The sequence below is a fragment of the Mobula birostris genome, chromosome 7, assembly GCF_030028105.1.
Source record: "Mobula birostris isolate sMobBir1 chromosome 7, sMobBir1.hap1, whole genome shotgun sequence".
In the NCBI taxonomy this organism is placed as follows: domain Eukaryota; kingdom Metazoa; phylum Chordata; class Chondrichthyes; order Myliobatiformes; family Myliobatidae; genus Mobula; species Mobula birostris.
Window position 1 is genome coordinate 148235050 of NC_092376.1, and position 144179 is coordinate 148379228.

Below are 144179 nucleotides of genomic sequence, written 5' to 3' on the forward strand. Positions count from 1 at the left end.
TGTTTGAGCATGTAGACACTAAAAAAGAGGATGTGCTGGAGTTTTGGAAAGCATTAAGTTAGATAAGTTGCCAGGTCCAGATGAGACATACCTCAGTCTACCATAGGAAGCGAGGGAGGAGATTGTTGAGCCTCTTGCAATGATCTTTGCATCATCAATAGGGACAGGAGAAGTACCGGAGGATTGGAGGGTTGCAAATATTGTTCCCTTGTTCAAGAAAGAGAGTAGAGATAGTCCAGGAAATTATAGACCAGTGAATCTGACTTCAGTGGTGGGCAAGTTGTTGGAGCAGATCCTGAGAGGCAGGATTTATCAGCATTTGGAGAGACATAATCTGATTAGGGATAGTCAGCATGGCTTTGTCAAGGGCAGGTCATGCCTTACGAAACTGATTGAATGTTTTGAGGAAGTAACAAAATTCATTGATGAAGCTAGAGCAGTGGATGTAGTGTATGTGGATTTCAGTAAGGCATTTGGTAAGGTTCCCCAGGCAAGGCTCCTTCAGAAAGTAAGGAGGCATGGGATCCAAGGAGACCTTGCTTTGTGGATCCAAAAATGGCTTGCCCACAGAAGGCAAAGTGTTGTAGATGGTTCGTATTCTGCATGGAGGTCGATGCCAATGATGTTCTGAAGGTATCTGTCCTCTTTGTGATTTTTATAAATGACTTTGATGAAGAAGTAGAAGGGTGGGCTAGTAAGTTTGCTGATGATATAAAGGTTGGGGGTGTTGTGGATAGTCTGGAGGGTTGTCAGAGGTTACAGCAGGACATCGATAGGATGCAGAACCGGGCTGAGAAGTGGCAGATGGACCAACCTAGCTAAGCGTGAAGTGGTTCATTTCAATGGTCCAATTCGAAAACAGAATATAATATAATATAACTCTTGCCAATGTGGAAAATGTGGGAGATGTTATAGCTATATAAGTCCTTGGTCAGACCTCACTTGGTGTACTGTGTTCAGTTCTGGTCACCTCACTGCAGGAAAGATGTGGATACTATATACAGAGTGTAGAGGAGATCTACAAGGATGTTGCCTGGATTGGAGGGCGTATCTTATGAGAATAGATTGAGTGTACTTGACCTTTTCTCCTTGGAGCGACAGAGGATGAGAGGTGACCTGACAGAGGTACATAAGGTGATGAGAGACATTGATCGTGTGGATAGCCAGAGACTTTTATCCCAGGGCTGAAATGGCTAACATGAGGGGGCATAGTTGTAAGGCGCTTGGAAATAGGTACTAAGGGGATGTCAGGGGTGAGTTTTTCACACAGGGAGTGGTGGGTGCGTGGAATGCACTGCTGGTGGCGGCAGTGGAAGCGGCTACAATAGGGTCTTTTAAGAGCCTCTTAGATAGGTATACAAAGCTTAGAAAAATAGAGTGCTATGTACAAGGGAAATTCTAGGCAGTCTCTAGAGTAGGTTACATGGTTGCCACAACATGGTGGGCTGAAGGGTCTGTAATGTGCTGTAAATTTCTATGTTCTATGTTCAGCCTCTCATGATCACAGACCCTCTACTTTCTGAGGAGATTGAAGGGGGATGGCCTATGTACATCTCTACTCAGGTCAATCTACAGTAGAGAGCATCCTAACAAGCTGCATAATTGCATGGTACAGAAAATGCACTAATGTGGATGGGAAGGGTCTGCCACAGGTAGTCACAGGTAGCCTGGCACTGCATTTTGCATAAAAAATCATTCTTTGTATAGAAGTTTTATTATTTATTGTGTTTTTGTTATTAATATGTTCTTTATCTTATTGCGTTTTTTTGTGCTGCATTGAATCTGTAGTAACAATTATTTCATTCTCCTTTACCCTTGAGTACAGGAAATGACATTAAATGATTCTGTATCTTGTATTCAATGTACAGTTGAAAATTAGGAAATAATTCAATCCAGGCTATTGGATGGTAATGGAATTGATATATAAAGTTTTCATTTCTTGTTGATTTTCCGATACTGGGCACATACAGTACATATATTAGATTGTGCTAAAGTAAAATCTAAATACTATGGAAACTGGAAATCTGAAATCAAAGCTAAAAAATTAGATATGTGTAACAGTTTGGGCTAAGGCTGAGTATTTCTAGTCACTTTTTTAATTCTTTTAAGTTAGATTTCTCATTCAGCATTGACAAGACAACAATGCAAATATATGAAAAGACTATGATTTCATCGAAATCAGAAGATTGTTTTTGCAAAGAGACGCATTAGAAATCTTTTAATAACACTAACAAGATTTGACAGCTTTTTCCAAAGCTGAATGATAGTCATGGTGAAAGGCACTGTGTTTGCTTTTATCCAATAACAAGAGCATTGCAGATTGGAGCTGTATACACCATAAAGGCAGGACATTTGTCACTTCTAACTTGAGTAGAACAGCCAGAAGATGGATTAATGTTTTCAGAGGTTTCCATGAGACCAAAAGACATAAGCTATAGGAGCAGAATTAGGCCATTTGGCCCATCAAGTCTGCACAGCCATTTCATCATGGCTGATGCATTTCCTTCCCAGCCCCAATTTCCTGCCTTCTCCCCATAACCCTTCAGGCCCTGATTAGTCGAGAATCTATCAACCTCTGCCTTAAATATACCCAATGATCTGGCCTCTACAGACACCTGTGGCAATAAATTCCACAGATTCACCACTCTCTGGTTAAAGAAATTCCTCCTCATCTCTGTTCTAAATGAACATCCCTCTATTCAGAGACTGTGCCCCCTGGTCTTAGACTCCACCACAATAGGAAACATCCTCTTCACTTCCACCCTGCTGAAGCTTTTCAACATTAATTAAGTTTCAATGAGATGCTTTGTTGCTTCAACAAAGAATTACAACAGATTTGTAAGGAAAGATTTTCCCTTAAGGAAACCAAGCTGACATCGGCCTATTTTATCATGTGCCTCCAAGTACTCCCTGAAACCACATCTTTAAAAATCGAATCCAATATCTTTCCAACCACTGAGGTCAGACTAACTGGCCTATAATTTCCTTTCTTCTGCCTGTCACTCTTCTTGAAGAATGCAGTGACATTTGCAATTTTCTAGTCTTCCAGAACCATTACAGAAACTCATGGTTCTTGAAAGATCATTACTAATGCTTCCACAATCTCTTCAGTCACCTCCTTCAGGGTTCTTTCAGAACTCTGGGGTGTAGACTATCTGGTCCAGGTGACTTATCTACCTTCAGACCTTTCAGTTTCCCAAGCACCTTCTCCCTAGAAATGGCAAATTCATTCACTTCTGACCCCTGACACTTACGAACTTCTGGCATATTGCTAGTGTCTTTCAAAGTGAAGAGTGATGCAAAAACTTATTTAGTTTGTCTGCCATTTTCTTGTCTCACATTACTACCTCTCCAGCATCATTTTCCAGCTGTTGATATCTACTCTCACCACTCTTTTACATTATATATCTGAAGAAACTTTTGGCATCGTCTTTAATATCATTGGCTAGCTTACTTTCATATTCAGACCGGCTGGTGGTGCAGTGACATCAGCGCCAGACTCCGGAGCAAAGGTTCCTGAGTTTGAATCCAGTCAGACTGCTCCCGGGCACGCTTTCCATCCGTGCCGGGTTGAGTGTCGAGCTCACAACTCGGCCTCGTAAAAAAAACTGCGCTGTGAGAAGGACGTGGGGGGACCACTCACAGAATCCTTCCTCCAAGACAACCACTTGAAAAAAAAAAGGGGTCGCCGAGGCTCTGGCAGAGTATGGCACACAAAAAAACCCTTCGTATTCAAACTTTTCCTTCCTTATGACTTTTGTAATTGCCTTCCGTTGGTTTTTAAAAGCTTCTCAATCCTCTGACTTCCCACTAAGTTTTGCTCTATGATATGCCCTCTTTTTGGCTTTTATGTTGGTTTTCTCTTCTCTTGACAGCCATGATTGCATCATCCTGCCATTAGAATACTTCTTCCTCTATGGGATGTATCTATCCTGGGTCTTCCAAATTGCTCCCAGCCATCGCTGCTTTGCCATCACCCTTCCTAGAGTTCCCTTCCAGTCAATTTTGGTTATCTCCTCTCTCATGCCTTTCTAATTCCTTTTACTTCACTGTAATACTGATACATCTGACTTTTAGAGTCTCCTTCTCAAATTACAAAGTGAGTTCTATCATATTGTGATCACTGGCCTCTACTTTAAGTTCTCTAATCAATTCCGGTTCATTGCACAACACCCAATCCAGAATAGCTGATAACTTTAGAGGGCTCAACCACGAGCTGCTCTAAAAAGCCATCTCGTAGGCATTCTACAAATTATCCCTCTTGGGAACCAGCACCAACCTGATTTTCCCAATCTAGCTGCATATTGAAATCCCCCATGACTATTGGAACATTGACTTTTTGGCATGTATTTTCTAACTCAATTGTAATTCATAGACCGCATCTTTGCTACTGTTTGGAGGTCTGTATATAATTCCCATCAGGGTATCTTTACCCTTGTAGTTTTGTAGCTCTACCCACAACAGTTCTGCTCCTTCCACACCTATGCGTCTTCTTTCTATTTCAATTCTTTTACCAACAGAGACACTCCACCCCCTCCACTAGTTTCCAAGTGAAGAGATTTTTAAAAAAGATCAAATGATACTGAGCCAGAAGTTATGATGAGGTCAGACTGCAGAACTGGAAATTTTTTACCAGAAGCGAAGTTGCAGTACTTATTAATATTAATGAAATACCCCTCAGGTTTAAAAAGATACCTGAGCACTTCATGAAAGTCATGGATTTGCAGATGAGTGCTTTCCAGTAGGATCTGTGCACATGTTTACTTCACAGCTTAGTACCAAGTAAAGCAGACAATGAATTGCAATAGCAGAACCCTCCTTGGGCAGACTGTGTCCATCATGAAGCATCTGTGGAGATCAGCAAGAACAAATCTATGGAGCAATGTATTGAACGAGTCCAACAAGCAAGCCAGGGTAAGATGTTGCAGGAAAAAAATTGTTTCTGCTTTCTCTCTGTAGTCTTTAGACAAGAAGATATAGGAAGCACATCTAAGATTTATGAAGCTGAAGTCAGAGAGAACATAAATGGGGAAATAAGAGTGGTAAAAAGGGCCATGAAATATCTTTGGCTAGTAGGATTAAAGAGAATCCCAGAGCAGTTTATAAAGACTTTAAAAAACAGAGGGTAAGACAACTCTAGGACAGATCAAAGTGCCAAAGGAACCTGAAGCCAAAGAAAATGAATAATGTACAAAAAAAGAGGACTGCATATTGGTATTCACCACAGAGAAGGACATGAAAGACAGTGAGAACAGAAAAAAAAATGCTCATATTTTGTCATAGAAGACATAGCATAGTGCTGGAGAGGCAGTATTTTGACTGGAGGTCTGTGATTAGTGGTGTTCTGCAAGGATCAATACTGGAGCATCTGATATTTGTAATATATATATACAATCTGGACAACAATGTTGATGGTCTGATTTGGAAGTTGCAGATGACATAAAAACTGATGGAGCTGTGATTAACGAGGAAAATTGTCAAAGAATACAGCAAGGTATAGATCAATTATAGATATAGGAGGAGAAATGGCAAATGGAGTTTCATCTAGACAAGTGTGAGATGTTGCACTTTAGGAGGTCAAATCTAGAAAATAAAGTATTCAATAAACAGCGGGACTCTTAGAAGCATTGATGTATAGAGGGGTCTTGGAGTGCAAGTCTATAACTCCCTAAGAGTGGTGATACAAATAGTGGTAAGGAAGTTATATTATATACTTGCCTTCGTTAGTTAGGGTGCTAAGTATAAATGTTGGGAGATCATGTTGCAGGCATATTAAATGTTGATTAAGTCACATGTGGAGCATTGTGTGCAGTCCTCTTCGTCACATTACAGGAAGTATATGGAGGATTTGGGAAGAATGCAGATGAGGTTCACCGGGATGTTGCCTGGATTAGAGAGTATTAATTATAAGGAGGGGCTGAACAAAATCATGTTGTTTTCTCCGAAGCTGAGGAGGAAAGTCCAAAGAAGGGCCTCTTTTAAAGCAGGAGGGGGAAATGTTTAAAGGAGATTTATGAGGCAGGATTCTTCTCCCCCACAGAAAATGGCAGGTGTGTGGAACACAATGCCTGAGAATGTAGTGCATGCAGTTACATTAGTAGCATTGCACTGCTCCAAAGAGCAGTATATGAGGTCAATCTTACCCTCAGCCATTAGGCTCTATAATGAGTCAACATATAGCCGGGGGAGTGATGACCCCTCCTGTTATTCTTTCTACTTCTGTTCTAATATTTATATCTATGCACTTGTAATGCTACTGCGAACCTGTAATTTCCTTTGGGATCGATAAAGTATATATTGATCTATCGATTTATCTACTTAAGAGGAATTCAGGCAGGCACATGTACAGGCAGGGAATGTAGAATATATAGGCCATGTACAGGCAAATTATATGAGTTACAATTGTCATGGTCAGCACAGACATGGTGAGGTGAATGGACTGGTCCTGTGCGATACTGTTTTATGTTTTCAATAAGCATCCCAATAAAATCAGAAAATCAGGAGACAAAATGGAGTGAGGATCTTAAAACAATCACTAATGCTCAAGCAAAAGTACTGGAACAAAAGGCTAATTGATTCCATGGGCCTGATGGCCTACACCCAGAGTCTTAAAAGAAAGGGAAGCAGAGATAGTGGATGCACTGATTATAAACCGATAACCGACATTTCCTAAATTCCAAAAAGCCCTCAGTGAACCGGAAAATTGTAAAATCAACGGCCTTATTTATCCAAGGAGGAGTTGCAGTGTAAAGGTCAGAAGTCCAAAACTGCAGGAGGTAGTAGTCTGAAATGAAACAGAAAATGCTCAAAACACTCAGTGAATCAAATGATATCTCTGGAGAAAAAGAAACAGACTTAATGCTGAAGTCAAGGTTGTTCTATATGTATTCTTGGCCAACTACCCTGACAACTATTTTTGCTAAAATAGTGGAACCCATTACTAAGGAGGCAACAGGAGCTCATGTGGAAAATCATTACAACATCAACCAGAGTCAATATTGTTCAATGAGAGGTAAATAATAAAATGACAAATTTTCTTAGATACTTTAAAAGAATGTTAAGTTCTTTTACCAGCTGTGGTGGGGGGCGGGGTGGTTAAAGGAAACCAATAGATGAAGTGTACTTGGATTTTGATAAGATTCCACACAAAAGATTACTGCCACAGCACTGTCGCAGCGCAATGTGTGGTAAAGTGCCTTGCTCAAAGATACACACGCTACCTCAGCCAAGGCTCGAACTAGCGACCTTTGAATCACTAGATGAACGCCTTAACCACTTGGCCATGCGCCAACATGTGGGGATAATATAATTGCAAAGGTAATTACCAACCAACAGAGAAGAGGCAGTTTGGCATGCTTTAATTAATGGGGCATGGATTCACCCAACTCCCACCCACATTCTTGTAGACTGCCCCAGATTCTATCATAAACATAAACAGTAAGGATAATTTACAGTGGCCTATTAACAACCAACCTTTGGGCTGTGGTTGGTAACCAGAACACTCAGAGCAAACCCACATAATCCCAGAAAGAACATGCAGCTCCACCAGATCATTTGCAGTTATTATGTTGTTGTGGTGAATGGGACTGCAAGAGTCTTTGGGAAATTTTGCTATTGACAGGGCTTCTGCTGTAATGTTACATTACACCAGAACTTGCTCATGTTAGTTCAATACAGTGCAGTCAAGATGTGTGAAGAGAGCTGTAATCAGTTATGGATGAATGCAATCGTCAGCAGCACTGAGGCTACATCCACACTACGCTGGATAATTTTGAAAACGAAGCTTTTTCTCTTTTTCTTTCTCTTTTTCTCTTCATTTTGACCCTCTGTCCCCTCGTTCATCCCCCGAAAACGGAGATTTTCAGAAATGGTCTCCAGAGTGAATAAATCTGAAAACGCCTAATATCCGTTGCAGTGTGTACGGGGTAACCGGAGCTTTTTAAAACTGCTGTCATGACGTGCCGGAACAGATGGCAGCAGCGCAGCATTTCATTGTTTTCTTCTTCTTCTTCTTCTTATTATTATTATTACTACTTCATTGTCACCAAACAATTGATACTAGAGTGTACAATCATCACAGCGATATTTGATTCTGCGCTTCGCAGAACCTAACAATTTCAGAACAGACGGCAACAAGGCTGAAGCCAGAAGAGTTAGAAATGTACTCACCAAATAGTTTGACCCATAGCTTACTAAATAAATAAGTATACTCACTTTGCCCTGTTTTCTGTCCTTGCTTGTATGAAGGTGGTTTACCTATTTATGCAAGTACTTCTCTGATGATAGATGTGTAACAGCCTAATGTAACATTGTATGGAAATACAAGATAACACTGATGCAGACATGTTTTATACATTTAACAAGGTGCTTTATTAATGCAACAGAGTTAGTCAGTTTTTCAATGTTTGTCGTCAGCCAGGTCATACTGTCCGTGAACTCCCTGTCGGTTGCCTCCATATGCTCCAGTATCTGTTTTTTTTTTAGTTTTAAGTCCTCCTGCGCGAGAGCCAAGAGCAATTCCTTATAAGTTTTTCTACTCCATAACTAAACGTGCACTAAGTATACCGTTTCCTCTTCGCTTGTTTTCTGTGTGTCCTGCACATGCCCAGTAGAGGAGATTCACCCAGATATCCGTGTTAGTGTGGACAGAGATATTTTGAAAAACGCTTAGTGTGTACGCCTGTCGTTTTCACTCGTTTTAATATAATCGATAAACAATGATGGACCCAGCACTGATTCATGTGGCACACCACTATTCACAGAGGGACAACCATCTTCTCCCACTTTCTGGCATCTCCTGCTAGGTCAACACTGAATCCAATTTACTCCTTCATTCTGTAGTCTTGGGAAAAGATGCTATGCACCATATTCTGCCATTGAACTGGCATCTGAAGCTAAGCATATATCAAGTATGCTAGTGTCAGTCTTCCCCAATCTCATTTCAGGATGGTCATTAATGAACTAGGAACTGGAGAAAGAAACAAATTTCATGACATATGTGAATGATATAGGCATAGACATATATATTTATAGAGACACGTTAGCAAAGAAAAATGTCTTAAAACAGGACCTATACGTGCCCGAGACTTTTGCACAGTACTGTGTTTATACAGAATGTTACAGAAAATTATTCCTCATGTCTGGGTGCAATAATTAGTCACAAAATAACTGATTACATTGGCTGTATAATGTACTTAAAGGTCACCTGAAATATATCCACTATCCCTGCTAAGCAGGAATTCTTTTCAGGCATCCCACAGAAAAGGTAAATGATATCTCAGTTTATTTCTCTCCACAAATGCTGTCTGAGTGGTTCTAGCACATCTTGTTTTATTTTTGATTTCCAGGATCAGTAATACTTAAAAAGGTATTAAGCTAGCTGTATATGCTAATGAGGATCGCAACTCCCATTTAAAAGTCTCTTAACCAAATCTGACTACCCTGAGCACCACGTAAGTCTCAATGGGACTAATGCAGAGTCTAATTAGTGCTCATCGGTTAGACTCAGGGTTTCATTTCAGAGTCAGAATCAGAATTAGGTTTGTTATTACCGAACTATGGCATGAACTTTGTTTTTTATGACAGCAGTACATAAAATATTACAGTAAGATACAATAAAAAGGGAAATAGAGGAATAGCAAGGTAGTTTTCTTGGGCCATTTGGAAATCTGATGGTGGAAGGGAAAAGCTGTTATGAAAATGTTGAATGTGTGTCTGCAAACTCCTGTACCTTGATAGAGGCAGGTACCAGATGGTGAGAGTTGTTAATAATGGATGTGGCACCACGATTTGATGATATCCTTGGTGATGGGGAGATATGTGCCCATGATGGAGCTGGCTGAGTTTACAACTCACTGTACCTCCTTTCAGCTTGGATAAGCAAAGACTAAAATCAGATTCTTTTCTTTAAGAACATGTTAGTAAAGTCTCACTACTGTGAGCACTTTGCAGTTCAGTAACAGTGTCCAGGTGTGGTGGAATACTGTATTAACTTATTGCATTTACCTGTGCATAGTTTGACTAATATGATCTTTGTGGTTATTCATCAAGAGTCTTAAGCCTCGTACTATTTAAAATTGCCAAAAAGAAACCCCAAGAAAAGTCCAAGTGACACAGTCCCCTGCTGGTGTTGATCCAGGCTCGGTCCTGACCTTGTGTTCTGTCTGTGCAGAGTTTAGACGTTTTCTCCATGACCATGTAAGTTTCCTGCTTACTCCCACATCCCAAAGATGTGTGGACTGGTGGGTTAAATGGCCACTATAAACCACATATCGAATGTGTAAGCGAGCGTATGCATTGAGGAGAGCTGATGAGAATGTGGGGAGAATTAAACATGGCATTAATGTAGGACCTGTGTAAATGTGTGACTGATGATCAGTATAGCCTTGAGGGGCCAAAGGACCTGTTTCTTGCATGTTTCTAACACTCTAAGTTCAAGTCTCATGTCCACTGTAGTAGTGTTGTTTCATTTAGTCTAATGTGTACATAATTTAGATTAAATAACAATTGCAGAAATTAATGTATTCAATAAATTCCTTTTTACTACAGCCTTCAGCCGTGCCAGGTTTGACTTTTCCACCAAAAGATCAAGAGTTCTCTTTCAACATTTTTCATTAATTTCAAGAAATGACTATGCAAACAAGGGAGGGTTGTAAGCTGTGACCTTACTCTTATTCATGGATCTAAGCATGAATGCATTACAATAGTAATTCTTTATGCAGGAAGACGGAGGCTCTTTGCTATTTATTGTTTGGTGCATGCAGAACATTTTGATGCCTGCAATGAATAAAATCAACATTTTGTATGTATAGAAATGTAAAAGGAATTTCTTTATGTAAAAAATATACACAGCAGTTCAGATGTTGTGCACAGTGAATGAATGTGCCAACAATGAGAAGAGTGCCACTAACAAAGGTCCAGTTCTTTCTGTGGCGATGATTTGCATGTCCTAACGTCAGTTGCTATCAGCTGCTCAATTTTAGCAGACTTCCAGCGATCAGTAACATTTAAGCAATGAGTTGATGTCCAATCAGAATGCAGAATTCTTACTACTGTACCAGCAAATCAGGTTCTGATTTTCAATTAGCTTTTAAAGTTTTCAAGAACAAAATGTGAGCATAAAAATGCCATTAAGATACGAGCTTACATATCTTAAAATGCTGAGAAATAAAATTAGAATTATTTTGTATAATTTTAAAAGATGAAGTATTCAATTATATGAAAGACAATTCATGCATACAATTTCTTTCAGGGCCAGAGTGATTGTTAAGCAGCAATTATGCCTTAATGCATGATTAAAACTTGGTTATAGCTCTTTCAACAGAGTGTAACATTTTATAGTGAGTTTTGTTTCTGAGCAATTGAAGTACATGTCTATTTATTGATTTCAGCTGATGGAGGGTAAACCTGCAATGGCTTAGCATAAGAGGGATCATGTTGATGTCACATTTTCTCCTTCACAATAACCAGTGGTGACAGCCTCACCATTAATCTAATTGAAAATTCTGGGCCTGTGTATGAAACTTTTAAACCATTTCAATTTTGGGTAGGTTCTATAAGGCAGCAAATTAATTTATGATGTTATAAACCATGTTGGTTTGTTTTGAACAGAGGATGTCAGGGATGCCAACTATATTTTGAAGCCTTAACAACTTCTCCAACAGGGTTCCCTGTTGATAATATCCATGATGTTGTGGTTTAGTGCAGATGATTGACATTACTGATGCAAGATTGGTGCTTATTCTTTTATTCGGGCAATTCTCACAATCATCATAAGGCAGGTCAAAGTGCACAACCAAATATCATTCACAATCCATCTACTGGTAGCTAATTGTGTTGAGCTAATTAATTCTGCCTTGATAAATCTGTTGCACCTTAGCTTGTGACAGTGCACGAAGATATAATTACAACTTAAGAACGTCTCTGACCCTGAACAATTTTATGTATCATTGCTCAGTTAGACAGCATAAAGATGCAAGGATTAGCTGTACAATCTTGCAAACCATTCCAGCAAGGTTGATGAGGGAGCACTGTTTGCCTGAAAATCTTTCTGCAGTTGAATAGCCTCCAGAACATTAGACATGCTACGTATAGAAAATAAGACCAAGTGGGAATTTAGACTGCAACCCCACACAGATCAATACACTTGAACTACACCGTGGCAGTTGGAAAATTTAAGTTCAAGTAATTAATAAATCTGGATTTAAAACCTAGTTTTATTAATGGTATTCACAAGGTTATATTGGATTACTTTGGACTTAGTTATGGAGAATGATTGGATATGCTATGCTTGGCTTTCCTGGAGTGAAGAAGGCTATGGAGTGACCTGGTTCAAGATTCAAGATTCAGAATTGTTTAATGTCATTTCCAGTACACAAGTGTAAAGGAGAACCAAATAATTGTTACTCCAGATCTGATGCAGCACAAAAAACACAATAAGAAAAAGATCACCATAATAATAAAACAAACACACTAAATATAAATACATAGGATAACTTATATACATACTGTAGATTAATTGTATGTCCATAAAGTGACACTAGGCACAGGAGTATCTGTACATAAGGTGACTGACCGGCAGTGGAAGTGTGGTGGGGTGGGTTACTGGGTGGAAGTGTTGATCAGCCTTACTGCTTTGGGAAAATAACTGTTGTTGAGTCTGATGGTCCTGGTAAACATATTATCAAATAGTCCAAGATCAGGGTGGGTGAGATCCTTCGTGATGTTACTAGTCTTTTTCCAGCACCCTTCTGTATATATGTCTTTGATGGCTGTTAATCTGGTATCAATAATGCACTGGGTACTTTGCCTACCCATTATAGAGCCTTGCTGTTTGCCACAACACAGTTTCCATACCATGTAGCGATGCATCTTCTTAGGATGCTTTCTACTGCGCATCTGTAGAATGACAGGGATAGAGACACACGTGGTCCAGTTCTCTTCAGCCTTCTTGGCAGGATGAGGCATTGGTAAGCTTTCCTGATTGTGAAGTGCTCTGGGACCATGAGAGTTTGTGCGAGATGTGCACTCCCAGGAGTTTGAAGCTGCTCACAATTTGCACTGCTGTGCCGCCAATGTAAAGAGGGGTGTGAGTGGTGCAGGTTCCGCAGAAGTCGATAACCATCTCCTCTGTCTTGCTGACATTGAGGAAGAGGTTATTTGCCTGCATCAGGCCTCAATTTGTTCCACCTCTTCTCTGTATGCTATCTCATCATTACCAGTGCAGCGCCTCACCATTATTGTGTTTATGGTGAACTTAACGATATGATTACTTGGGTGTTTGGTTGTGCAGTTCTGTGTGAGCAAAGTGTACAGTAAAAGGCTCAGCGCACAGCCCTGGGGGGGGAGGGCGCCTGTTTTGAGGATGAAGGGGAGGGAGGAGTGGTTTTGCATCCTGACTCTCTGAGGTCTGTTGGTTAGGATGCTAAACACCCAATTGCACAGAGGTGTATTTAGACCAAGGAGTAGGAGTTTCTTCACCAAGGTCTGTTTTACAACGGTGTTGAATGACGAACTGAAATCTAGAAACAGCACTCTGACATAAATGTCCTTGTTTTCTTTGTGTGTCAGGACCAGGTGCGTGACAGGTTCTACGGTATCTGTCGGAGAGTGGTTCGTGGTTCTGTCGGTAAGCATATTGGTGAGTATCCAATGTGACAGGAATGGGGGTTTTGATGTATGCCATTACCAGCTGTTCAAAGCACTTCATGATGACCGGCATCAGTGCCACCAGGCAGTAGGTAGTCACTTAGAGTTCTTTGGTACAGGGATGATGGTGGCTGATTTGAAGCATGAGGGGACAACAGCCTGGATGAGCCATATGCTGAAGATGTCTGTGAAGATGTCAGTGAGCTGGTGTGCACACTCCCTGAGTACTCAGCCCGGGATGGAAGAAGATGATCAAAGACATAGATAGGGTAGATAGTTTTATAGTACTGTAGAGGTATTGGTAGTGCTTTAATCTGTTCTTTATTTAATTTAAACACCTAAATTGTTACTCAGTTAAATGGTAGTTTCACTTTTTATACCTTTTAATTATTTCCATGAAAATTTAGCTAACGGGGCAGCCAATTAATTGGGACAAAATGTACTGGTCCCAATGTGTTCAAGTAAACTGGAATCCACGGAATTTAAAATTATTGGAGACATAGTTAGGGTATGGTGAAGATCTTTTTTTTCTCATGGCAAGGGAAAGATAAGAAGGCATCAGTTGAAGATTAGGGTAAGGAATTTCAAATGGCATTTTAGGGAATGGAATTTCAAATGGTTTTTGTTGCACAGAGAGCATTTGATATCTGGATTATGCTGCTAGAGAAGGTGGTGGAATCAGATACATTTACTACGCGTAAGAGGCATTTAGAGGGACACTTTAATAACAAGGTTTAGAAGGATAAATCTAGCATAGTGGATTAGCGTAAATGGGCAAAAGGGTTGGCATGGATGCGGAGGGTCAAAGGGTATCTTTCTGCACATTATGCCTCTATGACTCAAGTTATTTCATAGCTCACTACATTGCACCTCACATAGCTACCTCGGGAAGCGTCACAGGAACGAGAATACCAATGCGATCATCTCTAAAAGAGTCACTGTAATATGAGAGATAGTTCACTGAAGGAATCTGACACAAACCCCTGCAATCCCCACTGCCGCACCGCTGTGCCAGGAACTTGAGTGCTGGGAACTTGCCGCAAACCCCTCCCCTCCATTGCCACTCTTGCTGTGACAAATCACTCACGAGCTGGTGTGGAGGAATGGTGACGGTGAGTGCAGATGAGCGGTGCAGCGCTGGGATATGAGCACGGCATGGTGAATGCAGACCATTGGTGGTGACTGACGCCCGTTCACCCCTTCCTCTTCTCTCTCTCTCTCTCTCTCATCACCACCTGTTCAATCTGTTGTTTGTTGCTGACTCCTTTTTACTTTGTATTCGGATTAAAATTCTCCACACACAGGAAATTCTTCTCTGGTTAACAAGTGCAACCAAGAAGGGGAGCTCGCAGCCCTGGGCCACATATCACAGCACTGGACAGCTGCACCCTTCACTCAAATCCACCTCGCTGGCGGCCCCTCTACACTGACCACCATGGGCGAACTATTAATGGGAGAGCATGGATTCAGACCAGGTTCCCATCACAGCATTGAACAGCACACATTCTGAGCAGGTGCTTTATACTCCTCTAAAATACTACAAAGTATCTATCAGTAAGTATCCACACTCCAAACTGAGACTTCTATTACAGGTCAGCACTCTGCAGCGTGGTGCCAAGCAGGGTACTTGGTCTGAATAAAGCTTTGACTTGGCATGGTGTTTTCTCCATCAATTTTGCCCTGTATTGTTTTACAATATTACAATTAACCTGTCTTTCCAAAGCATAACGGTACAGCATATAAAATGAAGTCATTCTCTGCGGCCTTTTCTGCCACCCACTGAGACCATAGCAGTTCTTTTACCTGAGCAACACACATCAAAGTTGCTGAGCATTGTTTTCCTGTGTGAATCCCCTATCCCTTGATTTCCCCTCTGATTCGGAAGCTTATTAGTCTCTTTCTCAGTAGTATCCTTCTCAGAACTTTTTGGTGCTGACATAGCGTGCACACAACATGTTAACCTGAACACAACCATCCTTTGGGATGTGGAAGGACACTGGAGCACCCAAGGAAAGCCCACGTGATCACAGGGAGAACACGCAATCTCCTTGCACACAGTGAATGGAATGAATCCCAGTCTTCTGCTAGGGAGAACTCCGGAGTTATGTGAACATAGCAGACATTAATTCAAGCAAGAACCAGTCTTCAGTTCTTATTGTAAATTGCAAGCAGTAAATTGAAGTTCAAAGCACAGACTGTCCCACAGACTGAGACTGCATATGTATCAGTCAAGCATTAAAACAATGGGGTTTGTGTAAATTACTCTGCATCAACTATGGGTTTAAAGAATCATTTCCGTTTCATAGGGATTTTCCTTTAATCTGAGGCTGTGCTCTCAGATCCTAGACTCTCCTACTAATGGATCCATCGTCTCTATGTCCATTCTATCCAAGTCTTTCATTAAATTCCCCTCATCCTTTATGATCGCAAGACCCTGCTGGACATTAAGAAGTTATAGTTTGCAGGTTTACCCCATCAGTGGTTTGTTGGTGGAGGAATTGAAGGAGCTGGACTTGGTGAGGATCACACTGCTGCATCAGAGATGCACGGAGTGAGTGTGCAAGGCAGTTGTGCAGGCTAACAGCAAGTAATTATCTTAGTTGCTCTTATTAGTGATGACAAGAACCTAGTGGACATTGTTGATATGGAATGCTGCAAGTCCGATTAACTGGTTCATTGACAATCGGCAGGGGAGGATGCTGGGGTATGTGCATGGCCTCAGTCGTAGCGAGGATTAGGCCTCAAGCCACAGTGTCGCCTGTTTGCAGCCACCTAGGAGAGAGGTATTGGAGTCAGTGCGCTCCACTGGAGGCAATGTGGTGCGGCGTTGAGGCTGGAGCCAGTGCTGCCCTCCAGTGTTCGCACAGCAGAAGACAGGATGTATTGTGTTCGATTGCTGACTGCCGTAACATTCATAGACTCAGGAACTTGGACTATATTTTTGTGTATGACTGTATTTTACTGCTTTCTTATATGTGGTATGTCTGCCTTGTGCTGTCTATGACTGTTGATACTGTGTTTTGCACTTTGACCCCAGAGTAACGCTGTTTCACTTGGCTGTAAAATGGGTGTTCATGTGTGGTTGAATGACAATTAAACTTGAACTCGAACATGAACTGAGTACAGGCCCACGGCTATCAAACAATCCTCATGCATTAATACTTCAATTCCTGGAATTATTCTTGTAAACATCAAGTACTATTGTGACCCAAACATTATAATCAAGCACAAATCAGACAAGAACTTGATGGCAGGAATTCCAAAGACCCAACACTAATGTCTTCCTGATATTTACCATGCTTTTCCTGTCACTTTAGCATGGAATTATTTTTTTTTTAGGTTGTCTTAATCCCTCCAGTGACTCCCCCACGAGGAAGTCTATCTACCACAGACTTGCCTATTCATTTAAACTATCTGTCATCAGCTCCAAACATCGTGAGAGTATTGGGGCAATCCAACATGACCATCCTTTGACTTAATTTGTGTCTTAAGTAGGAAATTATTCCATTTGGCTCCTAGTATTTTCACAAAAATTTAACACAAGGGTCCTTTTTTCGTTCTTTCTTTTTCAATCTTTTTATTAGTATCGTAATGATAAAGATTAACATAACATAGAAATCATACAAAGTTATTGGGATTACATTGTTGTAATTGTCATATATAAATATAGACATAGAAACATAGAAAATAGGTGCAGGAGTAGGGCATTCAGCCCTTCGAGCCTGCACTGCCATTCAGTATGATCATGGCTGATCATCCAACTCAGAACCCTGCACCAGCCTTCCCTCCATACCCCCCGATCCCCGTAGCCACAAGGGCCAAATCTAACTCCCTCTTAAATATAGCCAATGAACTAGCCTCAACTATTTCCTGTGGCAGAGAATTCCACAGATTCACCACTCTCTGTGTGAAGAAGTTTTTCCTAATCTCGGTCCTAAAAGGCTTCCCCTTTATCCTCAAACTGTGACCCCTCGTTCTGGACTTCCCCAGCATCGGGAACAATCTTCCTGCATCTAGCCTGTCCAATCCCTTTAGGATTTTATACGTTTCAATCAGATCCCCCCTCAATCTTCTAAATTTCAATGAGTACAAGCCCAGTTCATCCAGTCTTTCTTCATATTGAAGTCCTGCCATCCCACGAATCAATCTGGTGAATCTTCTTTGTATTCCCTCCATGGCAAGGATGTCTTTCCTCAGATTAGGGGACCAAAACTGCACACAATACTCCAGGTGTGGTCTCACCAAGGCCTTGTACAACTGCAGTAGTACCTCCCTGCTCCTGTACTCAAATCCTCTCGCTATAAATGCCAGCATACCATTCGCCTTTTTCACCGCCTGCTGTACCTGCATGCCCACTTTCAATGACTGGTGTATAATGACACCCAGGTCTCGTTGCACCTCCCCTTTTCCTAATCGGCCACCATTCAGATAATAATCTGTTTTCCTATTTTTGCCACCAAAGTGGATAACTTCACATTTATCCACATTAAATTGCATCTGCCATGAATTTGCCCACTCACCCAACCTATCCAAGTCACCCTGCATCCTCTTAGCATCCTCCTCACAGCTAACACTGCCGCCCAGCTTCGTGTCATCCGCAAACTTGGAGATGCTGCATTTAATTCCGTCATCCAAGTCATTAATATATATTGTAAACAACTGGGGTCCCAGCACTGAGCCTTGCGGTACCCCACTAGTCACTGCCTGCCATTCTGAAAAGGTCCCGTTTATTCCCACTCTTTGCTTCCTGTCTGCTAACCAATTCTCTATCCACATCAATACCTTACCCCCAATACCGTGTGCTTTAAGTTTGCACACTAATCTCCTGTGTGGGACCTCGTCAAAAGCCAATATAAACCCAATTAGTACATGGATATTAAACCTCCCAATCTTACAGGATACAAATATTATATATAGACAAATAAACATGAAAAAAGAAAAAGAAAAGTATATATACCCCCCCAAAAAAACTGATCTAACAAGATAGACCAACTAAACTACAGAAAAAAAGAATATGGGTCCTAAAGTAAGATTTGCATAGTTCTGCTAACTTCACATCATGTATAAACGTGGATGTGCGACTTTCTATTCTTTTATCCCACCACATCTATATAATGGAAAGTGAGATTTTCAGCTTAGATCTGGACAGATTCCTAAAAATAAGGCATGTTAATTTTGTCTAATTCAAAATAATTCTTTCAACCTGACCTTCTGCCTTCAACTTCCCAATGCATACCACAAGGTTACTTCCAATTCACTAAGATTTCATTTTTGCTAAAGGAATGAAGCTTAACAAGTGACTTCAGAATGTTGTTATGAACTCTACATCTAACAAACCAGTAGAGCCTACAGGAGATTCAGATGGATTAGCCAAGCATGATTTACTCTTCACAGATTTGCGGTGACTCATTTTGACTAGTTTAAACTTGTAGAAGCATCCAGTCACTCTGTCATTGTAATGTTTTCCAGCAGCCCTACCACAAATGATTTTAAATTGACAGGTCTGTAATTACCAAGAATTTACCCTCAATTGCCTGTGCTAAATTCCTATTAAAGTAGTGGTTGCCTGTATACCGAGGTTCTGGAGTGAATACATCTGCCACTGTATTTTATGTTTACTGCCAATGACCTTGGGAGAGAAAGAATTTCTCTTCTGAGTTTCTCTCATTCTCCATTTTAGATTTAGTTTCCAATTTTTAAGCATAATTTCTGAAATTAATGAGTTTTGGGATGCCTGGACTCTCAAATTTTCTATACTTTCACATTTTTTTCTAATACTCTCATGAAGAAACCAAAATACAAATTTCTCAGTAAATTTATTATCAAAGTACTGTATGTATATTGGCGCATGGCCAAGTGGTTAAGGCGTTCTTCTAGTGATTTGTAGGTCGCTAGTTCGAGCCTTGGCTGAGGCAGTGTGTTGTGTCCTTGAGCAAGGCACTTAACCATACATTGCTCTACGATGACACCGGTGCCAAGCTGTATGGGTCCTAATGCCCTTCCCTTGGACAACATCGGTGGTGTAGAGAGGGGAGACTTGCAGCATGGGCAACTGCCGGTCTTCCATACAACCTTGCCCAAGCCTTCGCCCTGGAAATCTTCCAAGGTGCAAATCCATGTTCTCATGAGACTAACGATGATGTATGTATATGCCATGATGTACTACCCTAGAACATAGAACATAGAACATAGAACATAAAATAGTACAGCACATTACAGGCCCTTCAGCCCACAACGTCATGCTGACCCTCAAACCCTGCTTCCCATATAACCCCCCACCTTAAATTCCTCCATATATCTGTCTAGTAGTCTCTTAAACTTCACGAGTGTATCTGCCTCCACCACTGACTCAGGCAGTGCATTCCATGCACCAACCACTCTCTGAGTAAAAAACCTTCCTCTAATATCCTCCTTGAACTTCCCACCCCTTACCTTAAAGCCATGTCCTCTTGTATTGAGCAGTGGTGCCCTGGGGAAGAGGCGCTGGCTATCCACTCTATCTATTCCTCTAATTATCTTGTACACCTCTATCATGTCTCCTCTCATCCTCCTTCTCTCCAAAGAGTAAAGCCCTAGCTCCCTTAATCTCTGATCATAATGCATACTCTCTAAACCAGGCAACATCCTGGTAAATCTCCCCTCTACCCTTTCCAATGCTCCCACATCCTTCCTATAGTGAAGCGACCAGAAATGGACACAGTACTCCAAGTAACACACATCAAAGTTGCTGGTGAACGCAGCAGGCCAGGCAGCACCTCTAGGAAGAGGTACAGTCGACGTTTCGGGCCAAGACCCTTCATCAGGACTAACTGAAAGAAGAGCTAGTAAGAGATTTGAAAGTGGGTGGGGGAGGGGGGAGATCCAAAATGATATGAGAAGACAGGAGGGGGAGGGATGGAGCCAAGAGCTGGACAGTTGATTAGCAAAAGGGATATGAGAGGATCATGGGACAGGAAGCCTAGGAAGAAAGAAAGGGGAAGAGGGGGAAAACCCAGAGGATGGGCAAGGGGTATTGTGAGAGGGACAGAGGGAGAAAAAGGAGAGAGAGAAAAAGAATGTGTGTATATAAATAAATAACGGATGGGGTATGAGGGGGAGGTGGGGCATTAGCGGAAGTTAGAGAAGTCAATGTTCATGCCATTAGGCTGGAGGCTACCCAGATGCTCTGTCCGCCAGAGAAAGCAGGATCTCCCAATGGCCACACATTTTAATTCCACGCCCCATTCCCATTCTGATATGTCTGTCCACGGCCTCCTCTACTGTAAAGATGAAGCCACACTCAGGTTGGAGGAACAGCACCTTATATTCCGTCTGGGTAGCCTCCAACCTGATGGTCTGCCAAAAGCCTGTTGGACTTTCAGCACAAGGAGATGTCCACAAGCAAATGCTGACTTCTGGCACATTCTAAAGTACAGATCGTGTGTCGAGGAATAAGTACAAACAACACAAAGCTCTGTGGATGACAACTGCAGGCTGAAGTCGATCCACCACAGGACCTCACACTCACCTCACAAGTACAATGTTTGAGGAAACATGAGTAACACTGATGCATTGATAGAACGTGGGCCATTACAGCACAGGCCTTTAGCCCAGAATGTTGTAGCAACATTTTAACCTACTCCAAGATCAATCTATCCCTTCCCTCCTACACAGCTGTCCATTTTTCCAGCTTTCATGTGCCTATCTAAGAATTTCTTAAATACCCCTAATATATCTACCTCTACCACCAACCCTGACAGGGTGTTTCATGCACCCTACACTCTCTGTGTACATAACTTACCTCAGACATCTCCCCTACACCTTCCTCCAATCACCTTAAAATTATGCCCTCTTAGTCACTTCCACCCTGGGAAAAGGTCTCCTGTTATTCACTTGATCTACGCCACTTATCATCTTACACACCTCTATCAAGTCACATCCCTTTCTCCTTTTCTCCAACCTACACCATCTATCCTCATAAGACATGCTCTCAAAATCCAGGCAGCATCTTGGTACATTTCTTCTGCAAACTCTCGAAAGCTTTCATATCTTTCTTATAACAAGGTGAACTTAATATTCTGAATGTGGTCTAACGAGGATTTTATAGAACTGCAATATTACCTTGCATCTCTTGTCCTAGGTCCCTCAACTAATGATGGCCAACACACTATACGCCTTCTTAACAACCATAAGAGCATGAGGCATAGGAGTAGAATTAAGCCATTTGGCCCATCGAGTCTATTCCGCCATTCAATCATGGCTGATCATCTTTTCCCCCTCCCCCATCACCTTGCACAGCAACTTTGAGGGACCTATGGACATGAACCCCACTACCAAGAATCCTGTCATTAACCTTGTATTCTGTCTCAAATTTGACCTTCCAAAGTGTATTACTTCAGACTTTTTTGCGTAGAAAAGTTCAATTGATTTATAAATATGTTAGGGTGTTTAGAGGAGGAGGAAGTGTTGGGCCTCCTAATGAGTATTAAGGTAAATAGGTTCCCAGGGCCTGATGGGATTTACCCAAGGTTATTGAAGGAGGCAAAAGACAAGATTTCTGGGGCCTTCACCAGTATCTTCATGTCCTCTCTAGACACAGGTGAGGTCCTGGAGGAATGGCAAGTGGCTATTGTATCTCTGTGTAAGAAGGGAACAAGGGAAAATCCTGGGGACTATAGACCAGTGACTGTCATGTCAGCTGTAGGGAAATTGCTGGAGAAAACTCTTAGGGATAGGATATATAAGCATTTGGAAACCCATGGCCTAATTAGGGAGAGTCAGAATGGCTTTGTTCGGGGCAGGTCGTGTCTTACCAACTTGATTGAGCATTTTGACAAGGTGGTGAGAGAGATTGATGAGGTTAGGGCAGTGGATGTTGTCTACGTGGATTTTAGCAAGGATTTGGGGAAGTCCCTCATGGGAAGCCAATCTAGAAGATTAAGATGCATGGAGCCTGTGGCAAATTGGCTATTTGGATTCAGAACCGCCCTGTGCATAGAAAACAGAGGGTACTGATTGAAGGGACTTGTTTGAGCTGGAGTTCTATAATTTGTGGAGTTCTGCAGGGATCTGTGCTGGGAGCTCTGCTGTTTGTGATGTATATAAATGACCTGGAGGTTGGTAACTTTGCAGATGATACCAAGATTGGTTTGTTGTAGATAGTGTAGATGACTGGCAAAGACAACAGTGCGATATAGATCAATTACAGATATGGGCAGAGAAATGGCAGATGGCGTTTAACCCAGATACCTGTGAGGTGTTTCACTGTGATAGGGCAAATGCAAGGAGACAATACACTGTTAAGGACAAGATCTTTAACAGTGTTGCTGAGCAGAGAAATCTTGGGATTTAAATTCATAACTCCTTGAAAGTGGTTACACGGGTTGATGAGGTGGTTAAGAAGGCTTACTGAATGCTTGCTTTTATTAATTGAGGCACTGAGTTCAAAAAACAAGAGGTTATGCTGCAACTTTATAAAACTCTGGTTACGCCACATCTGGGGAACTGCTTACAGTTCTGGTCGCCCCATTATAGGAATGATGCCGAAGCTTTGGAAAGGCTGCAGAAAAAGTTTACCAGGATGCTGCCAGGTTTAGAGGGCATGAGCTATCATGTGAGGCTGTATAAACATGCTATTTGCTCTGAAGTGGGGGATGCTGAGGGGAGATCCAATCGATTTTTATAAGTGAAACCCCCTTCCTATTGGCCATCCCTGGAAATGCGGCTTGTTAGCCCTTCCTCACAGCCACTAGACTCCACAGCGAGGAACCCACCTTTCTCGGGCTTTGTACATCTAGGGTGTATACGACTTTGTTTCCACTAAATCCGTGAGGTTGGGATGTCTTGTCCACCCAAACCCTGGTTTGTGTGAATGCTGTGTGATTTGCTTCCCCCGGCAATCACCCGTCAGCATGAAATAACAAATCGTACATTGCATACAATTATAAAGAAGTATATTTAAGAATGTTAACTTAAGCAAACAGTTATTAAAGGAAAGAAAGAAAATAAACAAAAAGGCCTCATCATTCTTAAACAGTTACTTAAGTATGCACTTAAGTTGGAGCTCATCATGAAATTGTCAGTATCTCACCCCCAGTCTGCTTGAAAACACACACCACCTTCCAAATGTCATTCAAAATCTACCTTGAACAAACGGGTCTCCCACAGGAGCATTGGTCCTTCCTTCTTGAAGCCGTTCACTTGCACAAAGCACCTTGTGCAACAGGGACGACATCCTCAGCCACCTTCCCTCCTGTCTTCTCCCACCTTCCGCCAAAAATGACCTTGACCCACACCAGTGTCCCTCATAAAGCTTCTCCGCCCAGCATTCTCCAGAACCTTCTCCCAGTTTCACCATCCTGATTGACTGACACCACATTCCTAAGTTGAACAGCAAAGCCTCCTATCTCAGCTCAAACCCAAACAGGCTGAGAGCAGAACAGACTGCTCTTACAGAACTGCTAAAATGAAATACCTACAGCATAGCAGTAAAGATCTTAACCAGGCCATTACATAAGATTATGAGCAGCATAGAGTAGGCCTTGAGTATCTATCTGTTTCTTAGAGTAGAAATGTCTAATAGCAGAGGTCATGTAGTGAAGGTGAGAGGGGGTTGGTTCAAAGGGGAAGTGAGAGGTAAATTTTTTTCTCAGAGAGTGGTGGATGCCTGGAATGAACTGCCTGGTATGTTGGTAGAGGCAAAAACTTCGAGGCTTTTAAGATATGTTTGGATAAGTACATGCTTGTGAGGAGGATGGAGGAATACGGACCTTGTGTAGGTAGGAGTGATTTGGGTTTGGGTGTTTTTGATTTGCTTTTTAGATGGTTCACCAGATATTGTGGGCTGAGGGGTCTGTTCCTGTGTCGTAATGTTCAATGTTCTATATTCTATGTTCTATGAACTAATGTCACAATGATTTTGGAGAAAGATGTGTAACAATTTTATTTATTAGACATACTATAAAAGTATTTCACAGATCTGCTATTCCTTATTATGCATATTGTCTTTATTAAGCTCTCAGTCCACTTTATTATATTCTTCTTTCTTCAAGACTTTAAAAATATTTTTGCATTTGCCCAGTTTGCCTAATTAATGCACAATATGTCTCACAGCCAAAAACAAAGTGATGTGCATAAGGAAATATATAAACCATACTTTTGATCCAATTTAATTTGTACCTTCACTCACAATTTCAGATAGCTTGTCTACACATTTCATTGCTGCATCCATTTCAAAGGTAAATGAAGTGTTGATATGTTGGGTGTAACCAACAAGTATCTACATACAGTTTAAAGATTCCCCTCAGAGCAATAACATTGTCCAACTTCATTTTATTAATTTGCCTGTAGACTTCAGAGTCCGGTCCCAAAATATTAAAAGCAATAAATATAATATATGGCTGAAACCTGTCAGCATTTGTTATCAGGCTGGACAGAGAGCAACATTCACAGTGCTAATAAATTCTACTTTATTCTTAGACCATTTTTAGCACCCTACCCACACTTACCAATTGAACAGATTAGAGGAAAGAAAAATTATATATTAAATGTGAAAGACTCACCTCACAAAAGGTTATCCCTACTCAGAATATGTTCAGGCCATGTAAAATCTCATAAAAAAGATTCGTTATGAGACAAAGCTGACATCACCAGTATTTGCATTTGGAATGACATTCACTTCACTTCTCTGGTTGCCATGGTTCTAGTGGTTTTCCTTTCTTTAAGCTTATCAAGGTTGTTCAGCTTGACCTGCCATTAGAATCAAAAATTCACAACACATATGAAGCTATTTGGTTTCTCTGCCAGCTGAAGAAATATCTTGCACAACACCACTTCCAAATCCTTGGTTTGGTGAGCTGCAGGTATGGCACTTCACAATACTGTATATTTTACAATTTTTTCTATCCACCTTTACAACTGTATTCAGCTGCATTAAACCTCATTTAAATCTCCTCTGTTGCAAAGAAAACGTATGTAAATGTAACATGATAGTTGCAACTTTCTTTTTACCAAGCAGGAAGCTTCACTGATTCAGTGATATGAGAACATTAGTCAACTACTGTATCTGGTTTCTCTCTGTCTGCTTAAACAGAAATCTAGATTAAGGTATCTTCACTTGTTACATAATATTTCCCTAAAAATCATTCACAACAATTAAAAAGAGTAATCAAGAGAAAGTCTGCAGATGCTAGAAATCCAAAGCAACACACAAAAATTACTGGAGGAACTCAGTAGGTCATGCTGTGTCTAAGGAAATGAATAAGCAGTCGACGTTTTTGGCCAAGACCCTTCTTCAGGAATGAAAAGGAAGGGGGAAGATTCCAGAATAAAAAAAAGTATTTTTTTTCTAATTGAACTCTTCATTCTTCTTAAAAGGGGTTTCCATGGCCAAGAAATTTTAATGTTTAGGCAAAAAGTAAGTCTGGGTTTCACATCTGAAAAAGTCACCAAACTAGTGGCATTTCTGAAGGTGAAATATGAAAATGCAGGTAACCTTTGCTTATGCATTAATACAGATCAATGTAGGAACAAAGATTATCATCAATTTATCTCTAATAATTTATTTAAACTGGAAAGCAAATGCTTCTCAAACATTGACTATTTCAGGTGACTGTTTCAATCTGCTTCTTTTTTAGATTTTTACTAAATATTCATTTTTGGGATCGGGGTCACCAACAACAGCATTTGTTGTTTATCTCAAACTTTGAGCCCCAGGTCTCAAAGTTCAACAAGTTCATTTCATTTTCTTGTCAGCATTCACATTAAAACAAGGAAATACAATACACAAGAAGACCAACAAGCAACCAATGTGCAATAGAAGACAAACTGTGGAAATTCAATAAAAGAAATAATAATAATAATAACAAATAAGTAAATAAATAAATAATACTGAGAACATGAGTTGTAGGGGCCTTGAAAGTGAGTCTGTCGGTTGTGGAATCAGTTCAGTGTTGAGATGAGTGAAGTTATCAACACTGGTTCAGGAGCCTGATGGTTGCAAGATAATAAATATTCCTGAACCTGGTGGTGTGGGTCCTAAGGCTCCTGTATCCCTTTTCCAATTGCAGCAGTGAGAACAGAGAACATGGGGGTCCTTGATGATGGGCACTTCTTTCTTGTGGCAGCACCCTTTGTAGACGTGCTCAATAGTGTGGACTATACCCACCACTTTTTGTAGGCTCTCCCATTCTTCTTGAATGGTTTCCAAGTTAGGATGGAGTGTAATGGAGGGGAACCTACAGCTGGAGATTTTCCAATGTGCCTGCTGCTTTTATTCTTCTTGGTGATAGAAGTTGCAGAGGTGCGAGGTGTTCTCCGAGTAGAACAGGCAGATAACTGCAATGTAGACAATGTACAGTACACTATCGTCATAATGTACTTTACTGGGGGGGATGATTGCTTTGGGTGGTTGCTGCAGTGCCAATCAAGCAGGCAGCTTCTCCTGGATGGTATCAAGCTTCTTGAGAGTTGTTGGCTCTGCTTTCATCCAGGCAAGTGGAGAGGTTTCCATCTCACTCATTGTGGGTAGGAAAGCCCTGAGATGTCAGGAGATGAGTTATTGACCTACTTCTGACCTCATTTTGCATTTGTGGTATTTATGTATCTGATCCAAAGATGATGCTCAAGATATAAATGGTGTGGAACTTGATGATGTCAGGAGTAGATGATTAATTGCACTCAGATAGAAATGCTAATTACCGGATATTTTGCATGACATCAGATAAGTTTCTGAGAATGCTATGGCTTGACAGTTCAATGAAAGCAGAGGTTCTCAGAAATCTTTATTACAAAGGATTCATTCAATGCAAAAAACATATTTTACCTATTCTAAGTTCATAGTGAGATGTTAACACGCAGAATGCTTTCACATTTTTAATCTGATACAAGTGGTTGTTGGGGATTTAGAAACCTATTCATTTATTCTAGTCTGGGATATGAATCATTCACTCCTGTATGGGAAAAACCGTGACAATAAATTATTCCTTGATGTTAAAATGGTGAATCTCCTTCGAAGGTAATTTCTTGGTTGTAATGCATCTTGGGATGCCTTAGGTTTGTGAAAGACACCATGTACACAGGCAACAGCCTGCTCTCCATATCGTCCACCTAGGCTTGCATATCTAGACAGCTATATCCATGGTCAACCTGACTGATGGAGGCCTTACTCACATTTAAGAACCTAATCTATTTTTTTATCACACTAATATTCTAATCATTCACTCCCCTCTCTCACAAAATTTCTTATTTCAGAAAGAATATTGAGTAGCTAAGATATTACCATGTTCAGTCTAAGGTGGAGCTGGTGAAGTTCAGCCACTACTTTCTGGTGGCAAATAAAACAAAGAAAACAACTAAATACTTTATCACACCTTCTCTGCTAAACAATCACCACAATCAGTAGCCTATAACTTCCCTTTCGGAGTGGAGCTTTCGAACCGCCTGTATGACCTGGCATTTCTGTGATGGGAACTGAAGTCTCGAAGATGAGGGATGGTTGTGGCACAGTGCGATGGGTCAAATCAATGCAGCGGACTCAGGCCAGAGACCGGCATATGAGCCAATGTACGACCATTGCTGGAGTGGACTTGGAGGCAATTTGATGCAGCAGAACCAAGGCAGAGCCTGGATCTGAGAGCAAGGAAAGACCCAAGATTTGCTCAATTTAAGCACTGAGCCGATTTGGAAAGCTCGGGTATGGACCAAATCGAGGCAGCAGGGCTCGAGCCCGAGAGCATATCAAAGCAGCAGGGACAGGGTCTGAGAACAAGCAACGACCCGAGGTTTGGCTGATTTAAGCACCAGGCTAGTTTGAAAAGGTCAGGGTGTCAGGGCCAGAGGTGAGGACAGGCCAGTTCAGCTGGCTGCTCCGGGGGATCAAGTCATCTCTGCACTGAACTGAGGCTGTGGCCTGCAACAGACGGGCTTCTAAACCAGCTGCAGTGATGCCTGGCTGTTGCCTCACTTTCGTGAACTTCAGTTCTGAATGCCTTTTGCTCACTCTTATTGTTTGCATAATTTGTTTTGTCTCTCTCTCTGCACATTTGTTGTTTAACGGTGTTCCTTTGTTTTAATCACCTCTATTGGATTATCTTGTTTTGTAGCTGCCTGTAAGGAGACGAATCTCAAGGTTGTATAAAGTATACACACTATAACAAAAAATGTACTTTGAACTTTATATGTAGGTTATGTTATACCAGAATCATATTTATTGTCACTGTCTTATATGGCATAACCATCATAGTTTTCTGTCGGGTGCCGGGCACTCAGAGAGATTCGGCGGGGACGGGTGCCTGGCACTTGGCCGGGGGCCGTGGTCGAGTGGTCGGCGACTTGGGCCGGCTCCCCCACCAGACTTAGTGTGGTGAGGAGGGTGTGAGGACACCCAGCAGGACTGAGAAAACAAGACCTGGCAAAGGGCGGATGAGCTGCTTGTGAGCCAACGGCCATCTTCTGTGGAAGAGATTAAAGCCTCACCACGTATCTACGAATCGTATGCTATGCACTTAGTTAGAAGAGACATGATGAACTTGGTCGCTGCACTGTGTGCCTGGACCTGCCCAAGGCCTCCGCCTAAGGAAGGGCCGAGCTCGAAGAAGCGGCCGCAGGAACAAACTGGAGGAGAGGCTGTACTCGGTGCTGTTGCAAGATTGAAGAAGATGGAGGTGCATAGCTGCCAACCCTGGATTCGGGACGGCACCCACTGACTGACTGATGCGGCATGAAATCTGTTGTTCTTTGTCATAGTACAGTGCAAAGACATAAAATTAAAATAAATTACAAATTAAGTAATGTAAAAAATAGAAATAATGAGGTCATGTTCATGGATTGTTCAGAAATCTAACGGTGAAGATGCAAAAGCTGTTTCTGAATTATTGAGTGTGGTGCTTAGGCTCCTGTACCTCCACCCTGATGGTAGTAATGAGAAGTGGGCATGTCCTGGATGGTGAAGATCCATAGTGATCAGGGCTGCCTTCTGGAGGCATCACCCCTTGAAGATGTCCTCGATGGTGGGCTGGGTTATGCCCATGATGAAGCTGCCCAAATCTATAACCCTCTGAAGACTCTTGCAATCTTGTGCACTGGAAACTCCATGACAGGCTGTTATGCAACTAGTCAGAATGCTCCCCACCCAACATCTGTGGACCTGCTATATGTCTGAACAGGTACATGGATGGTAGGAATACGAAGGGCTATGGTCTGGATGCAGGTCAATCGGAGTAGGCAGTTTAAGTGGGATTTGGCACAGACTAGATGGGCCAAATGACCAGTTTCTGCACTATGACTATGATTCTAAATCTACAAGAGCTCACCATTTGTATTTCCAAGAACACACTATTTTCATAAACAAAAATTTTCAGTATTAAACAATTGGTCAATGATTAATGGTGATTGGAACAAATAAATTTAAAAAAATATATATTTTTGTTTGCAATATGGACCAGCAACAGGTTAGTTTGAAGCCATTAGAATTCATGCAAGCTATGGTGTTAATCGTAGACACATCTTTTCCCCATCGACGGACACTCAATGGCACCAGAACTTCAAATATATTAATCCATGTTTTATGAATGTTTCTGTCTTTCAAACAATTCACCATTCTGAAAATAGATGTACATCTGGCAAGTGGACATAGTACAATGCTGAAGTTAATTGAATCACCACATGGTAATTGGAATCAGCTCGTGCCAGAAATATTCAGTGCAGCTGTAACATTAATAGCTGCAGGCAGGATAGCTTTAGTCACACAAGGGACCATCAAGTCAACTGTTATCATTTGTCACTGTTCAGTAATTGCTTGGACAGCATTGAATTCCTCCAGAAGTCCACACCAAGAAAGCACAAAAAAATTGAAGCATTTTTGCCAAGAGCGGTATGACAGTTTCACCTACCCACATCTGATCTTACAAATCCACCTTCATACGGACAGCTCTAGAGCCTTTTCAGGTAACATGAAAATCTCGACCCTTTGAAATATAAAGATTCCAGTGTATTGTATGTGTACTTTTGTGGGTTTCATCTACTTACACCAGGTTATAGACAGTGACAATTTGTTGACTTATCTGTACACTTAACATCTGGAAAATGAATATCCTCTATATGCTATCACAACACCATTTTGATCTTCAATATTAAAGACCCACCATGAGGTACTGGAAAATGTACATCGCTTCCCATTTCACAGTGGAATTCACCACCACTTTCAGTGCGCTAGCACAGAACTGACCATCTGTAGAAAGCAGCATTTGAAGTTCAAGACATCAAACCTTCTTTATTCTAGATTACAAAAGCAGGAATGGGAAACTATATCCTTTTGTATTTATTTGGCATTTTAAATGCCCTAATTAACTCATCCCTCAATTTTTTAAAACTTGAAAACAATGATTCATGCACATCAGTTTATAATTTAACTCTTTAAACCCCAGTAATCAATTCTAGTGAATTGATTCTGTAACTCTTTCAGTCCCTCCATCTTCAGTGTGATACTGTGTCCAAAGTTTACTCTGATTTTAACACAAGCGATTCTACAGATGCTGCAAATCCAGAATAACAAACAAAATGCTGGAGGAACTTAGCAGGTCGAGCAGTACCTATGGAGAGGAATAAACAGTCAGTTTCGGACCAAAACCCTTCATCAGGACTGAAAAGAAAGAAGAAAGGAGAAGAAATTAGAGGAGCAACATCTCATATTTTGTCAGTGAAGCATCCAAGCTGAACAACGATACCTCAAACTTACAGCATTTCCCCCCATCCTCCATCTCTCCTTTTCCACTACCTATTCTAGCTCTCCTTTTACCCCTTCTATTTTCTTCTCCTGCTTATTACCCCCTCTGGTGCCCCTCCTGTTTCCCTTCCTCCCATGCTCCACTCTCCTTTCCTATCAAATTCTTTCTTCTTCACCCCTTTACCCTTTCCACCTAGACCTCCCAGTTTCTCACTTCGTCCGCCCCCCACTCACAACCACCCACCTTCCCCTCACCTTGCTTCACATCACAGCTGCCAGTTTTTCCTCTTTTTCCTACCCCCACCTTCTTATTCCAGCTTCCTTCCCTTCACTTCCAGTATTGATGAAGGGTCTTGGCCCAAGCCAACAACGATTTATTAGTCTCCATGGATACTGCCTGATCTGCTGATTTCTTCCAGCATTTTGCGTGTCTTACCATGATCTTCATTGAGTAATTAATATTGTTCCTTTGACATTACTCTGCATCTGTTCCCAGATCAATCTAAAGAAAGGGGATCTAAACTGGGGGAGCCATATCATTTTCACTAATGCCTCTCTAGGGCGGTGCAGTAATGGCCCGGCTGAAATAACAAGACAAAGGACAAGAATAATCACCATGGCTGATCCATTTCCCACTCAGTCCCTATCTCTAGCCTTCATACCCTGACTAATCAAAAATCTATCAACCTCTGCCTTAAATATACCCAATGACTTGGCCACCACAGCCTCATGAGGCAATTAATTTCACAGATTCATCACTCTCTGACTAAAAGAAATACCTTCTTACCTCCATTCTAAATGGAGATCCCTCTATTCTGAGGCTCTGCTCTCTGGTCATAGATACCCCCACCATAGGAACCATCCACCCACATTCAACCTATTGAGAATTTTCAACATTTGATAGACTTCAATGAGATTCCCTTCATTCTCAGTTCCAGTGAGTACTGGTCCAGAGCCAACAAGCACTTTTCATATATCAAGTTTTAGAATCCCGGAATCATTCTTGTGAACTTTCTTTGAACCCTCTCCATTGCAGCACATCCTTTCTTAATTAGGGTCCAAAACTGCTCACAATGTTCCATGAGGCCTCACCACAGCCTTATAAAGCCTGAGCATTACAATGTTGCTTTCATATTCTAGTCCTATTGAAGTCATTGCTAACATTGCATTTGCCTTCCTCACCAGCAACACAACCTGAAAATAAACCTTTAGGCAATCCTGCACAAGGACTCCCAAGTCCCTCTGCACCTCAGATTTTTGAAGTGTTTCTTCATTTAGAAGATAGTCTATGCTTTTATTTCTTCTACCAAAGTGCACAACCATACACTTCCCAACACTACTCCATCTGCCACTTCTTTGCCTATACTCATAATTGGTCTAAGTCCTTCTTAAGCCTCTACTTCCTCAACACTACCTGCCGTTCCACTTATCGTTATATTGTCTGCAAACCAGGCCATAAAGTCATCAATTCCAGTATCCAAATCATTGACATATAACATAAAAAGAAGTGGTCCCAACACAGACCCCTGTGGAACACCTTTAATTATCGGCAACCAACCAGAAAATGCTCTCTTTATTCCCACTCTTTGCTCTCCTGCCAATCAACCAATGCTCTATCAGTGCATCTTTCCTTTAATACCATGGGCTCTTAACTTATTAAATAGCCTCATGTGTGGCATCTTGTCAAAGGCCTTCTGAAAATCCAAGTACACAACATCCACTGATTCTCCTTTGTCTATCCTGCTTGTTATTTCTTCAAAGAAGAAACTGATCTGCCAAGCAAGATTTTCTTTTAAGGAAACAATGCTGACTTCGACCTATTTTATCATGTGCCTCCAACTACCTTGAAACCACATCCGTAACAATGGACTCCAACACCTTCCCATCAACTGAGCTCAGGCTAACTAGCCTATAATTTCCTTTCTCCTGCTTCTCTCCCCCCTTGAAGAGTGCAGTGACATTTGTAATTTACCAGTACCATGGCAAAATCTATTGTTTCTTGAAAGATCATTACTAATGCCTCCACAGTCCCTTCAGTCACCTCGTTCTTTTAGACCCTGGGGTGTAGACTGTCTGGTCCAGGTGATTTATCTACCTTCTGATCTTTCAGTTTCCCAAGCACCCTCACCCTAGTAACGGAAACTTCACTCAGTTCTTCCCCCTGACTCTTGAACTTCTGGTATATTGCTAGAGTCTTTCACAGTGAAGACTGATGCAAAATATTCATTCAGTTGGCCTGCCATTTCCTTGTCCCCTATTACTACCTCTCCAGTATCATTTTCCAGTGGTCTGATAGCTACTCTCACCTCTCTTTTACTCTTTATCCTTTTTAATGTTATTGGCTAGCTTACCTTCATATTCCATCTTTTCCCTGTTTATGACTTCCCTAGTTGCCTTCTGTTGGTTTTTAAAACTTCCAAATCCTCTAATTTTTTTGCTCTATTATATGCCCTCTCTTTGACTTTTTCTTCCCTTGATTAATTCCATTACTTAGCCTAATAGGTTAGATTTACCACAGTACATAATTATCTATTTAAATATTTATTTTCCTTTTATATCATCTCAATGTATACTTAAGAATGTATAAATAATTGTAGTTTTATACATATAAAAAAATGGAAAAGGTTATATGTGTGAAAAAAGTACATGATATTTGTGAATTCCTTATCCAAGTAAAAATAAAATTAAACAAAAAAAGAAATAGAATACTTCCTTGGGACGTATTGGCCTTGCACCTTTTGAATTGCTCACAGAAATTCCATCCATTGCTGCTCTGCAGTCATCTTCAGTAGCTTACCCTTCTAAAAAACTTTGGCCAGCTCCTCTCTCATACCTCTGTAATTCCCTATACTCCACTGTAATACTGATAAATCTGACATTAGTTTTCCCTCTCAAATTGCAGGGCAAATTCTATTACATTATGATCACTGACCTCAAGGGGACATCCAAACCAGAATGCTGATCCCCTAGTGAGATCAACCACAATCTCCTCTAAAAGGTCATCTTGTAGGCATTCTACAAATGTTTACACTTGGGATCCAGCGGCAACCAAATTTTCCCAGTCTACCTGCACATTGACATCCCCCATAATGATCGCAACATTGCCCTTTTGTCATGCATTTTCTATCTACCAAAGTGCACAACCATACACTTCCCACCACTATTCTATCTGCCTCTTCAAATTGTAACGTGTAGCCCACATCTTTGCTACTGTTCGGAGGCCTGTATATAGCTCCCATCAAGGTCTTCTTACCCTTGCAGCTTCTTAGATCTACCCAAAATGATTCTACATCTTCCGATCCAATGTAACCAATCTCGAAGGATTTGATTTCATTTTTTACCAACAGAGCCAAACCACCCCCTCTGCCTACCTGCCTGTCCTTTCAATACAACCTGTATCCTTGGCTGTTAAGCGCTCATCAATAATCTTCTTTCAGCCACAATTCAATGATACCCACAATGTCATACCTGCCAATTTCTAACTGTGCTACAAGTTCAACTACTATATCTCGTTGTGTATATTGCATGCATTCAAGTATAGAACGTGCTACAAATTACAATGAGAAATAGAAAATGCATGCCAAAAGGGAGGAGAAGATGGCGGCGCGACGCAGCGCGCGGCGGTCTCTCCGGTGAATGATATCTGTTATTTGTCAAGTAGGGTGTTGTGCACAATTCTGATTTGATGGAGGCAGATGTGAGAGCACGGAGGAACATCTGGTAAAACTTCTGAAATGTCTGTTTCGCTGCCGCTGCTACTGTGTGATCCAGAATTTCCCGAGGGGAAGGCCCCGAGTCCTCGGCTTTGCTTGTTGCTCAGCAGCCGGGGCTGGGGTCGAAGAGCTCGGCAGAGATGGTGCTCGGTGCTCGGTGTTGGAGAGCTGGTCGGAGGCTCGAAGTTTTCTGATGGACTCAGAGTCGGCTGCGGTCAGGTGCTTCCAGGGTGTTGCATCGGCAAGTTTGCGGCGCTGGAGGCTCATGGCAGGGAGAGTTTCTCCCTTCTACCGTCTGCGTGAGATGATGAGGTTATCGGGACTTTGAGACCTTTTTTTACTGTGCCCATGGTCTGCTCTTTATCAAATTACAGTACTGTTTTGCACTGTTGTAACTATATGTTATAGTTATGTGGTTTTGTCAGTTAGTCTTGGTTTGTCCTGTGTTTCTGTGATATTTTTCTGGAGGAACATTATATCTTTTTTTTAATGCATTTAATTTCTAAATGACAATAAACGAGGACTGAGTATCCTCATAATCTAATCTAATCTAATCTAAAACGGCAATGTTACAATAGTCGTGAGGGACTTCAATATGCAGGTAGGTTGGAAAAACCAGGTTTGTGCTGTATTCCAGGAGGGGGAATTTCTAGAATGCCTACAAAATAGCTTCTTAAAGCAGCTCATGGTTGAGCCTACTAGAGGATAAGTGATTCTGGATTGGTGTTGTGCAAGGAACCAAAATTGATAGGAAGGCTTAAAGTAAAAGAACCCCGAGGGGCAAGTGGTCATAATATGATTGAATTCACCCTGAAATTTGAGAAGGAGAAGCCAAAGTCAGATGTATCTGTATTACAGTGAAGTAAAGGGAATTGCAGAGGGAAGATAGAGGAGTTGGCCAGATTCTTCAGATAAATAAGATGTAAAGGAGAGGCGAGAGTGGATATCAGACCACTGCAAAACAATACTGGTGAGGTAGCAACCGGATTACAATGAAATGGCAGACAAACTGTGCAAGTATTTTGCATCAATTTTCACTGTGGAAGACACCAGCGGTGTGGTGTAAGTTCTAGGTGTCAGGGGTTATGAAGTGTGTGAAGTTACCATTACTGAAAGGTCTGAAGGCAGATGTCACCTGGACCAGATGGTGTGCACCCCAGAGTTCTGAAAGAGGTGACCGAAGAGATCATGGAGGCATTATTAGTGATCTTGCAAGAATCACTAGGTTCTGGAATGGTTCTGGAAGACTGAAAAATTGCAAACGTCACTCCACTCTTCAAGCAGGGAGACAGGCAGTAAAAAGGAAACTCTAGGCCAATTAATCAGGCCTCAGTGGTTGGGAAGATGTTGGAGTTGATTATTAAGGATGATGTCTCAGAGTACTTGGACGCATATGATAAAATAGGCTGTAGTCAGCATGGTTACCTCAAGGGAAATTCTTGCCTGACAGAAGTGTTGGAATTCCTTGAAGAAATAACAAGTAGGAGAGACAAAGGTGAATTGGTGGATGTTGTGTACTTGGATTTTCAGAAAGCCTCTGACAAGGTGCCACAAGCTACAAGCTACGAGCCCCTGATATTACAAGAAAGATTGAAGCATGGATAAAGCAGTGACTGATTGGCAGGAGGCAAAGAATGGGAATAAAGGGAACCTTTTCTGGTTGGCTGCCAGTGACTAGTGGTGTTCCACAGTGGTCTGTGTTGGGACCAATTTGTTTTAGGTCATATGTTGATGATTTGGATGATGGAATTGATGGCTTTGTTGCAAAGATTGCAGATGATATGAAGACAGGTGGAGGGGCAGGTAGTTTTGAGAAAGTAGAGAGGCTACAGAAGGACATAGACAGATTAGGAGAATGTGCCAAGAAATGCCAGATGAACACAGTTTGGGGAAATGTATTGTCATGCACTTTGTTAGAAGAAATGAAAGGGTTGATAGTTTTCTAAATGGAGAGAAAATACAAAAAAACTGAAGTGCAAGGGCACTTGTGCATCCTTTGCAGGATTCCCTAAAGGTTATTTTGCAGATTTTGTTGGTGAAGAAAGCAAATGCAATGTTAGATATCATTTCCAGAGGACTAGAATATAAAAGCAAGGACTTTATAAAGCACTGGTGAGGCCTCACTTGGAGTATTGTAAGCAGTTTTGAGCCCCTTATCTTAGAAAGGATAAACTGGAGAGGGTTCAAAGGAGGTTCACGAAACTGATTCCAGGATTGAATAGCTTGTCATATGAGGAGTGTTTGTTGGCTCTTGGCATGTATTAACTAAAATTCAGAAGAATGAGGGCTGAACTCGTTGAAGCCTATGGAATAGTGAAAGTCCTTGATAGAGTGGATGTGGAGAGGATGTTTTCTATGATGGGTGAGTCTAAGACCAGAGGACACAGCCTCAGAATAGAGGGAGATCCTTTTAGAACGGACATGAGGAGGATTTTTTTTTGCCAGCGAATAGTGATTCTGTGGAATTCTTTGCCATAGGCATCTGTGGAGGCCAAGCCTTCATGTATATTTAAGGCAGAGGTTGATAACTGGTCAGGGCATGAAAGGATACTGGGAAAAGGCAGGCGATTGGAGCTGAGAGGAAAATTGGATCAGCTATGATGAAATGATGGAGCCGACTCGATGGGCCAAAACAGCCTAATTCTGCTCCTATATCTCACGGTCTTGTGGTCTTTCAGTCCTGTATTTATCACCCTTTTCAATTTTTGTCTCCCTTTTGCATTGCAAAGCATCCCAGCATCAATTTTGACTGCAATTTTGCCCCATCATCAGCCTCCCATCACTAGTCATCTCACTACACACTGCTTCTGTTCCTCAGCCCTAGCACTCAGTTCCCATGCTCCTGCCAATTTCTTTAAACCCTCTCGAACAGCTCTAGCAAACCTGCCCGCAAGGATATTGGCCCCCCTCGGGTTCAGGTGTAACCCAACCCTTTTGTACAGGCCGTTACTTTCCCAGAGGAGATCCAAATGATCGAGAAATTTGAACCCCTGCCCCCTACACCAGATCCTCAGCCATGGATTTACCTGCCAAACGTTCCTATTCTTACCCTCAGCGGTGCATGGCACAGGCAGCAATCCAGAGATTACTACCCTGGCAGTCTTGTTTATCAGCTTAACATAAACCTGAGAAAGTCTGCACGTGCTGTGGATCCAAAACGAAACACTCAAAATGCTGGAAGAACTCAGCAGGTCAGGCAGCATCTATGGAAATGAATAAACAGTCAACGTTTTGGGCCGAGATCCTCCTTCAGGACTGTTTTACAGCTTTCCACCTAGCTCCCCAAAATCTCTCTTCAGGACCTCCCTGACTTTCCTACCTATGTCATTCGTGCCTTCATGTACCAAGACTTCTGCCTGCTCACAATCCCCTTTTACAATGCTGTGGACCTGATCTGAGACATTCCTGACCCTGGCACCTGGGAGGAAACATACTATCTACATGTCTGTATTGCACCCACTGAATCTCATCCCTATTCCTCTAACTATGGAATCTCCAATCAGTACTGCAGTCCTCTTCTCCTCTCCTGTCTTCTGACCACAGCGCTTGACTAAATTCCAGAGCCCTGGTCGCTGCAGCCCCCCCACCCCCCAGTAAGTGTACCCCGCATCGGTATCAAAAATCGTGTGCTTATTATACAGGGGAACAGCCAAAGGGTGCTCTCTACTGGCTGCCCATTTCCCTTCCTTCCCCTGACCATTCACCCAGTTACCTGCCTCCTGCAATCGAGGGGTGACTGCCTCCCTGCAGCTCCTATCTATAACTTCCTCAGTCTCCTGTATGAGCTGAACATCATCGAGTTGCAGCTCCAATCCTTAATATGTTCTCTGAGGAGCTGCAGCTCAGTGCATCTACTGCAGATGTGGTCACCTGGGTGGCTGCAGCTGGAAGGTGATAGGTGAAGACAGGTGGGTTGGAAAGGTCAAAGGCTGGAGAAGAAAGAAATTTATAGGAGAGGAGAGAAGGAGAAATCGATATTCATACCAACAGGTTGGTGGATACCCAGATGGAATACAAGGTGTTGCTCCTCCACCTTGAGGGTGGTGGATCGACACGGAGAGATCTCATTGAAACCTACCAAATGTTGAAAGGATAATTAGGGTGGATGTGGAGAGGATGTTTCCTATGGTGGCCGTATCCAAAACTAGAGGGCACAGCCTCAAAATTGAGGAACAACCCTTTAGAATGGAGGAAAGGAGGAATTTTGTTTAGCCAGAGAATAGCAAATCTGTGGAATATTCTGCCACAGACCGCGGTGGGGATCAAGTCCGTGGGTATATTTAAGATGAAAGTTGATTGTTTCCTGATCAGTCAGGGCATCAAAGGATATGGCGAGAAGGCAGGTATATGGGGTTGATGTGGATCCAGGATCAGCCATGATGGAATGGCGGAGCAGACTCAATGGGTTGAATGGCCTAATACTGCTCCTATGTCTTAAGGTCTTATGGTTGTGTCAGAAGGGGAACAGAAATTGGAATAAAGTGTTTGGCCACCAGGAAGTCCCACTTGCGGCAGATGGTGCGGAGGTTCTCGACGAAGTGGTCCCCAAATTTACAATGGGTCTCATCATTGTAGAGGAGGCCACATTGGGAGCACCAGACGCTATAGAGAACCCCAGCAGATTCGCAGGTGAAGTGTTGCCTCACCTGGAAGGACAGTTTGGAGCCCTGAACGGAGGTGAGGGAGGAGGTGTATGTGCAGGTTCAGCACTTCGGCTGGCTGTAGAGATAAATACCTGGTGGGAGATCAGTGGGGACGGTTAAACGGACAAGGCAATCAAGGAAGGAGTGACCTCTGTGAAAAGCGGAGAGGGGGCGGTAAAGATATGTTTAGTGGTAGAGTCCCTTTGTAGATGGTGGAAGTTGCAGAGGATAATGTGTTGGATGTGGAGGCTGATGGGTTGGTAGGTAAAGACAAGAGGGACTTTATCACTATTATGACAGCAGGAAGATGGAGTGAGGTCAGATGTATGGGATATGGAGGAGATGCGAGTGAGGACAGCTTCAATAGTAGAGGGAGGGAAAACCCATTCTTTTGAGAAGGAGGACATCTCTGATGTCCTGGGATAGAAAGCCACATCCTGAGAATAGAGACGACAGAGGCAAAGAAACTAAAAGTAGGAAATAACATTTTTACAGGAGATATGGTGGGAAGAGTTATAGCTGAGACAAGCATGGGAATCAGTTGGTTTATAAAAGATGTCATTTGCCAGTTTGTCTCCAGAGATAGAGACAGAGAGATCAAGGAAGGGGAGGGAGGTGTCAGAGATGGGCCAAGTGAATTTAAGGGCAAGGTGGAAGTAAGAGGCAAAATTGATTAAATTGATAAGCTCTGCATGGGTGCATAAAGCAGTACCAATGCAGTCATCAATGTAGCAGAGGAAGAATTTGCGATTATAACCAAGGAAGGCTTCGAACATAGACTGTTCTACATAGCCGATGAAGAGTTGTGAGTGCCCATGGGTATGCCTCTGGTTTGGACAAAGTGGGAGGAACCAATGGAAAAATTGTTCCGGGTGAGAGTGAGCCCCAGTTCCGAGTGTGGTGGTGGAGAGGGATTGGTTGGTTCTTCTGCCAAGAAAGAAACAGAGAGCTTTGCAGACTTCCTGTTGGGGGGTGGGGGGGGTGGTAGAAGTGTATAGGGAGTAAACATTCATGGTGAAGGTGAGGCAGTCAGGGCCAGGGAATTAAAGTTGCGGAGAAGGTTGAGAGCACGAGAAGTATCACGGATGTTTCATTGTTGCATCTTTCATGTTAATTGCAACATGAAGAACAACAAGACAGTATCTTGTTTAGTATCCTTGTACTAGAGTAGCTTCAGGACAGATTCACTGGTTTGATTCCTGGAATGAAGAGGTCATTTTGTGACAATGGGTTGAACATGTTGGGCTAATATACTTTAGCTTCCTCAAACTTTCCTCATAAGATATAATCTGTAATTAAGGCAACATCCTGGTAAATCTCCTCTGCATTTTCTCCAAAGCTTCCAAATTCTTCCTAAAATGAGGGACCAGAAATGAACACAATACTCCAAATGCAGTTGAACCAGAGTTTCATAGAACTGCAACATTATCTCGCAGTTCTTGAACTCAATCCCCCAACTAATGAAAACCAACACACCACACACAAAATGTTGGAGGGACTCAGTGGGTCAGTCAGCATCTGTAGGCCAGTACTGATCAAGTGTCTTGGCCCAAAACATTGACTCTTTATTCGTCTCCATAGATGCTACCTGACCTGCTGGGTTCCTCCAACATTTTGTGTACGTTACTCCAGATTTCCAGCATCTGCAGAATCTCTTGTGTTTAGAACACACCACACGCCTTTATAACTTTGCAATCAACTTGTGTGGCAACTTTGAGGGATCTATAGACATGAATTCCAAAATAACTCTGGCTCTCCACACTGTTGAGAATCCTGCTATTAGCCTTGTACCCTGCCTTCCATTTCTACCTTACACACTGCATCACTTCCCTTTTTTGTTGGATTGAACTCCATCCGTCACTTCTCAGCCCAGCTTTGCATCCTATCAATGTCCCATTTTAACCAAGACAATCTTCTACCTCCATCCCCTGTGTAGTATTGGTAATGTTAAACGTACAGTACGTTAATGGTTTCTCTTAGTTTTCAAAACTACATTATTTATGTTTTTGCAACATACATCAAATTTGCTGGTGAACACAGCAGGCCAGGCAGCATCTCTAGGAAGAGGTACAGTCGATGTTTTGGGTCGAGACCCTCGTCAGGACTAACTGAAAGAAGAGCTAGTAAGAGATTTGAAAGTGGGAGGGGGAGGGGGAGATCCGAAATGATAGGAGAAGACAGGAGGGGGAGGGATGGAGCCAAGAGTTGGACAGGTGATTGGCAAAAGGGATATGAGAGGATCATGGGACAGGAGACCCAGGGAGAAGGAAAAGGGGAAGGGGGGTAAAAACCCAGAGGATGGGCAAGGGGTGTAGTGAGAGGGACAGAGGGAGAAAAAGGAGAGAGAGAAAAAGAATGTGTGTATATAAATAAATAAAGGATGGGGTATGAGGGGGAGGTAGGGCATTAGCAGAAGTTTGTTCATGCCATCACGTTGGAGGCTACCCAACCTGATGGCATGAACATTGACTTCTCAAACTTCCGCTAATGCCCCACCTCCCCCTCATACCCCATCCGTTATTTATTTATATACACACATTCTTTTTCTCTCTCTCTTTTTTCTCCCTCTGTCCCTCTCACAACACCCCTTGCCCATCCTCTGGGATTTCCCCCCCCCTTCCCCTTTTCCTTCTCCCTGGATCTCCTGTCCCATGATCCTCTCATATCCTTTTTGCCAATCACCTGTCCAGCTCTTGGCTCCATCCCTCCCCCTCCTGACTTCTCCTATCATTTTGGATCTCCCCTTCCCTCTCCCACTTTCAAATCTCTTACTAGCTCTTCCTTCAGTTAGTCCTGACGAAGGGTCTTGGCCTGAAACGTCGACTGTACCTCTTCCTAGAGATGCTGCCTGGCCTGCTGCGTTCACCAGCAACTTTGATGTGTGTTGCTTGAATTTCCAGCATCTGCAGGATTCCCCGCTTTTGCGTTATTTATGTTTTTACTAATTACAGTTTGTTTTCAATGGGTCAATTTTCAACATGACAATACTTGTTTACTGAGAGCTCAGTATAGAAGTTTGATGTTTTGAGCAAGAAGGCATTCTCAAGGACGTATTATGTGAGCAAAATATTGCTTTATGAAACATATAGATCTATTCTCCAAAGGAGAAGCTTAGCTGTTCAATTAAAAAAAAATCTACTTCTTAAAATTTTGTAAACAGCAGTGCACAGCTGTATCATGCTACTCACAATACCTCTTGGAGAACATTTATTCTGTCAGCATATTGAAAAGGATATAGAATGCCAAAACACCCAGGACTCTGCAAGCAATTATAGATTTATTCGATCTGCTTGCTGCATTGTCCACACAGAGTTCAGTGCTCTTTTTATTCTAATATTGTAGCAAAGCAACTGGTGCAGATTAGCATGAGTACTCCCCAGCAGAGCATTTGCTGTTTCCTTTGATTGCATGCATATGAGAAAATGTCTGCCTCCCAAGGGACTGACAAGTAATGGTAGAGAGAAACAAAACTGTGTTTTGATCCTGGGGAACACAACTCCTGTTTTGTTGTACATTGGGACTATCTGCATAATGTAAACCTTCAAACTCATTCAGAGGGTACCAGTTCTCTCACATGTTATTTGCATATGTTTAAGTTGTTCCTCCTTCCTTCATGCTGAAGCTCTTCTTTCATTCCCATGGAACTTTGATTTCCAGCCAGTGAATAGTTGGATGGGTTTCAGATATAGACACTGGTGGTATTCAAGGATTCTGAAAGAATAACTCCACCCATTTCTGAATTGTGGCAGAGAAGAAGAGTTTTAAAAATTAGGAAGTTAACGGTTTAAATGAACTCTTTAAAAAATCTATATTCTTATTCAGTTTTATTTCCAAACTTGATCACTGGAATCTTTTTTTATCAATATTACCCTTCGGTAATAATAATAAGTATGATAAGGTAATAGTTGAGAATGATTGAATTATTGAATCATTAAGCCATATATGAAAATTCAGTCTACCAAACTTTTCAAACTCTACTGAAGCAACCCTATCACTTTTATTCCCTAACTCTTTCCCCATTGGTCTGCAAATAATTATCAATTTTCTTCACAAACCTTATTTGGGGAGGGCTTATTTTTAATTTTTTTTTAACTCAAACTTTAAAACTTGAATCCTTTGATTCTTAAAGCAACCCTCTGATAGGAACACCTTACCTAGACCAGTTATGATCTTGTACAGTATACATATCTCCAGCAAATCTCCCCTTAGCATTGTTTACTCCAATACAATCTCATGGCTGAAATCTTGCACTCTGGAACCATTCAAATAAACTTTATATACACACTAGAGAAAGAGTGATTCTGGATGTCCTGTTAGGAATGAAACAGGGCAGGTGACAGAAGTGTGAGAGGACTAGTGATCATAATTTCACTTTGGACTAGTGATCATAATTTCATTAGGTTCAAGATAATTATGGAGAATGATGGGACTACTCTTCGGTTTGGGAATCTAAATTAGAGAAAGGTTAATTTTGATGGCATCAGAAAGGATCTAACAGGAGTGGATTAGGATAGGTTGTTTTCTGGCAAGGAGTTGCTTGGTACATGGGACGACTCTAAAAATAAAATTTTGACCTCCTTGTCTTTCTTCCCGGACCTCCTGTCCCATGATCCTCTCGTATCCCCTTTTGCCTATCACCTGTCCAGCTCTTGGCTCTATCCCTCCCCCTCCTGTCTTCTCCTATCATTTTGGATCTCCCCCTCCCCCTCCAACTTTCAAATCTCTTACTCACTCTTCCTTCAGTTAGTCCTGACGAAGGGTCCTGGCCTGAAACGTCGACTGCACCTCTTCCTACAGATGCTGCTTGACCTGCGGCGTTCACCAGCAACTTTGATGTGTGTTGTTTGTATTTTCTTGTAAGGATAAAAGGCAAGACTAACAGGTTGAGGGTTCTTGGTTTTCAAAGGGTACCGAGTGCCAGGTTAAGAAGAAGAAGGAGGTGCACAGCAAGTATGAAGAACTTGGAAGAAATGAGGTGCTTCAGAAGTACAGTATAAGAAATGCAAGAGAACACTTAAGAGGGAAATTAGGAGTGCTAAAAGAAGGCACGGAACATAGAAACATAGAAAATAGGTGCAGGAGTAGGCCATTCAGCCCTTCAAGTCTGCACCACCATTCAGTATGATCGTGGCTGATCATCCAACTCAGAACCCTGCCCCAGCCTTCCCTCCATACCCCCTGATCCCTTTAGCCACAAGGGCCACATCTAACTCCCTCTTAAATATAGCCAATGAACTGGTCTCAACTGCTTCCTGTGGCAGAGAATTCCACAGATTCACCACCCTCTGTGTGAAGACATTTTTCTTTATCTCGGTCCTAAAAGGCTTCCCCTTTATCCTTAAACTCTGACCCCTCGTTCTGGACTTCCCCAACATTGGGAACAATCTTCCTGCATCTAGCCTGTCCAATCCTTTTAGGATTTTATACATTTTGATAAGATTCCCCCTCAATCTTCTAAATTCCAGCGAGTATAAGCCTAGTCGACCCAGTCTTTCACCATATGAAAGTCCTGTCATCCCAGGAATCAATCTGGTGAACCTTCTTTGTACTCCCTCTATGGCAGGAATGTCTTTCCTCAGATTAGAGGACCAAAACTGCACACAATACTCCAGCTGTGGTCTCACCAAGGTCTTGTACAACTGCAGTAGTACCTCCCTGCTCCTGTACTCAAATCCTCTTGCTATGAATGTCAGCATACCATTCGCCTTTTTCACTGCCTGCTGTACCTGCATGCCCACTTTCAATGACTGGTGTATAATGACACCCAGGTCTCACTGCACCTCCCCTTTTCCTAATCGGCCACCATTCAGATAATAATCTGTTTTCTTGTTTTTGCCACCAAAGTGGATAACCTCACATTTATCCATATTAAATTGCATCTGCCATGAATTTGCCCACTCACCTAACCTATCCAAGTCACCCTGCATCCTCTTAGCATCCTCCTCACAGCTAACACTGCTGCCCGGCTTCGTGTCATCCGCAAACTTGGAGATGCTGCATTTAATTCCCTCATCCAAGTCATTAATATATATTGTAAACAACTGGGGTCCCAGCACTGAGCCTTGCGGTACCCCACTAGTCACTGCCTGCTATTCTGAAAAGGTCCCGTTTATTCCCATTCTTTGCTTCCTGTCTGCCAACCAATTCTTTATCCACATCAATACCATACCCCCAATACCGTGTGCTTTAAATTTGCACACTAATCTCCTGTGTGGCACCTTGTCAAAAGCCATTTGAAAATCTAAGTATACCACATCCACTGGTTCTCCCCTATCCACTCTACTAGTTACATCCTCAAAAAATTCTATGAGGTTCGTCAGACATTACTTTCCTTTCACAAATCCATGCTGACTTTGTCCGATGATTTCACCGCTTTCCAAATGTGCTGTTATCACATCTTTGGTAACTGACTCTAGCATTTTCCCCACCACTGATGTCAGGCTAACCGGTCTATAATTCCCCGGTTTCTCTCTCCCTCCTTTTTTAAAAAGCGGGGTTACATTAACCACCCTCCAATCCTCTGGAACTAGTCCAGAATCTAAAGAGTTTTGAAAAATTATCACTAATGCATCCACTATTTCTTGGGCTACTTCCTTAAGCACTCTGGGATGCAGACCATCTGGCTCTGGGGATTTATCTGCCTTTAATCCCTTCAATTTACCTAACACCATTTCCCTACTAACATGTATTTCCCTCAGTTCCTCCATCTCACTAGACCTTCGGTCCCCTACTATTTCCAGAAGATTATTTATGTCCTCCTTAGTGAAGACAGAACCAAAGTAGTTATTCAATTGGTCTGCCATGTCCTTGTTCCCCATGATCAATTCACCTTTTTCTGACTGTAAGGGACCTACATTTATCTTATCCAATCTTTTTCTTTTCACATATCTATAAAAGCTTTTACAGTCAGTTTTTATGTTCCCTGCCAGTTTTCTCTCATAATCTTTTTTCCCTTTCCTAATTAAGCCCTTTGTCCTCCTCTGCTGGACTCTGAATGTCTCCCAGTCCTCAGGTGAGCTGCTTTTTCTGGCTAATTTGTATGTTTCTTCTTTGGAATTGATACTATCCCCAATTTCCCTTGTCAGCCACAGGTGCACTACCTTCCCTGGTTTATTCTTTTGCCAAACTGGGATGAACAATTGTTGTAGTTCATCCATGCGATCTTTAAATGCTTGCCATTGCATATCCACCGTCAACCCTTTAAGTATCATTTGCCAGTCTACCTTAGCTAGTTCACATCTCATACCTTCAAAGTTACCCTTCTTTAAGTTCAGAACCTTTGTTTCTGAATTAACTATGTCACTCTCCATCTTAATGAAGAATTCCACCATATTATGGTCACTCTTACCCAAGGGGCCTCGCACGACAAGATTGCTAATTAACCCTTCCTCATGGCTCAATACCCAGTCTAGAATGGCCTGCTCGCTAGTTAGTTCCTCGACATGTTGGTTCAGAAAACCATCCCGCATACATTCCAAGAAATCCTCTTCCTTAGCACCCTTACCAACTTGGTTCACCCAATCTATATGTAGTTTGAAGTCACCCATTATAACTGCTGTTCCTTTATTGCACGCATTTCTAATTTCCTGTTTAGTACCATCCCCAACCTCACTGCTACTGTTAGGTGGCCTGTACACAACTCCCACCAGTGTTTTCTGCCCCTTAGCGTTATGCAGCTCTACCCATATCGATTCCACATCCTCCCAGCTAATGTCCTTCCTTTCTATTGCATTAATCTCCTCTCTAACCAGCAATGCTACCCCACCTCCTTTTCTTTCATGTCTATCCCTCCTGAATATTGAATATCCCTGAATGTTGAACTCCCATCCTTGGTCACCCTGGAGACATGTCTCTGTGATCCCAACTATATCATATTCATTAATAACAATCTGCACTTTTAATTCATCCACCTTGTTATGAACGCTCCTTGCATTGACACACAAAGCCTTCAGGCTTGCTTTTACAACATTCTTAGCCCTTATATAATTATGTTGAAAAGTGGCCCTTTTTGATTTTTGCCCTGGATTTGCCGGCCTGCCACTTTTACTTTTCACTTTACTACTTTTTGCTTCTACCCTTATTTTACACCCCTCTGTCTCTCTGCACTTGTTCCCATCCCCCTGCCACATTAGTTTAAATCCTCTTGAACAACAGTAACAAACGCTTCCCCTAGGACATTGATTCCAGTCCAGCCCAGGTGTATGAAGCTGCTATGGCAGACAAAGTGAAGCAGACTCCCGGGGTTTCTGATGATACATATAATAAGAGCAAAAGGATAGCAAGGATCAAAATTGGGCTACTTGAAGATCAGCGAGGTCATCCATGCATGGAGCCAAAAGAGATGTGGGAGACCTTTAATGGATTTTTTTACATCTGTATTTACTCAGGAGACAGACACAGAATCTACAGAACTGAGACGAACCCATAGAGTTGTCATGAACTGTATCCAGGTTACAAAAGAAAGGAGTTGTTTGCTGTTTTGAGAGAGATTAGGGTAGATAAGTCCCCAAGGCCTGACAAGGTGTCCCTTCAGACCTCGTGGAAGACCAGTACAGAAATTGTAGTCTTAACCATGGGTGAGGTACCGGAGGACTGGAAGGGAGCTGGCTGTTCCATTGTTCAATAAAGGCTCTAAAAATAAGCTGGGAAATCATAGGCTATTGAACATGATGTCAGAAAGGGCTAAGTTTTTGGAAGGTATTCTAAGGCAGCGGTCCCCAACCACTGGGCCGCGGACCGGTACCGGGCCACAAAGCATGCGCTACCGGGCCGCAAGGAAACGATATGATTTGGCGCTATGAGTCAGCTGCACGTTTCCTCATTCCCTGACACGCCCATTGTTGAGCTTGAACTTATGCGAGGTCATTACCCGCGCGTCATCCATGTCAGCGCAGGAAGAAGATCAACTCCTCAAGCTTGCAAATGACGGCGGGCTGAAAAGTATGTTTGACATAACATCTCTGCCGGCGTTCTGGATCAAAGTCAAGGCTAAATATCCTGAGATAGACACGAAAGCACTGAAACGTTGCTTTCATTTCCAACATTTTTCTGCGAAGCAGAGTTTTCTACAATGAATGCAACGAAAACTAAACTGCGGAACAGGCTGGATATAAGGAACTCCCTTCGAATATCGCTGTCTCCCATCACCCCTCGATAGGACCGTCTTGTTGCAGGGAAATACACCCAGGGCTCCCACTGATTCAACGATATTGGTGTGATGCAATGATTTTAATATGTTCATATGGGGAAAATATGCGCTGTGTGTTTAATATCCAAACGTTACTTAAAATGCTATGATGCTATTGATTTACTTATATAACTATATAACAATTACAGCACGGAAACAGGAGATCTCGCACCTTCTAGTCCGTGCCGAACACTACTCTCACCTAGTCTCACCGACCCGCACTCAGCCCATAACCCTTCATTCCTTTCCTGTCCATATACTTGTCCAATTTTTCTTTAAATGATAATATCGAACCTGCCTCTACCACTTCTACTGGAAGTTCGTTCAACACTTACTTCAAGCTCCCCTGTCCTCCCCTGATAATTGACTTATTGCTATATTCATGCGAGGAAAATATGTGCTGTGTGTTTAATATTAAATTCGATAGATAAATCATTTTAGAAACGAAATTGAGTGTATTAGCCACTTATCACCTATATTCCAGTTGTGATTAATCCCTCCCCCCGAACAGAATCGCTGCATGGTCATTGTAGTTTTTCTCTGGGTAAACACAACATATTTGACTGCTACTCTTGTCCATTGGCAACCCCCTGCCCCGGGTCGGCCAGTCCGCAAGAATATTGTCAATATTAAACCGGTCCGCAGTGCAAAAAAGGTTGGGGACCCCTGTTCTAAGGAATATGATATACAGATATGTGGATAAATAGGACCTGATTAGGGATGGTCAACATGGCTCTGTGCATGGTAGGTCGTGTCTAAACAATCCTATGGAGTTTTTCCAAGGAGGTTCCCAGGAAAGTTATTGAAGGAAGAACAGTGGATGTTGTCTACATGGACCTTCACAAGGTCTTTGACAAAGTCCCAAATGGGAGGCTGGTCAAGAACATTCTGTCACTTGGCATTCAGGATGAAGTGGTAAATTGGATTCAATATTGGATTAATGGGAAAGGTCAGAGAGTGGTAGAAGATGCTTGCCTCTTTGACTGGAAGCCTGCAACTAGTGCGGTTATTTGTCATCTATGTCTACAATCTGGATGATAATGTGGTAAACTGGATCAGCAAATTTGTGGATGGCACTATGACTGGGAGCGTAGTGGACAACAAGGAAGGCTATCAAAACTTGCAGCAAGATCTGGGCCAGATGGAATTTACTGCAGACAAGTACGAAGTTTTGCACTTTGGGCAGACAAACCAGGGTAAGATTTACACAGTGAATGATAGAACATTGAGAAGTGCAGTAGAACAAAGGGATCTGGGAATGCAAATCCAGAATTCCATTTATGTGGCATCACATAGTAGGGTCATAAAAAAGAGCTTTTGGAACATTGAACTTCATAAATCAGAGTACTGATTATCAGAGTTTGGATGTTATGTTGAAGTTGTGTAGGACATTGGTGAAATCAAATTTGGAGTATTGTATGCAACTCTTTTCTCCACCCAAACACGAGGAAATCTGCAGATGCTGGAAATTCAAGCAACACACATCAAAGTTGCTGGTGAACACAGCAGGCCAGGCAGCATCTATAGGAAGAGGTACAGTCGACGTTTCGGGCCAAGACCCTTCGTCAGGACTAACTGACTCACTAGCTCTTCTTTCAGTTAGTCCTGACGAAGGGTCTCGGCCCGAAACATCGACTGTACCTCTTTTCTCCACTCTACAGAAAAGATCAATAAGGTTGAAGGAGTGCAGAGAAAATTGACAAGGATATTGCTGGGACTTGAAGACATGAGTCATAGGGAAAGGTTAAATAAGTTAGGATTTTACTCCCTGAAGAGTAGCATAATGATGGGTATTTGATAGGGATAGATAAAATTATAAAAGGTATAGATAGGGTAAACTCAAGTAGGCTTTTCCCCGGAGGTTGGCTGACACTGGAGGTCATATGTTAAGGGTGAAAGGTGAAATATTTAAGGAGAATCTGAAGGGGAACTTCTTCACTTAGAGGGTGGCAAGAGTGTGGCAAGAGTGTGGAATGAGCTACTGGCAGAAGTGGTGGATGTGGGTTTGATTGCAACATCTAAGAGAAGTTTGGATAAGTACGTGGACCGGAGGGGCAAGGAGAGCTAGGGCCCTGTGTGGGTCAATGGGACTATGTGTAATAACAGTTTAGCATGGACTAGGGGGGCCAATTGGCCTGTTTCTGTGCTGTAGTGTTCTATGACTTGATAACTCTGTTTCACAGGGACATGTCTCATTCATACTCTCTGGGTATTGCACTCCTGTCCAAGATTTCTACGACCCACTTCATGGACTGAATTGAATTGACTTTATTTCTTACATCCTTCACATATATGAGGAGTAAAAATCTTTACGTTACGTCTCCGTCTAAGTGTGCAATGTGCAATTTATAATAACTTGTAATAAATAGTATGTACAACTGGACAGTCAATATAGCATAGAAATACAATTGTAACAGCATGAATTAATCAGTCTGATGGCCTGGTGGAAGAAACTGTTGTGGAGCCTGTTGGTCCTGGCTTTTATGCTGCGGTACCGTTTTCTGGATGGTAGCAGCCGGAACAGTTTGTGGTTGGAGCGACTCAGGTCCCCAATGATCCTTTGGGCCCTTTTTACACACCTGTAAACGTCCTGAATAGTGGGAAGTTCACTCTCTGCAGAGTCCTGCGATTGTGGGAAATACAGTTCCCATGTCAGACAGTGATGCAGCCGGTCAGGATGCTCTCAATTGTGCCCCTGTAGAAAGTCCTTAGGATTTGGGGACTCACGCCAAACTTCTTCAACTGTCTGAGGTGAAAGAGGCGTTACTGTGCTTTTTTCACCACACAGCTGGTATGTACAGACCACATGAAATCCTCAGTGATGTGTATGCCGAGGAACTTAAAGCTGTTCACCCTCTCAACCACAGACCCATTGATGTCAATAGGGGTTAGCCTGTCTCCATTCCTCCTGTAGTCCACAACCAGCTCCTTTATTTTTGTAACATTGAGGGAGAGGTTGTTCTCTTGACACCACTGTGTCAGGATGATGACTTCTTCTCTGTAGGCTGCCTCTTTATTATGTGAGATTCCTGGACATTTCCTGGCATAATTTACATATTACTATTTAATTATTTATGGTTATCACTATTAATTATTTATGGTGCAACTGTAATGAAAACCAATTTCCCTCGGGATCAATAAAGTATGACTATGACTATAAGGCCAATCAATATACAAGTAGTATTGTCAGCAAATTTAATTAGCAGATTGGAGCTGTGGTGGTGACACAGCCCTGAGAGGCTCCTGTATTGAGAGTCAGAGAGGCAGAGGTGAGGGAGCCCACTCTTACCACCTGCCAGTGATCTGACAGGAAGTCCAAGATCCAGCTGCACAAGGCAGGGTGAAGGCAGAGGACTCTGAGCTTCTTGTCGAGCCTGGAGGGAATTATGGTGTTGAATGCTGAACTGTCGTCCAAAAGCAGCATTCTCACATAAGCGCCCTTCTTCTCCAGGTGTGTAAGGACGGTGTGTAGAGCTGTGGCTACTGTATCATCTGTCAATCGGTTATGTCAGTAGGTGAATTGTAAGGGGTCCAGTGTGGGTGGTAACATGCTGCAGATAGAGGTTAGCCTATCTCCACTCTACACTGGGAGAGGGAGAGATTAAAAATGTTTGTAAGCACACCTGCCAGTTGTGCTGTGCACATCCTGAGTACCTGCTCTGGGATGCCGTCCAGTCCCGCAGCCTTGTGACTGTCCGCTTGTTGGAAACACCTGCGTACTTCGGCCTCAGAGATGACCAAGCTACAGGTCACTTTGAGGGCTCAGTTTCAGCGATATGGAACCAAGCAGAGAAACGATTTAGCTCATCTGGGAGACAGGCAGCAACGTTGGCAGCACCACTGCGTTTAGCTTCAAAGTCTGCGATGGTGTGCAGACCTTGCTATAAGCTGTGTGTGTTGTTGGTGCAGAGTTGTGTCTCGATCTTGTCCTTGTTTTGACATTTCGCTGCCTTGATGATTTTGTATAGATCGTAGCTGCACCCGGATGTCTGTGTCTAGAAAGTGGAAAGGCAGCGTTGTCTGCTTTGGGATGAAGCTTGTCATGGTGCATGGATGTGGCAGTCTACCCCATTCCTACTCCCCCATCCAAGAACTCCTGCCGGTGATGTGCTGACTGTTCTACCTTCCATATTTTCTCACCATCATTCTGACTTTTCCAGGAAGATGGTGTGCACTCTGACACAGTGGCCTCTCCTGGTCCAATCAAAGGTGCATTTATTTATCTTGTACGTCTCTTTTACAATGGCAAATCACTGCTGGACATTAAAAGCATCAGGTACCCCAGGTCTATTCCATCTGCGAGTCGCTCAATAGCGTACCTTTGTTGTTTATCGCCCAGGCTTGTTGCGTACCATTGTGCTGTGGTGTGTGATGCGATAAACAGATCGAGTGATTATCTTGGATGTTTTTATTGTGATTACTATACCCCATTGGACATTGGTAACATAGAATCCTGCAAGTCAGGCTCACTGGGTCAGTGGTGAGACCGACAGTGGGGAAGCTGCATTGCCTCAGTAGTGGCGAGGACTTGGCCTAGGACCCATGTCTCCTGTTGCAGCTGCCTAGGGGAGGAGATGCCGAGGCGGTGCAGGAGGCAGCTGCAGCCTCTGAGGGTGCAATCGAATCTGTGGTTGGTTAGTTGGGGTCGGTCTCTCCCATCAGTGCTGCCCTCTGGTGTTCGCACGGTGCTAAAACAAGTGCTGCCCTCTGGTGTTCGCATGGTGCTAGAACAAGCTGGACAGGGAAAATCTACAGTCATGCCACTCAGAGACTTGGGCTACATTTTGGTTTTTCCTTGTGACTTCATGTTTTTCTGAAAAAGAGCAGAATGTGAATCCATTTGAGTAGAGATTAGGAATAGATAAAGGAAAAAAAAATCACTGGTGGGAGTTATCTATTGGCCACCGAATTACAGTGGCACAGGCAATAAATAGAGAAATATTTGAAGCATCTAAGAATGGAACAGCAGTTATCATGGGGGACCTTAACTTGCACATAGATTGGGTGAATCAGCTTGGTCAAGGCAGTCCTGAAGAGGACTTCATAGAATGCATTCATGATGGCTTTCTTGAACAGCATGTTACTGAACCTAAAAGGGAACATGCTATCTTAGATCAGGTCCTGTACAATGGTACAGGTAAAATTAGTGACCTTGTAGTTAAGAATCCACTTGGAAAGAGTGATCATGGTATGATTGAATTTCTTCCCTTACTCTTCGTGATTTTTATAAATGACCTGGATGAGGAAGTGGTGGGATGGGTTAGTAAGTTTGCTGATGACACAAAGATTGGGGGTGTTGTGGATAGTGTAGAGGGCTGTCAGAGGTTACAGCGGGACATTGATAGGATGCAAAACTGGGCTGAGAAGTGGCAGATGAAGTTCAACCCAGATAAGCGTGAGGTGGTTCATTTTGGTAGGTCAAATATGATAGCAGAATATAGTATTAATAGTAAGACTCTTGGGAGAGTGGAGGATCAGGGGGATCTTGGGGTCTGAGTCCATAGGACACTCAAAGCAGCTGTGCAGGTTGACTCTCTAGTTAAGAAGGCATACGGTGTATTGGCCTTCATCAATCATGGAATTGAATTTAGGAGCCGAGAGGTAATGTTGCAGCTATGTAGGACCCTGGTCAGATCACACTTGGAGTACTGTGATCAGTTCTGGTCGCCTCACTACAGGAAGGATGTGGAAACCATAGAAAGGGTGCAGAGGATACTTACAAGGATGTTGCCTGGATTGGGGAGCATGACTTATGAAAACAGGTTAAGTGAACTCGGCCTTTTCTCCTTGGAGCGACGGAGGATGAGAGGTGACTTGATAGAGGTGTATAAGATGATGAGAGGCATTGATCGTGTGGACAGTCAGAGGCTTTTTCCCAGGGCTGAAATGGTTGCCACAAGAGGACACAGGTTTAAGGTGCTGGGGAGTGGGTACAGAGGAGACGTCAGGGGTAAGTTGTTTTTTTTATTATACACAAAGAGTGCTGAGTGCGTGGAATGGGCTGCCGGCAATGCTGGTGGAGGCAGATATGATAGGGTCTTTTAAGAGACTTTTGGATAGGTACATGGAGCTTAGAAAAGTAGAGGGCTATGGGTAAGCCTAGTAATTTCTAAGGTAGGGACATGTTCGGCACAACTCTGTGAGCCGAAGGGCCTGTATTGTGCTGTAGGTTTTCTATTTCTAGTCTATGAAATGGAGGTAGCAATAGTTCAGTATAAATCTAGTGTATTATGCATAAACAATAGAGACGATGGGATAAGGGAGGATTTGGCTAGTGTAGACTAGGAACACAGGCTATATAGTGGGACGGTTGAAGAACAGTGGAAGACTTTCAAAGAGATTTTCACGTGCTCAACAAAAGTATATTCCAGTTAAAAGCAAGGACAGTAAGGGTGGGGAGAGCCAGACTTGGATAACTAAGGAAATAAAAGGAGGCATCAAACTAAATGCTCGTGCATACAAAGTCGCCAAGAGTAGTGGGAAACTGAAAGATTTGGAAAACTTTAAAGAGCAACAAAGCGAGCAATAAAAAAAGGGGGCTAGATTATGAAAGTAAACTAGCACAAAATATAAATCAATAGTAAAAGCTTTTATAATGATATGAAGTGGATAAGGGTAGCCAAAGCGAATGTAGGTCCCTTGGAGAACGAGAAGGGGTAATTGATATTGGGTAATGAGGAAATATCCATGTCTTTGAATGACTATTTTGTGTCGGTCTTCATGGTGGAGGAAGCATCTAACATGCCAAAGAGAAATGTTATGAATGCAATGGGAGGTGAGGACCTTAATACAATAGCTTCCACTAAGGAGGTAGTGCTGAGCAAACACGTGGGCCTGAAGATAGATCAGTTCCCTGGTCCTAATGGAATGCATCCCAGAATACTAAAGGAAATGGTAGAAGTTATAGTAGAGGCTTCGGTGATGATTTACCAAAATTCTGTGGACTCTGGGCAGGTCCCAGCAGATGGGAAGAATGTGAGTGTCAAGCCACTGTTCAAAAAGGATGTAGGCAAAAGGCAAGTAACTGTAGGTCAGTTAGTTTAACATCTGTAGTTGGGAAAATGCTTGAAGTGAACATTAAAGAAGTAGTAGCAAGAAATCTGGAAAGAAAGGGATCCATCAGGCAGAACCAGCACGGATTCAACAAAGGCAGGTCCTGTTTGACAAAATGGATAGAGGGGAACAGGTGGATGTTAATTACTTGGATTTCCAGAAGGCGTTCTACAAGGTGCCGCATAAAAGATAAGGATGCATAGAGTTGGGGGTGATGAATTAGGAAGGATAGAGGATTGGTAAACTAATAGAAAGAAGAGAGTTGGGTTGCATGTGCGTTACTCTGGTTGGCAATAAGTGGTGAGCGGTGTGCCGCAGGGGTTGTTGCTGTGCCTGCAACTGTTCATGATATACATTAACGATCTGGAAGAGGAGCCGAGTGTAGTGTAGCTGAGTTTGTTGATGATACTGAATTGAGTGGAAAAGCATATTGTGCAGAAGATACAGAGAGTCTGAAGAGAGATATAGATAGGTTAAGTGAGTGGGCAAGTGTCTGGCAGATGGAGTACAATGTTGGTAAATGCGAGGTCATCCACTTCGGAAGGAAAAATGAAAGAGCAGATTATTAATGAAAGAGCCAGATTTGGGAACAGCTTCTTTCCAACTGTGATAAGACTGCTGAACGGATCTGGGCCGTACCCTCCAAATACCCAGATCTGCCTCTCGGTTTTTTTGCACCACCTTACTTTTCCTTTTCTATTTTCTATTTATGATTTATAATTTAAATTTTTAATATTTACTATTGATTTGTACTCCAGGGAGCGGGAAGTGAAGAATCAAATATCGCTGTGATGATTGTACGTTCTAGTATCAATTGTTTGGCGACAATAAATTATAAAGTATAAAGTATTTAAATGGTAAAAATTGCAGCATGCTGCTGTGCAGAGGGACTTGGGAGTGCATGTGCATGAATCACAAAAGGTTGCTTTGCAGGTGCAGCAGGCTATCAAGAAGGCAAATGGAATGTTGGTCATTGCTAGATGGATTGAATTTAAGAGCAGGGAGGTTATGCTGCAACTATACAGGGTACTGGTGAGGCCACACCTGGAGTACTGTGTGCAGTTCTGGTCTCCTTACTTGAAGGAGGATATACTGGCTTTGGAGGTGGTGCAGAGGAGATTCACCAGGTTGATTCCGGAGATGAGGGGGTTAGATTGTGACGAGAGATTGAGTTGCCTGGGACTGTACCCGCTGGAATTCAGAAGAATGAGAGGAGATCTTATAGAAGCATATAAGATTATGAAAGGGATAGATAACATTGAGGCAGAAAAGTAGTTTCTATTGGTAGGTGAGACTAGAACTAGGAAACATAGCCTCAAGATTCATGAGTGTGGATATAGGACAGAGATGAGGAGGAACTGCTTTTCCCAGAGAATGGTGAATCTGTGAAATTCTCTGCCCAATGAAGCAATGGAGGCTACCTCAGTAAATATATTTAAGACAAGGCTGGATAGATTTTTGCATAGTAGGGGAATTAAGGGTTATGGGGGAAAGGCAGGAAGGTGGAGATGAGTTCATGGCCAGTCAGGGTTGGATCAAGGCAGTGCTTGCACAATATAACTTCCTACAAGCTGAGATCAGGTAGCATAAGTGGCAACCACCCACTACTCCCAGATAAGCTCCTGTTATGCATGCTTAGACAGGATGTACTATGACACACCAACAAGGTTCCCCACATCTCCTGAGGATCCTGTAATTTCAGCCTCTAAGGACAACATCTGGACATCCTCCACAAGGGTGAACATACAAAAGGTGTCTGGTGCAGATGCCATATTTGGCTAAATACCAAAGATATGTATTGACCAACTAGAGGGAGTATTTTCAACCTCCCATTTTTGGGAACTGAAGCTCCTACCTGCTTCAAAAAGGGATCTATTGTACTAAGGAGAGCATGAAGAAAAGTATCTCCTCTCATTCTGCTAAACCTGAGTGTGAACTTAATCACCCCATCCCAGAACTCAGTCTGATTTACCTTTGTTGTTTATTGCAATATTATCCTTTCGTGTGAAATGGCATACATTTCCCTCCGAATATGAATATCTTTCAACCTCACACTATTTAAAAAATACGATGCCATTTAAATTTTTCCGCACGTGTTTAAAATTCCACATTTCAAAAATTCCCACATTTCCACACATTATACTCCATTTGTAAAATGTTGCCCAAACTTTTAAACTCTCTACATCATTGACTCAAATGACAGAGTCAAAAACTGTTGTGAGGTCAAACATCAGCTACAATAGTTCATTCTGCTCCTTAGGTTTTCTTAGATTTGTTCCAAAGTTAGTTCATGTCCATTTCAACTCCTGGTGGCTTTAACTCTCATATTAGTTCCGGAAGAGAACTTTGTTCTCCGTTGCAATGTGACTGAGTAAGATTCTAGTCTTGGTTTTCCCTGCGTCACTGAGCACGGAGACTGATCTCCAGTTACTGCAATGAGACTTCTTTCTCGACCTACTGATTGAGTTTCGCAACCCAGAACTCTTAAAATTGGGCAAATGCCATTAACTAAACAGCAGAGATGAAAGCACTTCAAATATTAAAAGATATTGCATGAAATTACCACAGATTATATGTCATAGAGTAATACAGGGCAATACACACTAATATGGCCTCAGTATTCTGAACATTAACCACAGCTTTAACCACATCAACAGCTCATGGCTTTAATTCACTCCAGCAATTACTTTGGAGGAGTACATTTACAACTAGGTTCATTTGACAAATTTTGTCCACAGTTCTTTACAAGGTATTCTTTAAATTTAAATACGATTGTATTTGATTTTTAGTCTGGCTAATTACAAATATACACACACAGGCAACCACTTGCACATTGCAAAGTTTTTCCTGTCCATTCCTCATTTAATAATGCAAGAAGCATAACCATAACAAAATAATAGATACAACATCATTTTATTGTACCATCTTCATCTTGTTTTTCTGTTTCTATCTTAAATGTGTGACCATTAGCACAATAAAATTGGAAAAATATTTGTAGCATACATAAAGATGGACCAATTCAGCAAAATGGATCTTAATCTAGCCATTAATGTAAGAAATGCAATCATCCGACGAGCTGAAGAGGTTAAATGATTGGGTTCTATCACTGGTAAACCAAAAATTGTGGTAATAGGGTGAGGTTGTAAATCATTACTCAGAACAGTTGAAATAATATCAAAGATATTTTTCCAGTATTTTTTCAAAAAAGGACAGACCAGAACATACGAGTTAAAGACGATATCTCAGAGTGACATCTATCACATACAGGATTTACATGGGAGTAATAACGAGCTAACTTATCCCTAGACATATGAGCCTATGTACCACTTTAAACTGTATCAACGCAGGTTTAGCACATATAGAGGATGAATTACCTAAGAGATCAATCCTCCCACCACATTTCATTGGTTCTCTCAAACTATGTTGTGTTTAAATTTAGAAAAAATTAGAAGTGTCATTTATGATCCTTCTATTAAATTCGAAAAGGCTTGGAGGCCATTTATTCAACACTTCCATATGATGTAATTTGACCTTTTCCAAACTGACTCTATTACTTTTAAATATATGGAGAGAGGAGCGGAGTCAACAACACTAACTGTTCTTTTTGACATTACACAACAGCCCATGTCTTTTTCTTTCCCTTAGTTTAGTTGTTTAGCGTTGTTTAGATTAGTTTTTTGGGGGGGTATTTTATTTTTCTTTTTTTCATGCTATTTGTTTTTCTTGTATATTATATTCGTATTTTGTATGATTTTGGGAGGTTTAACATTTGTGTGCCAACTGAGTTTATATTTATATACGTTAATTACTAACAATGTAATCCCAATAGCTTTGTATTAATACTATGTTATATTTAACATTTTGATATTAATAAAAAGATTGAAAAGATGTACCAATGACTTACTTGCTGAGTGGAAGGTTTTCCTCAGAAGTCAAGTAAAATTATTGATGAAGATTTTAGATATTATTCACAAGATATGCGAGGAACGAATTGAATGAAGTAGAAATACTTGCATCAAAAATAACTAATTGATCCCTTTGAACACAGGAGCAAAATATCTGTAAGTTACTAAGTGAACCTTGTAACTAAATTTGTTGTAGGGAACAAGTTATTAGGTACAAATACTATTATTCTTGAGTTGGAGGGAATGCTTTTCCAGTTGTTACTTTTTGAATCTATGGTGCTAACAGGTGTAGGTCTATATAGTGAAATGTATGAAACTATTAGATTTTGAGACATTTTTAAAGCCATCAACAATTTTCTTTTGTTCTCGATGGTAAACATTTGAGCAAAACAGGAAAATTGCTTCCATTTTCAGACCCATAGCCTTTTAGAATCTTTTATTAGCATAGACCTGAAAGCAATTAATCACTATGTAATAATGAACAATATCTTTTGCATTGATGAGAGAGATCAATGCCATTTATTTTGCCTGAAATTTTCAGAAAACTGCCTTCCTTCGAGTCACTTTGACCTGTTAGAAACTTTCCTCTGGTAATTGATAGATTGCCTTACAGTCACAGAGAGCAAACATGCAACTTTTAATTACATAGACAAATCAGTTCTTTCCTTCCACTTGTTTACTTCTTTTGATTTTAGAATGTTTTGTATAAATAGCAAATGCAAATGGGAATCACTGGGGAAATGGCTTGTCAGACTTACTGCCTCCCAGTAGTATGAAAAAGCTGATTTTACATCAAATGGTATAATCACTTGTGCAGGTCGCTGCCTGAAAGATGTTACTGAGCTGAACAGTGTGCAAATCCAGACTAAAAATCATTCAAGATACAGTGATTAACACAGGATGGTGGTTAGCAAGTCTGTCAAACTGAGGAAGCTAAGTTAACACCAGCCCAAGGGATGATTATTAACACAGCAGACTTGCAGGGAAGAGCCATTGAACTCCAACAATGAGAGGCAGCTAAAATGAGTAAGTAAACATCATGATTAGCCCTGGATGCTGAAGAAATGATCATTTAATCTGAGCATTGGACATTATTCCAGCTTCTTCACACTGTTAAGCACAGCAGCTTCCTCCATTCAGGTCTCCTGATAATATTTGATTCTCAAGCCAATTAAACAATAGAAACACTCCCAATTATTATTTTTAACTCAAACATGAGGAATTCTGCAGATGCTGGAAATTCAAGCAACACACATCAAAGTTGCTGGTGAACGCAGCAGGCCAGGCAGCATCTCTAGGAAGAGGCACAGTCGACGTTTCAGGCCGAGACCCTTCGTCAGGACTACCTGAAGGAAGAGCTAGTAAAAGATTTGAAAGTTGGAGGGGGAGGGGGAGATCCAAAATGATAGGAGAAGACAGGAGGGGGAGGGATGGAGCCAAGAGCTGGACAGTTGATTGGCAAAAGGGATATGAGAGGACCTCAGCGAGTTCCGTGTTCGCCAGGACGTGGAACTTTTCTTCCGCCGTCTCCGTCTCCGAGCCTACTTCTTCAGCAAGGACTCTTCCACCCCAACCGATGACCCCTTCTCCCGTCTTCAACCCTCCTCCTCTTCATGGACACCCCGCTCTGGTTCTCTGCCTGCTCTGGATCTCTTTATTGCTAACTGCCGACGGGACATCAACCGTCTCGACTTCACCGCACCTTGTTCCCATTCCAACCTTACTCCTTCTGAACGCTCTGCTCTCCACTCCCTCCGCACTAATTCTAACCTTACTATTAAACCTGCCGATAAGGGGGGGGGGGTGCTGTTGTTGTCTGGCGTACTGACTTCTGCCTTGCCGAGGCACAGCGACAACTCACGGATACCTCCTCTTATTTACCCCTCAATCGTGACCCCACTAAGGAGCACCAGGCCATTGACTCCCACACCATCATCGACTTTATCTGCTCAGGGGATCTCCCATCCACTGTTACCAACCTTATAGTTCCCACACCTTGCACTTCCCGTTTCTACCTCCTATCCAAGATCCACAAACCTGCCTGTCCTGGCTGATCTATTGTCTCAGCTTGCTCCTGCCCCACTGAACTCATTTCTGCATACCTTGACACGGTTTTATCCCTCCTTGTTCAATCCCATCCTACCTATGTTCGTGACACTTCCCACGCTCTTAAACTTTTTGATGATTTTAAGTTCCCTGGTCCCACCGCTTTATTTTCACCATGGATGTCCAGTCCCTATATACTTCCATCCCCGATCAGGAAAGTCTCAAAGCTTTCTGCTTCTTGTTTGGATTCCAGACCGAATCAGTTCCCCTCTACCACCACTCTGCTCCATCTAGCAGAATTAGTCCTTACTCTTAATAATTTCTCCTTTGTCTCCTCCCACTTCCTCCAAACTAAAGGTGAAGCTATGGGCACCCGTATGGGTCCTAGCTATGCCTGCCTTTTTGTTGGCTTCATGGAACAATCTATGTTCCAACCCTATTCTGGTATCTGTCCCCCACTTTTCCTTTGCTACATCGACGACTGCATTGGTGCTGCTTCCTGCACGCATGCTGAGCTCATTGACTTCATTAACTTTGCCTCCAACTTTCACCCTGCCCTCAAGTTTACCTGGTCCATTTCCGACACCTCCCTCGCCTTTCTAGATCTTTCTGTCTCTGTCTCTGGAGACAGCTTATCTACTGATGTCTACTATAAGCCTACTGACTCTCACAGCTATCTGGACTATTCCTCTTCTCACCCTGTCTCTTGCAAAAATGCCATCCCCTTCTCGAAATTCCTCCGTCTCCGCTGCATCTGCTCTCAGGATGAGGCTTTTCATTCCAGGACGAGGGAGATGTCCTCTTTTTTTAAAGGAAGGGGCTTCCCTTCCTCCACCATCAACTCTGCTCTCAAACACATCTCCCCCATTTCACGCACATCTGCTCTCACTCCATCCTCCCGCCACCCCACCAGGTATAGGGTTCCCCTGGTCCTCACCTACCACCCCACCAGCCTCCGGGTCCAACATATTATTCTCCGTAACTTCCGCCACCTCCAACGGGATCCCACCACTAAGCACATCTTTCCCTCCCCCCCGCTTTCCGCAGGGATCGCTCCCTACGCAACTCCCTTGTCCATTCGTCCCCCCCATCCCTCCCCACTGATCTCCCTCCTGGCACTTTTCCTTGTAAGCGGAACAAGTGCTACACATGCCCTTACACTTCCTCACTTACCACCATTCAGGGCCCCAGACAGTCCTTCCAGGTGAGACGACACTTCACCTGTGAGTCGGCTGGGGTGATATACTGCGTCTGGTGCTCCTGATGTGGCCTTCTATATATTCGCGAGACACGACGCAGACTGAGAGATCATTTTGCTGAACATCTACGCTCTGTCCGCCCGAGAAAGCAGGACCTCCCAGTGGCCACACATTTTAATTCCACATCCCATTCCCATTCTGATATGTCTATCCACGGCCTCCTCTACTGTAAATATGAAGCCACACTCAGGTTGGAGGAACAACACCTTATATTCTGTCTGGGTAGCCTCCAACCTGATGGCATGAACATTGACTTCTCTAATTTCCGCTAATGCCCCACCTCCCCCTCGTACCCCACGTGTTATTTATTTATATACACACATTCTTTCACTGTCTCTCCCCCTTTTCCTTCTCCCTGGGCCTCCTGTCCCAAGATCCTCTCATATCCCTTTTGCCAATCACCTGTCCAGCTCTTGGCTCCATCCCCGCCCCCCCCCCCCGTCTTCTCCTATCATTTTGGATTTCCCCTCCCCCTCCCACTTTCAAATCTCTTACTAGCTCTTCCTTCAGTTAGTCCTGACGAAAGGTCTCGGCCCGAAACGTCAACTGTACCTCTTCCTAGCGATGCTGCCTGGCCTGCTGCGTTCACCAGCAACTTTGATGTATGTTGCTATTATTTTCCACTTCTCTGTTACAGATAGTGAAACTTTTTTTTACTTAATATTTGCAATACCTTCCTGAGTGGGGCAGTCATTAACCAAATGATTTAAATATTTATTTTCACTTAGCATTTATATTCCTAAATATCACAAAGGCTTTTTATTTTGCAAACACAGGAAAGATAAAGATATGGTCAGACAATCTGCCCATTCATCCAGAAAGAGGTACTTGAGTCATTGCAACTAACAGTTTGGGTCAATTGCCAAAGCAGAGTTTTATTTTTATGTACTTATTTATAAGTATCTTGAATTGGAACTTCAATGCTTTTGATGTAGATTTTTAATTGAGACTATAAAGGAGAATTGTAGGTTAGTGCTCATTTTTACATCCCTTAAGCAGAGTTTGAAACATAAGATGGAAAAATGCCCATCAACCTCTACATATCTGGCCTCCAAATTCTGAACTGAAATTTTCCTTATGACCACTTAACAAATGCCAATTTAGCTTCCTTTTATAAAGGCTGGTTTTATCAAACTCCATTATCTTCCTGCATATTCTAGTCCAATAATACTCAAAGATATTAAGAATTAATAAATTTAATATTTCCCCAAACTTCCGAATTTTGCATCACATTGAAATGGAATCAAGCTGGGCTAGCTGCCATCGGCACCATGAAGAACCATCACCATCGACCCCTCTTGGCTCAGTTTGTCTCTATTTCAGTACGTGATTAATCAACATAGAAGTCGGAGGTGATCTGGAGGCAAGATACTGGTACACCTAATTACTCCTCCTGTCCCATCTGCTTTACATCAGGTTTGGCTGGTTTTTCACACTAACCCTGAGAAAAAGACCTGGAAGTAAGTGTCTATTGTTTTCTTTTAATGCATTTTTAAAAATTTTCAGATCTTAGGGTTTTTTTAAGTAATCTTTGTATCTAATTTAACTGTGTTTTTTTAACTCTCTGACCATCATTTAAACTAAGGCTTTGAAAATGGTTGTCTGTGTTCTGGGGACAGGGTCTTAGCATTTCACTACCTGAGGACATGTTGCTTGAAAGCCATGCACCTGAAAGAGCACATGGTTACAATATAACACCATCCAACCTGTAGGGACTTCCCAAAGGCAAGAGCACACTGTATCTCTGCATTTAGACTGTCGATGTGCCTCAAGGTTTGCATACTTCACAGATGTCTCCATTAGCTCTTCAAGCAAACTCACCTGCAGTACTTCCTTATAAGTTAGATGTATTTGGTCCTTTTCTTCTCAGGACATGTGTGTCACCTGAGAAGCTGGAGATTGTTGGCTGCCTCCTTTTTCAGTAATCATTGCCTATGATTGCAAAGGCTTGATTCAGCTGAGGGACTTCTACAGGTAGTTAAGAATCAAACACTGGTGCAGGACTAGAGTCGAATATATATCTGACTGACCAAAGCTGAGAGAATTCCTTTATGAAGGACATTTCAAGACAATTTGTTCTTATTTTATACAGTTTAACTTTCCCCTTCACAGGGTCCTTTTCTTCTAATTTATGATTTCTTATCATGGTGAATTTAGATTCTCAAGTGTGAATCTGAACTTGTCATTGTTGCATGCAGTGTAAATTTCTAATTTCCTTCCAGTACAGTACCAGCACTTTCAAACACACTGAAATACATAGGTTGCTACACTTTTGTTTGTACCAGTATGTCTTTTTAATAACGAGGAAATTTGAATCTCACGAAACAATTACTCTGCATAGGACCCTGAAATCTATTTTTAAAAAAACCTTGTGTTCATTCTGCCTTCCTTCCTGCTGGCAAAACCAAACTGCTTCCCGGAGGCTAGAGAAAGCCAAGCTGTGAGATATTCTTGGGAGTTCAATCATAGCTTTGAGGGTGAGAGGCCTGACAGCACAATGCAGTCCTTGAGATTTCATTTTTAAGCAGGACCTCTTTTGTGAAGAGAAATTAGGTAATGTGATGCTCCAAATTTAAATTAGCATACAGGTCCTCCTGCGAACTGTTGTTTTATTCCTGAGAACTCTTCAAAACCCTTAAGAGTTCACAAGTTGTAAATGTGGCCGCTTGGCGATATACTTAAGTAAAAGCATAAGCCTTCCAAGGAAAACATGCAGCAAAGCCAGGCACTTAACTCAACCATTCAAATTTCTTTGTAAACTGTAATGATGTTACTGCAAAATAGATTGCTACACTGCAGAAGATGCCTGCAGCTGCTGAAGAGCTGGCACATTCACCCACTGGTCTCCTAAATGTATGTACTCTACAGGTTGACCCATAAGTCCGATGTTCACAATCAAGGAAGGATCTCTACATGAATTGATCCTTGAAGATTTTTTTTTTGTGAATATTACCTTTGCCAGCGGTTTCTTGAAAACTGGCAGCAACATTTTTTTTCATGGGTCACGGGTCTCAGGCCTGACCACAGTAAGCAGAAGTGGAAAGTAAGTCGAAGATTAAATGCCGGTGCATCTGACCTCCTTCTCTGGCACAGAACTCAGCTGTGATTCTAAAAACAGAAAGTTCAAGAGCACAGATGCACATTGCATCCTAGGATGACCTGTGTGTGTAGTGCATCCCTGTTTGCCAGCCTTCACTGGAAATGTGCAGGTAGGTGCTTTGATTTTCACTTTATTCTTTTTTGCTTTTAATGAATTTCTTGTGCATTAGGTTGCTTTTTGAGTAAATTAATTAATTTGGTCAATAATATTTAGAGCAGTCAGGGTGGTGGCTTCTGAATCTAATGCTTTAGGTCCAGGTACCACTCATGAACTGTTCTGCCTATGGTTCAGCTGCAGGAGCCAGACTTCAAGGAGTAAATTCTAGGGTTTGCTTTCAGCAGAGGAGTTTCAATGCTGATTCATATACTTTGTTAATGACACTATTTCTATAGAATGTTTGTATTGTAAATAGTTAGAAAAATGCTCCTAAAGCACTTTTGAGGGTATGATGGAGTACTAATTTAGTTATTAGATGAGTAATCCATTTACAATCAACCAGAAAAGCTGGCTAGATGATCCTCCTTCTCCCTGAGAAGTTCTGGTTTCAAAACAAACTAATTTTCATTGCTAAATTAAAGTTTACGGGGAAAAGATTAAATGTTTCAACCAGTATCCCCCCTTATAATGAACAAAGTCTCTGTACACTTGTTTCTTTCAGGTTGTGCTTCATATACAGAGATGGCACCATGACATGTCAGTTTCTTTACCTGCCAGCTCTTCATCTTATAGTACAGAGAAACTCATTAGCTGCAAACAAAACTATTTCTCTGTTTGGAAATACACTGCAGATGCCTGAATCTAAAGCAAAATAACTAATTATTGAAAGAACTTAGAAGGTCCAGATGCAAGGTCTTGATCTGAAACAGTGATTCTGCTTTGCCTCCACGGATGCTGCTCAACTTATTCCTCTGACAGTTTATTCTTTTGCTGTGTTTGTCATTCTTTTCTAAATGGTGATAATTAACTGGAAAAAAGTGAAGCTTTACATAAAAACAGAGGCAACATTAATTAAAATGTGTGCTAAGCTTTGCCCTGATTGTCCTTTATCCTTGAACTCAGTATAAATCAAAAACTGCACTTAATCTTCAGTTATTCCCTGCTCCTTCTCATCACCACTCGAACCTCAGCACACAAATGTAATGCAGAGGGAAATTGCATTTGCATTTTGCTTGAGAGCATCATAGCTTATAAACCTTTTAAAGGGCAAAAGAGGATTAGAAATTCTGTTGTATAGAATAAAATCACTGGTGGGTTTTGTCTATAGGCCACCTAATAAAAATATTGCAGTGGCAGAGGCGATTAACCAAGAAATAACTGAGGCTTATAAGAACAAAACGGCAGTTGATTTTAACTTCCACATAGATTGGGTGAATCAGGTTGGTCAAGGAAGTCTAAAGGAGGACTTCATAGAATGCATCTGTGATGGCTTTCTTGAGCAGCATGTTAGTGAACCTACAAGAGAAAATGTTATCTTAGATCTAGTCCTGTGCAATGAGACAGGTAAGATTAACAATCTTGTAGTCAGGGATCCTCTTGGAAAAAGTGATCAGAGTATGATTGAATTTCGCATTCAGATGGAGGATGAAATAGTTAGATCTAAAATTAGTGTATTATGCTTGAACAAGAGAGACTACAACGGGATGAGGGAGGAGTTGGCTAATGTGGATTGGGAGTACAGGCTATTTGGTAGGACAGTTGAGGAACAGTGGAATACTTTCAAAGAGTTTTTTCACAGTGCTCAACAAAAGTATATTCCAGTCAAAAGTAAGGACAGTAAGTGTGGGGAGAGCCAGCCTTGGATAACTAAGGAAATCAAAGATAGTATCAAATTAAAAGCTCATGTGTACAAAGTCGCAATGAGTAGTGGGAGACTGGAGGATAGGGAAAACTTTAAAAATCAAAAAGGAAAAACTAAACAAGAAATAAGGAAAGGGAAGATAGAGTATAAAAGTAAATTAGTACAAAATCTAAAAACAGCAAAAGTTTTTATAAATATATAAAGCGGAAGAGGGTGGCTAAAGTCAACGTAGGTCCCTTGGAAGATAAGAAGGGGAAATTGATATTGGGTGATAAGGAAATGGCTGAGGCATTGAACGACCATTTGTGTCGGTCTTCATGGTGGAGGACACGTCTAATATGCCAAAGAATGATGTTATGGACAAACTGGGAGGTGAGGACCTCGATAAAATCACTGTCACTAAAGAGATAGTGATGAGCAAACTAAAGGGCCTGAAGGTAGATAAGTCCCCTGGTCCTGATGGGATGCATCCCAGGGTGCTGAGGGAATTGGTGGCGGTTATAGTAAACGCGTTGGTAATCATTTATCAAAACTCTCTAGACTCTAGGCAGGTCCCGGTGGATGGGAAGACAGCAAATTTCATGCCGCTTTTTAAAAAAGGATGTAGGCAAAAGACAGGCAACTATAGGCCAGTTAGCTTAACACATGTAGTCAGGAAAATGCTTGAAGTTCTCATTAAGGAAGAAATAGTGAAACATTTAGAAAGGCGTGGTTCCGTTAGACAGATGCAGCATGGATTCAGAAAGGGCAGGTCCTGTTTAATAAACTTACTGGAGTTCTTTGAGGACATAATGAGTACAGTGGATAGAGGGGAACAGGTGGATGTCGGATACTTGGATTTCGAGAAGGTGTTCGATAAGGTGCCACGCAAGAGACATAAATAAAATACGGATGTATGGAGTTGGAGGAAGTGCATTGGCATGGATAGTGGATTGGTTAACCAATAAAAGACAGAGAATGGGTATAAATGGATGTTTCTCCGGTTGACAGTCAGTGGTGAGTGGGGTGCCGCAGGGGTCAGTGTTGGGCCCGTAGATGTTTCCCACTTACATTGATGATTTGGAAGAGGGGACTGAGTATAGTGTAGCAAAATTTGCTGATGACACTAAACTGAGTGAAAAAGCAAATTGTACAGAGGATGTGGAGAGTCTGCAGAGGGATATAGATAGGTTAAGTGAGTGAGCCAAGGTCTGGCAGATGGAATACAACGTCGGTAAATGTGAGATCATCCACTTTGGAAGGAATAATAGAAGAGTAGATTATTATTTAAATGGTGAAAGATTGCAACAGTGCAGAGGGACTTGGGAGCGCTTGTTCATGAATCGCAAAAAGCTGGCTTGCGTGTACAACAGGTTATTAAGAAGGCAAACAGAATGTTGGCCTTCATTGCTAGAGGGATTGAATTCAAGAGCAGGGAGGTCATGCTGCAACTATACAGGGTACTGGTAAGGCCACATCTGGAGTATTGTGTGCAGTTCTGGTCTTCATACCTGAGGAAGGATATACTGGCTTTGGAGGCAGTGCAGAGGAGGTTCACCAGGTTGATTCCAGAGATGAAGGGGTTAATCTATGAGGAGAGATTGAGTCACCTGGGACTATACTCTCTGGAATTCAGAAGAATGAGAGGAGATCTTATAGAAACATACAAAATTTTGAAAGGGATAGATAAAGTAGAAGTAGGAAAGTTGTTTCCATTGGTAGGTGAGACTAGAACTATGGGACATTGCCTCAAGATTCAGGGGAGAAGATTTAGGACAGAGATGAGGAGAAACTGTTTTTCCCAGAGAGTGGTGAATCTGTGGAATTCTCTGCCCAGAGAAGCAGTTGAGGCTTCTTCACTAAATATATTTAAGATACAGTTCGATAGATTTTTACATAGTAGGGGAACTAAGGGTTATGGGGAAAAGGGAGGTAGAAGGAGCTCAGTTTACGGACAGATCAGCCATGATCTTATTGAATGGCGGGGCGGGCTCAATGGGCTGGATGGCCTACTCCTGCTACTATTTCTTATGTTCTAAAATTAATAAAAGATGGAGTGTTATCAAAGAACTTATTGCTAAATGAATTTTGAAATCTTGGAGCATCCGGGTACAACGACTTGGTGTACATGGTTAAGGGCACTGGGTACATGCAGTCTTGTGATTTAGAATGTTGGATGTAATTTTTTTTTTGTATCTAAACTGAAAATGTTGGAGTGTTGACTCCAACAGCAGGCATTAATATAAGCATTATTTAAAGACTTCCATCTGGGCTATTTCCAAGGAGCCTGGCAAAGTAGAATCTGCAAACATGGGTTGTTTCTTATTTAGGCCAAGTAATGTTGTCTCGTAATACATTCAGTAATCACTCTTCTATTCCAACTTCCACCCTACCAAGCATCTCCTTCAACACCATTCTACTATCTCCTTTGATCACTCCCAAAACTGTATTTAGTCTTCTTCCTGCATCTGCCACATTGATCAATTCATTTTATTCTCTCCACGCTCTTCTTCTTGTACCTTAAATATTTTTACTACCTCCTTGATCTCCTCCACTCCACACATAGACTTACTCCTCTTTGGCCACTTCTGCATCTATCCTTGAGCATCTGACCTATCCCCATCAGCCTGCTCTCCAATCCATTCCAATCTTTCTAACATCCCTATTCTCCTCCAGTACCTCACTAGTACCCCACCCTTCCATAATCATTATGGAGATATTTCCCCTTCATCCATGGTCTCTCAACCCTCAGGGATTATCCCATACCCTCTCCATCTTCGCTCACCATTTTTTGCTTTATCTGCTTTCTTTGTCCAAGTGGGAGATCAGATAGTCAAGGCTTATTGCACTGCTTGTAGACAAATGGATGTGCAGAACCATTTGTAGCATGCACAACTCATTGGGCACTGCATTTTATAACAACAATTCATGGTGGTCACACAGCAAACTCTTAGGAAGCAAGAAGCACTGCTTCAGTACGTGATGTATAAGGGTAACACACGCAAAATGCTGGAGGAACGCAGCAGGTCAGGCAGCACCTATGCAGAGAAATAGTCGGTGTTTCATCAGCACTGGAAAGGAAGGAGGAAGAAACCAGAATAATTATGATAGGGTGAGGTGAAGGTGATAGGTGAAGCCAGGTGAAGGGAAGGTGGATGGCTGGGAGGGTGGGAGAGAGGATGGTATATGAAGTGAGCAGCTGGGAGGTGATTGGTGAAAAAGGTAAAGGGCTGAAGAAGAAAGAATCTGATAGGAGAAGGGAGTTGACCACGGGAGAAAGGGAATGAGGAGGGGCACCAGAGGAAGGTGATGGGCAGGGGAGGGGAAGGAAAGCAGGAGGAAGCCAGAAGGGGTGTGGGGAAAATACCGGATGTTAGAAAAAACAATGTTCACAGACAGTGCATCCAATTCCAGTACGAAAACATTTATCTGCTGATTTTGACCTAGATTCAATACTGTAAAAAATGATAATTAGAGCAAGGCAATTTCAAACTAAAGAAAAAAGAAAAACCAATGTTCATGCCATCAGGTTGGAGGCTATCAAGACGGAACATACTCCTACAACCTGAGAATGGTCTCATTGTGGTGGGAGAGAAGGCCATGGACTGGCATGCCCTACTCTGGAGGACTGCCTGGACTTTATTCCAAGCAACAAAGTTTTAGAATTGATTTGAATTGCAAACTGATATGCATTGTTTAATTTCAGAAGATTGTTGGCATTCACAAAATACTGTTTTCGTGTTGACTATTCCATCCACAAAATGTTGTTTGTGTTATAATATACAACAAAAGTTATCTTCAAAAATAGTGAAATAAATGCAACTCGAGTCTTTTCATCACAGTAAACCATTTCACATATCCAGTCTCTTTATTCTTTTATTGCTCATGGAAATAGACATTGTCTATTGTAGCACCATTGATATAGCTTCATAACAACATCAGTTACTAATGGACAGTCCATTTTGGGCTTTCTGCCATCATATAAGCACAATACAAAATCTGACTCACGGAAATTTGAAATTCGCTGGTTCTAACAGTAGCTGTTTCTGATGGAGGTGCACAAACATTGTGCAGAGTAAATTGAACAATATGAAAAAGCTGAAATGATTGTTTATTTGAAATAAAATGAAGCTAACTTTCAACCAATTATCCTGTCCTCTTCACACGCCTTACATGAATGGACAGGCAGATGAACTCCATCCCCAATTACCACACTGACAAAGACGTTCCAAATTGACGTTCTTTAATGTAACAATTGGCGGTAGGGTAAAACTGACAGAAGGAAAAACATACAATCAAAAGGTGTCCAAATTCCCATTATGTTAAGTACAAGGCAAGCATTAAGTATATCACAAATGATACAAAATAACACACAAGATACTGTATACAAATAAGTTCCAAATATATCATAATGATAGGCTACTGGTAAGCAAGATGTTGCTACGTACAATGTATCTTATGCACATTTTCTCATTACAGATTAGCCAGAACATGTGGCCCGCATGAATATTCCATCTGTATTTTATCTGCACACAAACCGTTCAACTATCTCTAATTTGTGGAAATATGCATATACATCAATAAGTCATAAACCCAACGGTTACTTTTACATACCGACGATGCTTTCAAAGACCTGAATGTCAGGATGATGTCGAATGAAAAGGCACAAGCTGTCCCTCAACTCTACATGGAAAACTGTCTCGACGCCTGCTGATGATGTCATCAATTAGAGACACAGATCACATGACCTAAATGATTGCTGTACAAAACTACCAGCAAAGAGTGCTAAATGACAAATAAAATAACTGACTACTAAAGCACACCAATAAATCTAGATACAGTATTCTCACAGGGGCACTTTTAGATTCACTGAACATATTAAAGGAATTTAACAGAAAAGTACTAAAATGTTAAAAGTTAGTTTTAGGTGGTAGAAATGGATATGAAATTTATGCTTGCATACTATTCCACAAGAGTGTAACTAGCACTAAGCTAATCCAAGCTCTTGGCTTTTCTCTCTCCTCTGCAGGCGTTATTGATTGTCTGCTTACTCCCAGTGTCATTCTAAAGATGGAATTATAAAGTGTTGTGTGACAACATATTGAAAGAAGCAAAAATACTATGTGATATAAGAACAACATGAAGCACTTTGTAGTTATCTTCTGAAGTTCTGTGGTTTGCCACAGCCTAGAAACACATAATGGAGCAGCATATGATCTGCGGAGGAACTCAGCGGGCCATGTAGCATATGTTGGGGAGGAGGGTTTAGGGGGAAACGTAATTGTCTATGTCTTAGGTCAAAACCCTACATCAAGGTGCCAACAATTCCCTATCTGCTGCTCAACTTGCTGATTTCCTCCAGCAACTTGTTTATTGCTTCAGATTCCGACATCTGCATTGTCATGTGTCTGCCTAGGAGCAGTCCATGTTCTTTTAGTACATCTAAGAGAAAGATAGATTTAGGAAGAAGTTTAGTTATTATTTAATTGGCAGTAAGTTATGAACAGTTACACTTTAAGTTGATCAAACACTGTGTTGAAAGTAGTAGCTAGTTAGTTGCTAAAGACAAACCAAGACAGTTATCAATAAAAAAATAACTGAAGCTGATAAACGTAAGTTGTAAGATAGACAGATATTCTTTTGTATGACAGTGGAGAATATATGGAGGAACTTTGCAGAAGTTTCAGGTGTAGACAAGCGTAGGATGGGGACCTCAGGCAGGTAAATTGGAGCTATATGGACAGAAAAGAGATCAGGATGCAATGGGCTAAAGAGACTGGATGTGACCTGTTCATATAAAAATAAAAACAACAGGAATTCTGCAGATGCTGGAAATTCAAGCAACACACATCAAAGTTGCTGGTGAACGCAGCAGGCCAAGCAGCATCTTTAGGAAGAGGTGCAGTCGACGTTTCAGGCCGAGACCCTTCGTCAGGACTAACTGAAGGAAGAGTGAGTAAGGGATTTGAAAGTTGGAGGGGGAGGGGACTCTTTCCTCCAACTTTCAAATCCCTTACTCACTCTTCCTTCAGTTAGTCCTGACGAAGGGTCTCGGCCTGAAACGTCGACTGCGCCTCTTCCTACAGATGCTGCTTGGCCTGCTGCGTTCACCAGCAACTTTGATGTGTGTTGCTCATATAAAAATAAACTGCTTGGAACTGGTTTACAATCCAATGCATTCTGAGGTTCAATAGGCAGTTAGAAGATTATTGTGTTTATCCTGGATCTAAATGTCTAAATGTCAAAGGACTCAATGTATGCAATTCAATAAAACATAATGAAATGTATGTGTAGAGGGGCAATGTCTTTTATTTTCAGTTTGTCTTCCTAAACTTATTAAGATGATCAGAAGGCTGATGTACATCAGTTAAAAACTGAATTTCTGGAGGCTTTGATTATGATTAGGGTTAGTGTATCGTGTCTGCTCAGATGAGTGAATTATCTTTACACTTCAATTCAAACATAATCATTAAGACTTCTACAGAAAAAAATTACTGATTTGAAAGCATGTTTTTAATTAAAAGTATTTTAAAGAGGTGTGTTTTTCTTTTGCTTTCCTGTTTATATTATGTTTCTTTCATTGTATCTGAATAGTCTTCATTTATAGAATAACAAATACAATCTTCATGAAATGTATACAACCAAATAAAGCATGTAACAAATATATACACACAAGGGATATATAATTTATTTTTACAGTACTTATAGCAATACATGACTAATATGCTTTCCTTCCAAAACTACCGTTCACCTCCCCCTATGCACATCTCTCTAAATCCCCACCATCACAATCAAATCTGTTTGAATAATTTGGAGATCAGAATTCCCCATGCACAAATAAATAAGAGGAAGGAAATACTTTCCAGTCCCTTCAATCCGAGGCATGGAAGATCAAAGGCCTTTGAGCAGTTAATTTCTTGTATAGCTTCATTCATTATTCCAAACACAGTTTTATGGAAGATAAATTTAAAAGCATGAAAAATGAGTTTAGGAAGCATTTGCAAGTTGTAATGAACAAGTCACCAAATTTGAATATGGGATATGGGTTCACAAAATACTGGGCAGAGGGATTGTTTACTTCACTAAAGCATTTCACAGCACATAATGTGGTAATAATCATTTAAAAAAAAAGTTTGACTCTGTTTCAACTTCACAATAACATGTGCATTTTGGAAACATCTGCTTTTCCTATAACAATTGATATTATGTAGCATTTATATGGTAGGGGGCATGGGAATTGAAGGACACCTAGTACAAAACAGGAGGATAAATCTGGCTGGTTTTCTCAATAGGGAACTGGCACGGACTTGATGAACAGAATAACTTCCTACTGTGCTGTGAAGACATGACACTAAATCTAAAATTATCAGCTGCATTATATTTAAAACTACATGGTGTATTGATTTGCATCTAAAAGAGGGAAACGGACTTACTGTGAAGTTGACTAATCTTTACAAAGGAGAATTGTAAACTCTGTAAAATTATATTATACAGTGGATTCTAATTGGAGCACATCAGGACCAGTAAATTTTGGTCCAATTAAGCAGCTGCCTCAATTAGCAAAGTTGCATGGAAATAGCTAAAAAGGTATAAAAAACACAAAATGACAAACAAATTATGTATTTTAATGAAATACAGAACAGATTTGAACACTACCAATTGTACCACAGAATTGAATTGAATTGAATTTATTACTTACGTCCTTCATATACTATAAAACCATTATTTCCTACTAGTTACCGACAGAGGAACTTTTCCACTTTATGCAATGAATAAAATCAGCACAGACACTTATGCAAATAATGGACTGCCTTCATATATCCTCCAAATCTTCATTTTCATTGTAGCATTCAAGATGATTGTCCATACTTTCAAATCCTTCATAGTTTCTAACTTGTTTAAGTAGTGAAATTGTTTCATTTTCATTCACGGACTTTTCTGGCATCTCCAAGCCTGAATGTTTGAAACCACAGCAAGCAAAACAGTTCTGAATTGTCTTACTACTTATTTCTCGTCAACTGTCAGTGACCAAAATTACTGCTTTTTAAACACAAATACACGCAACTGATGCTATTTAAAAACTGTTTGCTCTAAGCACAGTGCAACATCTAACGGCCATGCATATGCATGTGACTGATGCTAGTTAGAGCCTGTTTGGCAACACCCTCCTGCTCCAATTAAGTGGCATAGTGTTCCAAATAAAGGAAGGGAGTCCTGGCTATTTTCTCAATTTGTTTTTGTTCTTTAAGAATTGTCTCTAATAAGCAGCTCCCCCGATTAACCAATGGCCCAATTAACTAGAATCCACTGTATATGATTTATTGCCATTGAAGGGTCATTGAAAACAGCATCCATCATTGAGGACCTCCGCTTTCAAGGCCATGCTCTCTTCTCAGGATTCCCATCAGGAAGGATGTACAGGAGCCTCAGGTCCCACACTGGCAGGTTCAGGGACAGTTACTACCTTTAGAATCCACTGGATTTGATTTATTGCCATTGAAGGGTCAGATTCAAATTACAGTTTGTGATCCAAGTCCTTAGAAACTGATCTTTTATAAACAAACATTAACTAAACATGGCAAATGGTGCAATTTGCTTCCAGTTTAAACATTGAATCAGTCAATAGCCTGAGAAAATAAGAACATTTTAATCACGAAAGGTGGACATTAACGGCAAAGCAAGCAATTATTGCCTGTTCCTAATTGCCCTTAAGAACGTAGTGGTGAGTATAGAATCACGATCAGTTGTGTGCTGAAGATACTCATTCTACAGTGTTAGGATACAAGGTTGTAGTTTATTTATTACTGTACATGTACTTCAAATCACACAGTGAAGTGTGTCATTTGCAGTAACAGCCAACACAGCCGGTGATGCACTGGGGCAGCCTGTAAGTGTCACTATACATTCCAGCACCAATATGGCACTCCCACAATGCTCAGCAGAACCACACAGAACACAAAAAGAAACAAAACAACAACAGCCAAACAAGCCCCATTCCCTCTTCCTGCCCACACACAGTAACAGTTTCCAAACTCCAGGACAGGCTGTCTTCTTCAGCCTCCAGCATCCAACGGGCTCGGACCCGGGCTTGCACGTGTTGGGCTTCGCCTTCGCCAGCAGAGGTCTCCAGACTCGGGGGATCCTGGCAATAGGCCTCAACTTCTGGACTTCCGATTTGACCCTCGGACCTCGATCTTCAGCATTGACCCCAAAGACCTGCTGATCATTGAACAGTAAGCCTCCAACACCAGAATCGCAGATGATAGGACCCATAGGAAGGAAGATCTGGAATTTTGACCTGGTGGAAATGAAGGAACAGTGACATATTTTCAAGCCAGAACAGAAGATGACTTGGAGTGAACCAGAAAATGAAAGTTTTCTCATGTGCTTGTTGCTGGAAGTCACAGGTATGGGAGATGCTGCCAAGGGTACCTTTGTCAGTTGCCACAATATTGCTTTAACGTGTTGCAGGGCATGGATGATTAATGTAGTGGATTAGATTAATTTCTGGTAGACTTCCAGTAAGATAGTAGCACACTTGACACAGCAGACTCTAGAGGGCCAGTTAAAGGTGTTTTTGTCTCCTTTAAGTGAGCTGCACATTGGAGGATGAGCTGGATTTGGTGCAGACCATGTTGTTGTCTGCTACAGGAAGGCTTTGAAAGCATCGGAATTGTTGCGCAAAGGTGCCATGCCAAGTAATGGTGGGTGATTGTCCTGGGCATTTCTTTTGCAATCGCAAATCCCTATTAGTCACTGATAATGCAAGATGCTGCAGGACCATTTCCCTTTTCTGTTGGTGCAACAGACTGTGGGGCAGCTGCATGGCCTCAGTTTTAATGAGGTCTCAAGCCGCAGGCTTGCCTGCCGCTGCAGTCCAGAGGCCGTGTTGTACAGCATCCATCTTTGGTTGGGGGCTGGCATCTCATGTCAGTGCTGCCCTCTGGTGTTTGATTGGTGAAATGACATGCTGAATGGTGCGCAGACCGCTGGGAACTGCACCATCACTCAGGAATCAGTAAACATGAGGAAATCTGCAGATGCTGGAAATTCAAGCAACATGCACAAAATGCTGGTGGAATGCAGCAGGCCAGGCAGCATCTATAGGAGGATGTACAGTCGACGTTTAGGGCCAAGACCCTTCGTCAGAACTAACTGAAAAAAGAGATAATTAGAGATTTGAAAGTGGGAGGTGGAGGGGGAGATCCAAGATGATAGGAGAAGACAGGAGGGAGAGGGATGGAGCTAAGAGCTGGGAAGTTGATTGGCAAAAAGGGATACAAGGCTTGAGAAAGGAGAGGATCATGGGACAGGAGGCCTAGGGAGAAAAAAACGGGGAGGGGAGCATCAGAGGAAGATGGAGAGCAGGCAAGGAATTATAGTGAGAGGGACAAAGGGAGATAGAAAAAAAGGGAAAAAATAAAAATTAATTAATTAATTAATTAATTAAATAAGGGATGGGGTAAGAAAGGGAGAAGGGGCATTAACGGAAGTTAGAGAAGTCAATGTTCATGCCATCAGTTTGGAGGCTACCCAGTCGGAATATAAGGTGTTGTTCCTCCAACCTGAGTGTGGCTTCATCTTGACAATAGAGGACATGAATAGACATATCAGAATGGGAATGGGACGTGGATTAAAATGTGTGGCCAGTGGGAGATCTTACTTTCTCTGGCAGACAGAGCGTAGGTGTTCAGCGAACTAGTCTCCCAGCCTGCGTCGGGTCTCGCCAATATATAGAAGGCCGGATCGGGAGCACCGGACGCAGTATACCACCCCAGTCGACTCACAGGTGAAGTGTCGCCTCACCTGGAAGGACTGTCTGGGGCCCTGAATGGTGGTGAGGGAGGAAGTGTAAGGGCATGTGTAGCACTTGTTCCGCTTACAAGGATAAGTGCCAGGAGGGAGATCAGTGGGGAGGGATGGGGAGGGTGACGAATGGATGAGGGAGTCACGTAGGGAGAGATCCCCGTGGAAAGCAGAAAGGTGGGGGGAAGGAAAGATATGCTTGGTGGTGGGATCCCATTGGAGGTGGCGGAAGTTACCGAGAATTTTATGTTGGACCCAGAAGCTGGTGGGGTGGTAGGTGAGGACAAGGGGAACACTATTCCTAGTGGGGTGGCGGGAGGATGGGGTGAGAGCAAATGTGCGTGAAATGGGAGAGATGCGTTTGACAGCAGAGTTGATTGTGGAGGAAGGGAAGCCCCTTTCTTTAAAAAAGGTGGACATCTCCTTCATCCTGCAAATGAAAAGCTTCATCCTGAGAGCAGATGCGGCAGAGACGGAGGAATTGCGAGAAGGGGATGGCACTTTTGCAAGAGACAGGGTGGGAAGAGGAATAGTGCAGGTAGCTGTGAGAGTCAGTAGGCTTATAGCAGACATCAGTAGATAAGCTGTCTCCAGAGATAGAGACAGAAAGATCTAGAAAGGGGAGGGAGGTGTCGGAAATAGACCAGGTAAACTTAAGGGCAGGGTGAAGGTTGGAGGCAAAGTTAATGAAGTCAACTAACTCAGTATGCGTGCAGGAAGCAGCACCAATGCAATCGTCGATATAGCGAAGGAAAAGTGGGGGACAGATACCAGAATAGGCACGGAACATAGATTGTTCCACAAAACCAACAGAAAGGCAGGCATAGCTGGGACCCATACAGGTGCCCATGGCTATACCTTTAGTTTGGAGGAAGTGGGAGGAGCCAAAGGAGAAATTATTAAGACTAATTCCGCTAGACGGAGGAGAGAGGTGGTAGAGGGGAACTGGTTAGGTCTGGAATCCAAAAAGAAGTGGAGAGCTTTGAGACCTTCCTGGTGGGGGACGGAGGTATATAGGGACTGGACATCCATGGTGAAAATAAAGCAGTGGGGGCCAGGGAACTTAAAATCATTGAAAAAATTCAGAGCGTGAGAAGTAGGTAGGAAGGGATTGAACAAGGGGGGATAAAACAGTGTCGAGGTATGCAGAAGTGATTTCAGTGGGGCAGGAGCAAGCTGAGACAATGGGTCTACCTGGACAGGCAGGTTTGTGGATCTTGGAAGTGCGGGGTGTGGGTACTATAAGGTTGGTAGCAGTGGATGAGAGATCCTCAGAGCTGATAAGGTTGGTGTTGGTGTGGGAGACAATGGCCTGGTTCTCCTTAGTGGGGTCACAATCGAGGGGAAAATAAGAGGAGGTATCCGCAAGTTGTTGCTGTGCCTCAGCAAGGTAGAGGTCAGTACGCCAGACTACAACAGCGCCCCCCTTATCGGCGGGTTTTATAGTAAGGTTAGGATTAGTGCAGAGGAAGTGGAGAGCAGAGCGTTTAGTACTTTTTTTTTATGTGACTGTATGTTTGCTTGCTGTCTTGAATGTATTGTGTGTGCCTTGTACTGTGTGTGTTTTGCATCTTGGCCCCGGAGGAAAACTGTTTGGTTCAGTTTTATTCATGTATGGTTGAATGATAATTAAACTTGCACTTGAACTACTTCTACTACATCAAGTTTATGAGTGCTGGTGGAACTCCCTTCATTTGAGGCAGATTGAGAATAGAACATAGAAAAGTACAGCATAGTACAGGCCCTTCAGCCCACAATGTTGTGCCAACCCTCAAACCCTGCCTCCCATATAAGCCCCCAACTTAAATTCCTCCATATACCTGTCCAGTAGTCTCTTAAACTTCACTAGTGTATCTGCCTCCACCACCGACTCAGGCAGTGCATTCCACACACCAACCACTCTCTGGGTAAAAAACCTTCCTCTAATATCCCCCTTGAACTTCCCACCCCTTACCTTAAAGCCATGTCCTCTTGTATTGAGCAGTGGTGCCCTGGGGAAGAGGTGCTGGCTGTCCACTCTATCTATTCCTCTTATTATCTTGTACACCTCTATCATGTCTCCCCTCATCCTCCTTCTCTCCAAAGAGTAAAGCCCTAGCTCCCTTAATCTCTGATCATAATGCATACTCTCTAAACCAGGCAGCATCCTGGTAAATCTCCTCTGTACCCTTTCCAATGCTTCCACATCCTTCCTATAGTGAGGCGACCAGAACTGGACACAGTACTCCAAGTGTGGCCTAACCAGAGTTTTATAGAGCTGCATCATTACATCGCGACTCTTAAACTCTATCCCTCGACTTATGAAAGCTGACACCCCATAAGCTTTCTTAACTACCCTATCTACCTGTGAGGCAACTTTCAGGGATCTGTGGACATGTACCCCGAGATTCCTCTGCTCCTCCACACTACCAAGTATCCTGCCATTTACTTTGTACTCTGCCTTGGAGTTTGTCCTTCCAAAGTGTACCACCTCACACTTCTCCGGGTTGAACTCCATCTGTCACTTCTCAGCCCACTTCTGCATCCTATCAATGTCTCTCTGAAATCTTTGACAGTCCCCTACACTATCTACAACACCACCAACCTTTGTGTCGTCTGCAAACTTGCCAACCCATCCTTCTACCCCAAATACTCCTTCATGCTTCAACAATGATGGGATAGCTTTCAGGACTAAAGAAGGATGTCACTCTGCACATAATATCCAGCCTCTGCCCTGCATTTATAACCACAGTGTTTCAGTAATTCATGTATGTTGGTGGAAAGTATTTGGCAATGTTAATAGCATTAGATATTAAGTGTGTGTGGTTAAGCCTTTTTGCTGGAATTGATTATTCCATGGAACTTATGTGGTACTAATGATACACACCACTTCTCAGGCCAAGACTTAATGTTTTCCAGATCTTGAGCATAGAGCATGTCATAATCTGAAGAGGACCATCATCATGGGAAAGGCCTCCACTGACCCTCTCCACTGCCAAGACATCCTTAGGGGGCCCAAAACTGCTCACAATACTCCAAGTGCAGTCTGATTAATGCAATATAAATCCTTCACATTACATCCTTGCTTTTATATTCTGGTCCTCCTGACATATAGAAACATAGAAACATAGAAAATAGGTGCAGGAGTAGGCCATTCGGCCCTTCGAGCCTGCACCGCCATTCAGTATGATCATGGCTGATCATCCAACTCAGAACCCTTTACCAGCCTTCCTTCCATACCCCCTGATCCCCGTAGCCACAAGGGCCATATCTAACTTCCTCTTAAATATAGCCAATGAACTGGCCTCAACTGTTTCCTGTGGCAGAGAATTCCACAGATTCGCCACTCTCTGTGCGAAGAAGGTTTTCCTAATCTCAGTCCTAAAAGGCTTCCCCTTTATCCTCAAACTGTGACCCCTCGTTCTGGACTTCCCCAACATCGGGAACAATCTTCCTGCATCTAGCCTGTCCAATCCCTTTAGGATTTTATACGTTTCAATAAGATCTTCCCTCAATCTTCTAAATTCCAATGAGTATAAGCCTAGTCAATCCAGTCTTTCATCATATGAAAGTCCTGCCATCCCAGGAATCAATCTGGTGAACCTTCTTTGTACTCCCTCTATGGCAAGGATATCTTTCCTCAGATTAGGGGACCAAAACTGCACACAATACTCCAGGTGTGGTCTCACCAAGGCCTTGTACAACTGCAGTAGTACCTCCCTGCTCCTGTACTTGAATCCTCTTGCTATGAATGCCAGCATACCATTCGCCTTTTTCACCGCCTGCTAACATTGAATGCTAACATTGCATTTGCCTTCCTTACCACTGACTCAAACTGTAAGTTAACCTCAAGGGAGTCCTGCACAAGGACTCCCAAGTTTCCTTGCGCTCTGATTTCTGAATTTGCTCCCCACTTAGGATCTGTCAATCTGTCTTTCAATGAAATAGCTTATAGAATAAAGACTTGGAACTAGTCCTTGATTCAGTCCATTTTTAACTGCCTGCTAACCTGAAACAGACCAATTTATTCATACACAGTTATTCATGAGAACCACCCTCCATAATTCTCCTTTGTGTGTTGATCTGATTATCTTCAATCCAGCAGTTCTCGTATTCTAGATTTTACGATGTTAGAATTGGAATTGAGTTTTCATTGGAAGAGAGGAATAATAGTTAGGAAAGACGCATAAACTAGTCTAATTTTTGTTCTGAATTTTGGAAAATGCTGACCAGTTTTGTAAATATTAATATAAAAAATGAGGATACATTCTGAACATTAAAGGGCTTCTTTTCCATATCTGTTTACTTGCACAAAGGGTGTAGAGTAACTGGAGTTGCCAGCAAATCTTGGGGGTCACATTTTGGAGTTTCATGTGATAGAACACAAATGGAAAATTTCAGTCTCGCTGTATTCCTGTTCTTCTCAATGATATCGTCGAGGTTTGTACATAGTCTTCTCCACAGAAATATATATGCTTCATTTCATGCTCTGGGCAAACATAAATATGGTTTCAATAATATTGATTATAAAATATTTCTGCCAGAAGAGTATTATAACTTTCGAATTGGTAAACTTATGTTCTGAGGCGTACAGAACTTCATATATTTCCAGTGCAGTGTCATTGACCTGAAACGTTATCCCTGTTTCTCTCTCCACAAATGCTGCCTGACCAATTGAATATCTTCAGTAATTTTTGTATTTATTTGAAACACTTCTGGTTTTATGAAATAAAAAGGATTTTTTTTCTGTTCATTTTTCCCTTGTTTCACAAAGGTCACAGAAGTAATGCAGCTGACAAAGAACTCTGCTGAAAAGACACAATAAGACATAAGAGCAGAATTAGGTCATTTATCCCACCGAGTCTGCTTCACCATTTCACCATGACCAATATATTATCCCTCTCAACCCCATATTTCTGCATTCTCCCTGTAATCTTTTATGCTCTTTCTAATCAAAAACATATCACCCTCCACTTTCAATATACCCAATAACTTGAGCTCGATAGCTGTCTGTGGCAATGAATGCATAGATTCACCACCCTCTGGCTAAAGAAATTCCTCCTAACCTCCGTTCTAAATGGATGCCCATCTATCCTGAGGCTGTGTCCTCTGGTCTTAGACTCCCCCACCGTAGGAAATATCATCTTTACATCCACTCTATCTTGGCCTTTCAATATTCGATAGGTTTCAATGAGATCCCTCCTCATTCTTTGAAACCTCAGTGAGAACAAGCCCAGAGCCATCAAACACTCCACATACATTAACACTTTCATTCCTAGAATCATTCTTGTGAACATTCTCTGGATCCACTCCGATGCTGGCTCATCTTTTCTTAGATAAGGGACCCAAAACTGCACCCAATATTCCAAGTGCGGTCTGAACAAAGCTTTTTGAAGCCTTAGCATTACATGCTTGCTTTTATATTCTAATTCTAATCCTCTTGAAATGAATATTAACATTGTATTTGCTTTCCTTACCACCAGCTCAACCTGCATGTTAACCTTTAAGGAATCCTGCATGAGGACTCCCAAGCCTTCTGATCTCTTTGGACCTCTAATTTTTGAATTTTCTCCCCGTATATAAAATATTCTACACCTATATTCCTTATCCAAAGGTGCATGACCATACACTTCCCAATGCTATATTCCATCTGCAATTCATTATCCATTTCCCTAATCTTAGTCCTTCTGCTGACTCCTTGGTTCCCCAACAATATCTGCCGCTTCACCTATATTCGTATTGTCTGCAACATGCTCAGAAAGTCATCAATTCCATCATCCAAATCATTGGCATATAACATGAAAAGAAGTGGTCCCAACAACAACCCTGGTGGAACACCACTAGTAACCTGCAGCCAACTCTGTTTTTTTTTAGCCTGCCTGTTATTTCCTCAAAGAATTCCAACAAATTCATTAGGCAAGAATTTCCCTTAAGAAACCATGCTGACTTAGGCTTATTTTATCATGTTCCTCTAAATATCCCAAAACATCATTCTCAAAATGGACTCTAACATCTTCGCAACCACTGAAGTCAGGCTAACTGGCCTATAATTTCCTTTCTCCCTCCATTCTTAAGGAGTGGAGTGACATTTGCAATTTTCCAGTCCTAGTGATTCTGGAACAGTTGGAAACAATGACATTCTAGCCAGTCGATCTGATCTGGAGAGGTTAGAAACAGAAAATTGCAAAATGAATAGATCTCATAAATCAAATAGATTTCACTTTACTTAAATTGAAGATGTTTATGTATCTGGTTGTTGAAATCAATTTTCCTTTCCAGTTTATTCCTTTGTACACAACCCTAAAAAATGTTGGGATTCAAATGCTGCTCCATTTCTGACATCTATCACATACAATACTAAGTTTCTTCCTTTGCAAAAATAGCAGAGTATTCAGTTACTATTGATTAATTAGTGATCAATGCTCAGTTGTTTATATAAATCCAAATGATATCAACTGAAATGAAGCTCAGGTGACAGAAGCTCATCCTTGAACCATACTCTCAACCCACTATATAGCATGGATCTGCTTTGCTTCTTAAATTCAAGTCTCTTTATATCACTGGATTGAAATTGCAGAAGCACATCTCAAAATTGATAGGACGTCCCCCCAAAACCTAACTTTCTACCCCTAGTACCTTATTTCTGTAGGGTTGTTCTGAAATGATTTGTAACTATGTTGTCTCAGATATTCCATACATTCTTAAGACCCATTCAATTCAAAAGTCCTTCCATTCTATTAGCATTCAAGATTTGCTCTGTCGATATCTGTTAGAATTCTATATAATGAGTGTTCGGCCCACCAATTAACATGAGCAGGTGGTGAGCTTGTGAGTGGAGCCAAAGAATCAGAATCAGGTTTAGTATGATTGAATTTTGTGGTGTGAAATGTGTTGTTTTACAGGTGTAGTGCAGTGCAACAATATAAATATTTCAATAAGTAACAAATATAGTGCAAAACAAAGGCCATACTGATGTAGAGTTCATGGGTTCATGGGCTGTTCAGTAATCTGATGACAGGAAGGAGAAGCTGTTGGCAGTGTACATAGGTTCAAGGACTGTTCAGTAACTTGGTGGCAGAAGGGAAGAAGCTGTTCCTAATTCATTGAGTGTGTACCTCTTGGACATGTCCTTGATAGAGGGGAAGGTTATGCCGATGATAAATCCAGCTGAGCCTATACCTCTCTGCTGCCTCTTGTGATCCTGAGCATTGGAGCTTTAAACCAGATTGTGGCAATGAGTCAGAATGCTCTCCACCATATCTCTATAGGAATTTGCAGAGTCTTTGGTGACATACAAAACCTCCTCAAACTCCCGACAAAGTAAAGCTGCTAGCGTGCCTTCTTCTACATTGCATCAATGAGGATAAATCTTCTGAGATGATGTTGTCCAGGAACTTGAAACTCTCACCTTTTCCACCTCTGACCCCTCAATAAGGGCTTCATACATGTTCCCCTGATTTTCCTTCCCTGAAGCTCACAATCAATTCCTTTGTCTTGTCAATGTTGAGTGCCAGGTTGTTGTTGCACCCCCACTCATTCAGCTGTTTTACTCACCCCTGTCACCATCTTGCTGCCATCTGAGATTTTACTGACAACAGTGGTGTCGTTTGTAAATTTATGGATGGCATTTGAGCTGTGATTAGCCACATAGTCATGCACATAGAGAGAGAGAGTAGAGCAATGCATCCTTGAGGTGACCCATGTGCTGATTATCGGTGAGGAGGAGATGTTACTACCACTCCACACTGACTGTGTTCTCCCAATAAGGAAGTCAAGGCTCCAGTAGCAGACGAAGGTACGGAGGCTTAGGTCTTGAAGCTTGGTGGTTAATATTAAAGGGATGATTGTGTTGAAGACTGAACTGTAATTGATCAACAGCAGCCTGGCGTATGTTTTGCCATTGTCTAGGTGCTCCAAACCAGAGTAAAGGGCCAGTGAGAAAGGAAAACTCCTTTCAAACAATAGCTCTCATTTGAATAATTTTCTCAAATGGAAAGCCTCAGTTATGGTCTTGAAGAGACAGGAAATATTAGTAGTGAATTATCACTGTTTTACTCCAAAGAATCCTTGAGTAATGCAGTCACAGACAAGAGAAGATCTGCAGATGCTGGAAATCCAAAGCAACTGACACAAAATGTTGGAGGAACTCAGCAGGCCAGGCAGCATCTATGGAAAAGAATAAACAATTAAATCATTAGTCGAGTCGAGGGTGATTTTACAATGAGTATAGATAGGACAAACATTGAAACTCAGAACCAGATAAATTTCTCATTGAAAAGCCAATTCCCATCATGGAATACAACAGCTCAGATAAAAGGTCATTAAATTGAAGCATTAACTCTTGTTTTTCCCTGCACAGATGTGGTCTGGTATTTCCATTATCTGCATATTTTGTTTTGGGACTACACTTATTGAAGCTTCTCTTTTCTAAGCAGGCCAGGCAGCATCTATGGAAAAGAATACAGTCGAGCAGGGTCCTGCCGAAGGGTCTTGGCCCGAAACGTCGGCTGTACTTTTTCCGTAGATGCTGCCTGGCCTGCTGAGTTCCTCCAGCATTTTATGTGTGTTGCTTGGGCAATGCAGCTCTGGATAGATGAGGTTTTCGGAAATGTAGCATTCATTGGAATAAAACTCATTTTAATTAAAGTACAATTCTTAACCAAATGTGTAAAATATTAGACAAAATATGACTTTGTCATTTTTGTTGTTTCAAAGCCCATGCTGCAATATTGTGAATTTATAGTCCACCCAGTGATTTTTTTCATTCCAGGCCTGGCAATGGGCTGTAAAGTGAAGAAGAATTCACCCATTCATGACAGCCAATCCCTCTCTCCCCCATGTGATTTTTATACATTCTATATCAGTTGATGGTCACTGATAATGATTGCTGCCCAGGCAATGAAACCAGTAAGTGTTATGAGCCAAGCGCTGGAGGTGGAATTGGGTTGGAGAGTCCTTCCTCATCAATCATTGGTGCAATTGGAAAAAAAGGCCTTCAGTGTGGTTAATTTTCTATAATACTATAATTCTCCCAAAGCTTCTGACTTAAATATCCATAGTCAGGCAACCAGATAAAGTGGAATTTTAATGACTGCCAGATGCCTACTTTCAATGTGGCTTAAATTTAGAATATGTTGTGAAAACTTATAAACAATTTGGAGCGAAGCCTTATTAATAGAAATGTCAAAGTGAACTATAAGTTGAATTTTAAAATGCAAAATAATAAAAGAATATACTTGAATTCTGAATAGAAAACAGAAAATGCTCAAGTCGGTATTTCAGAGAGCATCTGCAGAGAGAGAAGCAGAGCTAAAGTTTTTAGATCAACGACCTTTTACCTAATTGGTCCTTTGGAACTTTCTATGCCACTTAACTGCTTTTAAATTATGTCAGAAGAATAGAAATTCACAGATTGCAAGAGGACCACTATTGAAAACCCTGTCAGATTTAATTTCACACAGCCATTTCCTTTACATCACTCTGAAGATTGGTTCTCGTCACAAACATATGCATTCTTTCATTAAATCTAATTGCACCAACCTTTTAGGTATTGCATTGCAGAGCATAGCTAATCTCTTTGTAAAATAACATCTCTTCTTCATTAGAGTTGACATCTGCTTATCGATAAGGAAAGAACCCTGCTACTCCATCAACTTCTCATAATTTTGGTATACCTTTGGAAGATGTTCGTGAGCATCAGTGTAAGGGAAAATGTTGAAATTAATAATTAATGAATTGGTAATAGTGCACTTAGAGAACAGTAATGGGATTGGGCATGAGCGCCACCTATTATTACGTTTTAGTTTGCACTATTTATTTACTTCGTAATTTGTAGCAATTTTTTTGTGTTTTTTTTTGCACTGTATTGCTGCAGAGTAAAAAATTTCATGTCCTATAAGATATTGATAATAAAGCTGATTGTGATCCTGACTCAGTAAGATCTGGGATGATGTTTTACATCAGTGCCATTTTACTCCACTAACTACATATCAATTGATTCCTTTAATATATAAAAGCATCTATTTCCATCTTAAGTTTACTCAGTGACCTAGCCTTCACAGTCATTTTGGGCAGTGAATTCCAAACATTCATCACCATCTATATGAGGACAATCTCTTTTGAGTTGTTGACACTTAACTTGAGACTATAGTTCCAGTGATCAAAGGTAGTGGAAACAACAGTTTCATATTGCCCTAAAGGAGATATGTACATTATAAGGATAGTGCCTCTTTCTTTTGAACTAAAAAGACTATAGAGTATTGTATAATTAATCTTTTCTCATAGCACCAATCCAGCAATCAACCTGCTAAACCTTCATACAATTTTAGGAGCACAGACACGAGGATATCTGCAAATGCTGGAAATCTAAATTAACAAACACAAAATACTGGAGGAACTCAGCAGGCCAGGCAACATCTATGGAAAGAAGTAAACAGACTTCGTTTCGGACCGAGACTTTTCACCAGGGTCTCATCAAGATGAAGGGTCTCGGCCTGAAACGTCGAATGTTTTCTCTGCACAGAATTTTAGGAAGTGACTAATAAAGTTTTTAAAAATAAGATGTGATTAAGACAAAAATTAAACCAATTATGTCTGGAACTTGCTGGGAAATGCTGGCATTTCTCTGAGTAAGTGCCATACTTACCTGGAGAAAGTTGGGGTTGCCACGTGAAGTTAAAAGCAAGGAATTTCTGGCTACACTTAGAGGTTTTGCCACCTGCCCTCCATTGTTGAAATAATTGTGGAATTTAATGGAGCAACACAAACTTGTAATCTTCCCTGCTCAGGATAGTCTGCCCACCAAACTTCCCTAAAATACAAGAACAAGTTCATTCATTTTAATGGCAAAGAAGAGCTTGAGAGACAAGAATAAGAATTACGGTACCAACATTTGTTTTAAACCTTTGAGTTTACTTATTTTTTTATAAAATATATTTAATGTTTTATTTTTATTTTTAATTAAGTTTATAATTTAACATTTTTAAATTGTAATTCTTTTCTAATTATTTATAAATATTTAAAATTCAAAGTAAAATTTATTATCAAAAAGAACATACATGTGGCCACATACAACCCTGAGATTCTTTTCTCCATGGGCATACTTAGTAAATCTATAGAACAGTAATTGTAAATGGTAATGATGAGTTTGAGTACAGAGAGGAAATTAAGAACCTGGTGGCATGGTGCGAAGACAATAATCTATCCCTCAACGTCAGCAAGATGAAGGAATTGGTTGTTGACTTCAGAAGGAGAAGCGGACCGCACAACTCCATTTACATCGGTGGTGGGCAAATGGAGCAGGTCAAAAGATTTAAGTTCCTCGGGGTCACTATCACAAATGACCTGACTTGGCCCAACCAAGCACAGTTCACTGCCAAGAAGGCTTACCAGCGCTTTTACTTCCTGAGAAAGCTAAAGAAACTTGCCCTGTCCCTTGAAACCCTCACTAATTTTTATAGATGCACTGTAGAAAGCATTCTTCTAGGGTGCATCACAACCTGGTATGGAAGTTGTCCTGTCCAAGACCGGAAGAAGCTGCAGAAGATTGTGAACACAGCCCAGCACATCACACAAGCCAATCTTCCGTCCGTGGACTCACTTTACACTGCACGATGTTGGAGCAGTGCTGTCAGGATAATCAAGGACACGACCCACCCAGCCAACATGCTTTTTGTCCCTCTTCCCTCCGGGATAAGGCTCGGGAGCTTGAAGACTCGTACGGCCAGATTTGGGAAAAGCTTTTTTCCAACTGTGATAAGACTGCTGAACGGATCCTGACCCGGATCTGGGCCATACCCTCCAAATATCCGGACCTGCCTCTTGGTTTTTTTTTTGCGCTACCTTATTTTGCATTTTCTATTTTCTATTTATGATTTATAATTTAAATTTTTTATATTATCTATTGATTTGCACTCCAGGGAGCACGAAGCACAGAATCAAATATCGCTGTGATGATTGTACGCTCTAGTATCAATTATTTGGCGACAATAAAGTATAAAGTATAAACTGTAAACAAACCATGCAAATGCAGATAAATAATGAGCATGAAATACAAAGATAAAAGAGTCCTTAAATGAGTGTAGTTATCCCCTTTTGTTCAAGAGCCTGATGGTTGAGGGGTAGTAACTGTTCTTGAACCCGGCAGTGTGAGTCCTGAGGCTCTTGTACCTTCTACCCGATGACAGCAGTGAGAAAAGAGCATGGCCTGGGTGGTGATGATCTCTGATGATGGATGCCGCTTTCCTACAGCAATATTTCATGTAGATGTTCTCAATGGTTGGGAGGGTTTTCCCTGTGATGTACTGGGCTGAATCCAATAACTTTTGTAGGAATTTCCACTCAAAGGCATTTGTGATTATATACCAGGCCTTTGCACAGTCAGTCAGCACACATTCCACCACACATCTATAGAAGTTTGCCAAGCTTTTTGCTGACATGCCAAATGTCCGCAGACTACCGAGGAAGTAGAGGCATTGTTGTGCTTTCTTCACAATTATATTTATATGATGGATCCAGGACAGGTCCTCTGAGATTGTGACACCCAGGAATTTAAAGTTACTGACCCTCTCCACCTCTGATCCTCCGATGACCACTGGCTCATGGACCTCCGGTTTCCCTCTCCTGAAGTCTACAATCAGTTCATTGGTCTTATTGACAGAGGTTGTTGTTATTACACCACTCAGTCAAATTTTCAACTTCCCTCCTGTATGCTGATTCATCACCACCTTTGATACAGCCCACAACAGTGGTGTCATTATCAGACTTGTATATGGTGTTGGAGGCGTACTTAGCCACACAGTCATAGGTGTAAAGCGAGTAGATCAGGGGGCTAAGTACACATTCCTGTGGTGCTCCTGTGCTGATGGAGATTGTAGAGAAGATGTTTTTGCCAATCTGAACTGACTGGGGACATGTTGTAGCATTTAGAGACATGTTGTAGCATTGAAAGTCATTTGCAGATTTAACAATTCCTTCTTCTAGTGCAACTTGGCTGAAAAATATTCTTAACATTAAAAATTTCACGTGGGTTGTTCGACCAACTGAACATTTGCAAACGTTCTCCAACATCCCCTTCCAGTAACTCCCTTCACTCACTGTATTCTGTCCATCTTTCAACTGTAGTTTATATCTGACATTTTTTCATAAACCTCATGTGTTTGTTTTATAGTAGCTTTTATCTTATTTTGGCATTCAGCAACTGTTGCATCATTGAACTTACATAATGTCTGCAATGTGGTTCTTCCAGTTATGGCAATAATCCTTACCCAGAAATAATTGGAGTGTATAATTCTATTGCCACATAATAGAGCAACTTCTTCTACAGTAGTTTCAGATTTAAATATCCCGTCTTTCCACAATAATAATAGGGTTGTTTTATACCTAAACGAAATCCACCCTTTAGAGTAAAACACTTCTTTTTAGGCAACTTCTACTTCCAGTTGTTTGTTCCCACCTAAAATCTCTGAAATTGGCAGTTGCCTGGTTGGCCATTTCTCCTTTGATTTTCTTTTGCTGCTTCAATGATGATTTCAAACCTAATTTATATAATAGTCTTTAATAGCCTTTCATTTTTCCAAATATCACTTGTAATGTACATCACTTCTTCTAGTTCATTTCATCAACTAAGTTTTGTACACACTGTGTTGGACAAATACAAAGTAAGAATTTTAGAAAATTTTTATCCTTCTTGCTCCCTGCATTGTGTTTTGCCCTTAAGCATTAAAACAAATGCAGTCCTTCCAATCAGCTTTCCATTATTTTTATATTTATCCTTAATTTGCCTCCAATTCTGTTCTTTCTTTTCCCCACCGCTTCTCAAGTCTACTGTAACATAGCTAGCATTGTAACAGCTCTTTCTGAATCTAACAGTTTTACTCCAACCAAAATATTACCTTGGAAATATATTGTGCATTGTTCTTCTAAATCTGGTCAATACTACCCACCTTCAATACCATTTCCTTTATGTATCAGTCCAGAGTAAATTTTACCGAGTGTCATGATATAATTCATGCATCAGAACCTCACTTTGTGGCTTGCATCCATAATTCAGCAGTATTATTTGTAACACTCCATGCATTAATCTGTATTTCAAAAACATGCTTTATTGCTGTTCATCTACCTAATTCTTGCTCCTTCTACATTATTATTTATTCTGTGGTTGTTTTCTGCCCCCCCCCCTCCACCCCCAGTCTCTATTAGTATGTCTCTAAAACAGGTTAAGACAGCATGCCAGCAACCTATATTCAGAACATTGTCAAAACTGCAGAGTAATCTATCAGGATGTGTGTGAGGCCAGTTCTGGTAAGCAATCCCCCCGTCTCTCTTTTTCTCTATCCCTATAGGGATCCTCCAGAAATATACTCAGTATTTAGTGAGACTGGCACAGCCGAGTTTGATGCTATTCCATATGTGATAACATGGCACAAAATCTTGCACAGTTGTTGCTTGTCATTTCAGATTTGTGCAATCATTTTCTTGCACTTCTACTAATTGAAGATTCAACTGCATCAATTCCAAGTAAATTTTGGTAAGTATAATGATCAAAATTTTGTAAGTTACTATTTAATTTAGAATAACAGATACCAATGAAAACTCATAGTTGTAAGCTGGAAGTAATTTGTTGATCTATTGAATCTCCTCTTCCAACTTTTCACAAGATTGCCTTAATGGTATTTTACCTGCATTCACCCAAGCAAGATATTCATGTGAAGTATGCTCCTCACCAATATTTCCACTTTTAATTCTGCTTCTTATTAGTAAGTTAACACAGCTTCTTTAGCTCACCTTAAAGTAAATAAAAGATTATTTGCAATCACAAACAAGAGAAAATCTGCAGGTGCTGGAAATCTAAGCAACACACACAAACTGCTGGAGGAACTCAGCAGGCCAGGCAACATCTATGGAGGGGAATAAACAGTTGACATTTCGGGTCGAGACCATTCATGAGTCCTGCTGAGCTCCTCTAACACCTTGTTTGTGTTGCTGAAACAAGAATAGCGACATTTAGCCCTTCGTGCTTGCCCTTCCATTGAACTTGGACATAACAGATTATCTATCTCAATATTGCACTCCCACCCTCTCCCCATACTCCTTTATACCGTTAGTATGCCACCTCTAGAGAGAGAGATAGGTGAAGCCAGGTGGGTGGGAAATGGGAGAATAATGTGAGAACTGGAGGTGATAGGTGGAAAGGCTAAAGGGCTGAAAAAGAAGGTATCTTATAGGATAGGAGAGGAGAGTGGTCATGGGAATTTAAGACTCCTTTTATTCTGTACCTTGGACTCCACTGCCTTCTGTGATAGTGAGATCCACAGGCTGGGTGGAAGAAGGATGCTTCCCCTAGCTAGACTGTGAGGGCTCAGCACAACTTAAATGAAGAAATTTCTTCTCATCTCAGTCCTAAATATCTGGCCTCATAACCTGAGACTATCACATTCTAAGCATTCCATGGAAGGGAAGCGTTCTTCTCTCATCCAGTCTCTCCACACATGCCAGAACTTTATAAATCTGGAAGATCGAGTGACAACAAGCCCAACTGATTTAATCTCTCCTCACAGAAACCCTGCCTTCCCAGGATTCAGTCTGATGAACTGGTTTAGACCAGCCAATTAGAGCTGATATTACGGCTGAGAAATTCTGCCAATCAATATATTTATGGCTAATAGACTTTTAAATAACAAATGAATTGGAAAATATAGGAATTACATGCCAAAGTGGATTTCCAATCTAATATTAGGCATGATCTTGTTAATCTCTGAAGCAAGCTCAGGGGGCTGTTTGGGCTGTATGTTTTTATGTAGATCTAATATGATGAATGGTTTAAAACTCCTTCCAACCACTGTTCCACTAAGCTTCATCAGAATGTTTAGTGGTGCAATGAGGTGTGGTTATGCAACAATAGTCGCAGATGTAGGTCCAGTTATCTGGGACTGCAGTCACCATTCCTCAGGAGCACACAGGATGGCAGCCAGCTTATGGGATCATAAGGGAAAGATGTTAGTAATTGAAGATCAAGAACTGGGCAGAATGATTGGAGATTAAGGCCACGAGTGCTGGAACAATCTCAGGACCTGAAAAAGAGCAAGGGAGCGGAATGGTGACCTGGAGCCAGACATGGGCTGAAGCCTCAGCCAGGATTACTGGAGACTGTAGTCTTGGTGGGAATTCAGAAATTCTGGACATCTGAATCTTAGACCGAATGTGTTGTCAAAATCAGATTGTCGCTGGGGAATGGGGTCCAAGATTAGGGCAGGGTCTAGGCCTTGAAGCTGGTGTTTGGTTTCTGAAATAGTGTATGTGCTTATGGGGAGGATTTGCCATTAGAGTTCTTTAGAATTTCAAAGGGCTTTAAGCTGAGTAAACTGTCACACTGTCAATATAGATGTACAGTTCTCATACAATTTTGCCACCTTTCGCAATATAAAGCCACTGGGAGATTAGAGTTTGAAAGATACGGATTTCCATTATGTTGAAGTTTTGGGAAAGAAGGAATTGGAGCAGAACATTTAATTTAGATTTGATTTAAAGGTAATTTGGAAATAAAGTGAGAAGGAAGGATTAAATAAAACTTTGTGTCAAATTTCACATTTGTTTTGATTTATAGTTCAGCTCAGTCAAAAATTCCTGGCTTTCTGCTTGCATATTTAAATTGTCACATAACACAAAAGGCCTTTCAGACATGAGTAGGTGTTTACTCAGTTTAATGTTTTCTATCCCTCCCTCAAATCTTGGAGATAATTTTCCATGGAAAAGCAATCAGATATCTATTCAGAACTGCCCTTGGCCAAACATCAAATTACTTCCTTGAAACAGACATCTTTGTTCAGGCACTACTTGAAATTTGATTGATAAGTTTGTGGTGTCAGCTGGGGTCCTGTTTGCAGCACTTCACCTTCATGCCGGAAAACTGCAGAACCATAGAACAATAATAGCTATATGAATGAGCCCACACTACAAATGTTAAAATCTTATTCACCTCAGATATATTGCCATCCATCTGCTATGTTTGTTTTTAACTTGGAATAATAGTGGCTAAAAAAATACTGTGCTATTGATAAACTCCAATCTGATTTTCATCTTATTCTAAGTAATATTTGGTGAACTGGCAGCACATTTTATCATGAGGCTGTAAACATACTTCCAGGATGCTGAAATATTGACTTACCAGGGAGAATAAGCGTTAGCTTTATTTATTTAATTAAGGGTTCTCTGATGTCACCTTGGCCAGTGTTAATGAGGCTGGATTGTTTTAGATAGTGAGCAATGGCTGATGCTGCAAGAGTCTATTATGGACTAACTACCACTACTACTACGTCAACTCAGGCCTAGGGGGCCAGCGTTGGGCATGATGACGGACTCTCCACTTCTCCCTCTCCCTCATCAGTGTGTTCAGTTCATCTACATTAGCCGCGCCGTTGTCTTCTAGGAGCGTGTTGACCATAGTCTTGGGAGGGTGCCCAGGGTTCATCCTGGATTATGGACTAAACCAGGCATTTATCGTTAGCCATCATCTAAACTTCCTGCATTTGTAAACAAAATTCACAATATTTTTGAGAGTAAGTAGTTCAATTTCAGAGAAAAAAAATCATTGGTATCAGAACCTCCAACTTAGCGTTGTGGAGATCACAGTTTGAGGAATGCAGAATTTGGAGGGTTGAACATGCAGTAGTTACAAAGTTAGGTAGGGGTGAGATCATTAATTGATCTGAATTCTTACTTAGAACATAAAAGGGTAGAGCACAGGAACTGATCCTTCAGCCCACAAAGTCAGCGCCAACCCTGATGCCAAATTAAACTGATCTCTCCTGCCTGCAAATGATCTATATTCCTTCATTCTCTACCTGTTTATATGCCTATCCACGATAGTGCCTGCTTTCACCACCACTCCGGCAGCTCATTCCAGACACCTACCAGTCTCCAAAAATGTTACATCAACAAATCAAGAATATCACTGGTAAAAAGCTCCTCTGTTCTTCAGGTGGATGTTTGAAAGCAAAGGATGGTACCATTATCATGGAAAAAGATGATATTATAAACAGATGGACTGAGCGTATTCAGGAATTGTTTGCAGACGATTGAGGCAAAAAAACAGAAATTAAGCAAAACATTGAAGGTCCAAGTATTTTAAAACCTGAAGTTCGTAATGCAATAAATAAGATGAAGAAAGGAAAGGCAGCAGCTCCTGATGAATTATTAATAGAACAAATTATCACCCTTGAACATTATGGAATTGAAAAACTTACTGATTTAATCAATGACATTTATGAGACTGGAATAATACCAGAAGAGAGGAAAACATCAGTATTTATCACTCTTCCAAAGAAACCTGGAGCAATAGAATGTGAATTACATAGGACCGTAAGTTTAATAAGTCATATCACCAAGATACTTCTAAGAATGTTGATGACAAGAGCTAAAAGTAAGATAGAAGCTGAAATAGGCAAAGAACAATGTGGTTTTGTGAAAGACAAAGGTACAAGAAACACAATATTGATCTTAAGGATACTATCAGAACGAGCTATTCAAGTGCAAAAAGATTTGTTTGTTTGTTTTATCAACTACACAAAAGCATTTGATAAAGTGAAGCACAATAAGTTATTTGAAATATTACAGAAAACTCTAGATCTAGATTCGAAAGACCTTCGCCTAATCAGAAATCTGTACTGGGAACAAACTGCCGCTGTAAGAATAGATGGAGAAGTGAGTCGGTTTATGAAAATCAAATGAGGCGTTAGACAAGGGTGTTTTCTCCCCTGATTTATTTAATGTGTACAGTGAAACAATATTACAAAAAAATAAGAGACATCTTGGGAATCAAAGTTGGTGAAAACATCAATAATTTTAGACATGCAGATGACAATGTGTTAATTGCAAGTACAGAGGAAAAACTACAAAACTTAATTGATACAGTTGTTGAACAAAGTGCAAAAATGGGTCTATCTATCAATTGCAAAAAGACAGAATGTATGGTGATATCCAAAAAGAAGGAGAATCCTATCTGCAGGCTGAGAATAAATGGAGAAGACATAAAACAAGTACAGAACTTTTGCTACTTAGGAAGCTGGGTGACATCAGATGACAGGTGCGACATGGACATCAAAAGAAGAATAGGGATGGCAAAAGACACCTTTACGAGAATGAAGAGTATACTGACCAATACTAAACTAGGCATGACAACCCGCCTCAGAACACTGAAGTGTTACGTTTATCCAGTTATGTTATATGGCTTAGAACGTTGGACAATATCTAGTAACATGAGGAAATGAATTGAAGCAGCAGAGATGTGGTTTTTGAGGAGGATGCAAAGAATATCATGGATGAAATGAATATCTTACGAGGATGTCATGAACAGAGAAAACACAAAAAGAGAAATAATGTACGAGATCATGAAAAGGCAACGTAACTTCATTGGGCATGTGATTTGAAAAGAGAAGTTAGAATGGACGGTAATTATGGGAAAGATTGAAGGGAAGAAAGCAAGAGGAAGACAAAGACAAATGATGATGGAGACAGCAGCCAGAGAACTGGAAATGAATACCAATGAATTGATCCACTTGCCCCGAAACAGGAGTGTGTGGGCCATGGCAGTCAAAGCTCAAACTGGGCACAGCACCTGTTGATCATGATGACCAGTCTCTGTGTAAGAAAAGGTTGCTCTGCACATCTTCTCTGTACTCTCAACTCACAGCTATGTTCTAAAGCATTGTTTGATGATTTGAAAGCATAAAGGAGCTCAGGGTCAATGTAGGTCAACATATAGGTATGAAGTTGATAGGTCTGTGGGATTTTGGGACAGATTTGTACACAATAAATGAAGTTTCAAATTTGTCTGACAGGTTGAGTGCAAGGCCCCACAAACAGGAAGAGTTAATTACCAGGTAGTCTCAGTAATGTTGACTGAGTGATAACTATTAAGAGCACAGGGAATGTCTAATTATCTAGGAAGATGGGGGGGGGGTGGGGGTGGAAGCTATTATCTCAGTTTAATTGTTTTCCTGAAAGAAAGTGCTGGAGAGAGTGCAGTAGTTCTCTGGATTTGTAAAGATGTTTCCGGAAATATTTTCCTGAAGCCTCTACAAAGGAAGAACTTATAATTAACTGACAAGACACTGTTACCAACAGAGAGAACATTCGTTAATAAAATACAAATGCAAATAAATACAAATAAAATACACTGACCCTGAGAAACGCTGTCTCATTCTGCCCTGCAGAGCTGATGTATGGTTAGAATGACAATAAAGTTTTTTGAATCTTGAATCTTGAATCAAAAAACTGATTTGGTGTTGTAAGTAGAGAGGATGAAAAAAAAGAAAAATTGCATTCCATAAACCACCAAAATCCAACAAATATTCAAAACGTGCTCCAATATTCATGGGAAGCAGCTTAAAGATGTTGAGGACAAGGAGAACTTTCTCAATGGCTTCCATTATCTTCCTTGTTCAGAGTGGTTTTGAACATAGATGTATCGCATTCAGATACAAAAATTCTCACCCTTTTTCTTCTTTTTGTAAGATGACAATAAATTTTCTTTAGAAGTCCTCGATGGAAAATAAAAATTAACATGAGAAGAGAAGAAAAGGCTCTGAATCCCCTAAATACAGTTGTATAAAGAACATATATTGTTTAGTGCAAATAAAGGGCTTTATACTGACAGTGCAAAGCTAATGAAAGAAGTTCGGTGGGATGCAAATGGTGGGGAAGAGAAAGATCATGAATGAGAGAGGACTAGGGAATGAGAGAGGGAGAATCAAGAATGGAGCTGGAGTAACCTGGGAGTCTGGGAATGGAATTGATAGAATTGGGAACACTGAGAGTGAGCAGTATCATCTGGTGTTGGAGGACAGAAAGTAACAAAGGGGATGTTGAGGTCAATAGCATTTCAAACCTGGGAAGAGATGAAAACTTCCTGAACAAAGAGAGGTTGGTAGAACTGGGAACTGTTGCCAATAGTGAGTTGGAAGTAATAGGAGGCTGGAGGATCAAAAGCAGGCATTATTGAAGGTTTGGGGCTGGTCAAATCTGAGATGTCAGGATAGGGGAATACAGAATGGATCTGTGAAGACAGACAAATAAATAGGTATAAACTCTCTGACACTACACACATTTCCACTCTGCTCTACAGCTTTGTGTTATTTTTCATGCATTGAACCGAACCCCTTTGGATCAGAGCTAACAACCTGGGTCCAGAGACCCCTTGGTTAATGGTAAGGGCCCATGGCATAAAAAAAGTTGGGAACCCCTGCTTTAGATAAATAACACATATCAAAGTTGCTGGTGAACGCAGCAGGCCAGGCAGCATCTATTGTGTTACGTACCCCGTAACTGGGTTGCCAAACCAGCAGAAATGGATCACTCAGTTGGAGTCTGGAATACTAGAACTAAGAAAGTTTTATTAAAGAAACAAGCAACACAGTAATCGAAAGGATAATAAATGCAACAGTTCAGCAATGATAAACGCACGTGCACAGAATTAAGATAACAGCATCAATCAAGCTCTATTGTTGTCTAGGGGTAAATGACCAATTTCAAAGTGACACAAAGTTCAGTCCAATTTAGTTCAGTTCGCAGTAATCGTTGCCATGGCGATGGACAACGTGGGGGGAGGGAGAGAGAGAACGAGAACGACTGATCATTCAGAACGGCTTCCACTCACAGACCGGCGATATTGCTCACAAGCAGCTTTCGGGCGGGTCCTTTGTGATGTCACCTGAGGTCACCGACTGTGACCCCTCCTCCAGATGCGGTCGATCCTCTGCAGTGAACCCGGCACCCAAGCGAGGGTGGACACACACCGGGTTCCCGCTGATCGTACCTTTCCACCCTGTGCGTTTAAGGTCCGGTACTTCCCACCGACTTGTGAGAGGCGCACCGCTTCCAGGGTCTCGTTACCTCGGGTGTCGTGTGTATCCTGCCTTAGCGAACCTGTCCCTTTTTATCCCCCTGCTGGGGTATCGCCTGTCCATCACTTCAAACAGTTCAGGGTTCAAAGGGGGAGCCGCTCTAGACAGCTCTCTCTCCCGTCCCTTCATTACACATCTCCAAATCGCCTGTCCATCACTTCAAACAGTTCAGGGTTCAAAGGGGGAGCCGATCTTAACAATACCCAGACTGATGGCTCCTTCATTAACATCTCCAAATGCTGCTTCATTGTTCCTTATCTCTCCCTCCCCTGAGGACAGGTGGCAGACCAACTGCTGATGCCACTGTTGCTAGCCCAGGCCAGCAAACATCTTAATTTATGTGTATTCTCGTCACAATAGGAAGAGGTACAGTTGATGTTTCAGGCCGAGACCCTTCGTCAGGACTAACTGAAGGAAGAGTTAGTAAAAGATTTGAAAGTGGGAGGGGGAGGGGGAGATCCGAAATGATAGGAGAAGACAGGAGGGGGAGGAATGGAGCCAAGAGCTGGACAGTTGATTGGCAAAAGGGATATGAGAGGATCATGGGACAGGAGGTCCGGGGAGAAAGACAAGGGGGTGGGGGGGAACCAAGGGGTATAGTCAGAGGGACAGAGGGAGAAAAAGGAGAGTGAGAGAAAGAATGTGTGCATAAAAATAAGTAACAGATGGGGTACGAGGGGGAGGTGGGGCCTAGCGGAAGTTAGAGAAGTCGATGTTCATGCCATCAGGTTGGAGGCTACCCAGACGGAATATAAGGTGTTGTTCCTCCAACCTGAGTGTGGCTTCATCTTTACAGTAGAGGAGGCCGTGGATAGACATGTCAGAATGGGAATGGGATGTGGAATTAAAATGTGTGGCCACTGGGAGATCCTGCTTTCTCTGGCGGACAGAGCGTAGATGTTCAGCAAAGCGGTCTCCCAGTCGATGACAATGACTGTATGAATGAATAATTATTCTCATTTTGAACCATCAAGTTGTTTGTACTGTAAATACTTGAGAAACTTATATAATTGCTAAATGCTTACAGGAAAATCAGTCAAATCAAATCAGTCAGATTTTAAGCAACACACAGAATGCTGGAGGAACTCAGCAGGCCAGGCAGCATCTATGCAAAAGAGTAAAATGTTTCGGGCCGAGAACATTCATCAGGGCTGAAGAGAAAAAGATGAAGACTCTGCCTTGGATTTCCAGCATCTGCAGACTTTCTCTTGTTAGTCAAATCTTCAATCAGTTTCTCATTCAGTGAAAGATATTCATCTTTGTGGAATCAATTAGATAACATTATAACTTTAATTAATTCATTTTCAAATGCTATCTGCCTGCTCCCTACCTAGAAAATGATGATAAAGAAGCAAAGTTGTCCTACCCTACTCAAACCCATTGCTATTTTCAGCTAGCCTAAACGGACCCTATTCAGGCTGCCCCTATTTTTAGCAGGCATTGAGTAACCTGATATGTTGTGCCTGTGCACAACTACATATCAATTGAATAAAGGTTTGAACAAGAGAGATGGCTTTAACTAGTGTATTCACATTGCAGAGAGAGAGAGAGCAATACACATGCGCAGACAACAGATCAATATGTAGTGCTGGGGGGGGGGATGGTGTCATTACTCTAAAAGAAATAGATCCATTCATTACACATTACAATCCAACAACAAACTGCATATGTACAAAACATTCAATTCCCCTTTCATAAACCCACATTCCAAATGAACATGCTTACTTAATAACAGTCCATAGCTAACTTCATAGTTCTTAAGATTTAGTCTTTTGGGTGGCGCTCTGTTTTCTTCAGGTTAGTGCTTCTGAACCGGTGGAGTGACATCAGGCTTGGCAGATATTTTGTCACGATAACATTCTCGTCGCATGTCTGGACCTGTGGAGAGGCATCAGGTTTGGCAGGTGTCCTGTCTAAGACAACATTCTCAGTTTCCAGTGTCACATTTCTGTCAGTGACACCATTACTGAGAGGCAAGCCCAGTGACTGTAATGTGCCTGTCTTGTTGGATGCTGTTGGCTCAGGTGTGTTCTTCAATTGAGCATCCAGTATCTGGTCCACATGATGTCTCCACGTCTGATCTCCAAAATCCACTGGGTACATCAATGGTCAAGTTCTTGTAGCTATCTCAGTAATCACGCACTAAAACTTCCTATTCAATCTTGAAGCAACACTGAATCCAGCTCCATTTTCAGTTTTACACCAGACACATCTATTGTGATCCAGATGATTTTGTGATCAGTATAACTGATTTAGTTATACTATACAGTTCTAGGCATGACAGTTCATCTTCAGCAGACTATGTTGACTGACAAGCAACACATATAAAAGTTGCTGGTGAACGCAGCAGGCCAGGCAGCATCTCTAGGAAGAGGTACAGTCGACGTTTCAGGCCGAGACCCGAGACCTGACGAAGGGTATTGGCCCGAAACGTCGACTGTACCTCTTCCTAGAGATGCTGCCTGACTTGCTGCGTTCACCAGCAACTTTTATATGTGTTGCTTGAAATTCCAGCATCTACAGATTTCCTCGTGTCTATGTTGACTGAATCTGTTTTAACTTCGGTAACTTTATGCATTTGTTTAGTTTTGAGTTTGAAACTTTTCACTCAGTTGTGCTTTTTGTCTAACTTGCACACTCTCTCTACGTAACCTTATCTGTGACACTTTCTGCACACTTCTTCTTTGAACCGACAGTCAGTTGCATTATGGAAGGATTTGCACATGGATAACATTTTTGGCATTTTGCATCATTCAGGGACATTTTGTGCATTTCACATCCTAACCTCCTTTTCTGTAGTTCTGCTGTATCCTTTACTGCAGTATCTAATGTTAAGTCTCTTTCTAAGGTTAGGTCTCTTTCGGACAGTAGCCTCTTTTGTGTGCTTTGACTATGCATGCCACATATTGGCTTCTGTCTTAATGCATAAGAAAGTCCACCTCTAAAGTCACAGTGCTGGGAAAGTTTACACGGTTCTGTAATGTATTCAGAAAGGCTTTTATCTTTTGACTAGTTCCTTCTGTAAAGTCTAAATCTCTCAGCTATAGTCAGTGGTTTAGGGCTCAAGTGATTTTTTAAATTTGTAACAATTTTGTCGAACATCTTGCTTGCTGGCTTTTCAGGGGTTACTAAGTTACGTAAGAGACTGTACACCCTTGCACCCATTAAGCAAAGAAGTGTAAGGGCTTTCTTTCACTCCTCCACATTGCTCGTGTTACAGTACAGTTCAACCCTCTCAATATACGACTCCTAGCCTTCATAAGCACCATCAACTTTCCTGAATGAGGCCTTTGCCACATTATTTTCACTTTAAATTCAGCGCACCTTTCACTGTTACTCACGGATCCTTCAATGGTCTTGTGCTATTTAACTCTCGCTGTTTCATCCCGTAATTGTCGGTGCAGCTTGTGATGTTGTCTGACATTCAGGTTCATACTTGTCGCCAATTTGTTGTGTCTGTGCACAACTACATATCAAATAAATAAAGGCAAGTATGCTCCGGGTCCATAATAAAAATCTAAATCATAGTTAAGCCATCTGAAACTCCCCCAGTTATCTGGATTCTCATTTAGGTTAGATTTGTCATGAAAATGAATGCAGGAGGTCCTCATTTACTATTCTCTTAAAACCAATTGGTTACAGCAAGATGCCTGGTTGGTGCTCACAGATCCTTGGTGTCATTTATATGGGACCTCCGATTTCCCCTTCCCACTCTACACTTTCCTCCCAACCTACCCTTTCCAACCGCATCGAATAGCAGATTTGAGTGCCTGGAGTAGCTACTTCCTGACATGGTTCAATTTCCTTCTAATATTATATAAACAATGGTGCTATAATCAAACCACTTAAGGAACTGAAGGAGGGATATAAAATTCAGCCCTTCATACTACCTCTGTCATTCAGTAAGATCAGGGTTTATCGTTTCACTGAGTTCTACCCTCCTGATCTGACTCCTTTAATATATAAAACACTATTAATCTCTCTTGTATGTACTCAGTGATCATGCTTCCACAATCAATGACAGAGAATTCCATACATTCAATACTGGTTAAATGACAAAAATCCTTCTCACCTCTGCCTGAATAGCTGCCCCACATTTTGAGAATAACCCTGAATCACTGATTCTATCAACTCAACTCACCTCAAAGGTGAACGCTGCCTGTCAAACCTTTAATTAAATTGAATTGAATTGAATTGGCTTTATTTCTTATATCCTTCACATACATGAGTAAAGATTTTTACAATATGTCTCCATTAAAATGTGCAATGTGCAATCATAGTAATTTATAATAATTTATAATAAATAGAACAGCCAATGTAATATAGAGTACACTCAAATCAGTGTGAGTTCATCAGTCCACTGGCCTGGTGGAAAAAGCTGTCCTGGAGCCTGTTGGTCCTAGCTTTTATGCTGCAGTATCGTTTCCCAGATGGTAGCAGCTGGAATAGATGGTGATTGGGGTGACTTGGGTCCCCAATGATCCTATGGGCCCTTTTTACACACCTGTCCTTGTAAATTTCCTGAATCATGTGAAGTTCACAACTACAGATGCGCTGGGCTGTCCGCACCACTCTCTGCAAAGTCCTGCAATTAAGGGAGGTACAGTTCCCATACCAGGCAGTAATGCAGCCAGTCAGGATGTTCTGAATTGTGCCCTTGTAGAAGTTTCTTAGGATTTGGGGGCCCCTACTAAACTTCCTCAACCATCTGAGGTGAAAGAGGCCCTGTTATGCCTTTTTCACCACACAACTGGTGTGTACAGACCATGTGAGATCCTCGGTGATATGGATGCTGGGGAACTTAAAGCTGTTTACCCTCTCAACCCCAAATCCATTGATGTCAATAGGGGTTAGCCCATCTCCATTCCTCCTGTAATCCACAACCAGCTCCTTTGTTTTTGTGAGTTTGAACATTCTCATGAGATCACCTCTTGTTCTTCTAAACTTGAGAGGAGAGACCTACTCTGCAAAACAGATTCCTTGTATGACAAATTCAACATGCTAGGAACCTTCAGCACATTCCCACAATTACAAGTATGTCCTAATTAAGCTAAGGAGACCAAACCTGTGCACAATAATCAAGATATAATCTCACCAGGACTCTATACAACCTGGAGCAATATATGTCACCCCTTATTGTGATATTCTTTGCCTCTCAAATTTCTTGCTAAACCTGTATGTTGAATTTTAGTAGTTGATGTGCAAGGCTCTGCTGAATACCAGCTTCATTCAATATTTCAAGGGGGATGGCCTTAGTCTTTTCCTTGTACTGTTCCACTTGCTTTGTTTTACTTGTTTAAATCCCCTTTGAACCTCTCTGCATTCTCTTCCAAACACCTAGCTTTGTTTCATGACACTTGATTCATTCTTCCAAATCATCAGTATGGATTATAAACTGCCGGACAGTGATTTCTGCTGTCTTCTAAGTGCACTGCCACTATTTTTTTAAATGCAGACGCCAACATTTTCAAAGTTCAAAATAAGTTTATTAACGAAGTACATCTATGTCATGATATGTTACACTAAGATTAATTTTCTTGCATGCAAAGAATTACAACAGAATCAATGAATAACTACAAACAAACCACTATTATCAAATCATGGGTCTATTGTTCCCTGTTTTCTCCCTCATTTCTTAAATAGTGGGATTGCTTTAGCTACCTTGCAGATTATCAGAATCATCCTAGTTTTGCAATTTCAGAAGTTGGCAACCAGTACATCCAAAGCCTCATCCTACAAAACCCTAGGATGCTGGTTGTCAGGTTTGGGGTTTTCATTTGCCTTCAGTCCAATCAATAACACCAGGATTAGCTTTTCACTAATGGTAATTTCTGTGAGCTCTTCATCTACACCAGTCTTAGAATAAACCTCTCTTCTCGAGAGCTTTTCTGTATTTTCTCCCATGAAGTCAAACACAAAATATGCATTTAATTCTTTTGTCATTTCTTTGTTCAGAAATTTGATTTCTGCTGTCTCAGACTGTTGAAAACAATGTCTCTTTCTCTTTTCACTTGCACACAAATCTTTTTAATGAGAATACTTATTCAAAACAAACAATTGCTCAAATGCTGATTTCATCAAAATCATCCATACTTTCCAATGGAAAATCTGGCTTGCAGAAATTGTTTACAATATCCCAAGCTGTTGGAAAAAATGCGTGCCAGATCTTATCAGGATGTAAAAATGTTTTAAACAAAACTGAATGCCTTTCTTATACACACTAAAGTATTTTGACTGCTCATGGTGACAACATGATTATACTTTCTGTTGATAAACTTGCAAGCACAGCTTTTGTTAGACTTTGAATTCATTTCTATAAACATTGTTCTTAAGAGATCTAAGCCTTTTTTATCATTTATTTATCATTTAACACACACCTGTTATTAGAGACAGGTTAAAAGCTTTCAAGTATGATGACAAATTAAATGAGCTGAAATCAAAGGTTCAATTTTAATCCACCATTGTTCCAGACAGAAAAGTCAAATGAAGAATATTACTTGGATTCAGAGGATTAAGTTTGAGACTTTGGTAGTTTTAACTAGAAATGCTCCATCAATGTATCATTGGACTACTACCCGGCTAGAAGCAGAAAAAAAGCAGCGTTTTGTAAGGCAGTGATCACAGAAGTTTATACGGAACAAGATTATCATAGAGGGTTCCTGGCAGGGAAGTCAATTTAAGAAAGGTATTCTGGATCTCCCTGGAGTGAATCATTCTTTGTGGGTCTCACACACCCCATTTCATCTCCAGTCTCACAATGAAAACTTTACAGGTGTGGGAAGGAGAACCAATAATGGACCTCTTTTCCCCTCAAAACAGCCCTGGCATTTACTGAAGTTATACATGATCTAATTGTGATCTTAACTCTGCTTTCCTGCAGACCATTCACTCTCTCTTTATGAAGAATCTCTCTACTAATTTTAATTTTTTTCTTATTTAGATATGCAGCACAGAACAAGCCTTTCCAGCCCAATGAGCCACATTGCCCAGCAACCCACCAATTGAACACCAGCCTAATCACAAGACAATTTACAGTGACCAGTTAACCTACTACCTGGTACATCTTTGGACTGTGGGAGGAGACTGGGAGTCATGGGGAAAGTGAATAAACTCCTTACAGATGGCACCCGCATTGATCTCTGAACTCTGGAATGCCCGAGCTATAACAGAGTCACACTAACCACTATGCCACTGTGGTGCCCCAATTAAATTCCTTTACAATATTTCAATAATTGACTTCAGTTACACCAACAAACAGAATACCAAAGATCAGCAATCCTCTGAGAGAAAAAAATAATCACTTCATCTTTGTCTTAAATAGGTTGTTGGTTGTTTTTTAAAATTACCTCTAATTCTCAATTCTCCCACAAGGGAAACATTCTATCTACACCCATCCTCTTATAGCCTGTTCCATTTCATTCAAGTCCACTCTCGCTCTTATAACTCCAGTGGATGTAAGCCTAACATCTCCAAACTTTTCTCAAAAAACAACTTGCCCTTTCCAGATATTAGACTAATAAATCCACTCTGGATTGCCTCAAAAATTGTAAGCATCCTTCCCAAGCAGCACTCCACATGAGGTTTCACCATGTTCTATCCAACTGAAGCACAGCTTCCCAATCGTTGTATTTAATTCCCCTAAGAATAAATGGTAACATTTTCTACTTGCTGTGCAGGTTTTTTGTTTTTGCAAATCATGCTCTAGGCTAGGACATTCAGATCTTTCTGGATCTCGGTAATGCTATTTCTCACCATTTAAATAAGGTGTTTTTTTTTTAAATTTTCTCCTGTCAAAACAAAAACAAATTCACATTTTCCAATGTTTATACTCTGCTTTCCAGGTCTTTACAGCCCTTCATACTTCCTTCATTTGGAGCCATTTTTTTTAGAGATGTGACTTTGATTTGCTTTGAGAAGATACAAAATATCTGTTCAATTCATTTCTATTTCCTTTCCTTTTCCACATACTCAGATTCCAATGAACCAGACTCAATTTGGTAAATCTTTTGTATTTTAAATACAGTATCCATGGAAACTTACTACCTGTTTGTATATTTTTAGCTAGTGTTACCTTCTCTATTTCCCCCCTCCTTTATTAATCTAGGCCATTTATTGGTGTTTTCTATATTCTGCCCAACCTTCTAAACTGCCACATGTCTTTGCACAATTATATGCTTCTTCCTTTAATAAAACTACATTTAATGTTAATTTAACCATGGACAATGACTCCACCCCTTGGAATTTTTAGCTCCCTTTGGCATGTATTTATTCCACGAATTCTGAAAGACAAACTTAAACATCTACCACTTTATCTTGGTGCGCTGATCCCTTAATTTAATTTTCCAGATCCCTTTAGCTGGATATGTATTCATACCCTTGTTATTGGCCACATTTGTTTAAACTGCTAGCCTTGGATCCAATCTACAAACTGTACATAAAATTCAATGGCATTAAAAACATTACTTCCTGTGGATGTTTTCGGATGGGGTCAATAGTAAATCCTATCTCATTGCATCATGCCAGGTCTGCCAATTTTAAACACAAAAGGCATCATGGAGTACGGAGAGAGACCAGAAATATAATACTGAGTCAGAAGATTAGCCATGATTGTAATCAATAGTGGATCAGGCTCAGAAAGCCAGTCTCCTCCATTCCTGTTTTCCATATTTCAAAATACTGTGTGGCCAGCTCTGTGTTTGGTTCTAGAATTTCTGTCCTATGAAAATAGTCTAAAAATGCCTGATGAACTTCCTGCTTTATCTACCTTTGTCCATTTGATTTCTCCAGTTCATACATTTATCAACATCTCACATTTTGATATGCTAGCTGATAGTGTAAGTTTGCTCTGTTGTGTAGGCAAGTTGTCGAATCTGGCGTGAGTTTCTGAGAATGTGAGATTAGTGAAAAATGTAAATGTGTGTTTGATGGTCAGTGTTGACTTGGTAAGCTGAAGGTTCTCTTTCTGTGCTGCATCACTCTATGTCACTGTGGCTCTCTACAACCTTCCCCACTTTTTCCTTTTCCTAAATGTCTTCGTATTTAGGTCCCTGTTTAGGTCATGCTGTAGTTGAATCTCTGTAAATGACTATCAGATCATGCAGATTTATTTCCACTAACATTCACAGTTCATATGATTTATTTGGAATGGCATGTGTATTCAGCTTAAAGAACCCTGAGTTCTGTTAATTTATTTTATTCTTCTGCCCATGGGTACTGATGTGCCCATAGATTTATACTTCCTGTCACACCCTTTCCCTCTCGACCTGTTTCCATCCTTCACTTAACAGAACCCTCACCCCCACTACTTAGTTTAAAATCTATTCTACTTATTACACAGTTCACTAGTACTCTGGTTCAGTATGATCCACGTGCAAAACTTCTTAAAGGCATAATTCTCACCTTCCCTATTCCTGGTACTAATGCCTCATGAATTTAAGCCTGCTCACCCTATCGCGCTTACTTCAGGACAGAGTAAATACCCGCTCGGTAGCAAAGCGATTAGCATAATGCTATTACATTACGCCACTATCTGTATGGTTGTATGTCGTCCCTGCTTGAGGTCGGCTTCCTCCCGCATTCACAAGCCGTGCTGCTTAGTAGGTGAATTGGTCACATGAGTATAATTGTGCGGCGCAGGTTCATTGGGTGGAAGGACATGTTACCGTGCTGTAGCTCTGAATAAATTAAATTTTTAAAATCCCAAACCTGGCATTGGGAATCGACACAGCCTTCTAGACTCTTCTTGATCTTCTTTACTTATAGTCAATCTCCACACTACACTGCCCCCTATTATCATTATATTCCCTTTGATCCCCTGAAGTCGAATAGCTTCCGGTATCATGGTGTCAAAATCTGTTAAATTATCTCTTCAAGCAGCTATCATTCCATCCGAGCAAGCTAAAGCAATCTCAGTGATGAAAGCAGGCCCCAGCTCAGCTCTAAATCGAGTACCTTTAAGAGATAAACAATCAGGAACTAAGATCATAGGCCAATCAAAACCCCATTCACCTAAATTGCCACCCACCTCCCCTCGTGGACAGTTGTTCAATTATCAGCAGAATTCAGACTGAAAGCTCCCCCACGAAATTTCAATGAAGCTGAATTCTGTATATGGTCAGTGCTTTCTTCTCAGATCAACAGACAAGTCAGTAGACACATTTACTCCCACCACTTTGACCCTGATTTAAGTGTGAGGTGAAAATTTTTCCCAGTAAACACTAATGATCTTAACAACTGCCCACGGGGTTTTTCCATTTCTTCATGTTGAACTATGGTCTGCGTTTCCAAAGAACAAGACTACACAAAAGAACATGGAAACTATCCAAAATAATTAGCTACAGATTCTGAATCACAATAGGGAGATTGCTATTTATTATTAATGCCAGGGCATTACTAGTTATGATCCAAGGTGATGGAGATATTAATTCAATAAAGAAAATATATTGAAATTACTTCGAATTACTTAATGGTAAGTGGGTAAGCCTGTACAATAACAATGTGACAATCTGTATATTGTCCTTGAACATACATGTTTGAACATCTGCTATAGCCTTAATTTAGCAAGGCATGTCCTGGAATATGCAACAGTGCACAATTGCTGTATCAGCCTCAGGACCTCAATGCCAATTACTCTGGAACTAAAACTCATTGTGAATAATAGAACAGCTGCATTTTTTTCTTTGTTGTTAATATAAGCTGAACGATCGTCCTTTTTTAAGCACCAGTGGCAATACCCGAGCACGTAAGTTTGTGCAAAAAGTATCACCCAAAGTGAGAAGTTAGGCTCCATTCAGAAACTTACCACACTAAAATAAGCAAAAATAATTGAATACTCAGTGCAGACAAAAAATGACTTAGTTGTGCGACAGAATAGATTTTGTAACCATGAGCAGTGACACGTGACATACTGTTCCTCTGAATTCTGTTCAGCTCAATGTTTAACACAATCATAATCACAATCACAATCATACCCTCACTTCTAATCAACAACTTCCAAAATCTGGGCCTCTATACCTCCCCCTGCAACTGGATCCCTGACTTCTTCAGTGGGAGATCATAGTTTGTGTGGAATGGATATAGCATCTCCTCCTCCTCACTGACAATCAACATTGGCAAACCTCAAGGATGCATGCTTAGCCCTCTCCTCTACTCTAGCTACACCCACAACTGTGTGGCATGGCCGAGCTCAAATGCCATCTATAAGTTTGCCAATGACACAACTGTTGTCATACAAAAATAAGACAGATCAGCTGGTTGAGTGGTGTTGCAGCAATAACCCTGCACCCATCATCAGTAAGACCAAGGAATTGATTGTGAAATTCAGGAAGAGGAAGTGGAGGGAAAACACAACAGTTCTTATCAAGGGATCAGCAGTGGAAAGGGTGAGCAGTTTCTAGTCCCTGGTTGTCAACATCTCTGAAGATATATCCTGGGCCCAACATATTGATGCAATTATAAAGAAGACACGAGAGCACAGTTCCCTCTAAGCGCGCACACACGTTTTTCAACCAGCGCACAAAGGAAATTAATGTGCGCACAAAAGGTTAGTTACCTAAAATAATGTAGTAGTTAATAATTATACTTATTGAAAATAATCTTTTAGCTAACTGGTTCAGTTAACTAGTTAGTCATTTTTTCAAATACCACCATGCACATCACTAAATTACGTCACCTCACCTATCCTGTTCCGGTTTGTGCAGCTGCATCACGGTGGCAGCCATGTTTGGCGGACAGTGTTCATATCGTAAATTTTTCAAAGATCTGTTTCAAATCCTGTAGATAGCTTACTAAGTTTTTATCGGAAAAAATAATGATTCACTGTGTCGAACTCAAAAGAAGTGAAGGGTGTGAAGCGCAAAAGAACTGCAAATTTGTCTAAAGTTGAATGGCTTATCAAAATAGTAGAAACTGTTACACCAAAAGCTCATGAGGTCATGAACGTTCAGCTACGAGAAATATTTATGTATGATTCAGAAACTGGAATTATCTGTTTGTATTGTCGTGATGCGCAAGTTGCTGGAGAATTTGCTAGTGGAAAGAAGTGGGATGATGTTTGGAAACTTGACTTTTTGAAGTGTCATTTGGCAAGTAAATCGCATTTGGATGGTGTACAAAAGCTCAGGCAACAGAACCCATCATTACCCGTTACAGGAGTGCTACGCATATTACGGTTGAGTGCAGATGAGTGAGAGCGAAAACAATCAAACCCAGAGGAGAGCAAAATTGAGGTACAAGAATGGTCTGCTTTTGATTTCTCCGCAATTGCAGATTGTGACTTCACACTTGGCGATGAACAAGTTAATGCCTTATGTCTAAAATATCATGACTTTCTAGCCGAAAATATTGTAATAGTTAGACAGTTTAATGATTTCAAATTTTCCATGCAAGAAAAAATTAAATCCAAGCCGATTTCAAACTGTTCTCAAATGGTGGCATTAGTACTTCAAAATGAACAGTTTTGCGAGCTTGCACAGTTGATGGACATTGGGGGAACCTTTCTTGTGTCTAGTGCAGTCTGTGAGCAAGGTTTTAGCCTAATGAATCAACTCAAAAATAAGCAGAGAAACAGCTTAGCTGAATGTCATTCGGATATGTTAATGAGAATCAAAAGCTATGAATGCGATGGAAGTTCTATCATTCGAGATAGAGTTTACAAAGAATGGGTAAATGCCAAAGACAAGAGAGAGAAAAAGTAACTGAGTGACTTAAATATGATAAAAATTAAATATCTCCAACCTGATGGCATGAACATTGACTTTTCTAACTACCGTTAATGCCCCTCCTCCCCTTCATACCCCATCCCTTATTTATTTATTTCCATCATTATTATGATTTTTTTCTTTCCCCTTTTTTTCTCTTTTCTCTTCCTCTGTCCCTTTCACTATAACTTCTTGCCCATCCTCTCGGCTTCCCCCCTCCCCCTTTCTTTCTCCCTAGGTCTCCCATCACATGATCCTCTCCCTTCTCCAGCCTCGTATCCCTTTTGCCAATCAACTTCCCAGCTCTTAGCTCCGTCCCTCCCCCTCCTGTCTTCTCCTATCATTTCGGATCTCCCCCTCCCCCTCCCACTTTCAGATCTCTTACTATCTCTTCTTTCAGTTAGTCCTGACGAAGAGTCTCGGCCCGAAATGTCGATTGTACCTCTTCCTATAGATGCTGCCTGGCCTGCTTTTTTCACCAGCATTTCTTGTGTGTGTGACTTAAATATGTATGTTGTTTTGTTGTTATTCTGTGCAGTTTTATGTCAAGTATTTTGTAAACCTACATAAACTGTCTCATGTGTGCATTCAGTGTGCACATACTTTTGTCACAGGAAAAAAAATTGCACAACATAAGATTTTTGCGCACACTGACTACTAAAAATTAGAGAGAACTTTGGACAGGAGTGGCTATATTTCATTAGGAGTTTGAGGAGACATGGTGTGTCACCAAAAGCACTCACAAATTTCTACAGATGTACAGTCAAGAATATTCTAACTAGTTGCATCACTGTCTGCTATGGAGGGGCCACCACACAGGATTGGAAAAAGCTGCAGAAAGTTGTAAACTCATGGGCACTAGCTTCCTCAACGTCGAGGACACCATCAAAAGGCAATGCCTCAAAAAGGCGGCATCCATTATTAAAGACCACCATCACCCAGGACTTGCCCTCTTCACAAGGAGGATGTACAGGAGCCTGAAGACACACAGTCAACCTTTCAGGAACAGTTTCTTCTCCTCCGCCATCAGATTTCTGAATGGACAATTAATCCATGAACAATACTCACTATTTTTTCCTCTTCTTTGCAGTACTTATATAATTTATTTTTTATATATACTTACTGTAATTTATATTTTTAATTATATATTGCAATGTACTGCTGCTGCAAAACAACAAATTTCACAACATATGCCGGTGATATTAAAACTGATTCTGATTTCCATTGATTAATCTACATACGTTTTGTTGATGAATGCTATCACTTTTGTCCAAGTATAAATTACAATGATCCTTCATGACAGAAATGAAAATATGCTTTTGGTAAGTTAAGTAATAAAATGCACTAATGAGTGTTCAAAGAAAACACAAAGAGTTCTTGACTGAAAGTCACAGGCAATTTGGCAAGTTGAAAGAGAACTCAATGACTACCTCCACCTATATCCCACTATTTACTTTGGAACAAAAAAAGCGTACATTAGGGCTTTGTACAATCATTCCAATATCCAAAGGTTACTGTGATACCTACTCTTTTATTACTGCCATAATAGAAGCAGAAGTTCAAATGTAACACAAAATTCTTTCAGTATCAATATGAAATGTGAACTTGTGGGGTCTGATGAATGTTATTTTAGTGGGTATATTGTGTGTGTTGCCAGCTTCAGTGAACCACTTTATACTACAATTAAGGAGCCATTAAGAAATCAAAATAGCATAGGATAAAATCTCATAGGCGTTTTAACAGGTTTAATGAATTGAAAAGCATCTTAATCTGGCAGGCGGAAATAGGCAATTAATTTGGTGAGTTTGAAATGGATTACGTCATTGTGACAACAATGTTGCTGATGTAGATAATCGTCACGCTAAACTATTCCATTTCATTTCATCTTGATTGTTCAGTGACGGATAATTGAAAAAGCTGAAAGAGACGACAGCTGAGACTGCAGCTCTGAAATGGATGTTTTATCCATTTCTACATGTTTATCAGCACTGTGTGATTGTGATGATTTATTATTCTTCTCTTTAACAGCATTCCTTCAAGACTCCAAATTAATCACAAGTTTCTCTCACATCCAGAGTGCCTTTTTGTTTCCATTCTTGGTTTCCCATCTGTTTCTTTCCTGAGTCTTCCGTCACTTCACTTTGCTTTAATAGGGCTCAGGGCTCACTATCATAGCAGAAGCTGGAGAGTCATACAGCACAGGAGCAGGACATTCAGCCCATTGTATCCATGTGGGCACCTCTCCAGATTAGTTACTTAGCGATTCAGCGTGAAATGCGACCTTCCGGCCCTTTGAGCCTTGCTGCCCCAGCAACACCTGACAAACCCGATTAACTCTAATTTAATCAAAGGACAACTTGCAGTGACCAATTAACCAACCCAATATGTCCTTGGACTGTGGGGGGAAACCGGAGCACCTGGGGAAAAGCTACACATTCCATGGGGAGGATGTACAGACTCCTTACAGAACAGTGCCAGAATTACATAGAACATAGAACATAGAACATGGAACATAGAATAGTACAGCACAGTACAGGCACTTCAGCCCACAATGTTGTGCCGACCCTCAAACCCTGCCTCCCATATAAGCCCCCAACTTAAATTCCTCCATATACCTGTCCAGTAGTCTCTTAAACTTCACTAGTGTATCTGCCTCCACCACTGACTCAGGCAGTGCATTCCATGCACCAACCACTCTGAGTAAAAAACCTTCCTCTAATATCGCCCTTGAACTTCCCACGCCCTATCTTAAAGCCATGTCCTCTTGTATTGAGCAGTGGTGCCCTGGGGAAGAGGCGTTGGCTATCCACTCTATCTATTCCCCTTATTATCTTGTACACCTCTATCATGTCTCCTCTCATGCTTCTTCTCTCCAAAGAGTAAAGCACTAGCTCCCTTAATCTCTGATCATATTGCATACTCTCTAAACCAGGCAGCATCCTGGTAAATCTCCCCTGTACCCTTTCCAATTCTTCCACATCCTTCCTATAGTGAGGCGACCAGAACTGGACACAGTACTCCAAGTGTTTTAGTAACTAGAGTTTTATAGAGCTGCATCATTACATCGTGACTCTTAAACTCTATCCCTCGACTTATGAAAGCTAACACCCCATAAGCTTTCTTAACTACCCTATCCACCTGTGAGGCAACTTTCAGGGATCTGTGGACATGTACCCCGAGATCCCTCTGCTCCTCTACACTACCAAGTATCCTGTCATTTACATTGTACTCTGCCTTGGAGTTTGTCCTTCCAAAGTGTACCACCTCACACTTCTCCAGGTTGAACTCTATCTGCCACTTCTCAGCCCACTTCTGCATCCTATCAATGTCTCTCTGCAATCTTTGACAATCCTCTACACTATCTACAACACCACCAACCTTTGTGTAGTCTGCAAACTTGCCAACCCGCCCTTCTACCCCAACATCCAGGACGTTAATAAAAATCACGAAAAGTAGAGGTCCCAGAACAGATCCTTGTGGAACACCACTAGTCACAATCCTCCAGTCTGAATGTACTCCTTCCACCACCACCCTCTGCCTTCTGCAGGCAAGCCAATTCTGAATCCACCTGGCCAAACTTCCCTGGATCCCATGCCTTCTGACTTTCTGAATAAGCCTACCGTGTGGAACCTTGTCAAATGCCTTACTAAAATCCATATAGATCACATCCACTGCACTACCCTCATCTATATGCCTGGTCACCTCCTCAAAGAACGCTATCAGGCTTGTTAGATATGATCTGCCCTTCACAAAGCCATGCTGACTGTCCCTGATCAGAACATGATTCTCTAAATGCCCATAAATCCTATCTCTAAGAATCTTTTCCAACAGCTTTCCCACCACAGATGTAGGGCTCACTGGTCTATAATTATCCGGACTATCCCTGCTACCTTTTTTGAACAAGGGGACAACATTCACCTCCCTTCAACATTCGCCTCCCTCCAATCCTCCGGTACCATTCCCGTGGACAATGAGGACATAAAGGTCCTAGCCAGAGGCTCAGCAATCTCTTCCCTCACTTCGTGGAGCAGCCTGGGGAATATTCCGTCAGACCCCGGGGAGTTATCCGTCCTAATGTATCTTAACAACTCCAACACCGCCTCTCCCTTAATATCAACATGCTCCAGAACATCACCCTCACTCATATTGTCCTCACCATCATCAAGTTTCCTCTCATTGGTGAATACCGAAGAGAAGTATTCATTGAGGACCTCGCTCATTTCCGCAGCCTCCACGCACATCTTCTCACCTTTATCTCTAATTGGCCCTACCTTCACTCCTGTCATCCTTTTTTTCTTCACATAATTGAAGAATGCCTTGGGGTTTTCCTTTACCTTACTCACCAAGGCCTTCTCATGCCCCCTTCTTGCTCTTCTCAGCCCCTTCTTAAGCTCCTTTCTTGCTTCCCTATATTCCTCAATAGACCCATCTGATCCTTGCTTCCTAAGCATCATGTATACTGCCTTCTTCCACCTGACTAGATTTTCCACCTCACTTGTCACCCATGGTTCCTTCACCCTACCATTCTTTATCTTCCTCACCGGGACAAATTTATCCCTAACATCCTGCAAGAGATCTCTAAACATCGACCATATATCCATAGTACATTTCCCTGGAAAAACATCATCTCAATTCACATCTGCAAGTTCTAGCCTTATAGCCTCATAATTTGCCCTTCCCCAATTAAAAATTTTCCTGTCCCCTCTGTTTCTATCCTTTTCCATGATAATGCTAAAGGCCAGGGAGTGGTGGTCACTGTCCCCCAGATGCTCACCCACTGAGAGATCTGTGACCTGACCTGGTTCGTTACCTAGTACTAGATCTAGTATGGCATTCCCCCTAGTCGGCCTGTCCACATACTGTGACAGGAATCCATCCTGGACACGCTTAACAACCTCTGAACATCGGAGCACTCTGAGCTGCAAGAGCGCCCTGCTAACTGCTTCACTACTGTGGCAAATCTCACCTTCCAACATCTGACCCTAGTCCTCCAATGCCAAGGTATTCAAGTGCATGTCTAGTCACCTCTTAAGTGCTGATAGCAACTCCATTTTCCTCAGTTCTCTCCAATGGTATATTCCAGGGAGCTCCCATGAACTAGAAAAGGTACCTTTCAGATCCTTTCTCCACCTCTAACGCCTTACCCAAATCTATGGCCTTTAGTTTTTTTTGGCTCTGAAAATACAAAAAGAGTAAATGCAGTCTACACTATTGATACCTCAAATAATTTTATATAATTCAGTATTCTCCCCTCTTAGCTCATCCACTCCAAGGAAAATAGATCCAGCCCATCCATTCTCTCCTCATAACTAAAAAGCCCCATCCCAGGAAAAATCTTGTTGTATTTCCCTAGTACCTTTTCTAGTGGTTTCATGTCTTTCCAATAGTATGGAAATCAGAAATGCATGTAATACTACAGTTAGTGTAAGATAAATGTTTTTTAAAGTTGGAGCATAACCTCCATGATCTTGTATTCATTGTCCCAACTAATATAGACCAGCATCCCCCATGGCTTTTAACCACATTATCTACCTTCACCACCATCTTAAGAATTTTTGGGTGTGGACACCAAGATCCTGCGGATGCCAGCAAGATTTGTGGCTTAGTAGATAGAGAGGAAGGCTATCAAAGCTTGCAGTGGGATTTCGATCGGTTGGAAGAATGGGCTGAAAAATAGAAGACGGAATTTAGTGCAGACAAGTGTGAGGTGTTAAACTTTGGGAAGACAAACAAGAGTAGGACATGCACAGTGAGCGATAGGACACTGAGGAGTGCAGTAGAACAGAGGGATCTGGGAATACAGATCTGTAATTCCCTGAAAGTGGTGTCACAGGTAGTTTGAGACATAAAGAAAAGTTGTGGCTTTGGTTGTCATAGAATGAAATATTGAGTACAGGAGTTGGGATGTTACATTGTAGCTGTACAAGATGTAGGTGAACCCTAATTTGGAGTATCGTGTGCAGTTTTGGTCACAACTGTACCACAGGAATGATATGAATAAGAAAGAGTGCATAGAAAATTTATAAGGATGTTGCCAGGATGTGAGAACCGAAGTTATAGGGAAAGGTTGAATAATTTAGGACTTTCTTCCCTAGCGCATGGGAGAATGAGTGGAGAATAAAAGGCGAAATGTGTAAGGAGAACATGAGGAGAAACATTTCCACTCAGAGGGTGGTGAGAATGTGGAATGAGCTGCCAGTGGAAGTGGTGGATATGGGTTCGATTTCAACATTCAAGAGAAAGTTGGATAGGTTCATGTATGGAGGGCTATAGTCCAGCTGCAGGTTGATGGAACAAGGCAGATTAATAGGTTGGCGTGGCCTAGATGGGCCAAAGCACCTGTTTCTGTGCTGTAGTGTTCTATGACACCATGAATCTATATCTCTGTTTTTAAATATTGCAAGGTATACATCCTAGCCTCATGATTCTTGGGAAAATGAAAGCTCTGAAGGTAGATACGTCACCTGGACCAGATGGGGTACACCCCAGGATTCTGAAAGAGGTGACAGAAAAGATTGTGGAAGCATTAGTAATGATCTTTCAAGAATCACTAGATCCTGGAAGGGTTGTAGAAGACTGGATAATTGCAAATGTCACTACACTCTTCAAGAAGGGAGAGAAGCAGAAGAAAGGAAACTAGAAAAGCCAGCTAGACTGACCTCAGTGGTTGGGAAGATGTTGGAGTCAATTATTCAGGATAAGGTCTCAAGTTACTTGGAGGCACATGGTAAAATAAGCTATAATCAGATGGTTTCCACAAGGGAAATCATTGCCTGACAAATCAGTAGGAATTCTTTGAAGAAATAACAAGCAGGATAAACAAAGGAGAATCAGTTGATGATGTGTATTGGATTTTCAGAAGACCTTTGACAAGGTGCCACAAATGAAGCTGCTTAACAAGCCACTAGCTCATCGTAGTACAGGAAAGATTCTAGCATGGATGAAACAGTCGCTAATTGACAATGGGAATAAAGGGAGCCTTTTCTGGTTGGCTGCTGGTGACTAGTGGTGTTCCACAGTGGTCTGTGTTGGGACAGATTATTTTTACATTATATGTCAATGATTAGAATGATGGCTTTGTTGCAAAATTTGCAGACAATATGAAGATGGAGGGTCAGGTAGTTTTCAGGAAGTAGAGAGGCTACAGAAGGACTTCAGACAAATTATAAGAATGCACGAAGAAGAGGCAGATGGTTTACAATGTCGGGAAGTGTATGGTCATGTAGAAGAAATGAAATGGTTGACTATTTTCTAAAAATGGAGAAAAATTTTTAAAAAACAGAGGTACAAAGGGACTTGGGAGTCCACGTGCAGAATTTCCTAAAAGTAAATTTGCAGGTTGAACCCGGGATGAGGAAGGCAAATGTGATGTTAACATTTATTTGAAGAGGACTAGAATATAAGAGCAAGGATGTAAAGTTGAGACTTTATAACGCGCTGGTGAGGCCTCACTTGGAGTGTTTTGAGCAGTTTTGGGTCGCTTATCTTAGAAAGGATGTGCTGAAACTGGAGAGGGTTCAAAGGAGATTCACAAATATGATTCCAGAATTGAATGGCTTATAATATGAAGAGTGTTTGATGGCTCTGGGCCTGTAATCAGTAGAATTCAGAAGAATGAGGGGTAATCTCATTGAAACCTATGGAATGGAGAAACACCTTGATAGAGTGGATGAGGAGAGGATGTTTCCTGTAGTGGGAAAGTCTAAGACCAGAGGACACAGTTTCAGAATAGAAGGACATCCTTTTAGAACAGAGAAGAGGAGGAGTTTCTTCAGCCAGAGAACAGTGAATCTGTGGAATTCTTTGCCACAGGGAACTGTGGAGGCCAAGTCTTTTTGTATGTTTAAGGCAGAGGTTGATAGATTCTTGATTAGTCAGGGCATGAAGGGATACAGGGAGAAGGCAGAAGATTGGGGTTGAGAGAAAAATTGGATCAGCCATGATGAAATGGTGTAGCAGACTTGATGGGTCAAATGGCTTAATTTTGCTCCTATATCTTACAGTCATATGATAACTCCCAAAATGCATCACATCATAGTTGTCAAGATTAACGTCCAGTTGCTATTCCTTAACTTGTTGAACTATCGCATCAATCTCAACCTGTAGCTTATGACTACCATCCGCACTGTGACACCTCTACCAATTTTAAAATGACCTGCGTTCTTAATGATTATACCAACCACATCCTCATCCAACCACTCAGTCATGTCACAAATACAATAATCCCAGCACTGATCCCTGTGGAAAACCACTAGCCACAGGTGTCCAATCAGAAAAGCAATCCTGTGCAATCACCCTTGTGTCCTATTGCCAAGGGACTTTGGACCCAGTTTGCCAACTTGCTCTGGATTCCATGGACCCTAATCATTAGGACCAGTCTTCTTTATGGGAACTTGTCAATTGCCTTACCGAAATCAGTGTAAAATGTATACACTAAACTGTCTGTGTCAATAAAGTTTGTTACACCTCAGAAAAATCAGTTTGGTCAGATAAGATCTGTCCTTGACAAAGACACACTGTTTTTTACCTGATTAGTCTCTCTCTTTCCAAGTAATTATGAAACCTATCACGCAGTTTTTCAATAACTTCCCTTCTACCAATGCAAACTTCTGGTAAGATGGCAGCACACGTAGACACAGCGGCCTCTTGAGTGCTAACCAAAGGTGCTTTTTTCTTTGTTAAATGTGTTTTTTTAATTGTAAGACTATATTGGACTCCAATAACTACTGTATACAGGTACAGGAGAACTACTGCATCAGAGAGGTGCCTGTTTTTCGGAGTAGCCAGCCGAGGTGTTGTAGGAGCCGGCCGACGGTTCAAAAAATAGGGGAGGGCAGCCATTAGGCTGCTGAAGGAGAGTTGGGCCATCAGGGTACAAGAGGAGTGAGATTGGGTTCAGAGGAACAGACCTGGGTGCAGACCGTGCTGCTGCCTGCTACTCGAAGGCACTAAAGTTGGGGCATGAAGGCAGCATGCAATGAAACCGCGAGTGACTGTCTTGGATGTTTCTTTTGTGATTGCAAGACCCAGGTGGACATTGATTCCCACAGGCCTGTTTCCCTTGCTTGGTGGATTGACAGGCAGTAGGGCAGTGGCATTGCCTTGGTTGCAGTGATGACTAGGCCTCAAGCTGTGGGCTTGCCTGCTCCTGCAGTCCAGGTGAGGAGATGCCTGAAGCAGTATAGTGTGGTCTCCCTGCTCGGTTGGGTTGGTCTCTCCCATTAGTGCTGCCCTCCAGTGTTGGATTGGTGGAATTACAGCCTGGACTGCCAGAAACAATCAATTTGCGGGATGTTACTGAGGGTCTTGGACAAAAAATGTGTTTTATTGCTTGACTATGTTCTTTTTTCCTTGCTTACTATTTTGAATGTACATGTATGTTTTTGTACCTCAGCCCCTGAGGAACAATATTTTGTTTGGCTGTTTCCATGTATGGTTTGAATGGCAATGAAACTTGATTTGATTTGATAATTACCAGGCTTTTCCCTGCTGCCATTGTTGGAATGATGAACCACATTTGCCTTCCTCCTGTCATCTGGTACCTCACTTGTGGCCGGGAGAGCTGTAAAGATTGGCAGCCAGAACCCCAGCCACCTCTTCTGTCCCTCCGAAAACAGCCGAGGATTAACTTCTTCTGGCCCTGGGATTTTATACCCTTCATGCCCACCAAGGTAACAAGTACTTCCTCTTTATTTCTAAAGGATAGCATTGGAATTCCACCATGCCCCTCCCTGAGATCTCCAACCACAGTCTGTTTCTTTTTGGATACCAATGAAAAGTATTCATGCATAGAACATAGAATAGTACAGCACAGTACAGGCCCTTCAGCCCGCAATGTTGTGCCAACCCTCAGACCCTGCCTCCCATATAACCCCCCACCTTAAACTCCTCCATATATCTGTCTAGTAGTCTCTTAAACTTCACTAGTGTATCTGCCTCCACCACTGACTCAGGCAGTGCATTCCACGCACCAACCACTCTCTGAGTAAAAAAACCTTCCTCTAATTTCCCCCTTGAACTTCCCACCCCTTACCTTAAAGCCATGTCCTCTTGTACTGAGCAGTGGTGCCCTGGGGAAGAGGCGCTGGCTATCCACTCTATCTATTCCTCTTATTATCTTGTATACCTCTATCATGACTCCTCTCATCCTCCTTCTCTCCAAAGAGTAAAGCCCTAGCTCCCTTAATCTCTGATCATAATGCATACTTTCTAAACCAGGCAGCATCCTGGTAAATCTCCTCTGTACCCTTTCCAATGCTTCCACATCCTTCCTATAGTGAGGTGACCAGAACTGGACACAGTACTCCAAGTGTGGCCTAACCAGAGTTTTATAGAGCTGCATCATTACATCGCGACTCTTAAACTCCATCCCTCGACTTATGAAAGCTAACACCCCATAAGCTTTCTTAACTACCCTATCCACCTGTGAGGCAACTTTCAGGGATCTGTGGACATGTACCCCGAGATCCCTCTGCTCCTCCACACTACCAAGTATCCTGCCATTTACTTTGTACTCTGCCTTGGAGTTTGTCCTTCCAACGTGTATCACCTCACACTTCTCCGGGTTGAACTCCATCTGCCACTTCTCAGCCCACTTCTGCATCCTATCAATGTCTCTCTGCAATCTTTGACAATCCTCCACACTATCTACAACACCACCAACCTTTGTGTAGTCTGCAAACTTGCCAACCCACCCTTCTACCCCCACATCCAAGTCGTTAATAAAAATCACGAAAAGTAGAGGTCCCAGAACAGATCCTTGTGGAACACCACTAGTCACAATCCTCCAGTCTGAATGTACTCCTTCCACCACCACCCTCTGCCTTCTGCAGGCAAGCCAATTCTGAATCCACCTGGCCAAACTTCCCTGGATCCCATGCCTTCTAACTTTCTGAACAAGCCTACCGTGTGGAACCTTGTCAAATGCCTTACTAAAATCCATATAGATTACATCCACTGCACTACCCTCATCTATATGCCTGGTCACCTCCTCAAAGAACTCTATCAGGCTAGTTAGACACGATCTGCCCTTCACAAAGCCATGCTGACTGTCCCTGATCAGACCATGATTCCCTAAATGTCTATAAATCCTATCTCTAAGAATCTTTTCCAACAGCTTTTCCACCACAGACATAAGACTTACTGGTCTATAGTTACCCGGACTATCCCTACTACCTTTTTTGAACAAGGGGACAACATTCGCCTCCCTCCAATCCTCCGGTATCATTCCCGTGGACAACGAGGACATAAAGATCCTAGCCAGAGGCTCAGCAATCTCTTCTCTCACCTCGTGGAGCAGCCTGGGGAATATTCCGTCAGGCCCCGGGGACTTATCTGTCCTAATGTATTTTAACAACTCCAACACCGCCTCTCCCTTAATATCAACATGCTCCAGAACATCAACCTCACTCATATTGTCCTCACCATCATAAGTTCCTTCTCATTGGTGAATACCGAAGAGAAGTATACATTGAGGACCTCGCTCATTTCCACAGCCTCCAGGCACATCTTCCCACCTTTATCTCTAATCGGTCCTACCTTCACTCCTGTCATCCTTTTTTTCTTCACATAATTGAAGAACGCCTTGGAGTTTTCCTTTACCCTACTTTCCAAGGCCTTCTCATGCCCCCTTCTTGCTCTTCTCAGCCCCTTCTTAAGCTCCTTTCTTGCTTCCCTATATTCCTCAATAGACCCATCTGATCCTTGCTTCCTAAACCCCATGTATGCTGCCTTTTTCCACTTGACTAGATTTTCCGCCTCACTTGTCACTCATGGTTCCTTCACCCTACCATTCTTTATCTTCCTCACCGGGACAAATTTATCCCTAACATCCCGCAAGAGATCTCTAAACATCGACCACATGTCCATAGTACATTTCCCTACAAAAACATCATCCCAATTCACTCCCACAAGTTCTAGCCTTATAGCCTCATAATTTGCCCTTCCCCAATTAAAAATTTTCCTGTCCTCTCTGATTCTATCCTTTTCCATGATAATGCTAAAGGCCAGGGAGTGGTGGTCACTGTCCCCCAGATGCTCACCCACTGAGAGATCTGTGACCTGACCCGGTTCATTACCTAGTACTAGATCTAGTATGGCATTCTCCCTGGTCGGCCTGTCCACATACCATCTCAGGAATCCATCCTGGACACACTTAACAAACTCTGCCCCATCTAAACCCTTGGAACTAATCAGGTGCCAATCAATATTAGGGAAGTTAAAGTCACCCATGATAACAACCCTGTTATTTTTGCACCTTTCCAAAATCTGCCTCCCAATCTGCTCTCTGTATCTCTGCTGCTACCAGGGGGCCTATAGAATACCCCCAATAGAGTAACTGCTCCCTTCCTGTTCCTGACTTCCACCCATACTGACTCAAAAGAGGATCCTGCTACATTACCCACCCTTTCTGTAGCTGTAATAGTATCCCTGACCAGTAATGCCACCCCTCCTCCCTTTTTTCCGCCCTCCCTATCCCTTTTAAAGTACTGAAATCCAGGAATATTGAGAATCCATTCCTGCCCTGGTGCCAGCCAAGTCTCTGTAATGGCCACTACATCATAATTCCATGTATGTATCCAAGCTGTCAGTTCATCACCTTTGCTCCTGATGCTTCTTGCATTGAGGTACACACATTTCAGCCCTTCTACCTTACTGTCTTTGCACCATTTACTCTGCTTCTCTTTCCTCAAAGCCTCTCTATATGTTAGATCTGTCTTTACTCCATGCACTTCTTTCACTGCTCTATCGCTCTGGGACCCATCCCCCTGGCAAATTAGTTTAAACCCTCCCGAACCATGCTAGCAAACCTACCTGCAAGGATATTGCTCCCCCGCCAGTTCAGGTGCAACCCATCCAATCTGTACAGGTCTCACCTTCCCCAGAAGAGATCCCAATGATCTAAAAATCTAAAACTCTGCTCTCTGCACCAACTCCTCAGCCACGCATTCAACTGCCATCTCCTCCAATTCTTACCATCATTGTCACGTAGCTCTGGCAGCAATCCTGAGAACGCCACCCTTGAGGTCCTGTTCTTCAGTCTTCTGCCTAGTTCCCGAAACTCACACTTCAGGACCGCATCCTCCTTCCTGCCTATGTCATTGGTCCCAACATGTATCACGACTTCTGATTGCTTTCCCTCTCGTACCAGGATGTCGTGCACCCGGTCAGAGACATCCCGGACCCTGGCAACCGGGAGGCAACAACCATGCGGGTGTCCTTCTCACATCCACAAAATCTCCTGTCTGCTCCCCTGACTATAGAGTCTCCAATGACGACAGCTCTCCTCTTCTCCATCCCACCCTTCTGCACCACGGGGTCAGACTCAGTGCCGGAGGCCCTGCCACCATGGGTCACACATGGTCGGTCGTCCCCGCCGACAGTATCCAGGACAGTAAACTTATTATTCAGGGGAATGGCTACAGGGGTGCTCTGCACTACCTGTCTGCTCACCTTCGCTTTCCCCCCTCTGACTGTCACCCAACGACCTGCTTCCGACAGCCTAGGTTTTACTACCTTCCTGTAGCTCTCATCTATGACTGCCTCATTCTCCATTATGAGTCGAAGGTCATCCAGCTGCTGCTCCAGATTCCTTACACGGTCTTCCAGATCGCCCAGCCGTATGCACTTCTGGCAGATGTGACTCTGCGGGAGAGGGGGGTTCCCCCAAGACTGCCACATCTCACATGAGAGGCACATCACCATCTCAGGAGACATTGTAAAAACTAACTGGGAACAAGCTCGTCCTCCGCCTCTTCTCGTCGAAGCCTCTCGAGTCAAAGCCTCAAAGCTCCACTCCTTCACTGGCCCATTCACTCACTGGCCGCTTTCCACTGGCCGCTTCGCTTGAGCTATCCCTCTATTTATCTGTTTTAGCTTTTCAAAATGTTTGGTCACCTGACTTTGCCTGCCCAATCAGCTGCTTTGCAGGGCAGTGTTTCCCAACCTTCTTAGCCCAATGCCCCCCTTCCCCCCCAAAGCACTTTCATACTTACCAATTCTCCCCCTAAAGCACCTTCATTCTTGCCAACGCCCCTCTTCGGCACAATACACTTTCCAGCACCCCCATAGTGTAAAAACATGTCTACCATATGCTAACATGAGAAAAATTATTCCACTTTAAATTTGTATTTGTCTTTAAACCTAGCTTACACAGTAGTTGTACGCTGTACAGCAGTTTTGATATCAGTGTGATCCTTGAGCTAAATGGTTTTCAGCAAGAGTTGAAATATCTGGTTCAAGCTGTGAGAGCAAAAGCCTTAAGTTCCCATGTGTAACAATGTCCAAGTGGTTTCTGGTTTTTGTGAACCTCTTTCAACAAGGAGGATGGAAATGCAACAAAGAGCAGTTTGGCTCTTCTCCAAAGACCAGGAAACTCTGTATGACAGTGTAGCCACATGCCACAAAAGCTGACATTTATGAAAAGCAGCTTTGCTTCTTCGTTATTCTGAATTTTGGTACTTTCTTCTTGCAAGCTCTCTTCCTGTTCTTCTACCTTGCAAAGATGGGTTAGTTAACCAGTCCGGAATTTCCAAATCATTCAAATCCTTAAATTGATTCTGAAAATCCTTCTTCAGCAACTGCAGCTGTAAGCAGTACTCTTGAAAATCACCATCTGTGAAAGACAGTGCCATACTGTCCATGCAAGGAAACTATGAGAATATTCTTCTCCCAATGTTTTGCTTATATGTTTCCAATTTTCCAATAAAAGTGGACACTACACTTTTTGCCTGGATTAAATTGAAATTCTCACCCTGCATTTTCATATTTAGAATGTTCATTTTGTTATACAGATTGGCTCAGTATGCCACATCTCCACATGGAAGTTCAATCTTGTTTCACAAGCTCTTGTTGACTTTGAGCAAAAAAAATCAACAACCATGTCAAAAAGATCGAAGAAGCAGTTTAAGCAGCAGCCTTTTGACAGCCAACGCACTTCAGTGAAGAAGCAGGCATTCAAACTCTTCATCGTTATCTTGGCAATTGGTGAAATATTCTGCTATTTAATGCATGAGCTTGCACTTTATTGATATACAAGAGTCATGCTTGAAAAAAATCACTGGCTGAGGTTTTTGGCTGTGAGATGTTGACGATGAATTATACAATAGATTGCAAACAGACTTGGAACTTCTTATTTTTCATAAATGCCACTAAACCAGTATGATGACCTGTTATATATGATGCTCCATCTGTTGCACAAGAAATCATGTTCCTATTCAGAATACTATTATCCTGAATATACATTTTGAGCTCATCATATATTGATTCTCCATTGATATTTGTTTTTAATTTTTTACAAAAGAGAATCTCTTAATAAATGTTTCCATTTCTGATAAATCGTACATATGCCATTAGCAATGCCTTGTTGTCTTGAGCAGTTGGCCCATCTAGTTCTGTGCCAAATTCTGTTTTTTGTAGTTCTGTGCATAGTTGAAACTCAATATCTTCACTCATTTTGTCATTATGGCCAGCTACAGGGTTATAATTCAGAGCAATTGTTTTTAAAATACTGGTGTCTATTTTGAAAATAGTGGTTAGCACTTCTGATACAACAGTCATTTTTAATTTTTCACCAATTGTATGAAATTTTCCACACTTTGCTACCATTTTGGAAATGTTATAAGAAGCATACAAAGTCATCAAGAGTAGTGGGAAACTGGAAGATTGGGAAAACTTTAAAAAGCAACAAAGAATCACTAAGCGAGCAATAAAGAAAGGGAAGCTAGATTATGAAAATAAAGTAGCACAAAAAATAAAAACTGATAGTAAAAGTTTTTTATAATTATATAAAGCAGAAAAGTGTGGCTAAAGTGAAAGTAGGTCCCTCGGAGGACAAGAAGGAGGAATTGATATTGGGTAATGAGGAACTGGCAGAGGCTTTAAATGACTACTTTGTGTCGATCTTCATGGTGAAGGACACATCTAACATGCCAAAGAGAGATGTTATGGATGTGATAGGAGGTGAGGACATTCATCACTGAAGAGGTAGTGCTGAGCAAATTTGTGGGCTTGAAGATAGACAAGTCTCCTGGTCCAAATGGAATGCATCTCAGGGTACTGAAAGACATGGCAGAAGTTATAGTTGAGGCTTCAGTTATAATTTACCAAAATTCTCTCAACTCTGGGGAGGTCCCGGCTCATTGGAAGATGAATGTCACACCGCTTTTCAAAAAAGCATGTAGGCAAACGGCAGGTAACCATCGGGCAGTTAGTTTAACATCTGTAGTTGGGAAAATGCTTGAAGCTATCATTAAAGAAGAAATAGTGAGGCATCTGGAAAGAAATGGATCCATCAGGCAGACACAGCTTGGATTCAGCAAAGGCAGGTCCTGTTTGACAAACTTACTAGAGTTCTTTGAGAATATAATGAGCGCAGTGGATAGAGGGAACAGATGAACGTTATTTACTTGGATTTCCAGAAAGTGTTTGATAACTACTACTACTACGTCGACTCAGGCCTAGGGGGCTGGCGTCGGGCACGATGACGGACTCTTCACTTCTCCCTCTCCCTCATCAGTGTGTTCAGTTCATCTACATTAGCTGTGCCGCTGTCTTCTAGGAGCGTGTTGACCATAGTCTTGGGAGGGCGCCCAGGGTTCATCCTCCCGTGCTTGGGCTCCCATATGATGACTACGCTGGCGGGTAGCTTGGGATGGCGTAGACAGTGCCCCGCTAGTTGCACTCTTCTCACCTTGATTTTAGTGGGGAGCATCGGTAGGTTGTTATAGAGCTCAACGTTCGTCATGTGCTGTTGCCAACTCACATCAAGAGCCATCCGGAGCATTCGTATATAGCAGCCATCTAGAGAATTTCACATCATCTTGGTGGGTGTCCACGTCTCGCATCCATACGTGAGAATGGACTCTATGAATGCCATGCAAATCCTCTTTTTAAGCCCTGTTCAATAAGGTGCCGCATAAAAGACTTACCCGTAAGATAAGGATGCATAGAGTTGGGGGTGATATATTAGCATGGATAGAGGATTGGTTAACTAATAGAAAGCAGAATTGGTTATACATGGGTGTAACTCTTATCGGATGTCGATGATGGCAGCAAGTTGGCATGCATATTAAGATGGGAGTGGCATGCAAAGGAATAGAGAGGCAAAGATGAGGATGATTACAATAGTGAAAATTACGTTTTGCAATGATTCAGACTGGAATCTGAATGTTAGTTGGGATAGAGCTTGTGTTCGGTGAGCAACCTTTATTCTATCCCTTACTCACTCTTCCTTCAGTTAGTCCTGACGAAGGGTCTCGGCCTGAAACGTCGACTGCACCTCTTCCTACAGATGCTGCCTGGCCTGCTGCGTTCACCAGCAACTTTGATGTGTGTTGCTTGAATTTCCAGCATCTGCAGAATTCCTGTTGTTAACCTTTATTCTATTCTAGTTAGCACGATTGACCAATCATGTAAGGGCTCATAATCCCCAAAGATGATTTTTGACCACACATATGAAGCCGAGGCCGCTTTGAACACCTCAAGGGGAGTCCTCGGGGTCAGCAGGTTCACTGCTTGGCTCTATTTCACCGTTTGGTTCCATAGATCTGTAAAGAAAGTTGAGAGGGTGTACTTGACTTATCAACTGTAAAGTTGCATGAACTCGTTCCGTGCTGCGAGTCAAGGGGAACTGTTGGGCACCCTGGTTGCTAATTTATGCATCCCCAATAATGTTTGTTTGGTTGGTGAGGTTGGATGAGATGGCCGAGTTTCCGATGCGTTGTGACGACGAGTGCTCACCGCCTGCAGAGCTGTGGTTCTTCCTGTGTTCCGGTGTCTCATCCTTTTATTTTGGAAGTGCCTGCTCTATTAACAGTCAGTCAGGTCTCGTGCCTCAACTTAGGGTGCAGCTTACCCCCCACCCCCAAAATCGAACAACTCCTTAATGACTTCTATTTTTCCTAACACCACCTTCGGGAATCACTGATGTAGGATTTGCCAATACCTTCTGTCTCCCCTCTCAGATTGCCCCCTGTTGTTTCCAACGGGTCCTCAACTCTTTTACTGGTTATTCTACTGTCTTTAATATATTTCTAAAATACTTCAAATACACCTTAACTCTGTTTGCCAGTGATATTTTCTGACTTCTCTTAGCTTTCCTAATTTTCTTTCTAATCCATCTCAATTGGTCTAAGTCATCACCAGGACACAAACCCCAACAGTTCCAGCCCCCCTGAGCCTTTTATGTTAAGACAGTTCTAGTTAGTATGTTGGAAGATGAAATCCCCTAGTACTATAACCCTACTTTTAAGACATCTCTCTGCTATTCCACAGAAGAGTACAGAAACTTCAAAACAGAACACCTCTCAATGTTAGCAGTAAACATCCTGCTTCCTTTAACAAAATGGAAAAAAAAAATCTAGAGATTGAGTTTAATACAGCAACTTACACAACATACTTTCCAACCAATATCGTCACTGTGGCTGTACAGCCAGCATGTATTGGGTAACGTTCAGAATAAATTTTATTCTTCCACCAAAAATACTTCTTTTTCTTATTTTTTCCTTTCTAATTTATTCCTATTCTCTCCTGGATACCACTGAAACATATAATTCACATGCCATTTTCATCAGTTTCACCCTCCACTTTATGAGCTGTTCTAATGACCAGGGTTTCCACTTCTGTGCTCTCCACCCTGCAATTTTCCACCCATTCGCAGAACTGAATGGAAAATCACAGGCTGACAGGCATGGAAGCAGAAAACCTTGGCTGCTGGTCCACAAGAACATTGATGGTTGACAGTTCCTGTCTAGACTCTGGTCCAAGATCTTCAACCTCATTATTATTTTCATTAACATTAATCATCCTTGGTAAAATGATTATGTAACTAACAGTAAACCTACTTGCAGTTTACCAGATGTTAGAAGCTTTTTAAAGCATTACCTGTAAAGCTCATAACTAGTTGTTTGATTCCTTAAGGTTGTTATAGCCAAGCATGGAAATGAGGACAAGCTCCCACTACCTATTAAATCTTCCAAATGGTGTATGCCTCAAATAGCCTCTGACCACAAAATCCAACTCCTGGACTTCACATGTGGCTTAACTTCTAAGCCTGGCAGAACCTTTTCTATAAACAGGAGAAGGGGAAGAGGTGGGTTACTGGCACCTTAACACCAGTCGCTTTGGGCAGATGGGGCTCATCAGCCATAGTTGGCAGCTCATCTAGAAGAAGGGAAACTCTAATCTCAAACCACCACTGCCTTGTATCTATACCCACTCATGTGGAAAGTTTTGGGAGTAAATTACGAGGGAAAAATCCAGAGCTGGAGTCTCTAAGGCCATCCTACATTGAGTTCAATGCTGACTGGCAACTCCTGCGACGCTGCTGGTGCCAAACTGTATCGGTTTCTGCCGTTCCTTTGGGTTCATCAGATTCACGGAGAGGAGAAGCTTGCTACATGGGCGACAGTTTGCTACCCATATCATACTGCCCAGGCTAGCACATCTGGACAACTAGGACACAATATCCATGGTCAGCTCTGACTGACAAAGGCCCTCACAGTTCTGTATTCTGACTGGCTTGTTGAGGTATTGAGTGGAAAATTGCATGCATAGTAAGTTAATGAGCAGTTACTATGATCGAGGTAGCCCACCTGCTGATTTCTAAATGTCAATCCTGATTTTAACCCGTTCTTCAGAAGGAGGGATTAGCTGAGGGATGGATGAGGAGAGGTATACTTTAAATGATTGCAATGGTTTTAATGATATCACTAAACAAGCAATCCAAAGGACTGATCTAATAATCCGAGGTCACATGGTGGTTCAGTACCAGCAACACAGGTTCAGTTCCTGTGGCTACCTGTAAGGAATTTGTAGGTTCTCCCAATGACTACGTGGGTTTCCTCCAGGTGCTCCAGTATCCCCCCACAGTCCAAAGATGTAGCAGTTGGTAGGTTAGTTGGTCAATGTAAATTGTCTCATGATTGGTCTAGGATTAAATTAGCGGATTATTGGGTGGCACAGCTCAAAATGCTTATTCCACACTGTACTGTATCTCAATAAACAAATAAGTATCGACTCCTGCCCGAGGAGTGACTTGGATTCACTCCAGATTTGCCTATTGTTACAACAGGTCAACAGCAGATGCCATTTCATTGCCTCTTCACTCAAGCCTGAAATATCTGGACAGTGAAGATGAATATATTTCCTTGACTACAGCTCAACATTAAACACTATCATCCCTCAGAACTAGTTTCTAAACTCCAAGGCCTAGGCCTCAATACCTCCTTCAGCAACTGGGTCCTCGATTTCCTCACTTGCAGACCCATCAGTTCGGATTGGCAACAAAATCTCCTTCATGATCACCATCAGCGCAGGTGCACCACAGGGCTCTGTTATAGCCCTGCTCTACTCATTTCACACTTATGACTGTGAGGCTAAGCTCAGCTCCAAATGCCATTTTTAAACTTGCTGACGACATCACCGTTGTTAGCCAAATCAAAGGTGGTGAGGAATCAGCATATAGCAGGGAGATTGAAAATCTGTCTGAGTGGTGCCACAACAACATACTCTTACTCAATGTCAACAAGACTGAGGAGCTGATTATTGACCACAGGAGCAAGAAACTGCAAGTCCATGAGCCAGCCCTCATTGGAGGATCAGAGGTGGAAAGGGTCAGTAAATTTAAATTCCTTGGCATTATCATTACAGTGGGTCTGTCCCGGGACCAGCACATAAGTGCCATTGAAAAGAAGGCACAGCAGTGCCTCTACTTTCTTAGAAAGTTGCACAGATTCGCAATGTCATCTAAAATCTTGACAAACTTCCATAGATGCACAGTGGGGAATATCCTGACTGATTGCATCACGGCCTGGTGAGGAAACACTAATGCTCAAGAAATGAAAAGCTTACAAAAATTAATGGATAGAGCCCAATCCAGGTAAAGCCCTTCCCACCAGTGAGCACATCTACAAGGAACGTTGCCACAAGGAAGAGAATCCATCATCAAGGATACCACCATCCAGGTCATGTTCTCTTCTCGCTGCGGACATTGGAAAGAAGGTGTGGGAGTCTTAGGTCCCACGCCATTCAGTTCATGAACAGTTCTTAACCCTTCAAATGTCAGGTTTCTGATGAACTCACTTGCAGGAACTCTACAACTCATGCCCTCAGCATTATTTATTTATTTGTTTGTTTGTTTGTTTATTTATTTATTATTTGGGGTTTTTTTGTATTTGCACAGTTTGTCTTCTTTTTTACACTGATTGTCACTCTTTGTGTAGCTTCCCATTGATTCTTTTGTATTTCATTATCCTACTGTGAATGCCTGCAAGAAAATGAATCTCAGGGTCATCGTCATCAGCAATCGTTCGGACTCAAGCATGATTCTTCTCCTGGTGGGTCTGGTCACTTGTGGGCCTTGAGATGACTGAAGAGGCTGATCCGTGACCCACAAGTCCTATTGCTGTTTTGATAGGTGTAGGGGTAGTATATGATAATATATAAATATTTTGATAATAAATTTACTTAAACTTTGAGGTCAGTGCTTCAAATCACATCACAGGAGATAAGGAATTCAAACTCAGTTAATGAAATAAACCTGGAAGTAGATCATAAACAGTGAACAGGACACAAACATGTTGTCAAAAATGTCCATTTGGGTTTCATACTGTTCTTTAGGAAAGGAAAGCCATTCCTTTCCATATGTGACTCCAGACAAATCAACATAGTTGACTCTTAGATGCTCTCTGAAATGGCTAACAGGTTTCTCAGTTCAAAGACTGTTTCGGGGAGGCACCAAATGTTGACTTTTGCTTGCAACACCCATACCCCATAAATACAGTATAAAGATAGAAATCATGGTTTAACAACATCATTACTCCCAGTTATTCAAAATTTCTTAAGTTTGGCTTGACCAAGCACTCTCTATACTTCTCCAAAATCACCAAAGCAGAATAGAGAAAGATCAAGAGGTGAAGAATTTCCATAATCCTTTGTGAAGCCAGGAGACAGAGAAGTGCTATTTGGAATAAATATTTGCCTGAGATTTTTCTCAATGTGATTCCTGCTCTGCACAATAACCTGAATTGTTCACCAACAGGAATATTTGACTGGAGTGAAAACCAAGCTGCTGAAGGAACTCAGCAAGCCAGGTTGCATATGTGGAAGCAAAGAGATAGTCAACGTTTCAGGTGAGAGTACCCAGTAAAAATGCGTGTCGGGGAGGAGTGAGGCAGGAACTGGCAAGCATGAGCTGGATCCAGGTTTAGAAGACATTAGGGGTTCGATGGTGCCAGACGGGGAGGGAAGGATGGTGATATCAACAGGGTCTGGGAGATGGTAATTGGAGCTAAAAAAAAAAAAGAGCTACAGATGACAAGAGTGGAAAATGATTAGTGAAACCAGATAATTGAAGGGTAGCTAGGAACAATTCGGGAAGCTGCATCCTCTCTCTTTCCATTTTGTGGGTTTGACAAGCTTTTCCTTGTATTCCTCTATCTGTCATGACTGCTTCTTGTGGCAAGGACTAAACACACTTTGGATTTAAGCAGACATTGAGATAGCTGAATTTCCATATATGTTAAAGAGTATAAATGCAAACTCATAAAGATAATGCATTGAACTTATTTTGCTTCTGTAGCACTTCCTGTGAACTGCTGGCAATACATTTCTGTCCTAAGTTCACTGCTGAATCAGTGGAACTGCCATATTAAGCAAAAAGGTCCCATATTGTAGTTATAGCTGATGCTGAGCTGACCAGTTTTAAATCAATTTGTCACAAAGGGGTTTCAATCTGGAACATTTACCTGCTTCTCCTTCTGCAGATGCTGCCTGGCCTGCTAAATTTTCCAGCAATTCCTGCTTTTATTTCAAACTTCCAACGTGTGCAAATCATTTAATTTCTTTTAGCTTTAGGTGACAGGGTTAAGAGATCTTCAGCAATAAAAGTAAGACCTAATTGGATTCACATAATCATAATCGACAGGTATAGATTTCCTATTATAGGATTCGGAATATTGTTACATTCAAGTATAACTCTGCAGAGATAATGTATGTAGTTATACTTTAACATAAGACCATAAGATATAGGAGTAGAATTAGGCCATTTGGCCCAACAAGTCCTCTCTATATCATCCCTGATACAATTTTCCTCTCAGCCCCAATCTCCTGCTTTCTCCCTGTACCCCTTCATTCCCTGACCAATTAAGAATCTATCAACCTCAAATATACATAAAGAGTTGGCCTCTGCCTATGGCAAAGAATTCTACAGATTCACCACTCCCTGGCTAAAGAAGCTCCTCCTCATCTCCATTCTAAAAGGACCCCTCACTATCTGAGGCTGAGTCCTTTGGTCTTAGACTCTCCAACCATAGGAAACATCCTCTCCACATCCACTCTATCAAGGCCTTTCGCCATTCAATTGGTTTCAATGAGGTCACCTCTCATTCGTCTGAATTCTAGCCATCAAACACTCTTCATAGGACAAGCCATTCAATCCTGGAATTACTTTCATGAACCCCCTTTGAACCCTCTCTGGTTTCAGCATATCCTTTCTAAGATAAGGTGCTCGTAATACTCTTAAGTGAGGCCTCTCCAGTGCTTTATAAAGTCTCGACATTACATCCTTGCTTTTATATTCTAGTTCTCTTGAAATGAATGCTAACATCATATTTACCTTCCTCACTACAGGCTCAACTTGCAAATTAACCTTTAGGGAATCCTACACAAGGACTCCCAAGTCCCTTTGCGCCTCAGTTTCTTTTTGTGTGTTTTCTCTCCATTTAGAAAATAGTCAATCCTTACATTTCTTTTACCAAAGTGCATGACCATACACTTCCCAACACTATATTTCATCTCCCATTCTCCTAATCTGTCCTTTTGAGAACTCTCTACTTTCTCAAAACTACCTGCCCCTCCACCTATCTTCAGATCATCTGCAAACTTTGCAGCAAAGTGATCAATTCCATCATCCGTCATTGAAGTATAACACAAAAGGTATTAGTCCGCACACAGACCCAGTGGAACACCACTAGTCACCAGCAGCCCACCAGAAAAGACTTCTTTAATTCCCACTGCCAATCACCCACTGCTTTATCCATGCTAGAATCTTTCCTGGAATATGATGATCTAGTCAAAGAGGCACCTTGTCAAAGCCCTTCTGAAAATCAAATACACATCAACCAATTCTTCTTTGTCTATCCTTCTTGTTATTTCTTCAAAGAATTCCAACTGATTGGTCAGGCAAGATTTTCCCTTGAGAGAACCATCTTATTTTATCATGTGCCTCCAAGTACCCTGAGACCTCATCCTTAATAATCAACTCCAACATCTTCCCAACAACTGAGGTGAGACTAACTGGACTTTCTAATTTCCTTTCTTTTGTCTCTCTCCCTTCTTGAAGAGTGGAGTGACATTTCCACTCCATATCCACACCCTAAATCATAGTATTGGAAGAATAATTTCTGCATGTTCCAGAGAGCTGTCTTTTCGTGCTCTCAAATTGAGTTGTTACCTCCAGTCTGAGGGGCTCAGCTAGGAGGGAGGGTAATGATATTTTGTTGAACATTTTTAAAATAACAAGGTTATGGGAATGGAATATTCATACAATTGTAACTATTTTTTATATATTAAATGAGGAAATACTGTATAAGACAATGTGCAGTAATCACTTACTCTAAAATGAGGGAATAGAACTTGAGCTCCTTATCAAGAACAGATATTAGTTAAAATATCCATTTTATTCTGTTCAATTTCTATGAACCTGTGGTAAATACTTTCCCACAGACATTGTCTGTACATACTGGAAAGATCTATTTGCTGCTCCAAGTGGTTTATGTTCAGCAATTATGAGAGGCTATATCTGAACAAGCTTTACCCCAATCCTTTAAACTTTGATTCTCCATTCCAGGCAATTTTTAAAAATATTCTTTAATGCTGTTCTAAAATCCAGTTTTCAACCTAATCTAATTACAGGTAAATTGCAGTCACAATTTTCTCTGATTGGTTGCAGCCTGTAACGCCTTTCAATTCCAGATCAAATTTGTAATATCAATTGACCAATAAGAGAGGCAGGTGCTTCTTGTTGCTATGGTTACAGACATGTTCAAAGTGACATCAGCTTCCATAGATGAACCACATTTGTTTTTTTACACACCAGACCCCATGGAAAACTAGATCAAACCTCACTAATATAATTAAAAGAAATAATGAGCTATCTTTCCTAGAAGCCTTCAGAGACCTATCTGCCCAAAGTTGTTCTGTGGTATTTTAAATGAAAAGAGAGAACAAAATCATTTAAAAAGTTAAAGTCTGTCCCAAGACTTATAGGCTCATCAGGCTGGTGCTTATACTGGTTTCTGTGGCATGAAGTGACTGAGAGTACGAGACTACCCCCCGGATAGAACGCCAGTCTTTCGCGAGGTTCTTCTTCTTCTTCTTCTTCTCCGTCTTGTTTTACGGCGGTTGGCACCCAGCTTAATGGTGCATTACCACCACCTTCTGCTCTAGAGTGTGCAATAGACTTACATTCTAAATCCCTTCACCCAATCACACAGACACACATATCCTAACCTACACTTTATCTTCCCATCTTTGGCCATCCTAGTACCCTATTCCTGCTTATCCGTCGTATCCTATAACGATCGCGAGGTTAACCCCCAGCATTTTGCCAGTACCCATTTCCAGCTGGGTGGACGGGAGCAAGTGTCTTGCTCAAGGACACAACATGCTGCCTCAGCTGGGGCTCGCACTCACAACCTTCAGATCGCTAGTCCAATGCCTCAACCACTTGGCCACATGCCATACGAGAACAGAATCAGAATCAGGTTTATTATCACTGGCATGTGATGTGAAATTTGTTAACTTAGCAGTCGCAGTTCGATGCAATAGAAGGGAAAAAATTAAAATAAATAAATAAATAAATCTTATTCAGTATACTTTACACAGTATACGTATATTGAATAGATTCAAAATAGTGCAAAAAACAGAAATACTATACATTAAAAAAAAAGTGAGGTGGTGTCCAAGGGTTCAATGTCCATTTAGGAATCGGATGGCAGAGGGGAAGAAGCTGTTCCTGAATTGCTGAGTGTGTGCCTTCAGGCTTCTGTACCTCCGACCTGATGGTAACAGTGAGAAAAGGGCAAGTCCTGGGTGCTTTGTCCTGGGTAACAGCCACTTATGTAGTGCCTTCCTGGCAGAAGACTCCTGAGCAATGATACCTTCAAGAATTATGGAACATTTTTGACACAATCCAGTCAGTCTATTTATCTGTGTCAGTCAAAATAAGGCTATCCAATACTAGCTGCTCCACAAACGTTCTGTATATAGTAGTTCTGGATACATGCATTCAAGTACTCTGCAAAAAGAGATGAGTGTTTCTAACCCCATCACTCTCTCAGGGAGTGTGTTTCAGACCCTCACCACTCTCGAGATTAAAATTGTTTTCCTCATCTATTTTCTAATTCCAGATAATTTAAATATATAGTCTGTGTTTTTGATCCTGACTAAGGAAAACAGATTCTCTATATTAACTCTATATAGGCTCCTCACAGCTTAATACACAGTACATCCTTAGCATCCTCTGAAGAAATCAGCATTACATTGTACTTCATTTGCTCATTGCTATAATTTCCCAGTCCTGCACAGCTTCTCTATCATAACCAAATCCTTCCTGCAATGTGACTGGAACAGTACACATGACTCAAAACTGTGGTAACCAGAATTGTGCACAACTCCAGCAGAACCACTCTGCTCTAATACTCTATATCTTGGCAATTAAAGCAAACAACCCCACCTGCTCTATTATTCTTAAAGATCTCTGGATATAAACTGTAATATTCCTTTGTTCATCAACAGCTCTCAAAATTCTTCTGTTTATTGTATATTGTTTTGCCTTGTTGCATCTCCTCAAGTACATCAATTTACATTTCTCTGAATAAAAGTCCTTTTGCTATTTTTCTGCATAACTAACTGGGCTATATCTGCCTGCAGACTAAAACTTCCCTCCTTAGTATCATCCACACAGACAATTTGTTTATTATCTGCGAACATCTCTATTATGTTTCCTACTTTTTGGTTTAATTCATCAACATACTATATATTACAGAAGGCAAAGGATCAAGCATGGAGCCTGTGAAATCCCACCAACAACAGCCAGCCAGTTACAAAAACATCCATCACCATTACTCCTTGTTTCCAGGCAATGAACCAATTTTGATTTTGCGTCACCACCTACCCTAGCACTTTGTCAAAAGTATTTCTACATCAAACCCAGCACAGTAATCGGCTTTCCTCAAAAAAGTCAGTCAAATCCTTACTGAGTATCCCTGATTAATCAGAGCCTTTCTTTGAGAAGTTTTATAGATTCCAAATATCTACCCATTACCATGTTAAGCTAACTAGATTGTAATACCCAATGTATCTTTCCATGCTTTGTAAATAACAGTGTAACACTGAAAGTTCTCTAATCCTCTGGCACCACAACTGTATCCATAGAAGATTGAAATTGTAGTCAGAGGTAATTTAACAGCCTGGGATATATTTCATCCATGCCTAGTGGTCTATCCATTTTCAAAGATGCTAAACACTTTAATACTCTCTTCTTTACCATACTTACCCCATCCAATTTTTCAGATTTGTTCAGCACAACAAGTCTAGCACCATCCATCTCTTTTCTGGAAACAGTTACAAAATACTTACTAAGGATTTTACTCAGAACCTGTACCACCTCATACAAGGCAATTGGGGACTTTTTATTGTCCCCAATTAGCCTTGCTACTTCCAAAGTTCCTTATGTACTTCCTGTTCTTTAGGTACTTCTAAAATGGCTTTTGATTGTTCACTGATTTTCTTCCCAACTTTCCACTCTCATTTTGCTTTTATAATTTTTCTTTTAATTTCAGTCCTGCATTTTCTATAATCTATATATTAAATTCTTGAGGTCTTACATAAGCACACTCATTTGCCCTATCTTGCTCTCTATGTGCCTTGACATTCAAGGCACCCTAGATTTGGAAGTCCAACCCTTTTACTTTGCGGCGATACATTTATCCTGAGCTTCTTATTCAAAATCTTCCACTGTACCTAAACTAATCTACCTTCAAGGAGCTGCTTGCCCTTGAATTTTGTTCATCTCCACTGCCTAGTGAAAATAACCCTTCTCCAATTTAGAGTCTTCAATTCTAGACAATGTTTGTCTTTTTCCATAACTGCTATATATCTAAAACATGGAAAACATAGAAAACCTACAGCATAATACAGACCCTTCGGTCACGATGCCATGCCAAATCTAAATGTATTAGGACCACTGTTATAAAACATGCTCTCTCACTAATACTCGTTCCTCATCCAGTCTTATCCTTGCCCCTTGTTGTGTTGGCTGCACGTTGGCTAAAAGACGTTTATTCATTCCTTCATTATCACTGAGTCTAGCCTCAGAGTATGACAGTGGCAGTTCTCCATCATTTCCTCAAGGGCAATTAGGGACAGACAATAAATGTAGGTTATGTCAGCAACACTCAGTTCTTGAAAAATGATCAACAATAAAGGAAACTGCATGTAAAAGGCAAACTGTACTCATGTAAACACACTCTGTACCTCACTCTACAACTAGATTCTCAGAGGATCACAGTCAATGTGGATTGGTAACTACATCTCTCCTCGCTGCAATCAATACTGGTGTATGGCAATAAATTCATTCTACACTCACTACTGTTGGGCAAGGCACAGTAATACCATCAATAAATTCAAAGTTCAAAGTAAATTTATTATCAAAATACATATATGTTACCAAATAAAACCCTGAGATTAATTTTCCTGCAGGCATTCACAGAAAATAAAAAGAAAGAACAAAAAACAAACAAAATAATAATAATTTATAAATAATTAAATAAATAAACAATAAATATCGAGAACATGTGATGAAACGTGAGTCCATAAGTTGTAGGAACAGTTCAGTGATGGTGCACGTGAAGGTGGGTGAAGTTATGCCTATGGTTCAAGAGTCCGATGGCTGAGGGGTATGAACTGTTCCTGAATCTGGTGGTGTGGATCCTGAAGCTCTTGAACCTTCTTCCTGATGGCAGCAGAGAGAAGACAATATGGCCTGGATGGTGGGGGTCCATGATGAAGGATGCCGCTTTCCTGAAGATGTTTTTAGATATGCTCAGTGGTGGGGAGGGCTTTACCTGTGATGGACTGGGCTGTATCCACTACTTTTTGTAGGATTTTCCATTCAAGGGCATTGGTGTTTCCAAACCAGGCTGTGATGAAACCAGTCAATACAGTCTCCACCACACGTCCATAACAGTTGCCATGCTTCCTTTACAATGGCACTTACATACTGGACCCAGGACAGGTCCTCGAAATATAACACTGAGGAGAAGTTGCTGACCCTCTCTACCTCTGATCCCCCAGTGAGGACCGGTTCATGGACCTCTGGTTTCCTCTTCCTGAAATCAATCATCAGCTCTTTGGTCTTGCTGACATTGAGTGAGACGTTGTTGTTGTGACACCACTCGGACAGATGCAAGACGGCACTGGTGAAACACAGCGACATATTGCATTGGTTACAAAATTTTCATACTGGAGGACTCTGTCTATGTAATGTATGGTTTTTCATGGATTCTTTTGTATTTCTTTATTTTCCTGTGTCTGCCTGCGAGAAAATTAATCTCAAGATTGTATATGTTATATGTACTTTGAACTTTGAATACACACACCAGCCCTCACTGAGGGGTCAGTGATGGAAAGGATGAGCAGCTTCAAATTCCTGGCCGTCAGCATGTTAGGGGATCTATCTTCCGCACAACACATTGATGCAATCATGAGGAAGGCATGCTGGCCCTTTACTTCATTGGGAGATTTAATATGTCACCAAAGACTTTTGCAAGTTTCTGCAAATGCATGATGGAGAGCATTCTGACTGGATGCATCACAGCCTGGTACGAGGTTTTCAATGCACAGGATCACAGGAGGATTGCAGGCCCAGCCAGTTCCATCACAGGCACAAGCCTCCCCATCCCTGAGAAGATCAGGAAATGGTGCCTGAAAAATGTGGCATCCATTACAGAGGACCCTTACCATCTGGCATGTGCCCAAGTTACTACAAGATCTTGAAGCCTGATACTCCATGTTTTCCGAATAGCTTCTTCTCCCCTGTTATCAGGTTTCTAAACAGTCCATGAAAACCATCTCACTTTTCCTCTTTTGCAGTTTTCAGTTGTTTTTGTAACTACCAGTAATTTTAATGTCTTGCACTACCCTGCTGCTGCAAAACAACAATAATAGTGATAATAAACCTTATTCAGATCCTAATCCGATGATAAACAATAGGAAATGCATCTTTATTTTCAGAGCTCAAAACATGCACTGATTAAAATCAAAGAATGCCACCCAGCATTGACAAAACTTTATTTTATTTTATGTTGCAACACAAGCTCTAAAGTATTCTACCAGCTTTACTCCGATGCTACATGACTGAGAATTCCGAATCTCAAAATGATTTTGCTTCAACCTCTGAGGAGGAATTACTTCCGCTAGAGGGTGGTGGATTAGTGGAATTTATTGTCGTAGATGGCTGTGCAAGGCAGGTCACTGGATATGTTTAAAGCAGAAATCAATAGGTTCTTGATTAGTAGAAGCATCAAAGGTTATGGGGAGAACGCAGGAGAATGGGGTTGAGGGGGTTAATAAATCAGAGTAGCCAAATTTTGCTCCCATGTTTTATGTTCTTAATGTCATGTACCAAGAAGATACCAGCAGTGCACTGAATGTAGTAAAGACAATTTTTCAGGTTACTCTGCATTACTCTGAACATGACCAGGCA

General features: G+C 41.5%; 1 long non-coding RNA gene across 1 annotated transcript; it reads right to left on the minus strand.

Annotated features, from left to right (window-relative positions):
• Positions 1-18193: 18193 nt before the first annotated feature.
• Positions 18194-72733, minus strand: LOC140200849 (uncharacterized). The gene is made up of 3 exons (XR_011886742.1): positions 72646-72733; positions 25188-25374; positions 18194-19814 (listed from the first exon to the last, which is right to left on the minus strand). It is a non-coding gene; the product is annotated as an uncharacterized lncRNA (long non-coding RNA).
• Positions 72734-144179: the final 71446 nt, after the last annotated feature.